The 120000-nt window shown below is 40.6% G+C and overlaps 2 protein-coding genes across 9 annotated transcripts; one reads left to right on the forward strand and one right to left on the reverse strand.

The window, feature by feature from the left end:
* Positions 1-29219: 29219 nt before the first annotated feature.
* veph1 (ventricular zone expressed PH domain-containing 1) lies at positions 29220-117734 on the forward strand. Of its 8 annotated transcripts, XM_083552321.1 has the most exons (15): positions 29241-29351; positions 33550-33668; positions 34399-34662; positions 36799-37014; positions 38681-38855; positions 61783-61946; positions 66587-66796; positions 81527-81747; positions 84891-85058; positions 85703-86031; positions 91868-92007; positions 93226-93360; positions 101630-101747; positions 111008-111144; positions 116038-117734. In XM_083552321.1, the coding sequence occupies exons 3-15, from the start codon at positions 34525-34527 to the stop codon at positions 116272-116274; spliced, it is 2388 nt and encodes a 795-aa protein (XP_083408447.1). In that variant the 5' UTR covers positions 29241-29351; positions 33550-33668; positions 34399-34524; the 3' UTR covers positions 116275-117734. The 8 variants fall into 8 exon arrangements, with proteins under 8 accessions (XP_083408446.1, XP_083408449.1, XP_083408452.1 ...); XM_083552320.1 differs by lacking the exon at positions 33550-33668 and having other exon boundaries at positions 29220-29351; XM_083552323.1 differs by lacking the exon at positions 33550-33668 and having other exon boundaries at positions 29220-29351; positions 116041-117734.
* Positions 45304-50545, reverse strand: ptx3a (pentraxin 3, long a). The gene is made up of 3 exons (XM_083552458.1): positions 50300-50545; positions 47966-48499; positions 45304-46508 (listed from the first exon to the last, which is right to left on the reverse strand). The coding sequence occupies exons 1-3, from the start codon at positions 50433-50435 to the stop codon at positions 45871-45873; spliced, it is 1308 nt and encodes a 435-aa protein (XP_083408584.1). The 5' UTR covers positions 50436-50545; the 3' UTR covers positions 45304-45870.
* Positions 117735-120000: the final 2266 nt, after the last annotated feature.

The following is a 120000-nucleotide window of genomic DNA, read 5'->3' on the forward strand; positions in this document are numbered from 1 at the left end:
AGTAAGAGTAGGACAGAGTACATGTGTGTGAATGAGAGGGAGGGCAGTGGAGGGGTGCGGTTGCAGGGAGAAGAGGTGGAGAAGGTGGAGGAGTTCAGGTACCTGGGGTCAACAGTGCAAAGTAATGTAGAGTGTGTTAGAGAAATGAAGAAAAGAGTGCAGGCAGGGTGGAGTGGGTGGAGAAGAGTGATAGCAGGAGTGATTTGTGATAGAAGAGTATCTGTGAGAGTGAAAGGGAAAGTTTATAGGACTGTGGTGAGACCTGAGATGTTGTATGGATTAGAGACAGTGGCATTGAGTAAAAGACAGGAGGTGGAGCTGGAGGTAGCAGAGCTGAAGATATTGAGGTTTTCGTTGGGAGTGACGACGATGGACAGGATTAGAAATGAGTTTATTAGAGGGACAGCGCATGTAGGACGTTTTGGTGACAAGGTGAGGGAGGTGAGATTGAGATGTTTGGACATGTGCAGAGGAGGGACATGGGGTATATCAGTAGGAGAATGCTGAGGATGGAGACACCAGGAAGGAGGAAAAGAGGAAGACCAAGGAGGAGGTTTATGGATGTGGTGAGGGAAGACATGCAGGTAGTTGGTGTGAAAGAGGCAGATGTAGAGGACAGGGGGGTATGGAGACGGATGATCCGCTGTGGCGCCCCCTAATGGGAGCAGCCGAAAGAAGAAGAAGAAGAAGAAGAAGAAGAAGAAGAAGAAGATTAATAAATTCGTACTTAATTAGTACATTTATATTTGCGCCATTTAGCAGATGCCCTTATCCAGAGCGACGTACAAAAGTGCTAGCAATAAATAAATCAACACTGGTACGCAAGATTACAAACTTAATATAAATATAACTCTTGAATTCTACAAGGCAAACTTGGAAAGTGCTAATTTAGGTATTTCAGGAAGAGGTAGGTCTTCAATCGTCGTTTGAAGATAGTGAGGGACTCCGCTGTACGGACATCTAGGGGAAGTTCATTCCACCACAACAGAGAAGAGCCTTGAAGTATAATCTATAGTTCATAGAATAATGAAGACTATAGCAGGGATAAGCTTTTTTTCTACAAGTTAATACGCCTTTCAATTATTGCTCAGAACTGAGACCCAAAAGTCTTAAAAGAGAGAAGCGTAACCCCGACCATGGCCCAGTCTTATGCTCTACTTCTGATTGGAGGATCAGTTAATAACTTTAATTGGATGCTACAGATTTAAATTAAATTCAAAAATTCACAAAAGACCCTGAGGCTCGTACTAAACATCAATTTAAGACTTTTGCCACTTTAATATTTTACATTCTGATTTGTACAATTCTATTCTATTCTATTCTATTCTATTCTATTCTATTCTATTCTATTCTATTCTATTCTATTCTATTCTATTCTATTCTATTTTATTCTACCTGGTATCCTACTCTATTCTATTCTATTCTACCTGGTATTCTATTCTATTCTATTCTATTCTATTCTATTCTATTCTATTCTATTCTATTCTACCTGGTATCCTATTCTATTCTATTTATTTAATTCAATATTGTTTTACTCTATTGTATATTATTTCATGCTGTTGTTGTGCTCTATTATGTAGTATTATATTTTATTTGACGTTCTTTGTTGTATTCTATTCTATTCAGTTCTATTATCATTTATTTTATTTTTAATCAGATTAGGAGATGGGAGTCTTGAAATCAGGAAGCTTTATGGATTTTATAGTCACTGTGGTTATTAAATCTGTGTATTCAGGAATCATGTGAAGAGTCAGTGATGTCACACAAAGTAATTTTCTCATAGCCAACTTTATTCCCCTGTAGTTACTCCTACACACTCCTTCTCCATTCCTCAGGCTTCTTCTCACCTTCCAAAATCCTGTTAAACAATCTGGTTAAAATATCCACTGCATCTCTCCTAAACTTCTCCACGCTTCTACCGGTATGTCATCTGGTCCAACCGACTTTCCACTCTTCATCCTCTTAATCGCTGCTCTCACTTCCTCCTTACTAATCCTATCTACATCCTGCTTCACCAACTCCACATCCTCCAACCTTCTCTCTCTCTGATTTTCCTCATTCATCAGCTGCTCAAAATACTCCCTCCATCTTCTCAACACACTCTCCTCACTAGTCAACACATTTCCCTCTCCATCCTTTATTGCTCTAACTTGCAGCACATCCTTCCCAGCTCGGTCCCTCTGCCTGGCCAATCGGTATAAATCCTTTTCTCCTTCCTTAGTGTCCAACTTCTCCTACAGCTCTCATACACCTTTTCCTTGGCTTTCACCACATCCCTCTTTACCTACTGCTGCATCTCCTTGTACTCCTGCCTACTTTTCTCATCTGTAACCAAAAACATTTTTATCTGGAATGATAAATAACCACAGAACATGAAAACACATCCAGTGGCTTTAAAACTTAATTGGTCATGTAAATGCCAGTATAAAGCAATAAATGTTAAACAGTGAATGCAATACACTAGAGACTTTCTACAAACACACACACACACACACACACACACACACACACACACACACACACACACACACACACACACACACACACACACACGCTCAATGGCAGCCCTTTCAAAAGCAGCTCCAATAAAACGCTGATTTATCGCAGGCCAACAGAGACTCGTCTCTTCCTCCGGCATCCCAGCATGCATTATTCAGGACACGGCTAATCACTCTGTAAGTACAAATACCAAATACCAAATACTAAAATACTCTGAACATTTGAAATACCGAAAAAATATACCTCTGTAAATAAACACCAAAAGAAACAGAGGAGAGAAAAAAAGGGGATTCTCGGTCAATCAATGGGAGCATCAGATAAACAATTTCTCCGAGAACATAAAAAAAAAAACAGCAAATAAACAGTAAAGGAGGAGGAGTCTAAATATAAACCAGTTGAGGAGGAGGAGTAGTCTTAATCTGTAAAGGAGGAGTCTGAGTATAAAGTAGTAAAGGAGGAGGAGTCTGAGTATGAAGCAGTGAAGGAGGAGAAGGAGTCTGAGTATAAAGCAGTAAAGGAGGAGGAGTCTGAATATAAAGCCGTTAAGTAGGAGGAGTCTGAGTATAAAACAGTAAAGGAGGAGGAGTCTGAGTATGAAGCAATGAAGGAGGAGGAGTCTGAGTATAAAGCAGTAAAGGAGGAGGAGTCTGAGCCTCCTTTTTAAATCAGTAAAGGAGGAGGAGGAGTCTGAGTATAAAGCAGTAAAGGAGGAGGAGTCTGAATATAAAGCAGTGAAGGAGGAGGAGTCTGAGTATAAATCAGTAAAGGAGGAGAAGTCTGAGTATAAATCAGTAAAGGAGGAGGAGTCTGAGTATAAAGCAGTAAAGGAGGAGGAGTCTGAGTATGAAGCAGTGAAGGAGGAGGAGTCTGAGTATGAAGCACTAAAGGAGGAGGAGTCTGAGTATGAAGCAGTAAAGGAGGAGGAGTCTGAGTATGAAGCAGTAAAGTAGGAGGAGTCTGAGTATAAAGCAGTAAAGGAGGAGGAGTCTAAATATGAAGCACTAAAGGAGGAGGAGTCTGAGTATGAAGCAGTAAAGGAGGAGGAGTCTGAGTATGAAGCAGTAAAGTAGGAGGAGTCTGAGTATGAAGCAGTAAAGGAGGAGGAGTCTGAGTATGAAGCAGTAAAGGAGGAGGAGTCTGAGTTTGAAGCAGTAAAGAAGGAGAAGTCTGAGTATGAAGCATGATTCGATTTGAGGTCTGAGATCAATGAACTGTAAGCATCTCTATAGCTGAATGAACCTGGAGCATTCCTCAGAGGACGATGTGAACTTCGAGACGTCACGGTGATGGAGTCAGAAAGACATTGTGAAGGTTTGAGGTCTTCTGACGTTCCCATGTCCTGCTTCCACATCTTCTGAGCCATGTAAAGCAGATCTTCATGGAGCTGTCTTTGTGCACAGGGGCTCTGTCATGCTGGACCAGGTTTCTACTAGTTCAAGTTAAGTCAATGGTCAGGGTTATGAAGTTCATGGATCGATCCTGAGCTCAGGTCCATGTAGAGATCCACATGTTCTCCAAGTTCCTCTATCATTACACTCTCTGGAAACACAAACGCTTATTCATCAAAATCATTAACGATGCAGAAAAGGCACATTTTTCACTCGTTACTACGGCAACCGGCATTTTCCCATCCTTCATCCTTCTGCTGTTCATTAATGAACGGTTGTTTTAGATGGTGAAAGTGAAGGGACACGTCAATCACACATCAGACCAACAGGAAGTCTGAGCTGAATTCCAATTACCTGCGTGTGTGTGTGTGTGTGTGTGTGTGTGTGTGTGTGTGTGTGTGTGTGTGTGTGTGTGTGTGTGTTAATGAATGCACGCTCGCTCCTCTCCGTGTTCAGCTCTCGCCGGTGATCGACTGAATCCTGGTTTAGTGGCGTCTCCATGAAGACGAGATCGTGTTGGAGAATTTCGTGTCACTTGAATTTGTCACTAAGACCAAAGTGATGAGATTCGAGAGACGGCGTTATGGTGAAGGACTTTGTCCGTCTGAAGATGTTCATGCAGGTGGATCTGCTTGGAAAAAAGTGTGAGTTCGAGCCGATGCAACGAAATGAAAGAAAGAAAACGACAAATGTAATATAAAATAAAATAAATGTAAAACCATTACTAAAGCTAACAAGCTAATTACGTGCCGGAACGACGTCAAACAGGAAGCAGGAAGTGAAAGTCCAGACCAGAAGCTTTTCCTTCTTCAGAGTTCAGAGATTTTTTTCAGTCACTGAAGACTTGGAAATGTCACTCCCACCTGGAAGCAGCTCGACTAATCCCTCTATTATGTCGGGTTTAAAGCAAGTCTCAGTTCTGCTCCAGGTTTTTTTTTTTTTTTTAAGAAATCCTCTTACTCTAAACACTGTGTGCAGAATCTCTTCACCTCCAGAGCTTCAGCCATCACAAATCTTCTGATCTTCTCCTTCTGCTCAGCTGAAACTCCAGTAGATGAAAAACTAAACACTACAAACATCAGAACAAACCCACAAAGTTTTTATTTCTCATAGAAGCTGAGCTACGACACTTTCTGGGAATTTCAGGTTTAATTCCTGAATTGGCTCCTGATGAAGCAGATCTCAGCGTTTAGAGCGAACGTCGAGAACATCGAGAGACGAGCCTCGAGCAGCTTCAGAAGATAAACGTCTCTGAAAACGTCGTGACTGGTGGAGATGGATTTTGTCTGGAAGTTTCGGCGAGGACCGAGCGACCGTGTCGTTTATTTTCTTTCGAAAAGCCACACGCCGACGCGGTTCGTCATAAAACCCTGAGAAAAACCCTCAAGTCAGAGACGCTTCAATTTCAGAGCACATGGCTGCAGTTTCAGGATCGATATCACTGAGTCCTGGGGGGGAAAAGCCTCGAATCCTGAGCCAGAGAAAAACACACCGTTTAAACGCTGCATTTTAGTGAGGGCAACACTTAGTGATGTTTCTGATGTGTGTAAAGTAGAAAATTACACACACACACACACACACACACACACAGAATTCAGTGTGGTTTAGCCGCAACCATTAACATCAGTCTGAGACGTATTCAGCTTTTCATAGATTTCAAGACCAATGTGGAGCCTTTAAACACAACCAGAGTGAGCAGAAGATCTCATAAACTCCTTCCAGGTAACCACAAGAAGACCAGGGAATAGAGAGAGAGAGCGAGAGAGCGAGAGAGAGACATTCTTATAACAAGCTCTTGTAATATATCTCTTCGTGAATGGATGTAGAGGAGAGGAGCGTCATAGAACTTCTCCTCTGGAGATATCTCAGCGATGGAAAGAGGAATAAGGATCCTCCACTGGTCCAGCGTCAGTGCTGAATGCAGTCATTTCTCTCCTACACCCCATGTGAGGAATAATGGGATTTCACCTACAATAGGAGCTCATGGAGATGTTCTTCCTGGTTTGCTTCATTTCTAATAATTTCAGTCGACAGAGATACAAACAGAGGGTTAAATACATCAGTTTGGTCTCCAGTCCACATGAGCAGCAGATCAAGTCATCACAAAGCTGCTTGACAATGTCCTCAGACGTGGAGAAATGTAGAGAATAAAACTTCAGTTTATGACTTTTCTGTGGGTTCTCTCTCTCTCTCTCTCTCTCTCTCTCTCTCTCTCTCTCTCTCTCTCTCTTTCTCTCTCTCTCTCTCTCTTTCTCTTCCTTTTTTTTCTGTATCTCTCTCTCATCTGTAGGATTTTGTCTCTGTCTGTCTTTTCATCTGTGTATGTCTCTCTGTCTTTCTTTTTCTTTTCTTTTTCTGTATCCATTTATATCTATCTATCTATCTATCTATCTATCTATCTATCTATCTATCTATCTATCTATCTATCTATCTATCTATCTATCTATCTATCTATCTATCTATCTATCTATCTATCTATCTATCTCTTTCTTTCTTTCTTTCTTTGTTTCTCACACTCTGTTTTGTCTCTCTCGTATCTGTCTCTCGCTATTTCTTCTGTCGTCTGTCTATTTGTCTTCCCCCTCTCTCTCTCACCATCCCTGTCTATTTTTCTGCAACTATCTCTCCTCTGTAGACTTTCCTCTCTGTCCTTTGTCCTCTCTCCTCCTTCTCTTTCTGTTTTTCTGCATCTGTCTTTAAGGAGACGTTAACTGTGACAGTACATGCCCTAATGCAGCGGTGACGTATTCGGTCTGCAATCTGAGAACCGCTGCTGAGAAGATGACAGAAACATCAGAGGGAAAGTAGTGCAATGTTTTTCTCGTCGAGGGTCAATGAGGAGGTTTTACATCGAGTTCCACATCATTGTTGATCCCTGCAGTCTCTTAGTAATGGGCAACATGCACTTACTGCTCTTGAACCTGGTCTTTAATCCCTTTACAAATAAATAATTCCCACCACAAAACAGAAAAGAAACTGGTACGTATTCAGGCATACCAAGTGAGAAGATTTAAAGGTTAATCATGAGAGAAATGAGCAATAGATAGAAATGGTGGATGAAAAAAAAAATAATAAATAAATAAATAAAAAACGTACACAACAGGAAATTGTCAGGGTTCCTGATTAGGCTTTTAGCTTTTGTGATTATTTTCCTCTGTGTTTCACGTTTCACCACTAGATGTCGCCACTGTGCCCCATTTTTCCCTAATCTGTTCTCAGTGCTTCCACCTGTGTCTCATAATTCTGTGCATTTAAGTTCCCTTTTTTAGTTGGGTGGTCTGTTTTTCCCCGAGTCTCCTGCCTTTTTCAGACAAATTTTTAAATTCTAAAAGATTCTTTGAATCCAAGGCTAAACTCTTGAGTCTTTAATTGCTAATTTGATCACTGACAGCGGATTAATAGTCATTGCGATAATTTTTTATCCTCTGAAAAAAATTCTGGCAGTTTCAGAAGATCTCAGACTCTTTCCTGCAGCGTGACTTCTCCTACGACGACCGTCAAACCAAGAACCAACATCAAACCACCTCAGTGAAAATGTGAAAACGAGTCATTTACACAAACGTACAGAAATGTTGAGTTATGGAGGGAAAAGGAGAATTTGTATGAAGCTTTTATTATTAAGGCGTCATAAACCAAATTAACGGCACAGATTGTTTTTTGTTTGCTACATGCCACCGTTATCGAGAGCACACGGGTTTCCTGGGTCAAGTAAAGGATGAAATGTCATGCTTCTTCATCCACAGATGTTCTGTACACTTTATCTCCGACTTTGTGGTATCAGTTTGGAGAAAAAACACATATGACTCGAAATGTCAGGTAAAAAAAAAACAAAAAAACTTTTGGCAGAATTATGGAGCTCAGAGTAGATTTATCTTCCAGCTCTATTCTTATTAGGATTATGGAGCTCTATTATGAGGTCACATTTTTACTGCAGAACCACACCAGACTGGACTAAAGAGCCTTATGACACCATTAGACATTGGGGTGGAAGATTGTCAGCTAAACCAAGTGATGCCAAGTGTCCACGATGGAGGAATCTCTCTGTTAATCTTATCTGTTCGAGAGCTTGGGAGAGAGCTTGTGATAATGAGCTTGTGATAATGACCAGATGTAATAATCATTGTCCTTACGTTTAATGTTTAAAATTCTTTCTAAAAGTAAAAGAATTGAGATTTCCTCTGACAGGTTTTGTCACCGGTGAGGAAACTGTAATTACTTAGAGAGATGCTGAAGGCGTACAGAACAGACAGTAAAGTGAGCAGTGGAGCTTCACTCACATGCCGTTCTGTAGTGCTGAACCAAGAATTTCCTGCAGCATCTGCTGCCTCACGGTACAGAGAAAGATCAGATCGTACACACACCGGCGTAAAATGGAAAGGATGTGTTATACATCCTACAATAAATATATAAAGTATTTCACACTGTGTATGTGTATTACACATTAAGATTTAAGGACCTTGGACAGGGGCCAAGCATTGGCAGATATATGGGGTGCTGGAATTTGAAATCACAACCTAGTTAGCATAAATTCAATGTTTTGTTTTTTGTGAATCTGCTGTCTATAATCCAGAACCCCTGTTTAAACAAAGCCAATTGTACATTGAACACCCACAATCCTGCTTCTACACGTTATAACACGTCATCTTCGAGCAGTATTCAGTGTACGCCCTTATACACGTGAGGTCTGCGGTACATGTGCTGCTCCTGATGCTCAGTCACAAAGATTTCATTCAATAATTTTCTTTTATTCCAAAAAAAAGAGACCCGTGTCGGTCCGTCGCCTCCTGCTGCACCGTGCGCTATTCTGCTAATCTGCCTCCTGTTTATACAGAACGAAAATCAACAAAAAAGGAGAGTGTGTTATGGAACGGCTGCTCAGTCAGCTAAAGGCCTGGGGGAAGTCATTAGACACCAAAAAGTGAGCAGAAAAAGATTAGAAATGATAATCGGATTAACGGTGCATTAAATTACGTATTCAGATTATTTAGCTTTTGACCTCTGGGATAACAAACAAATTTATTTGGAAATCTATTTTATAAATCTATCTATAAATGTTATGTTATTCCTGTACTGATTTCTGTACATCTCGTACTTCCACAAGCTCCAGATCGCTGATGTGAGGATTTCAGAAACACATTAAACACATGGGACGGTGATTAAACCATTAACAAGTGCACAAGGCCGGAGGCAAAACCACGAACAAACACTCACAGCTGGAAGGGAATTAGTGCCACTTACCACCCTGATTGGTCCCAGCTTGCAGCTCAACACCAGAGCAATTAAAAGCCTGTTCATAGGATGAAGAGGATGAAGAGGACCAAAGCTGGATGAAAGTGAGCAGTATCTCTCCATTATCACATTTTACTGCTTGGTGTTTCAGCCAAACTGCCTGATCTATAAAAATCATAACCGCTAGAGGTCTGTGAGCAGTTCAGGGACATCTATGAGGGCCTGGAGCACCAGCATGAAGGGTCCGAGTATTTCAGGTGTCTCACTTACTTTATATGAAATGCGCATAAAGTTTCAAATGTGAGGAAATGCGATTCATAAAAAAACACATGTAACATGTAGTAGGAATTATTGGCACCCAGATTTGACTCTGAGCTCAGGTTGCTCTCTGTGTAGAGGTTCTGCCCATGTTCTCCTTCTTATCCACATGAATTTACTCCTGGTTCTTCCAAACGCATGTCAGTAGGTGAATTGACTACATTCAATTCCTCCTAAATATGTAATGAGCATGTGATGGTGTTTCAGTAAAAGGTTTCCCAGCTCTACATCACTAACAATCATGATGCAGATAAATCAGAGTAAAGGTGTTCTCTTTTCCTTAATGTATTCCTTACATTAGGACTCATTCTATAAACCTTCATCATTTAAAAGCATTCGGTGTAATCAGACTACTTGGTAAGAGACATCCATTACAGAGTAATAGCTTCATACAAACACACACACACACACACAAACACACACACACACACACACACACACACACACACACACACACACACACTCGTCTAAAATCCAGTATTGAGCCCTCGGATTGATCTGAGCTCTCTTCCTGCAGCAGGAATAATGAAAAGGTGTATGAGTGAAGCGTTCTCTCTCTATCTGCCTTTCATTAGCGCACAGTGGAGCTTCTCTACACTCTCATTAACACACACACACACACACACACACACACACACACACACACACACACTCTCCTGAGACATCCGCTGTGTCTGACTGCCTCTGTGTGTTTCTACTGTACAAATTAAGGAGAAATAGCCAAGCGTACGAGGCACCAGAGTTCACTAAACATTCACTTCTTTAGCAGTAGACGGTGGAGTAAAACAGGTAAAGTCTTTTATATCCATGAATCTGCCTCGTCAATACAGCGCAGTTTGAGAGATGTTTCACTACTCAAATGGTATTTGTTCTTGTTGAAAATGTATGTTAATTTCCCATGTGCATTGGCTTTTAATGAATCTAGCAGACATACAATAAAATCTGCATTTTCACATCAGAGAGCGCACCAGTCAGAGCTCACCAACTGCATCTGTAGCAAACTGCACAATGTCAAATATATTCATCTGGATTTAGTTCCTGTTTATTTCGTCTCACAATGACAGACAGAGGAGAAGCAGATTTACTTACAAGGACATGTGCAAGACGGACTTTTTAAAAAAAACCTGGGCATCATGAGGAAAAGTCGCCAAAACATTTGTTAAGATTTTTACCAAATTGTTTTTACTTCTGATTTAAAAACTGCACTAAAATGCAGGAAACCCCTGGGTGATGTGATGAGGTCAATATTGGTGCTTCTGCTAGAGATGATGTATGTGGCCATGCGGTTGTGACTCCGGTGAAAGGAGACGTGTTGAATTGTGTCGATTGTGCTTCAGTAATGATGTTCATTTTTACTATATGAGATTTTGATGGTTTCTATAGCCATGGCATCATAATGACGGGATTAAGAGGTGGATTGATTCAGGTAGCACACCACTGAAGGCCTTGAAGATTGAGATGGTTTGGACATGTGCAGAGGAGGGACATGAGTTATATTGGTAGAAGAATGCTGAGGATGGAGCCACCAGGAAGGAGAAAAATAGGAAGACTAAGGAGGAGGTTTATGGATGTGGTGAGGGAAGACATGCAGGTAGTTGGTGTGAAAGAGGCAGATGTAGAGGACAGGGTGGTATGGAGACGGATGATCCGCTGTGGCGACCCCTAATGGTAGCAGCCGAAAGAAGAAGAAGAAGAAGATCAATTATAACTCCACAAGCACTAACAAGAAAGTGAGTAACACCGCTGATATATATCCAAAATATTACGACTGCCTTTGTATATGGGTTTTGTTTCACACAAGCAGAGCCGGTATTTCCATCTGCCTCTGAAGCCTGAACGATTCATCTATAAACCCTGCCACTACTAGATCTTCATTTTACAATGCTCGCTTTACATTCAGCTCTATTTCAGAGTAATGATCAATAAATCCTCTTCATCCTCTTATTTTATGTAGGATGTAGGCCGAGTGGGGCAGGAAGATGCCGTCGTACAGTTTACAGCCAGTTTTAAAGCACTTTTTGATCACCTGTTGGGACACAAGGACTACAGCAAGCGGCTACTGAAGCTGACAAAGAGGAATAAATCACCTGCAGGATATGTGCTGTCTTCCCACTGAAATGATTTCACACTGTAGTGACTACAGCAGAACTTCCATTCGTTGGATAAATTCATCACCTTTAATCTATCTGGGTAAGAGAAGACTTCATACATATTCTTATTAGCTCAGCTCCATAGTTACCTGACTCATGGAGGTGGCAGGACCCAGACTTAATCCCTGAGGTAAGACTGAAGAAATCCAAGGTGTGGAGGTTTGACCAGAGCAATCTACATTTAAAAAAAGTCCAATGTTTTAATGTTACACTTGAATTAAATCCCAGACTTAGGAGTATCTGGTTGATTTATTAATCAGCATCTGGCTGAAAACATGAAGATCATTAAAATGTCCTGCCAGCCTCTCACCCTCTGCCATAAACAAGGTTTTACAGTTTATATCTGACACAAAACAACTCTTACACTATCATCAGACTGCTTTGGCTTGTGGATTTCACCTTGAGAGCTTTTTGCAAAAAGAAGTTAAGAAGTTCCCTTTGACTGTTTAATCTCAGGATCCCATCACTCGATACACATATCGCCTGTCAGAAGTTTGGAAACACTTGTCAGAAATCACGGGTTGGTAGAAGGACCCAAATGCAGGATGCAACATGGGTATGGAAAAAGCAGTCTTTAGTGGAGGGAGTGAGCAGAGTAACCAAAGTACAAAATGTGAGATGCATCAATGTCGCTTTTGTTATGATATTGGCTAAAGATTTACTTTACAAAAATATATAAATGTACAGATGTTCCACTTTATTTTCAGTCAAAAAATTCTTCTTTAGCATTAAACAACACCTTTGCATTCTCTCAGCATCTGAACAATTCTTCTCTCCAAACATTTAGCTGAAATACTCTGCAGTGCCTTTTGGGAAATTTGCCAAAGATGTTCTTTACTAGTTGGAGATTTTATTCTTATTCATCCCAGAGCAGTTCAATAGGATTTAGGTGCGGTGACTGGCAGGCTTTTGGGAAACAAGTAAAATCAACTTTTTCTAATTTATCCGGATTATTGTTGACATAGCCTTATACACACGTGCAAATAAGACTCAGGTGGAAGCAATGAGAACTAATAAGGGACATTGTAACTCAAAGGCGACATGAGGTGAGAAACAATAGGACAACATAAGGAAATTAAAATAAAAACGCCAGATCCTGATACTAGAGCATGAATCTACACCAAACTGGACCTGAGAAGCACGTATAAGCAGTAAAATGGGCAGAATCCTTGTTCCTTGTGACACCATCCATAATTTTGTTACGAAATTGTTTTTTTCATTTGGTGTCCTCAGTGAAGCACATCAGTCAGACTGGAGTTGAATTTGGATAAATGACACTGTTATCTCACGAGAGTAACACACAGCTCACAGCGATCTTCCACTTCCTCGGAATACTAATACCATGTGGTGTTTGTGTTTTAGTTATCCCACCTCACCAAGCTTGATGTTTTCTTTTATCACTCGCCTAATAATTTCTTTGTACACTTGTATCTTTGAGCCAAGCTGTTACACAGAGCATGTACAAGAGTTAAAGCTCAAAGGTTTGTTCAGAAAACAACTGGGGTTAAGTAGAAAATGTTGCACTGTGAAAGACAAAAAGAAGAAATTTTACCACACTGCAAAAGACTTCAATGGAGACAAATATCTGTTTAATGTGTTTACGCAACATGTAGACTGTTTTCAGCCCAGGATAAATATATGTACTGTATATATACATGTGCATCTGCTGTACATTGCTGCTGTACATTGCTTGTTTGGAACACCTAGTCTTTTGTTGTTTTTGAGACACGTTTCTATGCAACAAACTACGTAAGACAAAATGCACAAGAATTAAAAAGTGAATGAGTGAAAGAAAGCTCTTTGGAGTTCAAATGTGATGTTTTTGTCTCTAACAGAAGAACTTGTGTCAGAAGGAGAACTGGAGAGAGGATGTGATCAGACACCCTTAGTCACACATGGAAGTGAAAGCTTAATGGTTTGGAGTTGTTTTGGAGCAGGGAAGGTTCCCATTCCATACTTCACCATACACCATGCTGTTCTGTCTGGACTGTGGCTCATTGGAACTGACTTCACCATATGACAGGATGTTTAGCTGAAGCATGTGTCTTAACTCTTTAAGCATTATTTAGAGAGCAAACAGTCATCTGGAGTGATACCTAAATACTATTGGATTTCATACAGGCCCGGGGTTACCACGATTGGAGACTGTAAGGAGTTGGCAGGGGACAGTGTAGCTAGACAGCATCAGATGGTATTCTGTAGGATGGCTTTGAAGGTGAAGAAGAAGAGGAGACGAGTGAGGACTAAAAGAAGAATAAGATGGTGGAAACTGAAGAAGGAAGTGTGAGGTTCAGGGAACAGGTCAGACAGGGGCTTGGTGGTGGTGAAGACATGCTGGAAGACAAAGAGTTGACTAGTGTTGACTAGTGAGGAGAGTGTGTTGAGAAGGTGGAGGGAGTATTTTGAGCAGCTGATGGATGAGAGAAATGAGAGAGAGAAGGTTGGATGATGTGGAGTTGGTGAAGCAGGAAGTGGATAGAATTAGTAAGGAGGAAGTGAAAGCTGTCATTAAGAGGATGAAGAGTAGAAAGTATTTTTTTTCCCAGATTGTTTAACAGGATTTCGGAAGGTGAGAAGATGCCTGAGAAATGGAGAAGGAGTGTGCTGGTACTGATCTTTAAGAATTAGGGAGATGTGCAGACCCACAGTGCAGTAACTACAGGGGAATTAAGTTGATCAGTCACACCATGAAGTTATAGGAAAGAGTAGTGGAAGCCAGGTTGAGAGAAGAGGTGACCATCTGTGAGCAACAGTATAGTTTCATGCCGAGGAAGATCATCACAGATGCCTTATTTGCTTTAAGAATGTGGATGTAGAAGTATAGAGAAGGTCAAAATGAGTTGCATTGTGTGTTTGTGGATTTAGAGAAAGCGTACGACAGGGTGAAGAGAGGAGTTGTGGTATTGTATGAGGAAGTCAGGTGTGTCAGAGAAGTATGTGAGGGTGGTGCAGGACATGTATCAGGACAGTGTGACAGCAGTGAAGTGTGCAGTAGGAACGACAGACTGGTTCAAGGTGGAGGTAGGATTGAGATGGTTTGGTCAAAGGAGGGACATGGGGTATATCAGTAGAAGAATGCTGAGGATGGAGCTGCCAGGCAGGAGGAAAAGAGGAAGACCAAGGAGAAGAGGCGGATGTAGAGGACAAAGCAGTGTAGAGACGGATGATCCGCTGTGGCGCCCCCTAATGTGAGCAGCTGAAAGAAGAAGAAGTTTGGTAAAACCTCGACAGGCTCTATGTATATGAATGAAACTTCAGCACTAATAAAGCAGAGTTTAGTGATTAGATCAACTCTGAACTGAACATTCAAATTAAAAACTGTACCATTATCATGTCAGTGTGTTTTAAAGCCCCTTTCAGGTCACTTTCTTGGTGTCATGCTGATGTAAAATTCAGTGTCATGCTGCTGGATAAGAAACATTTCATTCCACTGTGTGTGTAGAGTATCAATATTTATTGATTTAGTTTTCAAAATTTATTCCCAATGATGAGTTATGATTATATTAGCTTCAAATCAGCACTCAAGTCCTGTGTATTATAGAAGACGTGCTGCGACACACCACCTTACGCCCTGTGAAGACTTAATCCAGTTGGTGTGATCTGGTCTGACAGTGATCCAGATAGAGAGGTTGTGAGATCAATTTTGTGAATGTGTGGAGGTACAGGGATATTTGCAATCATTTTCTCCAGACGAGAGCGTATTGGACACGGCTGAGGTTTTCCTGCTTCAATACGGGACTCAGGAATGATAATGGCTCTGATATTTACACATCATAATAACAGCAGATGCCTGGCGTCAGTAGAGAGGGATCTCTATGCAGATGATATTTCCTGCAGAAGGAAATGAATTCATAGAAATTGTCAGGTGTTGAACTCTCAGATGTTTGTCCTGCTCCTGATCCAGAATAAAGCTGCAGGTTATCTTTGAAATTCCCATGTTCTCACATCACCACATAACGATGTTCCCTCTACAGGCTTCCTGTAGCTGCTTAGATCCCATTTAAATCCCTCCTGCTTTCTTACAAAAGCAGAAACGAACCAGATCATACTTTCTGTATCAAGTTTTAACAAGCGAATCTCGACTAAACCCACCATCTCTAACATGGTGATTCATTTCAGTATAGTTCAAGCGAGCAAACTCTGACAGAACCCGGAGAGATCGCAACAAGCACCACGTCTCCTCCTGGTCCACAAATCGAATTAGACTTGTGATTAAAAACGCCGGGCTCGTTGCTCTAATCCTGTTGTGCTTAACTGCTCTCTTCACATGATTAACACTTGGCAAAACAATGCGAGTTCCTGTCTGCTTTAGAGAACTGCAGGTGGCACAGGGAGAGGGAGCAGCATGAGCAAAAAGAGGGGGCTTTTAAATTACAGCTCACAGGACTGAAGCCAATTCCATCATGCACCAGCTTCACCAGTGCAGCCCTGCTGGCCAGACTGCATCTGAATGGAATCAGTTAACAGAGTGTTCACTGTGATTGCTTTGGGAGGGAGAGAGGGAGAGAGGGAGAGAGAGGGAGAGAGGAAGAGAGAGAGAGGAAGAGAGAGAGAGAGAGAGAGAGAGAGAGAGAGAGAGAGAGAGAGAGAGAGAGAGAGAGAGAGAGAGAGATTGTCACAGAGAAAGAGAGAGAGGGAATGAGAGATCACAGGAGACACAGAGTAAAAAAGTGGAGTGATGCATTTTTTCTTTTTGAAGCGCTGACCTCCGAGCAGCAATGAACCCATTACAGGCTTCTGAAATATTGATGTAAAATCACACAGGAGTCCCCTGTCCTTCAGCAAACCAACAACCGGTACAGCGCTTTGACTTAAATAGAATAAATAGACACACATTCACACAGTAATAGAAAAATCAGTAGTCTGGACCCCCAGGACAAAAGGAATTCAATTTTATTTTATTTGTAGTGCACTTTTAACAATATACATTGTCTCAAAGCAGCACTACAGAGATAAAGAGGTTATAAAGTTGTATAAAATATTGTATAACTTTAGTGCCTATAATTTTGTTTCCTTTATTATTGTAAGTTCATCCCTAAAGAGTGGCAAGGAAAAACTCCCTGAGACTTCATGAGGAGGAAACCTTGAGAGGAACCAGACTCATCCTCATCTAACACCGAATGTCCATTCATTACAGTTCCTTCATTGTTGAGGCGCTGTTCAGTGACAGGTGCTTAAATGCAGAACTGTTCATTCAACCTGTGGTCCTGAACCATTGCAGCAGACTTTTGATGTGGTTTACAGTCCAAATCCAGTCTCAAAGTTTTTAAGGGGGAGGGGGGGGGCACCAAGCATGCACCTAATCCTCAATATATGACCATTGTACTATGGTAATTACTTGATAATGGATATAAGTGGCCAGGAATCATCACTGTTGGAAACCTGTGGATAAAAAACAAACACATAAAAAAATACACTTACAAATATACAATTTCTCTAAATCACCATCTAAAAAAAAAATAAAACTTGTACAAGCATGTTGTACATGTACTGATTCATTCTTACCTTTACCTGGAACATTAACCTGCAAAATTGTGTGCTTTTTCCTGCCTGAACACAACTCTAGATTTCCTCTTCAGAACACGAGGGTTCTCCAGCACCTGGACTTTGAAAGAATCTGGCTCTTTTATGGCTCAAATTTACTTTATCATTCCAACTGCTTAAAGGTGCATGTTGAAGCCGCTTGTTGAACTCACAGTGTATTTCCAAAGCATTCAATTTTTTTCTTTCTTTACAAAAGCCATTTAATGATCATTGTGTGTGAAACACTCAGAGAATAATGACCCTCAATCTTAAAGCATTCTTTTTTGGGGGAGAAATGACAGGTGAGTGAAGGATTGATTTTTAAACGTGCTTGGACATTTTAATTGCAGACATTACTTTTTTCTTTTGCTTTGCAAAATATCAAATGATTAGCAGGTGAATGTGGGACTGATTATATAATTGCAGACTGATTATTTTAAAAGTACGCTTGAAAAAGAACAATCAGAGAAGGTCACGAGTGTTCGACCTGAGCCATAAAACAAACATCACTGTTAATCACACACATCTACATCTCTGTATGAGATTGATCATGAGAGGGATCTCACTTCGTATCTCAGCTCAAAAAATTCCAAACTATTTGACACTGGATCCGTCTTTTCCCTCCCTGTGTGATTTATCACTCCTTTAACCCGTGGTCAGAGAGTCGCAGCTTTTCCGTTGTTCCCAGCGTGTTTGTAATTTGTCTGGGTTCGGTACATTAAGTACGTATCATCAGAGCTCCGTGTTCCATTAATCTGCAGTTCTGTGTGGATTGATCATCTCCAGCTCGGAGGAAGAGCCGCCGTAGGCTACTTTTGTGTTTGCTGTTTGGTGATGGACAGAGCGAGATGTTGTCCTGATCTGAGATTGTGTTTATGAGCTCCGATCCTAAACTTCTTTTTGTGTGTTTAATAAAAAAAAAATTAAATAAAAAAAGTTTTATCCCAAACTTCATTCCTTCAAAATGGTCGAGTGGATCTCTGTGAAGAATTTCTACTGGGTTGTGAATGATTCCGTCTTTAGCCATATTAAAGACCCATAGGCATCCCAGAATCCTTTGCTTACTGTTTTTTTTTTTCTCTTTCTCTCTCTTTTTGCCTAATTGCCTGCCATTTAAAAAATATTCACAGCCTACAGGAATCAGACGAAGCGACTGTCGTCATCGGATCGACCTTTTATCGGAAAAGGTCCTTGCAGTGACTCCAGCAGTGATGTCTAAAATGTCAGATGATCTCCTGACACAAGATGAACCTCATGTGTGTCTACAGATTGCTGAGATCCTGACCAACAAGAAGCCGTCGGTCCTCCTCACACTGGTAAAAGATCTTATTCTTCTGATTATTCTGTTGAATACGACTCTGAAACTCTGACCTTTAAATAAGTGTAGTGATCTTACAGAAGATCTAACACACAGTGGCAGGATGTCCACTTTTATTTGTACTCGTGATTCCAGGAAAACACCACAGCAGGGTCATCTTCGTAGCACCACTTTGAAGCCACTTAACAACCTTATAAGGGATTACTATCAAATATCATGTCATATTATGAAAGACCTTATCGATAGTGGAGTGATGGGTAAGAACATATTATTAAATTGAACAGATTAACATTTTAAGCATTTGGTAAATGCCCTTATCCAGGCTCTTCTCAATCTGCTCCCTACAGACTTCTGTCTGACCTCATCCTTTAACCTGTCCATCACCACTGCAAAAAGAAAAGGGTTTAGAGCCAAACCTTGATGCAGTACAACCCCCACATTGAACCAGTCTGTCATTCCTACTGCATGTCCTGCACAACTCTCACATACTTCTTTGACACACCTGACTTCCTCATACAATACCACAACTAATCTCTCTACCAGCCTGTCATACGCTTTCTCTAAATACAAATACACACAATGCATCTTCTTCTGACTTTCTCTATACTTCTTCATCAACATTCTGGTTCTCTTCCTCGTAATGAAACTATACTGTTGCTCACAGATGGTCACCTCTTCTCTCAGCCTGACTTCCACATTTATTATCTATAACTTCATGGTGTGACTGATCAAAATAATTCCCCTGTAGTTACTGCAGGTCTGCACATCTCCCTTATTCTTAAGGCTCGGTACAGCTCAGTCCCCCTGCCTGGCCAATCGGTACAAATCTTTTCTCCTTCCCTAGTGTCCAACCTCTCATACAGCTCCTCATATGCCATTTCCTTGGCTTTCGCCACATCCCTCTTTACATGCTGCTCTTCTTGTACTCCTGCCTATTTTTCTAATTTCTCTGCTGATCCCAATGCTGTTTCTCCAACCTTTTTCTCCGTATGCTCTCCTGCACTTCCTCATTCCACCACCCTGTCTCCCTTATCACTTCTGCAGTAGTTGCCCAATCATCCAGCATGTCTTCACCATCACTAAGCCCCTGTCTGACCTCTTCCCTGAATCTCACACTACAGTCTTTCTCCTTCAGTTACCACCATCTTATTCTTCTTTCAGTCCTCACTCTCCTCCTCTTCTTCTTCACCTCTAAAACCATCCCACAGACCAGCATCCAATGCTGTCTAGCCACACTGTCCCCTGCCAACACCTTACAGTCTCCAATCTCCTTCAGGTTGCATCTCCTACATAGAACATAGTCCACCTGTGTGCACCTTCCTCCACTTTTATACATCACCCTATGATCCTCCTTCTTCTTAAAATAAGTGTTCACCACTGCCATTTCTATCCTTTTATCAAAATCTACTACCATCTGCTTTTCTACATTCTATTCCTTGAGACCATACCTACCATCACCTCCTCATCACCTCTGTTCCCTTCACCTACATGCCCATTGAAATCTGCCCCAATCACCAATCACCATTCCTAGGTACACCTTCTACCACTTCATCTAACTCACTCCAGAATTTTTCTTTCTCCTCCATCTCACAACCCACTTGTGGAGCATAAGCAGTGATGACATTTATCATCACCCCTTCAACTTCCACCTTCACGTTCATCACCCTATCAGAAACTCTCTTCACCTCCACTACACTCTTACTGTACTCTTCCTTCAGAATCCCCCCTACACAATTTCTCTTTCCATCCACACCATGATAGAACAGTTTAAACCCACCTCCAATGTTTCTGGTCTTACTCCCTTTCGACTTGGTCTCCTGGTCACACAACATATCTACCTTTCTCCTCTCCATCATATCAGCTCTTTACCAGTATTAATACCAACATTTAAAGTACAACCCGAACCTCCACCCTCCTACACTTCTCCTTTCCCTGCCGTACAGACGTCTTCCTCCTCTCCTTCGGCTTCACACACACATATGTTAAACTCCCACTACAATAAGTTTTATTGTTAGTTAAAAGAGGCTGATATTCACTTTCAGGAAATAGATGTGACCTACAAAACCTTGAGGCCCTACAGATTGACAGATTCTACTTAATTGAGGGGTCTTGAACAGCAATAGTGGGTTTGGATAATGAGGCACTTGAACGCAGCCTGGAGAGACCATGGTACTTTTTCTGCTTTCTCTCTATTTCTTTTCTTCTCGCTCTCAATCTCGATCTCTCACCATCTTCTCAAACAAGGCTTGAACCCTGACAAAAGCGATATCTATCATGAAGTGTTCTCTGAAGGAATTTGGTTTCTAACATGTGATGCTGAATTGCATGGGGGAATTAAAAAACATCACATTATTACAAGAAACATTTCATATTTATAACAGAAGCATCTTACTATAAAGATTTAAAATAGAAATCATGCATTTTTTCATGAGGAATAATAGAAGCCCATTTGGGCAGGTATTCTGCTGCCCCCATGCCTGAGGGAGAAGGAGCAGAGGACAGGACCATTATTCAATCAGGTTAAAATACTCCAGGCCACTAAGATTTCGTGTAATAGAAAATAATCTAAAAATAAATAATCAAAAAATAAATAAACATCCCATTTTACATTTAGTCATCATTCACTCTTCTGGGAAGATGTCACACCAGATATTGTTAAGATTTTTTGCTTATTTATTCACAAGGGTCTTAGTAAAGTCAGGTACTGATGTAGGTGAGGTGAGGATTCCTGGGGTGCAGTCAGCATGGTTCAGAGCTCTGTGACAGGCCACTTAAGGTCTTCCACTCCAGAGTGCATATATATATATATATATATATATATATATATATATATATATATATATATATATATAGCAGATCTTCATGGAGCTGGATTTGTGCACAAGGGCATTGCAAACAGATTTGGGTCTTAAGTAAACTTTCTTTCGGCTTCTCACATTAGGGGTCGCCACAGCGGATCATGACCGGCATGTTCGATTTGGCACATGTTTTTACGCTGGTTGCCCTTCCTAATGCAACCCTCCCCATTTATCCAGGCTTGGGATTGTGCAACCTTAATGGCTGGGGTTGGTTCCCTGACCAGGAATCGAACCCGGGCCGCAGCGGTGAGAACGCCGCATCCTAACCACTAGACCACCAGGGAACTGATTTGGTAAAGGCTACAGCAGGAGAACCATGTGTGACTGAAATTTAATGCGTTCCAAATGTTTGGCTTTACAGGGGGGAAAAAAAACATCTTATGATTGTGAGAAAAGTGTGGTCAAGATGTTTTTTTTTCTACCTTATCACTTGGTACACTGTAGAATAAACAGCGTTCCTCCTGTTTCATATAAATCTGAAGCATTTCATTACCTGGGGACGGTTTAGAAAGTGGTTTAGAAGATGTGTGTGTGTGTGAGAGATGTTACGTATTAATCCGATAAAGACGTTCTATTTCATGGCTTTTCTCCACACGTATAGTAGACGTGTTCCGGATCTCCTATGTGGCTCTTCTTTGATGCGAGACACAGATTCAGAAGATAAAATATTGGTTATCGTATCTAAGTGAAATTGCAGTTCAGTGAATGGGTGGATGTACAGTATGAGACGGAACGGGTTTAAAAAGTCGCTGAGGATTTGATTAAAGATGAATCGCTCGACTGTCGCTGGAGGATCCTGATAATCATCATCATCATCACCACCTCCTCCTCCTACTGATTCCCGTACAGAGTCTCAGCACTTTTTATCGACCTGCGGTTACTTTTTACCTCGTCAGATTATTGCTTTTACTCGAATTCCAGTTTTTTTCAGGATTTGACTTTTAATTGACCCTCAGCTCCAGCTAATGAAGCTCCAGTAAGGCAGAAAGGTTTAGGAGTAGAGTGAAACCGATATAACTAATCAACGTGGCTGTAATCTGAAGAGACGAGCTAGCTGCGTGCTAAATTCTAATTAACCACGTCAGAAGATGTCGGGAATCTGCTGATCAAACTTAGTTTTTAGAGGTTTTTTTGATAAAAAGTTTGACGCCTCGGCGCGGTTTCTTGTTCTCTCTTTATTCGGAGACGGCGAGACTCAGCATGATGAACTTCATCTCATCAGGACACAGATGAAATATTCTGATAAAGAACCTGATGATGCTCAGTGCCTTCTAGAAAGAAGCTTCATTACAGCAGCACCTCAGACCAGACCATCATCCCTCTGTCAACCATCTCTTTACCCATTCGTCCCCCAGCTCTTCCTTCCTACATCCTTTTATTGCTCTTCACCTTTCTCTTACATCTCTATCTATTTTTCCCTACATATCTCCTTTTCTCCTTCCCTACGTCTACTCCTCTTTTATTCTTCCTCCTTATATCTCACCGTTCCACCTTTTCTTTATTCCTCCTTCCCTGCAGCCCTACATCCTTACCTTGCTTCTTTTATGTATCCATTTATCCCTTTCTCCCTATATTGCTACATCCCTCTGTTCCTTCTTTTTTCCTTCCATTCATCATTTTTCCTCTTTCTCTTCTTACCTACATTTCTTCATCTCTTTTTACTCACATTTCTCCCCTCCTCCTTCCCTAAATCCAGTCCCCTCTTCATTCTTAAATCCCACCTTCCTGTCTTTTCTCTATATTGGGTCACCTGGTTATAAGTACGCTCTGTGATTTTTGAGCATCTCATTCCACATTTAGTCTCACACACTAAATATATATATATATCCCTTCATCCCTTCTTCCTTAAATTGCTACATTTTGCTCTTCCTTATTTTTTTATCCCTCCATCCCATCTTATTTACCTGTGGTCTTAAATGAGGTTTTATCTTTATGAAGGTGCCAGTATTTCTGGCCCTACACACACACACACACACACACACACACACACACACACACACACACACACACACACACACGTGCGTATTTGCACACTTTCTCCTGTGTATCATTAGTATCAGGATCAGAAGAGCTGGAATAGAAACAGCTCCAGCTGTTCTGTGTAACTTTTTTTTTGTTCTTGTGTTAATGGCGTAAAAGAGTTTCACGTTTCCTTCAACACGTTTTTTTATAAAAGGTAAAAATAAACCCTTGATGTCTGGAGATAATTTAAGATCTGGCGCTTTGACACAAGCGAAGCGTCGCGGTCGTGGAGCTCACGCTCGTCTCTTCAACCGTCAGATATTTAAGAAGGTGTAAATCGCAGTCTGAGAACGTTTTCCTCGAGACGCTACGTTTTTAGATCCGTCTGAGTCATGGAACTCATACACACTCTGTTAAGTGTTGCTAGATGTGTAGAAACAGTTACACACTCTCATAGCCAGCACACGTCCCAAACCACACACTGGCATTCTGAAGACGTGTGTAGTCCTTCACTTGCAGTCGGTCAGAGCAAAGCTGTGAAGGGAAATCTAGCCTTCTCCTCTCCTCTTCTCTCCTCTCCTCTCTTCTTTTCTCTTCTGTCCTCTTCTCTGCTCTTTTCTTCTTTTTTGTGCTCTTCTCCTCTATTCTCTTCTCTTCTCTTCTCCCTCCTTCTCTGCTCTTCTCTGCTCTGCTCTTATTTGCTCTTCTCTTCTCCTCTTCTGTTCTACTGATTTCTCCTCTCTTCTTATCCCCTTTCCTCACCTTTCCTCTCCACTCTTCTACTGACTTCTCCTTTTATCTCTTCTCTTCTCCTTTTCTCCACTTTCTTCTTCAGTCTTCTCTTGTCTCCTTTCTTCCCTTCTTTTGTGTTTATTTTTCTGTCATTTTTTTCTTCGATCACTAGGTTTTTACAGCTCTGGGATAGTGTGTATGTTAACACACATGTATGTTGCCAGGATATATCATTATTTGATGCCTTGATGCAGGATCTGATCATGTCTGATGTTTCTCAGCTCTTCCTCTCCACAGGAACACAAGAAAGTAAAGATGGAGTTCTGAAAGTTACTGAACCTTTTCCCATGTAAGATGTTTGGAGGGTGTGGGGTCTTTTTTGCATGTTTTTTTGACAAACTTGAATTTTTTACACACTGCCTGCACATGACACACAGGTTTGAAGCATCTGGTTTAGTTATGAGACTGTGTTTATAGAGAACATTCTCCAAAACACAATCAGGTGCAGACAGTGTGAAAGAATATTCAAATTTGCCCAAATATTGTTTATAAATATATTTTTTATTACAGTTTTTCTCGATTGCTAAGACACATTTCTTGAAAGCTGCGCTCTTTTTCTCTAAACTGTGAACACAAAACCCAATTCTCAAGCTTCACAGAACCTCAGACTCAAACCAAACTTTTACCTCAAAACAGTTCAATCGTGCCCCGAGTCAATCAAAATTTAAATCACTACGGAACAGTCACTAAACACTACGTAGAAAAATAGAAAACACAATGCTCAGGACATGAAGCTGGAGAAATAAATGTTTATTGTTCACTGTAGGCTAAATGCATGTTGCAAAACAAAAAAAACCTGTGCATTTTGCACTTGTACAAAAAGACAAAACAGAAATCTTGTGCATTTACACGTAGCACTTGTAAGAACAAACAGAAATCTTATGAGTTTGCCACTTGTGTACAGTAAGCCCATGTAAAAAATAAAGAACAAAAATATACAAATAAGTGCATTCCTCAGCCCAGCATCATGTCTCCGTACTGGGTCATGCCACAGGGCTTCATCCACATCACAGGCCACATTTTGTCTGGCCAGGCAACGGGGGGAAAAAACCCTGGCATGCCGTATCCAGGCTTGCCGTATCCAGGCTTGGCATGCCTCCACACCTATGTCACCACAAGCCCATGGCTTGCAGGAGATGTACCCTGGTGTAAGGTTGGCGTTCATATACCTTCCACCGCCATGAGGAGAAGAATTCCTCAATGGGGTTTAGGAAAGGGGAGTACGGTGGAAGGCAAAGATTGATAAAACCTTGGTTCATATTGAACCACTCTCTAACCTGGAGGGCTCTGTGAAAACTCACATTGTCCCAAACAACAACATAAATGGGATGCTCATCCTGCTGCCCTACAGAGCATCTCATCTCGCGTGTGATTGAGTGAGATTTGGTGAGATTAAACCCAGCTTCATTCATGTACACGTATTCATGGGGTCTTTCCATTGCATCCAGCTGAAGAACCCTCTGTAGAAATAGATATGGTTTTGTAAGTGATACGGAAAAAGTGATTTAGGCCACTACAGTAAATCACTACTTAGAGTAATCAACATCGGATGTGTCTGGATATTTGCCAACCTGTACATACTGGACATCTTTGCTCTCTGACTCTGAGTTGCGATCAAAGGGCACTCTGTATAGCTGTTTCATGCGCAGTCTGTTGCGGTTGAGGACACGATCAACAGTAGAGAGGCTGACACTGATGATACCCTCATAATTTACATGGTCCTCAATGATCTTCTGCTGAATTTCACTCAGTTTAATGGCATTGTTCTCACGGACCATATCTCTTGGTGGGGGGAGAACATACCTGTCCTCCCACCCCCATGTGGCAGTCTTTCAATTCTACAAAAAGAGAACATGGAGTTACAAAAAATATACATGGAATACTAGGCCTACAAACAGTTAGACCAACCCTCCATGACAAGACTACAGTACATTGGTACAGTGATGTTCTGAAACATATTTTTACTTACAGTATACTGTGGTACAATATGTAGTCTGTCATAGAGTAATTGCTGTCAACATTTACATACTGTACTATAATGTCAAAAAAGGTAATTACCTGTTCTCTTCTCTAAATCTTCGGATTATGGTGGACACAGTAAATCTACTGATGTTTGGTTGCACCCTTTGTCCAGCCTCCCTCATGCTTATACCATGGACAAGAACATGGTCAATCACAGTAGCTCTGATTTCATCAGATATTACTGTTCTTTGTCTTGACCACCTCGACCTCCTCTCACACGAACCACTACAGATTCGTGTGTGAATCCACTCTCAGATTTCTATCTATTGTAGGGTCTCACAAACCAGTGCTCTCTGAACTGGCTTACTTTATATGTTCCCTCACATCATTAGCCACAAGTGTGATCCATTTTGAGTTGTAGTGTTCAAGTGGTGACACTTGTGCTTTAATTGTGTTGGCCTTTTGGTCACCTGTGCTCACCATTATGCAGCACGGGTGCATCACAATGAAAATGTGTTGGCAAGTTGTGTCTAAACAGGTGAAAAGTGCTTATGGTTTTGCCAAAAGAGTGATTGATTCAATCAGTGGGTTCAGGCAACTGAGCATTTGGTTCAGACAATAGAGTTTAGTGTTTTAGCAAATGAGAAAAACTGTATTACCATCGCAACAAATAAAAATAAATCTGTCTGTCTGTCTGTCTGTCTGTCTGTCTACATCTGTGTCTATCTGTCTGTGTCTCTGCCTGTCTGTATCTCTGTCTTACTGGCTGCATTATTTTTCAATTGTATCTCTCTCTCTCTCTCTCTCTCTCTCTCTCTCTCTCTCTCTCTCTCTCTCTCTCTCTCTCTCTCTCTATCTATCTATCTATCTATCTATCTATCTCTTTCTGTATTTCTGTCTGTTTGTCTTCGAGTATCTCTGTCTGTCTGTTTGTCTGTATCTCTGTCTGACAGTCTATCTGTACCTCTAAAGAAGAGAAATATGAGTAGAAGAAGAAGTAGGAGAAGGAGAAAAAGATGAGGAAGAAGAAGAAGAAGAAGAGAAGTAGGAGAAGAGGAGAAAACAATGAGAGGGGAAAAGAACTAAAAAAGCAAGCATTGGATGTTTAATGTGCCCTGGCTGTGTGATTATATTTGGGTTAAAATGGACAGATTATTTATATTCCATATAAATCATATTTTAAAAATGTTGTTTAAGACTCAAACAGTGTTTGTGAATTATGCACTAAAAACTTTTCTATGAATATTAATATCTGAACAAATAATGAACAAACACACACACAAATGTAATCCTTGAAGCCCCAGCTGCTATTCTAATCTGCTATTATTTGGCCCTTTAAGCAGGGCCCTTAACCCACAGTGCTCCAGGGGCACTGTATCATGTCTGACCCTGCGCTTTTCACTGTGCTGATATGACAAATAAAAGCCTTTTTCTGTCGTATTTAGCAGTGAACAGCTCCCCCTAGTGGCTGAACATGTTGAATGTTAACTGGGTTCTGCATTATGATATGCAGAGTTCAGTGACAACCAAAGAGAGGAAGATTTATATTTAGTATTCCTGAATGATGAGAATATAAATTATTTGCAGCTTCTCTAACAGTATCGTTTCACCAAACAGGACATTTGTATGTGCAGGCATGTGTGAAATTAGTTTGACTTGGAGGACAATGTGGAGCTGCTCAACTGTGCTTCACGAAAGAGATCAAGACCTTTATGGTAGACAGAAGTGAGAAATCCTGCAGCACCCGAAAAGATTAAAGTATAATCACATGATCATCTGCAAAAGCATTCACAGTGCAGCTGTACGGTTTACTTCTCTCCACCAACCAGCAACTGTTAAGCCCTTGAGCAATGTTCTTAAAGCACATAATGACCATTATTTCCCATCCTAGAGCACAGCTGGTGTATAGTAGTCAGGGCTTGGTGTGAAATAGGGCTCAAAGTGTAAGGTTGTTATGATATGGTGCCTCAGGAGCAGAGAAGATAAATATATATTTGATAAAGGTTCTGAACAAGCTGGGATGTGTGAAAAAAAATAAATAGATCTAAATTTTACTGTGCTATAATGTATATGTGACAAATACGGCTATTAAATTGCCCTTCGTGTTCTAAATGCTATTCTACATCTGGCCACTAGAGGTCATACTGAACACTTATTTCTTGCCAAAAATCTAAACCACAGTCGTTCATGTTTTTTAGAGACACGTGCATGTTCCTTTAGTTTCTATACAACAAACTCGGTAATTGACCAGTAGGAAAATTTCCATTGACCCAACAAATCTATAAATGTCCAGATGTTCCACTATATTTTCAGTGAAAAATCCTCCCTTAGCATGAAGAACAGCTTTACATGCTCGCCATTCATTTCTCCAAACATTCAACTGACATACTTTGCTGTGGCTCTTGCAAAACTTGCCAAAGATGTTCTTCACTAGTTGGAGATTTCTTACTTGTGATCCAGTTCTTCCCAGAGCAGTTCAATACGATTTAGGAGCGGTAACTGGGCAGGTCGTTCCAGAGCTCATCTGTGAATTCGGTTCCAATGAGACGAAACCGCACGGTATTGAAGAGTGGAATGGGAGCCATATTGGATCAGGATTCCTTTCACATTCTGGAATCTTCCCTGCTATAAAACAAACCATTAAGCTTCCACCTTTAAGTGGGACTGTGGTGGTGAGGGAGTCTGATCACATCTTCTCTTCTGTTCTCCTGCTTACACTTCACATCTTTTCTTACACTTCTTACAAGTTCTTCTGTTAGAAAATAAGGTCAAATTTGGACTCCACAGATCATTCAGAAGTTGGTGATTTGATCAATAAAAAACAAACAGACACAAGTGGGAAAAAACAACATTCACGCCTGTTTCTTTACAAAAAGCTATAAATGGAAAAGAAAGCTGGAACATCATGGGACCATTTGAATATTGTTTACATGACAGATTATATTTTGCTTGACATGTTAAAAAAAAAATTTATTTTCATGAATGGAACAAAAAAATCCAATATATTGACTATTTAAATTAATGATAATAGCTTTTAAAAATACTGATATCGGTATTGGTATCGCCAATACCGGTATTAAAAGTACATAGTATCGGATTGAAAATGTAATAAGTGGAGTTTAATTGGTAGTAGATGCGTGTGAATGGAGGTTCGTTATTTACACCTGTTGAAAGCTGTACTACAGAAAGCGCCCACACGGGGGCGCAGTGAACTCACTTCACATCGCATTGCCCACAAAACTGAACCTGCGCTGGGACTGTAGAAGTTAAAATCCTGAGCTGTGCGGCGTTTGGGGGATATAAAAAATAAAGAAAAAAGATTACTCTTTTGTCAGCCACGGAAAAAGAGGAGGTAAGTGATTTTACAGCTTTTTCATTATAAACATGTGGACAGTGTAAAGCCTTTGTCCTTCACCTGCTTGTTTGCTTTTATGTGCTTTTGTTTGTTACAATGTTCATGCTTTTGAGGGTGAGCTGAAGAAACTCTCGGCTCAGTCCTAAATCACCACCATAAACCAGCACTAGATATTCAACATCTCCTGGTTTGAGATGAAGCCTGAACATCTCAACACTGAGAGTTCACCTCAATCTAAATCAAGCTCCTGTACAGTTCCTGCAGTCCCATCACTACTTTCTACAAACACACTGTGGAACATCATCTGCTCGGTTTAGGGGAAAGTAGTGCTGGTTGATGGGTGTTTAGAAAAGTGTTTGATGATGTCATAGATCTATTTGCATATTCAGAGATCCTTAGGATTGTTCGCATAGAAAAGTTTTACATGTGACCTGATAAAAATGTAAACAATTTAGCATAATAATAATTTTTAAATGAAAAAATCGAATTGAAATGAGATCGAATACAGGGGTGTTTAAAGATCCCAGTTTTTGGGTCTGGTTTGGGTAAATTATTCACAAATAACTTCGGGGCAGGTTCGGGTTTTTAATTAAATATATATAGATATTTTTAAAATAATGCGACTTGTTGTGTCACAACACGGCAGACAAAAGACAGACCTTGAGAGTGTGTGTGGAATGAAGGAAGCTGGTTAGCTAGTGCACATGAGATAAAGCAGAAAAAGATTGAAGTAGCAGTGGCACTGAAACCACTGATGAACATTAAGGACACGTTTGTGTAAAAAGATTTGAGCAAAACCTTCTGCAAACTCTGTTTTAAAAAGTCACTTTGTTTTTTAAAAAACTATTTGTTGTGAGAAAGTGATTCGGGGTGCAGGTCGGATTTGGGTGTAAATTGTGCACATGGCACAGGTTGGGTCCGGTTTAATGAGTCTGTATGTATCAGTGCTGGAACATCTCTCAACTGTTCCTGACTTTTCACACACACTTTACTGTAGAATAGGACAGTTTAGTGATCATTGTTAGATTTTTGGGAAAAATGGGGATCCATGATTGGCTGTTGTGAAAAATGGGGATCCGTGATTGGCTGTTGTGAACAATTGGGATCAGTAATTGGCTGTTGTGAACAATGGGGATCAGTGATTGGCTGTTGTGAACAATAGGGATCCGTGATTGGCTGTTGTGAACAATGCAGATCAGTGATTGGCTGTTGTGAACAATAGGGATCCCTGATTGGCTGTTGTGAACAATAGGGATCCCTGATTGGCTGTTGTGAACAATAGGGATCCCTGATTGGCTGTTGTGAACAATAGGGATCCGTGATTGGCTGTTGTGAACAATAGGGATCCGTGATTGGCTGTTGTGAACAATGGGGATCCGTGATTGGCTGTTGTGAACAATGGGGATCAGTGATTGGCTGTTGTGAAAATTGTGGATCCGTGATTGGCTGTTGTGAACAATTGGGATCAGTGATTGGCTGTTGTGAACAATGGGGATCTGTGATTGGCTGTTGTGAACAATGGGGATCCGTGATTGGCTGTTGTGAACAATGGGGATCCGTGATTGGCTGTTGTGAAAAATGGGGATCCGTGATTGGGTGTTGTGAACAATTGAGATCAGTGATTGCGTGTTGTGAACAATGGGGATTAGTGATTGGCTGTTGTGAACAATGGGGATCAGTGATTGGCTGTTGTGAACAATAGGGATCCCTGATTGGCTGTTGTGAACAATATGGATCCGTGATTGGCTGTTGTGAACAATAGGGATCCGTGATTGGCTGTTGTGAACAATGGGGATCAGTGATTGGCTGTTGTGAAAATTGTGGATTCGTGATTGGCTGTTGTGAACAATTGGGATCAGTGATTGGCTGTTGTGAACAATGGGGATCTGTGATTGGCTGTTGTGAACAATGGGGATCAGTGATTGGCTGTTGTGAACAATGGGGATCAGTGATTGGCTGTTGTGAACAATGGGGATCTGTGATTGGTCAGTGGCTGATGAAGTCTCTTTATCTGTTTAGTCCTTTTACTCAGAAGTGCACACTTTACCATTATACATTCATTTATTTATTTAATCTCATTTTATTTTCAGCCAATGTATTTTTGAACACACACACACACACACACACACACACACACACACACACACACACAGAATTGAAGAACATGTCTGATAGGGCCACTATCTTGTATCTGGGTCAGTTCAGGCAGTCATGTGAAGTCCTTGGAGAGAAATAAATAGATAATAAGTAACACAAAGGAATAGTTTGAGAGCCACTGGGAGTCTCATCTCTTTTTCTTTAATTCTCTTAATCATTTTTATCAATAATTTTAGATTTTTTTAAATAAAAGTCACATATACATTGGTTTGTATCTCAGAATGTTGATGTTGCGTTGTGCAAAATTCCAGTAGAAATATTCAATATTCAATCTTCAAACCCTAAAACAACCCTACAGGCTATTAACTGGTGTCTTACACACCTTCAGCTTACATACAACAACCACCATAGTCACATTGTATCTTACGCACGGAATGAACATCTCATGTCCTGCTGTTTTAGGAAAACTATCAATGACCTTATAGTGTAATGAAGTTCCTGCTTCCACTCTGATTATATCTCTATAACCGCATGTCCTGAAGTTTTTTACTCCTCTTATACCACAACAATAGGAGGCTCATTGATGCAGGTGAGGAGCGAAGGCTGATCCGTGTGGTCTGATCCTGGAGCTCAAACTGCTGAAGAACTGTTAAAAGAGGACCAACACAATATTAGGCAGGTGGTCATAATGTTCTGCCTGATCAGTCTACTTTGTCAATCATGGCATTAAACCTGTTGACAGGTAAATAAGTTTAGGAACTAAAGATTCGAGCAAGGAACTGAAGAAACCTCAGGACGTCATGGATTATAAAAATTAATCTGTGGACTTGTAGAAGTTCAGATTTTTCTGTTATAAAAAACTGAATGAACAACCATTGACCAATCAGTATGGGGAATTCAGCAGTGGGATAGACTACTGTAGTAGATCTTTTTTTTTTTTTTTTTTCTTCATTTTTATTTCTGCGGATTATTCAAATTACAATAAAACCAAGGACCGTGACGTCGGAGCGACGTGGGGCCGCCTTCCCGTGGGCTCACCACCTGCAGGCGGGGGCCTTGACAGCCCGATCCCTGGACACGGAGAAGTGTCTGGGGAATCTGCTTAGACTGCTGCCCCCGCGACCTGAATTACGGATAAGCGGGAGAAGATGAAATGAAAAGATGAAATATTCAAATTATAATATTTGACCAATATTATATGATACATATATTAATGTCGTCTAATATCAGAGAACCAGTTCATATGGACTATACTTTTCTGGCTACCAGTTCCCACAAGTACACAAGTAAAAGGATTTCTGTTTTTTTAAACACCTCTTTGTGGGAATCTACTCTGTTTTGCATATATGTGTGTGTGTGTGTGTGTGTGTGTGTGTGTGTGTGTGTGTGTGTGTGTGTGTGTGTGTGTGTGTGTGTGTAGGTAATATAATGAGTAATGCTCTCGTTTAAAAGAAAACAAAGACGCTTTTTTGATTGAAACACTGGAGGAAATCTTGCTGCTGACCAATAGGCTTAGATTTCTGTGTTTGTGTTGTGTGTGTGTGTGTGTGTGTGTGTGTGTGTGTGTGTGTGTGTGTGTGTGTGTGTGTGTGTTTTTGTTGTGTGTGTGTGTGTGTGGGGGGGGGGGGGGGCGCATACCTACCTGCCTCTATGAGCAGTGTATTAAACAGGTGCTAGTTACAGAGGTATAAGAGGGCACAGATATACAAAAGCCTCAGTGTTTCCTCTCTCTCTCTCTCTCGCTCTCTCTCTCTCTCTCTCTCTCTCTCTCTTTCTTTCTTTCTTTCTTTCTTTCTTGTCTTTACCCCTTTTACTTTGTTCATTCACTGGCCGTGTGTAGGTCTGCGTGGTTAAGTATTGACTAGAGGCAGCTTGAGAATCCATGCACTTAACAGTGTGTGTGTGTGTGTGTGTGTGTGTGTGTGTGTGTGTGTGTGTGTGTGTGTGTGTGTGTGTGTGTGTGTGTGTTGCATTCTTGAAATAGCTGAGGCGTAACCTGGAGATTAATTGTAGCTGGGTGGATTGCTGAAACCCTTAAAACACTTTGCAGTTCGTGTGTGTGTGTGTGTGTGTGTGTGTGTGTGTGTGCTTTTCACAGTGGAAAAACTGATCCAAACCCACCACGCTGACTGTGCTCAGACCTCTGTCGCTATGAATCCATCAGGACGAGGCTTCCTGCACTGCTCTTGCACTCTGATCACACTGCTCTGTGCCACTGTGAGTTCGTCTCTCGGGTGTCTCTGGAATGTGTGCACAAGAGACGAGTAAAGTGCAGCTGCGCTCTCCGGCATGCCTCGTTCACGGTGCGAGGGTTCGCTCGGTCATTCGGCTTCTCCTGCTGTGGGATCAGGTTACTTATAGACTCCATGATTGAGAGCATTGAGAGTGACATCATCACAGCTAATTAATTAAAAAATGTAATACTAATTTGGCAATACAAAATATACAAAATAAATGCATGGTTTAAGAAGATACAGACCAGGAACAAGTCAAAGGATCTGCCAGGGCAGGACGATAATGTTACACTTGGTAAGATTTCTTGAAATAAGAAAAACACTATGTAGGCTTTGGAACAAAATGTCTTAAAATACGCATTAAAACACTTATTCCAAGTAGACGATTTAGTCTCATTATCTTAATACTATGATGTGAAAACACTTTTTCACACAGGGCCATGTAGTTTTGGATTTAGTTTGCACTCATTAATAAAAACCTTCATTTAAAAACTGCATGCTGTGTTCACTTGTGTTCTCTTTTACTAATATTTCAATTATTTTGATGATCTGAAACATTAAAGTGTGACAAACATGCAAAAAAGGTGGGCAAACACTTTTTCACACCACTGTATATGTATATATTGCACATGCAATACAAATCTCTCTCTCTCTCTCTCTCTCTCTCTCTCTCTCTCTCTCTCTCTCTCTCTCTCTCTCTCTCTTTTTCTCAGACTCTGACTTCCATGGCTGATGTGTCTACACACTCCTCCTCATCATTCTTCAGGAGCTTGTCAGGTGCCCACAGTAACACTGCAGGGTGCAGGTGGCGGTCCGGTCAGGCCTGAGCATATCCCAGCATGCACCAGCTCTTCCAGCTAGTTCTGGGTCAGAGGGACCTGTCCCGAGCAGGAGACCTTTTTTCTCTGGATGATGCTGACATTGAGGACTATCTGTCCCAGGCTCTGGAGGAGATCAAGGCCATCTCCTGCCATCCTGTGAGTGAACACGAGCTGGAAAGTTCAGTGGTAAACTCATACCATCAACAGCACATCCTAATGTACATGTTTTATCTGGAAATATAGAATATGGTACAACCAAACATAAAAGGGTACATAATACACTCATATGCACAATCGTTTGTGGAGATGTGGAGCAAGAAGATGAAAGATGAGATGGATGAGATACAAGTATGCAAAAGACAGCTTTATTGTCGTTGCATGGAACAGGTAGACAGCAATGATATGCATTTTGGTATTTACCTGAAGTGTAACTAGTAGCAGGTGTCCTACCGGAATCAATCCACCTGTTAATGCCATCATGATGCCACAAGTCTAGAAAGCATCAATGTTAGAGAGAAATGCATTAAAACAGAGCACTGCATCACACACAGGATCTCATACAGTCAGAATGAACGTCATCACTAAGGCAAGAAACCCAATGAACACAATTCAACACGTCTCCTTTCACTGGAGCCACAACTGCACCTCCACATACATCATCTCCAGCAGAAGCGTCGATATTTACCTCATCACACACACACACACACACACACACACACACACACACACACACACACACACACACACACACACACACACACACACCTCCACATACATCATCTCCAGCAGAAGCGTCGATATTTACCTCATCACACACACACACACACACACACACACACACACACACACCTCCACATACATCATCTCCAGCAGAAGCGTCGATATGTACCTCATCACACACACACACACACACACACACACACACACACCTCCACATACATCATCTCCAGCAGAAGCGTCGATATTTACCTCATCACACACACACACACACACACACACACACACACACACACACACACACACACACCTCCACATACATCATCTCCAGCAGAAGTGTCGATATTCACCTCATCACACACACACACACACACACACACACACACACACACACACACACACACACACCTCCACATACATCATCTCCAGCAGAAGCGTCGATATTCACCTCATCACACACACACACACACACACACACACACACACACACACACACACACACACACACACACACACACAAACACACCTCCACATACATCATCTCCAGCAGAAGCGTCGATATTTACCTCATCACACACACACACACACACACACACACACACACACACACACACCTCCACATACATCATCTCCAGCAGAAGTGTCGATATTCACCTCATCACACACACACACACACACACACACACACACACACACCTCCACATACATCATCTCCAGCAGAAGCGTCAATATTCACCTCATCACACACACACACACACACACACACACACACACACACACACACCTCCACATACATCATCTCCAGCAGAAGCGTCGATATTCACCTCATCACACACACACACACACACACACACACACACACCTCCACATACATCATCTCCAGCAGAAGCGTCGATATTCACCTCATCACATCACCCCGGGTTTTTCTGTACATTTGTTATTCATTTTCCTGGGGATCTAAAATAAAAGCAAATTGTTCGTTTTTGTACAAATTCCATGGGGAAAAAAACCCAGAAGTAATAATTTTTCATGAAAAAGCTTTAATGTATTAAATTGTTTTGGCCAAAAGTTTCCTTACAATGTCCAGCTTTTTTTTTTAAAAGTCCGTCCAGAGAAAACAGCTATTAAATCCACATGAATATATTTATTAATATATGTGAGCTCATGCTACAGATTCGGTTTGCGAGCTCTGACTAGCGCGCTCTCTGCCCGTCCATTCACAGGACGTGAAAATGCAGATGATATTGGACGCCCTGCTAGATGTGTCTCAACTCGGAATCTGATTGGTTACAGCAACAGCTTCAAGCATCTTGGATTTTTATGTTAAAGATGCCTGCAGTACTGATTCTGAAGGCTTGAGCTGAAATCTGATTGAATAGAATCTCCAACCTTGATTTACACTTCGAGGAGCAGCGCAACCGAGAGAAAAGCTTTAAAATAAAGAGAAAAATATGTAAAAATGTAAGTCAGTGATGCTGATGGAGTTTAGGTCAGAAGAGAAGGTCTTTCTGGCCCTGATGGCTCACCACAGGTTGACCTTTGTATTTTCTTTCCGTGTTTACGGTCTGGTTGCAGGATTATGTGAATAATGACAACGACCAGGCAGTGGTGGAAATCTGCATCACTCGCATCACCACGGCTATCCGGGAGACCAGCTCGATGGAGCGGCACGGCCCGGCGCTCGTGGCTCTTTGGGAGTCGTGTCTGGAGCACAACCTGCAGCCACAGGGCAAAGACGAGGACACGCCGCACTCCAAGATCGCCTCCGACATCACCAGCTGCATTCTACAGGTCAGCACTTATATACTGCACACAAGCAGAGGTGCCAATACTTACAGTTTAGCCATAGTGTTTACAATACGGAAAACGCCTAGGAACAAGTTTTGGTTTATATTGTAATTTGTGGATTTATGAGGCTTGCTCTCTTGAGTCAAGAGAAACTAAATATTGTGTTTTTTTTATTGTCAAATCCGAATAATAATGCTTTAGGAACGCAATAATGACCCCCATACACTCGCTTTCCTCCTCATATAAGAGCTGACCAGTGCAGATTTGTATTCGGTGATGCTCAGGCTGGCTCACACAGCCTCATAAAGACTCACACGATCTCGTAAAGACTCGTGAAGTCTCAAAGGTCACTATTGACATCATTATAAACTGACTACAGTTGAGATTCCGTATCCTCTTAAGAAAAGTCGTTATGGAAAACTTTATACAAAACGAATACATGATAGTAACAACCTAATGTTGTGAGGTCATAAAACAGAAGAGCCAATCACGTTTCAGTATGCAAATTGCATTAACACATGTGATATTGTAGTGAAATTCCACAGTGAGAACCAATAATGAGAACTTATTTTTACAGCTTGCCGTAGAATATGCGGCTGAGCTTCTTTGGTACTTTGTTGAGACGAGTGACTGAAATAATAATTTCCAAAATGTGTGTGTGTGTGTGTGTGTGTGTGTGTGTGTGTGTGTGTGTGTGTGTGTGTGTGTGTGTGTGTATGTATATACAGAGCTCTACTGATGGCAAATAAACCATGCTCACGCTTATTCTTATTGTTGCTTGGTAACTATTTAAAAAAAAAAAAAAAAAAAAAAGCTTTTTTAAGGTAAAAGTCTGAGACAGAAAATCAGTTCTAGCTTTCAAACGACTCAAATCTTCATCCACAACTGAATATTTCAACTAAACTAAAAGTTATTGGAAGAAATATTTAAGTAAAAGACACTTTCAGGACTGACAGATTATAATAGTTTAAAAAAAATAACAAAAACATGAAAATGCTGCACTGAATTGCTCTATAGGTGTGTGTGTGTGTGTGTGTGTGTGTGTGTGTGTGTGTGTGTGTGTGTGTGTAAATGTGTGTATAATGTGTTATACTGTTGTCCCATTAAGAGTTTGTCTCTGCCTCAAGTACAGTATTTCAGTGATAGACTAAGACTCCATATCTTGGAACGTGAAGCAGATCTTCATGGAGCCGGCTTTGTGCACAGGGCTTTTGTGTATTGTCGTGCTGAAGCAGGTTTGGGTCTCCTAGTTCATGTGACGGGAAAATTTCATGCAACTGCATTCAAAGACATTCGAATAAACTGTGTCCAACTTTGTGCGGGGACAAATCACATATGGCTGGACTTTTGGACATATTTTGTACTTATGCAATATGTATCTTTAGTTAAGCATTGTGTCTCAATTAATAATAAAAAAAAGAAAAATTAAGCAATTATTAACTTTATATACAGGATTTAAGAAAAAAATCCTAAAAGAGGACTTTTTTCTTACTTATTTTGAATATTTTATAAAAAAAAAATAAGTAAAATAAATAGTTGCCATGTCCTCTGTGTCCTCTAGGGGGCGCCAGAACACTTCATATTAAATCACAACATTTTGTGTGTGTGTGTGTGTGTGTGTGTGTGTGTGTGTGTGTGTGTGTGTGTGTGTGTGTGTGTGTCTATACAGAACTATAACCGAGCGCCGATGATGGCCCTGGCCGTCCCTGTGGCCATGCGCTTTCTGCAGCAGGGGAATCGCGAGCTAAGCCGCAACATGTCCAGCTACCTGAGCCTGGCCGCCATCGCCAAACCCGAGCTCCTGGTCCAGCACACCCAGGCCATCATCAGCAGTGTGCTGGGAGGTAAGGTTTAGGTCAGAGGTCATAAGGGTCACATCAGGCCACCTACTGAGCGCCTACATTCCCTGCTTTGTGAGAAAATAAAAGCAGACACAAATGATGATTCATCTTTTTTTTTTGCTGTGGTTTTGTTGTGATACACAGAATATGGATTTCAGATGTGTTCATGTTTCCTAAAAATCATTACTATCATCAAAATGATGTGTTACTATGGAAAATATAATTTACTACTGGGGTTCCCAAACTACGGCCCCCACATTTGGAACGGCCTAATGAACAATGTCAGGGACGTACTTTTAAATATATGTTTTACTCGTATCTGTATTTGACAATGAAGTTTAAAAATATTTTTCCTGTTAGTTATTAATAGAGGTCAAGGCACTGATTATCGGCAAAATCCATACAGATAGTTTTTCCGGCTTTCGGTTCGCTGTCAAGAGCGCCCACTAGAGGCAAATCACTGACGGCACGTGCTGTTTTCTTAATTTTTTTTTATACGTGAGACTGCGTGCAATTTAGAATTAAAAAAAATTCGTTTCACCTCTAGGTATTAACGTAGCATAATAATTTGTTAGATTCGCCCACCAACATCAATGTTTTGATTTCAATAGCAATGAATATTAAAAAAGTTGTAATAATAATAATATGTTAATGAAGTTTTAATAGGTGATATATCTCTTGTCTGTATGGTGCAGCAGAAAATATTCTACTAATCTAGTATTAGGAGGCAAAATAAATACATTCAAAATCATAATAAAATCTCCACAATTAGACTGGTGGTCCCTCTGGCCCATGTAATTTTCTGTAATAGACCGACGCGGCCACACATAAGAAAGAACTTTTGCTGCAGATGGTGTTCTGACCAATTAGTGTTCTTCTGGCCAATCAGAGACCTTAAAGACGTTTGTGCTACTGCATGAAAACTGTTTTGAAGACGGTTCTTCCCAGCTGTTGCTAGCCGAGTGTGAGGTCTCGGTGTAATCAGCATAACATTATCGTTTAAACTCCTCCAAGCGTGACGTACTGAAAGAACATTTGAGGAGCAAAAAAAGGGCAGCTTTCATCACCTACAGGTCTTTTGTCAAACAATTCCCGTGTTCTCTGGGCAGACACAATCCTGTAGGAGAAACTTTTTTCCACTCCTGGCAGCCGTTTGGATGCAGATTAAAGTTTGTAGAATTTCTCATTTGTACACAGCTGCAGTACAGTTTTACCACAGAGACTGATTAAAACAAAACATTTTCTCCGAACCTATTGTTCAAATGGACCTGATGTATGTGCTAGTGCATAATGCATCGAGTGAAGAGTTTGTGTGATCTGGTGCCTCAGCTCTCAGCTGTTCAAACACAGGAACGCCTGGACAGATCGTTCTTCTGCTGAGATAAAGATCTCACTCATCTGAAGAACTTCTTTGTCTTCTTTATAGCAGAGTTTGTGTGTGTGTGTGTGTGTGTGTGTGTGTGTGTGTGTGTGTGTTTTCCTCTCAAGGTTTCTTCCTCATATCATCTAAGGGAGTTTTTCCTTGCCACTGTCGCCACGGCTGCTCATCAGGGACAAACGCACACCATTCACTTTCACTGTTGTTTTCTGTAAAGCTACTTTGAGACAATGTCTGTTGTGAAAAGCGCTATACAAATAAACTTGACTTGACTTGACTTGACTTGTGTGTGTGTGTGTGTGTGTGTGTGTGTGTGTGTGTGTGTGTGTGTGTGTGTGTGTTCTCTGCCCTAAAAAAACACAATTTCCTATAAAGGTCACAGGAAGCAGTGACCTTTAACCTTTTTCTCAGACCATGAAGAGAATGAAGTAACGGGGTTGTTATGCGGTCATGCGGAAGTTAGAACCAGTAGAAGTAGAACTTTAGCTCTGGTGTAAATCAATACTTTTTGACCAGTTCAATGTAATTTTATATATTTAGCACTTTTTACAATGTAGATTGTCCCGAAGCAGCTTTAAATAGGTTAGGAATGTAAAATTTTAAATGTGAAAATCAGAAAGTCTCAAAGTCTCCACAAACCTCATTAGAAACTGCGGCGTATCCTTGCAAGAAAACCGAGAAGATGATTTTCAAAACTATATTCCCCATAGTGACCTGCAACTTTTGTGAGGTCATAAAGAAGAAGAGCCAATCACGTTTCGGTATGCAAATTGCTCGAACACATGTGACATTCCAGGGAAATTCTACAGAATTCAGAGAATAACCAATAAGAACTGACTCTTTTGACTTATATATGACTCATTAGAATGATACTGTATATGGAGCTTCTAAAAGCCGGTAAATGAGAAGAGTTTTAGTGTCGAGTGAATACGACTCAATAATTACCATCCACACGATCCACACTTTGTGTTTGTGAACTGAATAATCACTAATGAGTGAACCAGTGGTGAAAATAGCAAATAACATGAAGAAGAAACCTTGAGAAGAACCAGATTTAAATAGGAACCCATTCTCATCTGGGAGGAACTGGGAGGCGAATGTCTATTCATTCTAGTTTTGTAATTGTAGAGGTGGACTGTTCAGTGAACTGTTCACTAATGAGCGCATAAATGCATAGCTGTTATTGCTAATTGAAATTATAAGCCATTGTAGGAGACTGATTATAATAATTACGGTCCAAATTAAATCTTATACTTCTTCAGTCAGAATCCAGTCAGAATTGAACCAATCTCCAGAATGAAGTAAAATCTAAAAAAAAATCTTTAATTGCATGCTTTTAAGGTTTTAAAGCCAGAATTTATAGGGTATTGAGCATATTATCTAACTCTATAAGAACTTCAATTGGCATGAACAGTTGCATCTAAGCGAACAGTTCACTGAACAGTACACCTAAACTATTATGAATGGACATGATGAGGATGGGTTTCTTTTTGAATCTGGTTCCTCTCAAGGTTCTTACCTGAGTAAATACTCCATTTACCTTTCACTTAAAACGTAAGTAGCAAATAATGTCCCTTATTTGAGGAAAAGAAAGTGATTTATTGGCTTCTGGTTTATCCCTTTGGCCCCATGCTGTTTCGCCAAGAGATCTTCCGAGCCTTTACGACTCTCCTCTTCTAAGAGTATCATATTAAAAGTGCCCCCTGTCCCCATGTGCTGGCAGGAGGAAACCGAATAAACCCTCTTTACAGTAGAGCTCATTAATGACATTCGTTTACTCCGGATTTGTTGCTCGACAGTTTAGTTGCAGCGGACTCTGACCAACATGTCCATGTATTGTGTTGTAATACCCAGGACAAACCCAAATGTCTGCCAAACCGGGCTAATGAGGCTGCTGTAGATTTCCATCAGACAAAAGCTCTCCCTGTTTCCCACAGATTTCCTGTTTCTACCCCCGACATGAAAACAGGCACAAGAGGCCCCAGGCATTTGTTTGTTTAAAAAAAATGGCAAAAACGAAAAGCCAGCAATTAGCTGCTGCGCCCTAACGGGGATTCAGACGGCCCGCAGCCATGCGTTTATAATCACAGCATCATCAGTTCTACAGAATGCCACTCTCTGGATGGCTTGCATTGGTACACCCGAAGTGTTACATCGCAAAAAAATTAAAAATAAATACTCCAACTTGGCCTTCGCGAATGACCGAGTCGGCCAAGAACATAACATCGTTCTTACATAATGACAAATTGTGAAATCGTCATGGCGATATCCGGTCAACAACTCTGGTAAATGAAGGCCGAGGTATCTTTGGCTGACTATTAGCAACGTGACCCAGTGTCAGGGTTTTATTTCGGTTACCCGCTCTGTGCCCACAGTATGTGTTTTATGTGTATGAGGATCTTGAAAAGTTAATCCTGGCTATGTTGAAATTCGAGCAACATGGGCAAGCGCAAGTCAAGCAGAGTTTATTTACTGTTTTGGGAATAAAAATGGATTGTTGATAAGGTGCAGGTTTCTGTAATGAGATGTTTATTTAACTTTTATAGAAGAAGTTTTCTAGTGCAGCAGAGTTAACGCTGTAAAGTCTTCCGGCATCTGCTGGATGTCCTGCAGTTTCTCAGCAAAGTGACAAGTGTAGCTTTTTATATTGCTGCAAGTATTAGCTACAAGCAAGAGAAAGAAGAGTTTTTAAGATCTTCTCTTTTGAAGATTCCACACTTTTGAAGATTCCACACCATTTAGACCAGTGAGATTTCAGCAATCTAATAAGACAATGCTGGGCAACATACACTTTATTACCAAAGGTTTGTGGACACCTGATCATAAGTTTGGCTTTTTGGGCATTGCATTCCACATTTAGTCTCAATTTGCTCTTATAATTACCTCCACTTCTCTGGGAAGATGTTCCGCTAGATTTTAAAGTGTGCTTGTCCACATTTGTGTTCATCAGACACAAGAGTGTTAGTAAAGTCAGGTACTGATGTAGGTGATTAGACCTGGGGTGCAGTCAGCATTCATCCCAAAGGTGTTCAGTTAGGATGAGATCAGCACTCTATAGCAGGCCAATCAAGATCTTTCTCTCCAAACCATCAAGCAGATCTTCATGGAGCTCGCTTTGTGCACAGAGGAATCGCCATGCTGGAACAGTTGAAGTGAACAGGAATTTTTATTAAACTGCATCTAAAGACATCCTGTACATTTGTGTGCCTCCAGCAGATTGGAGAAGAACCACATATGGCAGGAAAGGACAGGTGTCCCAATACGTTTGTCCATATAGTGTAGATCTAATACAGCGGCCCCCAACCTTTTTTTTTTTTTTTTTTTTTGCAACAGGGACCATTTTCATTCAAAACTCACCGTATTGTGGAATCAGTTGAAGCTTTATTTATTGATGCACAGAAAAAAAAGCATGTATGTAGGATTTTTGTATGAAGGGTTTTTAGGATTTTTGTATGAAGTGTTGAGTGCGTATTATTTCTCATTAACAATATCCAGACCGCTAAACAATTCCCAATGCCGAAATGGCCTGAGGTAACGAACTTGAGGTTAGGTTATGTGAAGCACATAAGAGGTATGAATGATGCCATGAGCGTGAGTGTTTCTTCATAGAACCTTCTCCGATTCCTAAATACCAGTCTGAGATTTATTCCAGTTGTCACAGTAACAGCGTTCTGCTTTGCAGCTTTTTCTGCCCGAGGCTGAGTGTTGTTTTTCTTTACGATCACACCCCCGAGTGTGCCTTCATCAGTGTCAGTGCAGGGCTTTCATGTAAACTTATACTGCCGGAAATGTGAGAGAGCCAGTGCTGGTCTGGAGATTGTTAGCACTGCAGGACTCCCGGGTGCGCATGGGCTCCTCAGGGCGTACTCATTATGAGGTACATCCATTTGGAAATGTGTTGAGTTTGTCAGAGTTCTCTTGGGGTTTCAGACTGAAGAGGATCACGTCCCCTTTCTGTAGCATCTGCTGATGACCGGTTTTGGCTGAAGTCTTTCAGAATGATGAATGAACTACAAGGGATGGGTGATTCCATAGTTAAATTATTGGTAGCGTGATAAATTATTAGGTGGTAAATTTTTCTGAGATGTTGTTGGAATGATTTTCTTCGTGTTTTTAATCATTACAAAATGAACGGTAATGATGGTTTCTTTGGAGACAACAAATAATGGTCACACACAGTTGTGGGCGTAGTTATATAAAATATCATAATGTGATCTTTTTTGTCGTATCGCTCAGCTGCATGTAGTTCAATCTAAAGCATTGCAAGCAATAGAAACATACAGTATTTAACCCTGTAACCAGGACACTTATGGGTTATTAATCATGTTATTTACCCTAAAAATCTTCTATTGATGCACTCTTTCCAGTACATAATCATATAGAGTCACGATTATGGTCGACTCTTTACATGAAATGATTAAAACACGTGAAGAAAGATGTTTACTTTACATGTATCAATTAATATTTATGTACAGTTTTTTTTCTCAGCTGCTTTGGAGTGTTTTCTCGAATCATCCTTAATATTTGCAAACCAATAAAATGCATTTCTCGAAACAACGTGTCCAAACAGCACAATACAGTGGATTTCCTGCATAAAAGCCTGAACATTTCTCAAAAATCCTTATTTCATCTCTCAAAAGTAAGAAATTGTGTCAATGAACATCTCATTCCCATCAGAATGAAATGTCCTATAGATAGATAGATAGATAGATAGATAGATAGATAGATAGATAGATAGATAGATAGATAGATAGATAGATAGATAGATAGATAGATAGATAGATAGATAGATAGATAGATAGATAGATTTGGATGAATTGATGGCTAATGAGGAAATGGCTGTTTATAATGTACACATTTTCATTAAATGTTATTATAAATAGATATGTAGAAAGTAGGTTCTGTTGTTATTTAGTAAATAAATAGATTTGTTGTAGATGTAGATTTTCCCGTTTGTGCGTTCCCCCGAAGTGTTTAATGTAAGAACTGTGTCCACTGAATCTTATATAATGTGTAGTTGTGTTAAAGAAAATGTGATACTTTTGAAAAAAAATACACCTCAGAGTCCACATGTACCATGTAACTGTTTTCTTTATTAAACTCCACCATTTCACTCCATCAGGAATAAACAAAAAATAAAAACAAAAGATCTATATACAATATAAGTTCATTTTATCCTCTTAACAAAAAAATACAATATAGTACATTTTCTCACATTAACAGAGCGACAATAAAGTCTCGAGATTCTGTAAACATTTTACACAGTTCCTTTACCAAAATTTCATGAAAATCTTTGTCTTAAACAAAAGACTATCACAGGAATAACAAGTTACTTCATTTAAAAAAAGTAGTTTCAGAAGATTATGGGTGAAGAAAGTTTATTAGCTGAATGTAAACATTCTGATAAATACAAGAAGAATACACAGGCTGTCTTCAGGTGCAGGTGATGAAATGCCTTTACAGACTATCCCTTGATCTTTGGTTTCCATGGTTCTCATAGTGTCGTTGTGAAAGACAGTTGCCCCCCAGTGGCGAGTAAGATTCATTGAGCTAAGCAAGATGTGATAGTGTAGTAGTTGTAGTACAGTGGACTACTTGTGTGTTTGAAGTTGAAAAGTTTCTGTGCAGGGTTCTCTGCAGCTAGTAGATGAGTTTGACTCCTCCTTTCTCTACGAGCTGAGACACACCCCATGCCACCAAGTTGCCACGGGAACCACAGCTCCATCCGTCCTCTCTTGCCTGTTCAGCAATCTCATCTTCATCTAGGACGCGGTCCCACGCGTTTACTCCAGTCAGCTTCCCTGTGAACGCCTCATCAGCATTGAACGTCTCCTGGAAGCCCCATCTCTTGGCCAGACCTTCACCGGTGTACTGTTGGCCCAGGATGGTGATGCCGTCGGCAGAGATCTCATGCCCCTCAGCTACTCCAGGAGAACTTGCTGCTCGGTGGCCATCTACCCAGAGTGAAGCCAGGCCTTGTTCTGAGCTCCAGGTCCCACACAAGTGCGACCAAGATCCCTCTGTCGCAGCACCGTCTGCCTCCACTAGATGCGCTTCACCTCTTACCGTGAAGAGTGCGTTACGCCCGCTGAGAAGCAGCTGCAACTCCAGAGGGTTGGTTGCTGTTCCGTATGAGTACAGCACGGTCTTGTTCAGCATCTGGGTTGGTTTAATCCACAGGCATACGGTAAAGGCATGGGTTTTCATGGAGCGATGAGGAGTTATTTCAGCATGCGTCTTTGTAGAGCGCATAGGGAAGAAGAGGGCCATGTCGCAGCCTGGATGGGGAGAAAGAAAGAGGAAGAATTGTGTTAGTTTTGGACAGAATTTTCTTTTTTGACTTGGATTTACAGCATTTCATGCTAAATATTGCACCCTTTGGGATGCCATTAATCCCTGAGGTAAGCAGTGCCAAAGCATGAAAGTCAATCCAGTGTTTGGGAGGATTTTGGAAACGCTTTCACCGCCAAAGCTAGTCAATGAGCAATTCAGCGCATATAGGGAATCGATCTACTCTTCTCGAAGGTTAAACACTGATGTAATTCGAGATAAATCCTCCCTTTCTGATACTGTACTGCAGCAATCGTATTAACCTTTTAGCATATCGACTGTATTCCAGCCAGAAGGGAAAAGATCCTCCTCCATCTCTGAACATCTGTTGAAATGTCACATTTGGCCCACTCTGAGTTCCCGCTGTTGGGCGATCCAAAAACCTGGAGGCATCCTTCTGCTTTTGTTAGTGTTCTGAGTTTATTACATCATTTTGTTTAGGCCGAAATGGACGCTGTAAAATTTCTCTTCCAGATGGTCGCTCGTTTGAATGTGTGTGGAGGGGGTAGGGGGTGTTCAGAGTACCTTAGTGCAGTAAGTTCCTTCTTCTTCAACTCATCCTCATCCTGTTCTACCAGACATCATGTTTATGTTACTTCAAAGTTGAGAAGAAGTGAGTGCTGAAACTGTCGTTTGGTTTCCTCCCATCGTTGTTTGGTTATAAAGGTTATGTGTTTGGTTCAGCTTTCCTCAGCACACATGGATCCGATCGGTTTTGTCTGATTTCAGATTTGCGAGCGTGGATACAGAGTTAAAGAGCTGAGAATCTTGTTTTGCAGAGATTAAACATAGGAACGATGTGTTTACACGGTCGACTCAGGTTTGGTTTGTGATGTCAGCCGGAGAATCGTAAATGCGGTGAATCGGCACATTAACGGGTTCGAGGGCACAATCATCACCTCAGCAGTCTATCTTTGTGTTTTCCGGTTCTCCGAAATGCTGTTTCATTTCCACTGGTCTGCCATCGTTTTTTATCTCTGGTCATTTTAGAACTTGCTGACATTTTACTTTTATTGTGTTTGGCAGATGCCCTTATCCAGAACGACTTACAGTTAAAAGGATGATCACTTTAGGGATAAGGAACTTTTGTGGCCAGTGACAGCTTGGTGGTGCTGGGATTTAAACTCAAGACCTCTCAATCAGAAGTCCAACATCTTATCCACTGAGCTACCACCTCCCCTGCCAGATCCTGACACCCTTCTGCTGGCACCTCTTTCCTACAGGATCTTTCTGCTGTTTTAACTCTGCGTTGTGTGCTTTGGTTTATGGTCCCACACTGACATCCTAACAGTCCCAATTTCCACTTTTGCTCATTCTGAACATCCTCTAAACACAGACTTTGCACAGTAAAAGATGATTGGATCACAAATATCTATATGTAAATAGATCATAAATAGTTACATACCTGCAGGCAGGGTGTGTCTAGCAGAGGCTCTTTCCAAGAAAGCCATTTTCTCTTGTAGGCTTTGCAGCTCTGCAGAGACGGCCTTCATCTGTCCTCTGTCTTCCTTTTCCAGATCTCTAGTCTGGAAACTTTTGACCCGGTCGTGTATGCAGTTGTTCTGCACCTTATCAAGGTTCGTCACCTGCATCTCGATTGCATTCAGGATCTGGTGCAGTGCGTCGTTGTTCTCGACATGAAGTTGGGTCTCGGCACTATGCAGCCGCTCCAGGGCCTGCAGAAGTTTCTCCTCAGTGTGTGCTCCGGCCCGACGTGCCGAGTTCTCCACAGCGGCCGAGCAAGAACTGCTGCCTTGCGCGACGATCTCCATCACCTCGGCACGCAGAGACTGCAGGCCCACCTTCACAATTTCGTCCGAGTACTGCAGCAGCATGTTTTCCTTCATCTGCGAGTTCTCCAGCATGGTGAACAGCTTGTCCCACTTTGTGAACTCTGGGGATGTGCATGGAGTGGCCGGAGCCTCGGTGGCAGCGTCAGCTGCGGGGGGAAAAAACACAGCTACAAGTTATTATTGGTCAGATCGCAAATATTTACTTTGAGGGTGCGTTTGATATTAAAACCAGAAGGGGCAGAGGTGTAGCAAGGGGGCGGATTTGACTATTCGAAAACTACTCTAAATGCTTGTTCATGTTCTGATAACAAAACACACCTTAGGTGCAGTTGATGCATGTCTCAAATAACAATTATGCAGACGTTTATAACGACTCCTTGAACCAAACAAACCAGCACACTAATCGCTTTAATCGCATTTTATTGTCTACCAGGTGTTAGAGAATTAACCAATGAGAATCAAGCAAATCAAGGAGTACAAAAGGGTCATGATTTATGAGATTATGTGTGTCCCTGTGGCTAAAGGAATAACTCGTGTTATTACTAGTTATTAATATGGAACTTCTTGACAGTAACTCATGTCTTTACGCCTTTACTTTGCATTCACCCAAAAGTGCCTAGTGATCATGACCTTTCCTCATCCTTGGTATGCTTGGTATGTTTCGAAAAGCGTGCAGAAGTGATGTGAAGTTTCTCACGTACTTTCTTACCACCCATGCTGTTATTAAGCCCATCATCATTGCTCTCCGTGTGTGTGTGTGTGTGTGTGTGTGTGTGTGTGTGTGTGTTTCTTAAAACAGAGAACTACAGAGAAACGTTCTGTTTCTGGTGTGTGCCGAGGGCCCCTGAGTGATTACGTCATTACAGAAAGACCTCTGAGTTTACAACCCCTTTTTGACATGAAACATGAAACACACACACACACACACACACACACACACACACACACACACGTTTGTCCTTTCACAGATTTCTAGCTGATTCATCACCAAATGATCCTTTCTTTTTTTATGAAAACTTTTGTTCACCTTCAATCCTTGATGCAGGTTATAAATTGCACATTTACTTTCATGTAGTCCTTTATATACACACACACACACACACACACACACACACACACGTCTCTGAACGTTTCTTGTGGTAACTAATGTACTGCTCATCATGACTGTTCTGTGCAATTCAATGTTAAATCAATAACAAATGAATCCATCGTTTGAAGATAAAAATCACTAAACATGAATAAATTACACTTTCCAATTAAACTAATTAGTTACCAAAATGTAATTGTTTGTTAAGGAACCAGTCCGCACAAAAACGTACGGAGGCTGGGTTTAGCACTCGTATCTTTAATTACGCTGCAGAAAAAATACTTCTTCATACTTCTTCATATACATCTTGTAAGATTCTCAGATTGACTCTAGCGTGCTTAATGCATAGGCATTTATAAAAAAAAAAAAGAAACACCAACAATTTCGTCAAAATCAGCCAATTTAAAGCCTGAAATGTGTAAAAAAAAAAAAAAAAAAAATACAATAAATGACCAGAAACAAATATAATAATCTTGTACTTGTTTTTCATTGAATTATAGATACAGTAGAGTTGAGATATTTCTGGCCCAGTTAGACACAATTTGTATAAAATCTAAATCCAAAATTGAATTCAAAGTTACATTGTGTTACTGATGAGACACACACACGTTGTACAATTGTCTGAAACTTCTCTGAACCCCTTTTTTGCTCGTTCATCTTTACATTTCTGCATGAAATCTTTCCAATGTCACACCATTCTGTCTTTAAATTCTGTCTCAGCTGATTTTGAACGGCGTCTCGTTCCAGGACGATGCATTAAAACAGGATTTTAGGGACATCTGTTGCACCCCAATGCACCCCATTGCACGATACAGGACGGATGTTAAGCGAATGTTACAGCGTGTTTTGAGGCACTCACCCTCGCTCTGATCTTCATCGCCGATCTCGTTGTAATACGCAGGGTGGTGTTTAATATATTCATCAGCGTACTGCGACCTGACCACGCTCGCCAAAATCACCACACAGACCACATGGATGATCCTCAACGCAGACATGTTGTACGGCTGGAACTGTCTGAACACGTGCAAGTGTGTGTGTGTGTGTGTGTGTGTGTGTGTGTGTGTGTGTGTGAGAGAGAGAGCTACAGTGTGAAGTAAACCGAGTGAGGTTTAAGTTTGAGGTATGCTCTGACTCTCAGCGCTCTCTCTCATGAAATGCTGAGCAATCTTTTGGCAGCACTCCGGTCTCTGTGTGTGTGTGTGTGTGTGTGTGTGTGTGTGTGTGTGTGTGTGTGTGTGTGTGTGTGAGCTGAAGCTGGAAGGAAAGTGAGCTGGAGAGAGCTGTCCTCACTTTATATAAACACACACACACACACACACAGAGTGAGGAGTCAGCCTACTCCATTGGAGGTAGTGTATGTGGTAATTACAGATTTGCCTTTCCTGCAGTTACGGGAAAGAACGAAAAAAACGGCGTGGGGGAGCAAAGGGGAAGAAAAAATAATAGTGTGACAATAAATCTATTGGTTTTTCCCTTTGGAAATCAAACATGAGAATTACTTCAACGTGGGTTTTCCCATTCCACTCTGCTTTTTACTTTTTCACGTGCACATTCCATCTTTCTTACTAATTCATCCTGATTTCCTTTCTCCCAATTCTTCACATTTTTCCCATTCTTCCCAGTCTTTTTGTTTTTCCCCCAGTTCTTCTCAGTCTTCCCAGTTTTCCCACTTGCCCCAGTTTCTCAATCCAATTCCAATTTGTCCAGTCTTTCGTTTCTCGTCTTATTATTCTACCCATTCTCCACAGACATCCCAGACTTCCTAGTCTGCCTGTTCTCCATTCTCTACAGTATTCCTCGTTTTCCTACTTTTCCCATTCTTCTCATTTTTCCCTAGTCACCCTATTCTTTCTCTTCTTGCCAGTTTTATCAGTCTTCCCATTTTCTATCAATCTTTTCAATCCTTCCCAGTCTTTTCAGTCTTCCTTTTGTCTTTAGTCTTCATATTCTTCCCATTCTCAAGCAATCTCCTTGTCGTTCCCCAGTTATTCTCTCTTAGTCCTCACATCCTCCCAATTCCAGTCTTCACAATAAATATTCTCCATAGTCTTCCAATTCTTCCAGTTCTTTTCATCCCCCCAGTCATCCTGTCTTTCCATTCTTTTCAAGTCTTTGTAGTATTCCTTGTGATCTTATTCTTCCTGTTCTTTTACACGTCTTTCCAGTCTTCCTAATTTTCCAACTTTTCATTCCTCAAACTTTTCCCATTCTTCTCAGATTTTCGAGTCTCCGTTTCTTTAATTTACCACCATCTTGCTTTTATCCTTCCGTTCAAGTGATTTGAAGATAATGATGTCATGTTGCTCTTAAAGGTAACATTTTTATTTTGATTGTTTTCTTCAAAAAATGTGAAAAAACATTTGCCATTTAATGATTTATTCAGTGCTTTCTCCGAATTTAGACCTTTATTAGACATTTATCACGGCTTGTTTATCAATCTTTTGGTCAAGTTGTGTGTAAATGTTACTGACAAACCAAACTAACTTAGTGCGATGATGTCAAAGCCATTTGGCCACGCCCACTAAACGAGATAAAAGGCAAAAATTACAGTTAAAAATAAAGGCATTTAAATTAAATTACTAAATTTCACAGAATGTTCATTTATTTGGTTTGCAACCGAAATACATTTCGTTTATATAAAAATCGCAGCAACTAATTTGCAAATGATACTAATCTATAAATTCACAGAAATATACATGAACGAATAGTATTTCCCAACTAACTCTACATTCTCTGTAAAAATGTTTCTGCAATCAATAAATAAAATTCATTATCATATACTCGAAAGTGGTTAATCATCCGGTCCACGGACATTAAGAAATTTCTAATGATTTATTGTATATTGTATTTATTGTATTGTTTTTGCAATAATATCAGTGAGAAAGTATGTTTTTCATCTTCTCCTGATCTTCAAGAAAACTTTGCATGATCCTGAAAAATTCAGATAGCATTACAGATTTGTAAATGTGGAATTAGTGAAACAGAAAAGTGCCGCAATAATTGAATCACTCTTTAAATGTTTTTATTTCCATCGCTGATGTTACTTGGTGGCGCTTTGCTGAACTCCGCTGAGATGATCAGGGGTCAGAGCTCCTCTTTCACCCTGATAAGGAGCGATAGAGCTGAGGAGCGATTATTCCTCTGACCTTGGCCTCGTCCATACTGAATACAAACAGAGAAGAAAATAAACAGACATCCACACACACACACACACACACACACACACACACACACACACACACACACACACATTTGAGCATGCACACTCATAGTCTCTCTGTGGAAGAAATAATTTTTTTGGAAGGAATTAAAAAGACGTGTAAATTAGTTCAGACAAAAACAAATACACCATGTTTTTCCAAAAGTATTTGGACACCTACATATCCATATTTGGTTCTTCCCCAAACTGTTCACACAAAGTTGAAAGCACAGAATTGGATGCCTTTGGGAGAGGTAGCATGACCCAAACCTGTTCTAGCATGACAATGCTCCTGTGCACAAAGCCACCTCCATGAAGATCTGCTTTTAAGATGGGTTGGAGTGGAAGATCTCCTGCTCTAGAGCTCTGACTTCAACCCTAATGGGATGAATTGGAATACTGAATGCAACCCAGGTCTCCTCACATCACCTACAGCAGTACCTGACGAAGTCTGGTTCTTGATTGAGGAGCCTTGGATTGACTTGTTGGTTCTGTAATGACTCAGGCTGTTTCCTGATGAATGGTGATTTAGAGCAGTATAAAGCCATTACTGTGGTCATGTTCCTCTTAGTCATGCTCACTCAAGCGTCCTATACGTCAAACTCTGTAAAAGAGTCGAGCGGAGCCTCAGTGGACCACTTATGATCAAGTCTCTGAGATGAGACAGCTCATGTAAGCTACAGCTTCGTCTACCATGATGGAGAGTTTCTATGACGTAAGAAGTCAGTGAGATGTTTGATGATGATGACGTGAATGAAATCATTAGCTAGGCAGTGGAACATAATCATGTGTGCATAGTATGTGTTCTGTACACTGATCCAACCCTGGTTTTAGTCAACCAACACACAACTGATGATCATAATCCATCTGAGGACTACAGAGACCGTTAGCAAAGCTCTCTCACTCTATATATATAGAATATATATACTGTATATGTTAGAATTAGAATACTTTATATACTATATACACTTTAAAGACCAAGGTATTGGGACAGCTGACCTTTACTGCCCTATAAGGTTCTACTCCTGAGGCACACAATTGTATAGTATGTCTTTAGATGCGGTATAAAAAAAGTTCATTTAAACTTTGAAACCCAAACCTGTTCCAATGCCTCTGCACACTAAGCGAGCTCTATTAAGATCTGGTTTACATGGTTTGGAGAGAAAGATCTTGAGTGGCCTGCTGTAAAGCTCTGATCATCTCTGGATGAATGTAAAGACTGACTGCACCCCAGGGCTCCTCACATTCTCACCTACATCAGTACCTGACTTTACTAACACCATTGTGGCTGAACACAAATGTTCACAAGCACACTCCAAAAATCTAGTGGAACATCTTCTCAGAAGAGTGGAGGGAATTATAAGAGCAAATTGGGACTAGAAAGACTGGAAAAACTTTAGAATGTGGTTTCTGAACTCCCCATTCCACATTTAGTCTCTATTTGATGCACCCTTCTGGGAAGAAGTTCTACTAGATATTGTGAAATTTTGTCTGTCGTAGGTGAGATGCGAAGGCTTGGATTGCAGTTCATCCCAAAACTGTTCAACAGGGTTTATAGCACTATAGCAGAAAATCTTCTACATTTTCTACACAATGTTAAGATCTTCATGGAGCTGGCTTTGTGCACATGGGCATTGTCATGCTGGAACCTGGTTGGGTCTCCTAGTTCAAGTGAAGGTCAATTTGAATGCTAGCAGAACCAAAGACTTTCTGTAAAATTAAATGCTTCCAACCGTTTGAGAAGAAGCACATACAGCTGAAAAAGTCAGAAAAGTTAGAAGTTTCAATATATTTTTTTATATAATGTATGTTTCATAATTTTTCTAGACATCAGTGTATTGACAGATTCACTACAGATTAATTAGATACAATATATTAGAACATTGTTCCAAGAAATGGTTCGATTCGGGTTTGTGTAGGACTGAAAAACTCTCCACGTTACTCATTCATTGTAATCACCAGATTACAATAAACACAGAGCTCACGCCAGTTAAACGATTTCATTACATAAACAGCAAGATTAAAACATTCTGTACCACAAATGGCATATTATATCCTGTTTTAGTTCCAAATCTCTGGATCCTGCAGCACTACAGTACAATTCTTTGGCTCGGTTCAGTTTTGGCCAAACATAATAAAAAGAAAAAAACCAGCATCCAAAACCAAACAGCGCGTTCGATTCAATTTGTGAATCGAGTCAAATTGCTTTCTCACTCTAACTGACCCGTTCTAGAGTTCGATTAGAAGCAGCCAGAGACCATTATGCCCTTCTTACCTGCCCAAAGAACCAGATTAAGAAGGAAACACACCAGGGTTCCATTCAAACACACTTGTTTTTTGTATTGGTTTTCAGGTGGAAGAAATTTAATCTCTTTCAAATGTCGTTTTCCATGCCAGCGATGCCTCACACCAAATATAAAGCCGAGTTTTATAAACTTCAGAGGTGTAAAGAATCATCCATGAGTAAAAACAGATTACTACTACTGCGAAACTTATCTCATTACAAGTCTAAAGTCAATTCCAATATGACTTGAGTAAAAGTCTTTGAGTATCTGATTTGAACGGTTTCTGGAGTATTCGACTCGTATTGAATGAAGCCTTAAAGACGCACGAGTCCTCGACACCAAGACACACGTGTTAGTGTAAAGACAAAAACAGTTGATTTGTGAGGTTTTGTTTCCTAAAATACAAATCAAGCTGTACACCTCAACACTGCATTCACCAAAATCAACAAAAAAGCCTCTTCAACAAGCCCGAATGAAAGAGAGATTGAACACTTTAACCAATAAAATGAAAGTATCATGTTACAAAGAGCCGTTAGAGCGGACTGTGATTTGAGTCACCTCTTCGTCTCAGAGAGGGGGAATATTTGGCTGGTTCTTAGTTTTTTGGGTGTCCCAGGTAGCAGATGCTGGTTGGGGTGTGTTTAGGACATCTTCAACAGAGGTGGAAAATTTGAATGGTGACGCTCAGTGTCAACTCAAATACAGTGAAGTAAAAATACATCTATTAAATCATAAATGTAGTCGAGTAGAGAGTCAAATGTGCCAACAAATGGAAGCACAGTAAATACTTTACACCACCGTTCAGGCACACAAGAATTAGCATGTGGATAGACACGTGTTTAGCATGGCAGCAGCAAATCCTGCCAAAGCCACACACCAGTAAACTGCTAAGCCCTGATTTGCTGTCATTAGCACATTTTCTTTTTTCATCACAGTGTGTACCCTTCTTTGTGTTTCTGAGGCATGATGGTTATCTTTGTAGCGCACACACAGTTCCAATGTAAAGGTCGGTAAAAACCACCTGCAGAATGTGCAAAGGCGTCGTTCGAATGTGGGAATCTCCTGGCAAGCCCTGACTCAGGGTGGTGTGAAAAGACTGGACTCGTTGTCCCCATAGAGAACAGTTGTCTGTGATTCACATCATCTGCCATGTTGGAATGAAACATGCTGTTGAAATGAAATGCCACTGGCACCTACACCATGATGGGAGGTCAATGACAATAAGGTTTTCTCTTCCAGCATCCAGTAGCTGTGCAAAGCTGATGTACAAATTCAGGAGGGATGAGTTCGCCGTCATGTTGTTTATCCCTTATTCCTTTCTTCTTTTCCTGTCACCCCTTTATTCTCTCTCTCTCGCCCTCTCTCTCTCTCTCTCTCTCTCTCTCTCCCTCCATCAAGTTAATGTTCCTTTCTTCACTTCATATCTGCCCAATTCATCCTGATGATCTTTAATTGGAGATTACTCTGTGCTAAGGATGGTTCCACAACAACGGAAGAGCAATGAAGTTTCTGAGCAAATCAAAAACTTCGAGACTGGATTTGGACAGTCTGCTAAAATGGCTCAGTTTGCATGAACATTTATAAACCTCTCACTGATCAGTTCACCTCAACAATGATGGAACTGTAATGAAAGGATATTGTAAAGATGAGGAGAAGATGGTAATGAAGACTAGGAGTCTCTGAGTTTGCGACAGTCGACACTGGCTCCCTTATTACAGATTTGTTTTTGAACAGTTTTAGCGCCCATTTAATGAGATAATGAGTATTACAGGTTTGGATGAAACCTCAGTAAGCCTTTCTTCCATTTATTTGCCTCAAACTCAGAACTAAATATTGCAACACAAAAAAACAGCTGATTCATTGGCTATCTTCAAAAAATAAGGGGTGAAGACCTGCCTCTTCCTGAAACACTTAAACACTCCCTCTAATCACACTGAAATTAAAAAAAGAAAATGTATGTATGTAACATGGCAATTTTCTTTTCTTTCTTTATAGTTAGATCCGATGTTATGGAAGATCTAAACTTACGCAACTACACCGTTAATTAGCCTTCCTGTCCCCAGCTTTACTTTCCTCTTTCTTTCTTAAAGTCAGTAAGACCAAGAAAATATAATTGCTAAGAAGTTACAGCTTTAGCTCATAGGACTTTCTGCTCCCATGAAACTGGAGACTCTTTCCATTATGATAAACCTCATGCATGAACCCTCTTTGGTCTGCACTGTGGCATAAATCCATGTCTCACTTCAAACGATTACTATAGAAATGATAGTATTTCAGGAAGATAAACCTGAGATGTGAAGCTGTACTACTGTCCAATCCACTGTTCTAGAAAATGAATACACACCTTCTGACTAATCAGAGTTCAGGACTCCGCACCACAATGATATAGCTTTACTGAGATGATCAACACAGGTATAACCTTGCTGTAATCGTACATACAATAACGATACAGCTAAGAAAGACTTATGACCCAATTGCTTTTTTCGATCAAATCCACATCTGGATTTCATACAAATTCCATTAAAAATGCACATCGTTCAGGACCATAATGCAATCCATAAGCTAAAATAATGATACCAGGAACAAGCACCCAGATGGTGCTCTGACTCTCTTTTAAATCCCACAGCGAACCCAGACAACCTGATTTTACACCGATTTGACTGAGACACCTTATTCATCTTACGTCCCTTTTGACGCTGACGTCCCAGATGTTTTACCCAAGAGTCCCCGTGCATGCATGTACAGTATGCGCACACTCGTCTTGGCAGATCGAAGGAGTATTTACGAGCACGTTTAGTGGAATGCGAAACTCCACATTGGAATCGATGCCTGCAGTGTAGCTGACCTTCTCTTTTAAAACACTCCACTATACGTATTTACCTCTTCACCTCGGACAGTCATAAATTGTTCAAAACTGCTCGTAGAATCCTAAGTGTGTTTTGTTCCAAGCCAGGGACTTACCACATGGATCATGTTTCCATGTCAAACAGTTTCAGATATTTCATGTGGACGATGATTAGCGTGAAATGAAAAGCATGAAATACTAGACGAAAATACAAAAATATCAGCTTTTCTGGTCTAAAAAAAGCATTGCTATTTGTAAGAATAAATATTGTATTTCTCCAACGTCTAATGATTGCATCTCAGACAAATTGTTGATTTATTCAGTATTAATATGTACAAAGTGTACATTAATATGTACAAATATCTAGAATAGTTTTGTGCTGTAATGCCCAACAGATGGCAGCACAAGGCTGCACGCACAGTCACAGGGAGCACCGATCTCCATAAGTCAGTGGGCCATAAATATTGTCCTATGTAGGAATTGTGTAAAAGCCACCTTGTAAGTGGGAACAGGAACAAACCTGTCTCTCAGATATTCCAGACCATTAAACGTGACTAGAAATTGATAAAATGTACAATGTTTCATTTATTATTAAACCAAATAGTTTCATTGGTATCGTTGGGAGATGCCAGCGGTATCAACCCGAAACACAAAAAGCCATGTCGGGTGGTTATTGCGTGTCGGCCAGCTTTAGTTTTTCAGGTGTGTTCCTCAACGTTGGCTCGAGTCGGACGTCGTCAGCTGTTTTGCAACAGATTCTGCATGTCAAATCGGCGGCAGAACAAGTCTGCGAGAAAGAGAAGTGTGCCAGTGCTATTAACAACTTAGCAGACATGATCAAAAAAGCTACACAAATCAGTTAGTAACGAGTTTCCTTGTTTGGATGCCAAATACAGACTACTGCCACCTGCTGGTACGGGAGTTCTGTTCTATTACGCCAGCGTATAACGTACACGCTAGTTGGCCGTCAGTTGTAGTCTGTCCGATGTGTTCTAATGTTCTAGTTTTTGTCCTGATGCAGGTGATGCGAAGTTTGGATCATTTTATTGACTTGTTTCTTTGAATCTTATTCATTAAAATGAACGACTCTTTCTTTGAGTCATTTAGTTCATTTTCAATAAGCAGATCCCCCAACACATCTACATACACAAACTTTGACTATAGTTCCAATATTAAAAAATATGACGATGCAGCTTATAGATATAACCGCTCTTCTGAGGCACATTAAAGACTCGTTCAAAGTGAACGAACCATTCATGAACGATTCATGAACCCATCACTAGGCGGGCCACACTTGGCTTTCCTCAGAGCTAGTTCTTTGGCGTCAGTTTGGTCCGTCCCTTCAGTACATTAAGAGGAATAAAGTCCCACTCCCACAATCCCACTTCGGGATGAGATGTAATGTTATGATAACAATCCCATTGGTGGTTACAGTAATTCAGCTTCATTACACCACCCCATGTTGGCCTGCACAACAATGGGGCACATGGAGTATTATTCTTTATTTGATTACGTTTTTAGCCTCCCCACTGGTTTTTTGAGTAATGTCTTCCAATCTCAAGTTTGACAGTTTGTTCAAAACATTTTGCTGCAACATCTTTTTAATGCTGGCACATTCTAAACAAAATCATTTAAGCATTACTCATTCCAGGCCTGGAGAATTCACTAATATTGCATGTCAGGCATTTCAAACCCATCCATGTTTTTCATTCTAATGTTTACCTCATTTGTTTGTGTGTAACTGTTTTTAGAGTAATTGGTTGTTTGGTAGAGGTAAATATTGTATTGGAAATCTGTCGTCAAGTTTTGGTGTGTTAGTCGGTAGAGGTGAACAGTCAGTGCTGGTGTTTGGCTTCATGCCTTTTCCTGCAATGCAGTCATTCTGTGAAAGTGTTTATAAGCGCAGATGGACCTATCATCTTTTAGATGAATTGCCAGCATATGGATCTAGTGAACGGTGCTCGCTCTGGAAATCTGTACTTCTACTTTTTTTTTTTTTTTTTTTTTTTATATTACGAGGGTGTTATGCAAGAAACTGGGGTTTCCTCAGAGTGAGGAATTAGTCAATAGTTCAACAGAAATTTGGGAAATAAGTTCCAGCTTTGGGCACAATGGGTGGCTTCGGTGCCTCATAGCTTGTTGATTTGATACCGAGCTCAGGTTTCTGTCGTTGTGGGGTTTTGCATGTTCCCCTTTGGGTTTTCTTACTTCAACCTCCCTTAAACATGACAGTAGGCAGATCTACCACTCTAATGTGCCCCAGGTGTGAATGTGCAATTGTGTGCCCTGTGATGGACTCGAGTTCCATCTAGAGTGTATTCCTGCTTTATACCAAGTATTCCAGAAAAGGCTCTAGAGAAACCTGAGCAGGAAAACCTCATGTTGAAGAGGAATAATGGTTTGTTCCATGGTCCTCTGTTTGATCTTGAGCTCAAGTTTATTTTCTGTGTCTATGTCGTTGTCCTTCAGATAGCTTGTCTATTTAAAAGAAAATGCCAGAAGGATGGCATGGATTGGTAAAAATAAAATGTTACTGGACATAAATGCTCCATGCCTTGGACTGGTTGGTGTGTGATCCAGTGTGTAAATAACACCATGTTCCAAAGGATAAGCTCTAGATCTACCTTGACCCTCACTAGTGAACAATCTCCATCTCCACAAAAATGTTCTTTGTTCATTTAGATTTATTGTAGTTTTTAGGTTTTTCTGGTGACTCTGTGAAACACTGGCATCTTATTCATGGTTTATCAAGACTCAGGTCATGGTGGATCTGCATCCTGATCCAGCACATGGATCAATGAAGAACTAATCTCTGCCTGAAGATGAGCGATTGAAAGAAAATGATTACCAAATATGCTTCAATGTATAGTAAACAAAAAGAATCCAACCAAGTCCCTGCTACATGTTTATCCAATAAGCTCGAGTTCCATGTGGTCATGTTCTTCAACGTATGAACCACCAGGACTGCACCTATTTCAGTGTGACAGATATGATTCATAGGATTTTAATCCATAGATTGAAACCACTCGGCTCATGTTCATGAGGTAGCTAATTCATCCCTTTCTTCCTCATTTGGCCAGACTTTATCTTCTGGAGTCTACAGCAGTGAGGGTTCAATGGCCTTCCTGTTCCCACACATGTTTGTTATTCTTGCCAGTGCCAGTGGAAACTTATTGTGTTCAGACTACAAACAGAGCTCTTTTTAATGCCCTGAGTCACCTATAGGAAGCTTAGGATCGCTCCCAGATGAGAACGAGCTGTTGATGGACACTTTTTCCTGGAGAAGATAAAGTGCTGTGCTTCTTCTTTCCTTTATTTCTATTGCATTTGTCTGTCTATATTTATCCTTTTTTCTTAGTTTGACTGTTTTCTTAGAGTTCTCCACCATAGCATAATCACATAGCATGATCTTCTCAATTTATACATTAGTGCTATTGGATTTTGAGTTTGAATCAGTCAGGGAGTGTTGATTGATTTTCTACATGATGATAACCAAAAGTTTCAGCAATCAACTATCTGTGCTGATTAATTTGCAAAACCAATAAATCGGTTGACCTCTAGATATGAGCAATGCTTATTGGCCCAGCGGAGGCAGCATGGTGGTTCTGGGATTTGACCTCTCAACATTTCTAGTCGTAAATTTGTTGGTAAATTGCTGTTGTATATGCAGAATAGACAATTTGTTATTTGACAATTTGAATTCAATTCCGCGCAGTGAAAGTATTCGACACCACAATTTTTTTTCTTAAACTGCATGCCTTTTTTTTATTATTAGTAAGTGAACAATTTGGATGATAAAGAACAGTAACACAGTTTACAAAAGTTGATGTGAACTAGTTGTGTGCATATCATTTGCATATCATTTGCTTTGACATGTTAAATATAGTTATATATCAGTACATGTAAGATAACTTGCACTACAATGAAATACTAGGTGAAACATTCTCGAAAGCAGAAGAAGGTTATCCTGTGTTTTATTCATGGGTTCTTCTTTAACGTTTTTTAATTGCTAGGTAACAGCATGCTGCTGCGGGTTCTTCCCTCCGTGTATCCTCTAGAACCAGATCCAGTCCACAGGCACATCCAGGACCTGGTACTAATGATTCCTGAGCTGGATCAGACGAGCAGACAACACTTACTCCGACTGCTTCAGATGATCTCCGAACAACAGCCACAGGTTTGTGTGTGTGTGTGTGTGTGTGTGTGTGTGTGTGTGTGTGTGGTGAATACCCTAAAGACCCTTACTGAACAGTTCACCTCCACAATGATGGAACTGAAATGAATAGACATCCATGGATGATCCACGGGTTCCCTTTTGAGTCTGGTTCTTCTCAAGGTTTCTTCGACATGAAGTCTCAGGGAGTTTTTCTTTGCCACAGTCACCACTGGCTCACTCATTAGGGACAAACCTACAATTATGAGGAACAAATTTATTTGTATTTGTATGTGAATTACATTTATTTATAAATAATGGTTTGTTCCATGGTCCAATATTTAATCTTGAGCTAAAGTTTAATATTTTCCGTGTCTATGTCGTTGTCCTTCAAATTCCTTGTCTTTTTTAAAGAAAATGCCAGAAGGATGGCATGGATTGGTAAAAATAAAATGTTACTGGACATGAATGCTCCATGCCTTGGACTGGTTGGTGTGTGATCCAGTGTGTACCCCCAGACTAACACCATGCTTCGAAGGATAAGCTTTAGATCTTCCTTGACCCTGATCAGTGAACAATCTCCATCTCCACAAAAAAATTTTCTTTGTTCATTTAGATTTCCTGGTGACTCTGTGAAACACTGGCATCCCATTCATGGTTTATGAAGACCCAGGTCATGGTGAATCTGCATCCTGATCCAGCACATGGATCAATGAAGTACTAATCTCTGCCTGATGATGAGCGATTGAAAGAAAATGATTACCGATAAGCTGCTTTGACTGAGACAATGTCCATTGATAAAAACGCTTTACAACTAAAAATGTATTGGACTGAATTAAAATCTTAAATCCATCTCTGCTATTCATTTCAAGGCTTTATGTTTCCGTTTTGTTTCAATGCCCATTTAACAAGATAATCTATTTGGCAGGAACCCTCAGTAAGCCTTTGTTACATTTCTGTGGCTCAAATAGAGAATTAGATATGAACTAATTGTTGCAGTGACACAACATACACAATGACAATCGTTTCCCAACAGTCACATGACTAAAAATGCATCATCGTTTTCGAAAGCCTTCGTTTCCACAATCCACTCAGTAAAAACTGTTCATGGAGTTTTCTTATCCAATTCAGAGAGCAAAAAAGCGACATTTTCCTTGACTAAAAACACCATCTCAGTGTGGATGGAAGGCCAAAATCTGCGTTTTCAAACAAACGTGTTAGAGTGGAAACTCGTGGGGTTTTTTTTCCTCTTTTTGTTTTATGTATTTATGTATTTTATTTAGAAATTGTGCTGTTATTCCTCCCAACAGAGTTTGATTGCGTCCTCCCTATTGTCTGTAACCAAGTGAACCAGTGTTCATGTATCGATTGAAAGAGTTTGCTAGCGTCTGCTAAATGCTGTTATTGTAAATGTATACACTACGTGGACAAATTACGGTAAGGTTTCTATGTCCTTTTTGAATACCCTGCTTTAAGTTTGGTCCCCATTTTCTGTTATAATCACCTCTACTCTTCTGTGAAGACGTTCCACTAGATTTTGTGGAGATTTGAGTGAGATGCATTCGGCTACAAGCGTGTTAGTGAAGTCATGAAGGTACTGATGGAGGTGAGGGTGAGGAGGTCTGAGGTGCAATCAGCGTTTGAGGTTGCGGGATAGTCATGCTGGGGCAGGTTTGTGTCTCCAAGGTCAAGACTACTGCATCCAGAGGCATCACTATACAATTATGTGTCTCCATACATTTTGTTCTAATGACTGGAAAAGGCAGGTATCCCAATACTTTGGTCTATATAGTGTATATAGCTGTGAGAAGAACGAAAAACTCAGGGATGTGATGTTGAAGAAATTTTTTTTAAATATTAGTAACAATGCTACATCATACCAGTCATCTCCCATCACAAGATGTCCTCAAGTCACCTTTTTATTCCGTAAATATGTATGTCAGGGATCCAATTCATCCCAAATGTGTTCAGTAGGGTTAAGAATCAGGGCTCTATAGCAGAAGATCTTCCAATACGGCCCATGTAAAGCAGATCTTCATGGTGCTGGCTTTGTGCACAGGGGCATTGTCTTGCTGGAACAGGTTTGGGTCTCCTAGTTCAAGTGCAGGGAAAGTGTCATGCACTCAAACCTAAATCGGACGTCCTGTACGATTGTGTGCCTCCAAGTTTGTGGTAACATTTTGTGGAAGAACCACATATGGCTGTTAAAGTCAGGTGTCCCAATACTTTTGCAGGACTGACTACAAGTGACTTTGAGTTGATTGTTCGGAATTGTGCTTTCTTACATTACAGATCATTAGCATAGCAGATGCGAACGCTTCGTTCAATTCCCACTATCCACATATATTTAGCTTCATCTAGTGTCCTCTTTCAGTGTCAGTGAAGGGTTAGGATGTGTGGAGGCATGTGTAATAAAAAAGCAGGTGTGTGTGTGTACATGCTCGAGATCCGGTATTTTAGGTGGAGCAGCAAAGGAAAAGGCTGAAGGACAGACATGGAAATAAAGAAGGTGGTGAGAGAATGTGATGCAGCGAGAGTTATTTCAGTTCACAGTAAAGAGGTGAATCAGACAGTTCAGTGTCTGCCACTGTGTGAATGACACACCTGCCCGAGTCAGCACTTTTAGCTGGAACAGATGTGGAAAGATCAAGAAAATGTGTTTTCAATCAGTAAAAAAAAAAAAAACAGGCATGCAGAAAGAATTGTGTGACAGGAAAGAGGGAGGGAAAAATAAAACGATTTTTCCTAAATGTGGAAATGTGGTTGCTCTCCAGTGGCCTTTTCTAAAAAGCAACAACATCGACAGCTGACGCGAAGGACGAACAATGTAGGGTAGCTTGTCTGTGTTAGCGAGACTGGAGGAGGCACAAGGGGCTGAATGTGGCTGTTGTTGCACAAGTCTGGGCAATGAGCTGGAAGGATGATAGAGGAGGAATTTATAATGAGTCATGCTGTTGTAAAATCAAGGGGTTATTTAGAATCAGGTTCGACCAATAAAGTATTAAACTGCAAGTTTTGAGGCTGTTCAACGTTGCTTGGAGACCGGAAGGATGAGGTAAAATAAGACCATCAGGGACAGCAACGTCTGCCTTGATGCCTTCAGAATCAAGAGTACAAGCCCCTTTATCCTTAAGAATAAAGCTGTTGCTGTAACCAAATCGGATTTTGAGTTTGCAACATCGGGGCCATCTTGCAGGCGTCCAATAACATCTGCATTTTCACGTCATTTGATTGGGCGGTCAGAAAACGCACTAGTCAGAGCTCGCAAACCGCATCCGTAGCACGGGCTCAAATATGTTCGTGTGGATTTAATCACTGTTTTTTCATTCCACAAAGACTGACAGAAGAATCGATTTGGTTGCAGATACACTTACATTTACAAGACGGGCTTTTCACGAAAGGACAAGTCACCAAAACGGTTCAAAACAGTTGTTAAGCTTTTCCATGAACCATTTCTACTTTTGCGTTTACTTTCCTGTAGAATTTGCACAAAAACACACAATTTTACCCTCATTTTAAATCCCCAGGAAAAAGATGCACAAAAACCCCGGGGTGATGAGGTTAAAATCGATGCGTCTGCTGGAGATGATGTATGTCGAGGTGCAGTTGTGGCTCCAGTAAAAGGAGACGTGTTGAATTGTGTTCATTGGGTTTCTTGCTTTAGTGATGGCATTCATTTTCTCTGTATGAGATCCTGTGTGTGATGCAGCTCTCTGATCTACTGCGTTTCTCTATAATACCGATGCTTTCTAGAGCCGTGGCGTTATAATGAAGGTAGAGGATGTTTACGAGTCTCAATATAAAGTTCACAGGTTGTCACGTTCTCTGAATCACGTTCCACACGTAAGCACAGACAAGATTTCCAGTCTGTCCTCTCAATTCCCTCTGGTGTCCGCCTACCCATGACCTCTCGTGACCCCCGAGCAGGGTCCAAGAACCTTTTCAACGAAAGCGAATTTATGGTCAGAAGTGAACACCGAATGTCCAGACAACATAAGCAAAGGATTATTTATAACACCCTGAAATAAAAGCTTGGAGCAGATGTTCAAAGTTGGGATGACTCAGCAGTTTTGCTTGTTTTTACCCACGAATTTTATAACAGTTAAGTTCTCAAATAGTTCTCAAATATGACTATTAATGTTTCAGAGCCAGTCAATCAGCTGAGAGTAAACAATCAAACTTTTCTTGGCCATTTGTTCAGGAATTCATTAGGACTCATTCTTTCTCCAGTCTATTCTCTATAAAATAAAAAAGCACTGCAGAGAATCAGGAATTCATTAGAGGGGTGGGCAGCTCTCAAACAAGCCAATCACAATGAAGCCCATACCGGACGGGACCAGATCATAACCTCAAGAGAGAGAGAGAGAGAAGAGAGAGAGAGAGAGAGAGAGAGAGAGAGAGAGAGAGAGAGAGAGAGGGAGAGAGAGAGAGAGAGAGCTAGCTAGAAAAAGGATTTCTATTTTTACCAGACCCCCTCTGCTAAGCCACATCATTAAACACTGTTGGGTCTGGCGTGAAACCAGCGTTCCCTGCATGCGCATTTTTTCCTGTCAATTTGCATTAGATTTTATTTGCCCTTCTGCTACCATTATCTCAGACGTGTAGTTTGTTTGCGTAATCTTTTTATTCTTAACTTCAAAATCTGTCTTTTCCTTTTATCCTAGGCACTGACCTCTGTCATCCCATCTCTGATTGGTCACTTGAGCGACGCCTCTTTGAATGACGCCCTGCTCGCCACGTTGGTAAATACAGCCCAGATTAGCCCCGCCTCTTTCATCCCGGTTCTTCCAGATCTGAGGATTGTGGGGCAGCAAACACCAGGGCTGCTGGGACATGTAGCTAAGATCCATGGGTCGGTCGGTCTGACCAACACGGTGAGCGGTTATACTGTACACACACTTTTTTATTTTGAAGGGAATACTAGCACTCCCATGGCAGTCATACGTAGAGGTTTGGTTACAGATATAATGTCTGAGTTTAATCATAAATCCCAATTTCGATTATTTGATATTCCTTCGAGTGTCCACTTGAGACCAATTTGGCGTGATTTAGCGACGGCCATTTTTTTCCGGACCCCTGTGATGGATGGACATGCCTGAGACGGAGTTGTAGGAACAATATCTGTCAGACATTCTTGTTTATACCAGAGGAGTTTCAACACAGCACACAGACCATTTAAAGATTTCAGATCTTGGATCGTAGTGTGACACGTTGGTGACGATTAGATTAGCATCAGTGCGGCTGCTGCTGCCAGATATCTGTCTGAAAACATGCTGACTTATTCATATTTGCCAAATCAAACATCTCCAAAACTAAATCTGAGGCTTTTGTACGTACACTATTTAGGCAGAAGTATTGGGACACCTGACAGTTCCAGCAATATGTGTTTTTTTTTCCCTGATTTGTTACCACAGAGTTGTATACACTATTGAATATTCCTTTAAATGCACTAGTATTAAACCTTTTTATGAACTTGGAGACCCAAACCTGTTCCAGGATGTCGATGCCATTGTGCACAAACTCAGCTCCATTAAGATACATTATATATGGGTTGGAAGATCTTGAGTGTCCTGCTATGGAGCTCTGACCTCAAAACTGTTCAACACCTTTGGGATGAATCAGATAGCTCACTGCACCCCAGACCTCCTCACCTCACCTACATCAGTCTATTTTCTAAAATTAGATCCGCCTGCCTTTGGTTTAAAAAAAAACACAAACCGACATTTACATTCGAGACTCCAGGTTTTCATCACCTGACAGTCTTTTGGATGGATTCAAATGCAGATGAGTCCAAAAAGTAGGAAAACCGAGGCAGAGAACAAATTCTTGGTATATTTAGAGAACATAATACTTTAAAGTGACATCAGAAATTTTTATGGCAGATGCCCTCAGCAAGAGCGACGTACAACTGGGCAATTGAGGGTTAATGGCCTTGATCAAGGACCCATCAGTGGCAGCTTGGTAGTGCTGGGATTTTAACTTTCACATTTGAACATGAACCTTCTGATCCAGAGGCCAGTATTACTTTATATAAGTAATAAATATCTCAATGCAAACAACAGGAAAATGCACAAAAATAAAAAACAGCTCCTTATCTTTAACTCTTGCCTTCATCAGGAAAAACAACGTTTTGTAGTTTGCATTTGCATACTGCAACCTGATTGGCTCTTGTAGTTTATGATGTCACAACACCTGCCTGTCACACGCTCAATAGAAACTGATGAGATTTTTTTAACTGTAGCGGGATGTGTTGCATTTTGCCCACACGATATATCAATGGTAATAATTGCAAAATAAATTATAAATCTTATTTAACAGTTGAAGTGCATTATGGTCATGTAGTGTGAGGAAGTGTGTGTCGTCTGTTCCGATGCCGCTCCACGTCTTTCTGTGCTTGAATGCAGCGCCGTTCACTCCAGCAGATTTTGTCATATTAAGTGAATTGGTTTATTGTGTTGGTAAAAGCAGGAGGGATGAAAACAAGGTGCTTTTCCTTTGCTCTTTGTTGCTCCTCTTGGAATAAAAAACGTGCCTCTCATTTTGCAAGCTCTCTCTTTAACCCCCTTCCTGGGCTTCACTGTAGCGTATCTCTCGCACCCCGCTCTGATCCCTTCTCTCCACGTTCCGCAGAGTTCTGCTCAAAGCCATGGCAGAGTCAACAAAAGCACTCCTTTTAATGAAGAGCATAATGAGGAACATCCCTTCTCCTACATGCACTATTGCAAATAACAAAGCCAACTTTTATTTCCTACACGGCACAGAGCCATGGTTTCATTTACACAAGAAGAAACATGGATGATGGTCTCGAACAAATATAAGGATTAAATGCGATCAGAGGTTTCTCCAGTTCTCTGCTCACAACTTTACTTCCTACTTGCAATTAGGTCTTGTTTACTATTCGGGGACAATGAAAAATACAGAGATAAACCTCATTATCTCGTATGCAAACTGAATGTTTACAAAGCCATGTTTAAATGTTTAGAAGCCATATATTTTCTTATAACCACTTCCAATTCTGAAGCTCAACATTATTTTGCCACAAACCAGAGGTATATTCCTTGGTTTCACCCATTGTAATGAACTACTGAGGGAATTTGGCACAAGTTCCAGTTTCTAATCCCCCATGTGTACTAAAAATGGCAAATATCATTAGGAATGCTCTTCAAATATACATATTTTACTTTATATGAATGTTTAGGGGTGTCAATAATTTTGCTCACCTTATATTTATCAAAGGTGTGTTTTTTATTATGCATGAAAGCAGAGTATTTTTATGATTTTTTTAACAGAAAAGTGAAAGTTTTAAGCAATAAATAGAAATAAATAGAAGCATATTTACCATGGATGGTGCCAATATTAGAGGTATTCACTGTATTCAGTAGTGACGTGTCGTGCATTTCACTCCCAGACCTTCAGTGGTGTCCCACCTGAATCAATCCATTTCTGAATATCATCATTATTAAACGTTGTAGAACAGAGTGCTGCATCACAGACAATCACAATTCAACACGTCACATACATTGTTTCTTTGTGTTACGGTTTTCCTGGGGATTTGAAATGAAGTGTTTTTGTGCAAAAGCTACATGAAACGTATGAATAGTTGATAAAAAAAGCTCATGTTTTAAACAGTTTGGGCCGAACTTTTCCTCACGATGTCCAGCTCAACTTGAAAAATCCGTCATGTAAATGTCCTTGTAAGTGTATCTGCGTCCAAATCAGTTTCTTCTCCTCTTTCAGGAGAGAAATGTGGAATGAAAAAAAAACCCAGCTATAAAATCCAGATGAATGTATTCGAGTTTGTGCAGTTTGCTACAGATGAGGGTCGTGAGCTCTCTGACCATCCAATCAAAAAAACTTGAAAATGGCGACGTACAAGTCTGCAAGCCGCAATTTGATTGGCTAAAGCAACAGCTTTGAGCAACATGGATTGTTCACACTGATGGAATAAGGCAGACAGATACCTTTTAAACGATATAAAATAAAGAGAATAAACTGTTGGGAATCATTTATTACATAATCATATAGAGTTTATATTATAGTATATAGTTTAGCCCCTGAGAGAAGTCCTCACTGGCCTTGATGGTCCTCCACTGGTAGGCCGTAGCTTCTTCTGTTTCTGATTAAAACTGAAAAGAACGTATGCTGGATAGACCATGACCACAATAGACATTTGTTCATCTGTGGACTTGACACTTTATCACCCTCTCGCTCTTACTCACTCTTCTCTCTCTCTTTCTCTCTCTCTCGTCTTTCTCTCTCTCTCTCTCTCTCTCTCTCTCTCTCTCTCTCTCTCTCTCTCTCTCTCTCTCTCGTCTTTCTCTCTCTCTCTCTCTCTCTCTCTCTCTCTCTCTCTCTCTCTCTCGTCTTTCTCTTCTCTCTCTTTCTCTCTCTCTCTCTCTCTCTCTCTCTCTCTCTCTTTGTTTTTTGTTGATTCAGCCTGCAGGAAACATTTAAGTCACTCATCCCTGAAATTAAGCGCTCTCATAACCGATGGCTGAGTAAAAAAGAGAGATGAGAGAAGCAAACATCTCTACTTCGCACACAGACACTATACTCGTGCAGTGTGGTGACCTGGGTATACATACAGGCCAGGCGTTACCAAAAGACCCTGTATACAGTATCTCACAAAAGTGAGTACACCCCTCCTATTTCAGTAAGTATTTTAGTAGATTTTCTCAAGAGACAACACCTTTGGTAACACTTTACAATAACAGTACATGCATAAGCATGTAGTAATATGTAAAATAAATGTTACTTTATTATGAACTAATGATGAGTTAAGGCAGTGGTCCCCAACCACCGGGTCAATTGGTACCGGGCCGCACAGAAAGAATACATAACTTACATTATTTCCGTTTTATTCTGGAAAATGACCGGATTCTCTTCTTCACAGCTGTCTATGACTCACTCTTGATGCAGGTCATGATGCCTCGGTCACATGACTTACCTCCATCCACTACCTAAGGGGCTCCGGCCGCTAACACATAATACATTACCGCTAAATTCAAACCCCCAAGCGAGCAAAATGAACAAAAACAACAACACAGTGGATTCACGTTTATTATTATATTTAAAAAATATATCAGTTTTTATAGTCGTGTCATTTTATGTTGTTGTTTTTATCCACCACACCTTAAAGGCCGGTCCGTGAAAATATTGTCCGACATTAATCCGGTCCATGGTGCAAAAAAGGTTGGGGACCGCTGAGTTGAGGCGTAATCAAGAGCTAACCCTAACTACACCACGAGTCACATGATTCATGTGTGAATAATAGCTACCTTAATTACATTAGTACATGTTTTTTAATTAATGTATTAATAAACACTTTAGGTTAATTTAACTTGCTCTATGAGAAAGAAAATAAATTAAAAGTGCACTATTAAAAATACATTACAAACACCGTTGAATGGTGCTGAATTCTTCTTCTCATGGAACGTGCAAAGGCGCAATAATAAGCCCCTATTTTTACATGATTATTTATACCTTGCTCATCAAATCTACCCACCGTGAGTGGTTACAGTGGCCTGGGCCCCAACGCACTGCTCCATTGTCCTCATGGGTGAAGTACCACACTAACATGATCTGTACTGGCACAATAAACCAGTCCACAGAATAGTCCCAGTAAAGCAGGAGAAAACCATCATCTGTAGGATAACACTGATTTAAAGTTTGGAAAGTAACATCTGCTTCATGAATACGTGTTAGTGTGGTCGAAGCTCTATAGCGTTTACATCTTCCAGACCTTTCAAATTTTCATGAAGCCGGCATTGTGCTGTTGTTTTTTTCCTGGAACAGGTTTGGATCTCATGCTATCACATCCAGAGACGTCCTATACAAGTGTGTGCCTCCAATTTCTTTCTTTTTTTTTTTTTTGAAGAATGGCAGAAAATATGGCAGGAAAAGGCTGGTGTCCCAATACTTTTGGCCAGACAGAATCTCTATAAATGGATAAAATTTCATAAAAGTCGATAATGTTTTTTTTTTAAATAGCTATTTCTATTGGCAAATTGCTCCCGTGTGAGAGGAACGAAACAGGGATGTGCTGCTCTACACAAAATAAGATCAAAATGGTATCACTCCAACATAACACTCAGTGAATGATTAATTTCCCATTACAAGATGCCCCAAGTGTTTTATTCCTCACACATGTAAACTCTGTTCCCTCACTGAGCGCTAATTCCCAGTGAGCAGCGAATCTCCATCTTGTGAATCTTCGGTTTCGGTTTCTTGACCAGCGAGCAGCATTCCTGTATCTTCTCTGATGGGTAATTCTCACGTCACTTACACAACTGTGAGTCACCACACTGCGTTCTGCTCTGAAACGGATCTGTTGTTTAGCTTCAGAAGCTGGAGATGTTGACGAAGAATTGCAAAATGTTGCACAATACATACTCCCTTACAAATGCGAGTGGAGAAAATCTCATTTCCAGATGTTTTTTTTCAGATGTGCTGCTATCCAGAGTTATAAAAAGAATAAGTGCAAGACGTTGCAACAGCATTTTATAGCAATAGTGACTGAACACAACCATGTGAATGACGGTATCTGGACCATAGAAATTACTATTTGTGACGTATTGATTTTTCAGAGCATCGTATTTTTTACAACATATCTGCTTTATACGGGGGGAATCGTATCACATCGCACCAGTATCTGCCTTATATGTATCTTTAATGTATTGTATCGTTGGCTATGCATCAAGAGGAGAATCGCATCGACCATAGTTATCGGGATGCATATCCCTAATATATATATATATATATATATACATACATACATACAGTGGTACCTTGACCTATGAGTTTAATTCGTTCCGTGGACGAGCTCATATCTTAATTTGCTCGCACAACAAATCAATTTACCCAATTGAAAACACTTAAAATGCCCTTAATCCGTTTCATGTTCATGTTATTAAATTGGAAAATGCATTTCTAAATAACAAATCTTGTATAAAAACATAATAGAAATATCTAAAGATATAATAAGGTTTTATTCAGTGTATTTACCTTGGAGATGAGACCACTTGAGCTAACGAAGACGCCGGAGGAAGTGGAGGGTAGAGGAGGAGGGAAAACTAGTTTTTTACTATCACTCCTGTACAGTACGTATCCCTAAACTTTTAATTTTGTACTTTTTTTTTCTTTGCTTATCTTAATTTTCGTCACAGTCTTCTGGCTTAGCTTCGCCATCTAGCAGCGGCGTCTCGAGCTCGTACACGTAACAAAGCAAAAAAATCGACCGAGTGACCGCTCGTACCTCGGAAAACTCGTACATTAATTCACTCGTAGGTCAAAGTATCACTGTATATATAGAGAGAGAGAGAGAGAGAGAGAGAGAGAGAGAGAGAGAGAGAGAGAGAGAGAGAGAGAGAGAGAGATCAGGGAACAATGGCCAGACTGCCTTTAACTGACAGAAAATCGAATAATCACTCTTTACAACTGTGATGATCTGAAAAGCATTTGAGAATGCTCTCTAAGCTGAACATAGTGCTGGGTGGGTGGATGGTAAAAGACCACATTGCGCTCCATCCTTACCGGCCAAGAACAGATTTCTGAGGTGCCAGTGAGCCCCAAAACGAGACTGTTTGATAAAATGAGCTGTCAGAAACAAGTCCAAGAGTGAGCAAAGAAGACAAAAAAATGCTCATTAACACTATTCTCCTGAGATTACATTTTCCAGGCATGAAAATCTGACCATGAAATCTGCATGAACCTGGAGCCCAGGTTTCTGATTTGTCCTCCCTGAGGATGTACTTCATTAAAATCCAAATAATTTTTTCAAGATTAGCTCAAAGCACATATATTGAGCAATAACAACTTAACAAGGCTGGTAATGACGGCCGGATAGAGCGTGGATGACACTAAGCATTCGTTTCATCCAGATCATTGGGATATTTCCCATTTCCTGTCATTCCTCATTTTATTTTTATAAGCTACGAGCAAGAAAGAATGAATCTATTTTCTATTATCCCTGGCCTCGAGGGGCTAGCGTAACGACATTCAGCAACATTTCACAGTCGTTCCAATCTGCAGATGGTTGAGTCTGATTAATGATTTGATTATGACTGTGTGGAGCGAGTGTGATGTACCAAGAAGCATCCATCACTTTACGTTACAGCTCTGCATAGGTGAGACAGGTTCGGCCAAATGTGGTTCAGCTGCAACGCGGCTTCTTCGTGCAGACCAATGGATTGGACGTCAAATTCAAACAGAGACTGTGGGAGAGTTAGAAATTACCAGCAATATGGAGGAACTGGGTCTTCTTTAGAGTGAAGGCTCCGGGTTACTGATTGTTCAAGCCAAGGTAACGCCAAGCTGCCACTCTTGGGCCCTTGAGCAAGGCCCTTAACCCTCCCTGCTCCAAGTGTGCTGTTTCATAACTGACCCCAGCTTTCTAACATCACTGGGATATAGAAAGAATTTCACTGTGCTGTAATGTACATGGGACAAGTAAAAAGCACAGACAGACGGACGGACGGACGGACGGACGGACGGACGGACGGACGGACAGACAGACAGACAGACAGACAGACAGATAGATAGATAGATAGATAGATAGATAGATAGATAGATAGATAGATAGACGGTTGTATGGACGGACGGACGGATGGACATATGTATGGACGGACGGACAGATGTATGGACAGACAGACAGACAGACAGACAGACAGACAGACAGACAGACAGACAGACAGATAGATAGATAGATAGATAGATAGATAGATAGATAGATAGATAGATAGATAGATAGATAGATTTATGGATAAATGTATTAATGGATGGACGGACAGACGGACAGATGGATGGATGAAGGTACTTACAGCAATATAAATAATTATTTTATAATGTCTCAGCATGCAATGCGAGAGAGAGAACTGGGACTCAGTCCAACGGCAAGACCTAATAAAGTTATCGTTATTAAATTGTGGTTTGTGATTTTATCCTCTTGGGCCCTTGAGCAAGGCCCTTAACCCTCTATGCTCCGGGGGTCCCTTACGAGGGAAATATCAAGGTCCGTGACGTCGGGCCGCCTTCCCGTGGGCTCACCACCTGCAGAAGGGACCGTAAGGGACGGTGCTGTGTGGATTGGGCAGCAGTCGAAGGCGGGGGCCTGCTTAGACTGCTGCCCCCGCGACCCGAATTACGGATAAGCGGGAGAAAATGAATGAATGAATGAATGAATGTGATTTTATGTCATTTAGAAGTTGGAACATGATAAGCGTCTCCAGTGTTCGATTCTTAGAAGCAGGATAGAAGCAGAAGGGAAATATCACATCTCGACAGTCCCAGTGTACAGTGCAAGCAATGAACTCCTGAACATTTCTGCAGTATCAGGAATCCTGCAGGATTCGACACAGAAACAGTAAAACAGACGTGTGTGACGCTGCTGCGTGTCGGAGACAGAAAGCATTTGGACGCCACATGCACAGCAGTGAAGTGCACTCTGAGGGAACATTCATCATGTGCTCTGAAGACGGGTTCTTCAAACAATCACATAAAGGTGTCCAGGATGTGTCAATGGGGAGCATGAAGTGGACCTCTGGGAGGAATGGTACCCGTTTTCCAGAAGCTGTGTGTCCATCTGCCACCAGTAAATGCTCCCCATTGTTCTGTTTCGTAATCTTGGTTTGGCTCAAATGTGTTTATAAGTGAATGTCACTAAACGATAATGTTATGAGAAATTTTTTGGGGGAAGAGAAAAGACTTCTGTTTATGACTCAAAAGGTTCCTATTTAGAGTCCTATGCGGCTTGAAACTATGTATTGTCAGCATGCTGCAGAAACCGCGCATCCCCACAAATCTTTATTTGCTCAGTGCTTTGTTTGTGTTTATGCAGTAACCAGTTTTTTATTAGTAGTAACTACAACAGCAAGCCATTGTCCTACTTGACCACTAAACAGCATTTAAAACACTGAGGCCCGAGCAGAGATTAGTGTTGGAGTGTTTGGCACAGACATTGTTTTGGTTTCTGAAGAGGCAATTAAGCGACCTAGGAGGCCAAGCACAAGCACACACATACACACATACTTACACATACACACATCCTGGAAACTACTGTGTCATCGTCGATGTGTTCTTTATGGACAATTTTGCTAATATTGAAGCTATAAGACAACAATCTATTGCCATGCTTTCAGGCTACATGGTGGGTCAAGTTCAGCCTGGTAGTTCAGCAGGACCATTTCTAGCCTTATTTGGCACCCTAGGAAAGATTGCTAATGCCACCCCTGATGGCTCCACTCTCCCACCACAAAGCTCCACCCCTACACCGTTTAAACTATTCGCAACCTTTCGCAACAGGGTTTTAATAATCATTGCACAATTGCCTGAATTCAAATAGGTAAACCAATACTGTCTACCAAACTTCAGCAGAAAAACATGTAAATAAGTTAATTAGGCAAGCGCAAGGGCAGTGGCGGGGCAGGGGGTGTGCAATGGCACCCCACAGCTGGCTGCCCCCTGGGCGACTGCCTCGTTTGCCTATGTCTTGAAACGGAGATAAGCGCCAGGGTTCTTGCTGCATGATTCCGAGTTCAGGATACTGTCTGTATGGGGTTCCTGCAGTAGTGAATTATTGTATAGAGTTCTGAACTGAAAGGTTGTCTGGTTTCCAGGATGTGGACTGAGTTATGAGTTGTTTTTAATGTCTGAATGATACCCTGTAATAGACTGGCCTTTCCTTTCAGGCTGTGTATGTATATGTATATTGATTTTTGAAAAGATGGCGAAATAGGGTGGGTGCGGAACTGAGATCAGTTGTGAGATCAGCTCTTTGTCCTTAGACTTCATTGTTAAATTTTTTTTGATCCTCTAAAAGCCTAAACTATTAAGCTTTCATTAGCAATGCCCAGGATGTAGCACCTCATATATTTTTCAATACACAGTACGTTTACGATCTATCGCTCCAGAGCGCTACAGTCTTCCCTTGTATAATAATGTCCTTGAGCCAAATCCTTGAGCCATCTCTCCAGTGGCGAAAGTGTGAAATTGGACACTTGTTAGCCTTGTGGAAAACACCCAATCCACTGCTCAAATCAAATGTAAGATGACATTTTAGAGATTTCATCCTTACCCACAAATGTGAAACGTTCCTTGCTGCAACATTTTCCTCGCTCAGCATGAGATACCTTTAAATGCTTACACGCATACTAAATTCCATCGTATGTTCCTTCGCTAGATGTTGCAATCCCCCTCCTCAGTCTCGTTCTCGACAGTGCCCGTGGCTCCCACGTGGAGTATCAATAGTGCGAATGACTCACGTTTTCACGCTGTTAGCCACTCTAATGGCTCTGAGCTGTAGCTTTCTCGTCTGAGCCGTAACTACCCTGACAAGCTGCCCAAACATTATGACACGCATTCTCCATCCTGCCATTAAAACCACCGCACTGGGAAGCAGGTGCAGCCTTTATGAAGATTTCCTGCCAAGCATGAGGCCTGATTATTTACTGCGAGGTCCTAACAGGCAGTGAACACTTTCTCGTTACAGTCGGATTGCAGAGGTAATTATTTATTACAAAAGTACTTAATGCTCAATTCAAGCTAATGTACTAGAACTTCATGCATCGGATGGTGTTTCCAGCTGCAAATAAGGGGTTTCTAGAGTACCAACAGACTCCGGGACTTGTATCTCGGGTGGTCAGTAGAGCTACTAATTTGCATTGCAGTTTGCAGAGAGAATGCTGCAATATTTACTCCTTTGACATAAACATTTAGTCAATTGTTGTGTTTTTAAAACACTTGTACCTAAGCAGCTTTACGGAGACGAAGAGGTTATGAAGCTGGAATGTATACAAGGTGGTATCGAAAAGTTTCTAGACTAGTTTTGTAACATGGCCACAGATCACACAGTCACAAGGAGCACCGACCTTCATAAGTACGTGTACGACCCTAAATTGAAGCAACAGTCTTATCTTTGGAGGAGCCTATCATCTCCATGACCGAAAATGGTGAGTCCCCAGAGGGATCAGTTCTAGTTTCAAGTCATCTTAAATGTGTTATACTTGTCACATGTACTTTACAGCACAGTGAAATTGTTTCTTTGCATATTTAATTTTAGGAAGCTGGGTTCAGCAATCATACAGCACCCCTGGGGCACTAAAGGTCAAGGGCCTTGCTCAAGGGCCCAGAAGTGTTAGCTTGGCAATACCAGGGCTTGAACCGCCAACCTTCTGATTAGTAACCCAGCACCTTAACCACTGAGCTACCACTTCCATTGGTGACAGTGGCAAGAGAAAATGCCCTGAGACTTCACAGGGAAGAAACCTTGAGAGGAACCAGACTCCAAAGTGAACTCATTTTCATCTGGGTGGCACCGAAAGTCCATTAATTACAGTTTTATCATTGTTATGGTGTAATGTTCAGTGATAGGCACTTGCTTGTAGAACTGTTTGAGAGCCATTGTAGCAGACTGTTAATATAATATTAATTCCAGTTCAAATCAATGCTCATAGTTGTTGAGTTTTGTCTGTGAAGATTCTCAGTCATCCAGGTGGGGTTATCAGAAAGTTGATTCATATCAACTTGTATCTGCTTGTTTCAAAACATTTCACTACTCATCAGAGCAGCTTCTTCAGTCTTAAAGTCTTGAGTTGCTCAGAAACTTCATGGATCTTTCTGTTCATGTGGAACCATCCCCAGCTGCACAGAGTGGTCTCCTGGTATTTTCCACATTCTTCAGGCAGGTAAGAAATTGTTTGGTTCAAGAGCATTAGAGCGAGATGGTTTGGATCTGCATTGCTGTTGACTCAAACGCAATGAGAAATTGATTTGACTCTCAATCAACTGGTCTGCAGGAAGTCAACGGATCGTTTGATACAATTTTGGGTTGCTGTGATAAATTATTTTTGGGTCGCTGAATGATAGATAGAAAAATGATAGAGCTGAAGTGCTACGAATCATTTAGTTCATCAACTCAGCATGTGGACATTCAGCTCTGATTTAGAGTCGGTGAATTAACTTTCCCACTAGATGAAATGTTACTCCTGGATATGTTACACTGCAAAACTCCTCATCTAGTAAAGACTTACAATCTTATTTCTAGCCATCAAAATGCATTTTACTTTAAGAATAAAATACCATGCAAGAGCAGATTGCGATTATTATTATGATTGTATTAATATTATTCTTTTTTTTTTCGAACTTTTTTCATACTTATTTAGTAAAGCTTAAAGTTTAAACAAATATACAATTCGGCAGTATTAAGTCCCTGCACTCGTTCCAAACTTTATCCAGTAGGTTATTATTTTTTGGAACTTGATTCTATAAAGTTCCTCTGGCTTTTTACAAAATTGTTCTGTAGTTTGATTTCAGTTTCTCATTTTTGTGTCAGTGTTCAGTAGGGACAAAATACATTCAATAATGTGTTCTGTTGCGAGAAATGTTAGTATTTTGAGACGCAGCAAGTAACGATTTGACATCGTAACCACAGTGCGTAACCACAGTGCGTACAAGCTTCCGGCATAATTTCACAGTACTGTACATATAGCCTACACTGCTTACGACCAAATCGTGTTACGACCGGTTTGTCGGTTCCAATCGAGGTCGTAAGTCGACGACTACCTGTAAACATTTTTATTTTGAAGTGAGGTAGTGGAATGAACTTCCCCTGGATGTCTGTACAGCAGAGTCCCTAGCTATCTTCAAGCGACCTACCTCTCCCTGAAACACTTAAATTACCACTTTCCAAGTTTGCTCTGTAGAATTCCAGTGTAGATTTATTCTATTGCTAGAGACTCAAAGCACTTTTGTACGTCGCTCTGGACAAGGGCGTCTGCTATATGCAGCAAATGTAAATGTAAATGCATTGGTTAATTAAAAGGAATTTTCTCGGCTCGAGTTTTAAGATCTTTTCAAACTAATTATGAGCTAGTTTTAAGTTCATTAGACTAAATTACTTGGTTTTAATGCTTAATTTAAGACATTTTTTTAGTAACAACAATTTTTTAAGTTCAAGAAATCTCACCAAGTGTAAATATCGTACTGCACTGGCAGACCATTTGACTTGTTTCTAGTCTGTATCTGCTTAAATCTTGCATTTATTTCTTATATATTTAGAGGCATATTTTTTGCAGTGTATTGGTTGGTTATGAGGGGAAAACCAAAGCATAGTATGACTCCTAAAGAGTCAAACTGCAACTCTAATGATATTTCTGAAAAGATCTGGCGAGATAACGATCCTTCTTTCAGCCACAGTGAGAAGGTAAGTGTAGATTAGAATGCGGCTCTATTGAATCAGCAGGAACCCGTTGCCAGTGTCCGATTTAAACTCTCCCAGATGTTTACATGTGCAGTCGATTTCCCAAATTCCTAAAAAGCGCCGACATTTTTAGGGAGTCGCATAAAACCGTGATTACACGCTGACCTCTGCTTATTATAGTATCAGACTTATTCCTTTTAATTCTTATTTTCCTTTTGTTCCGTATCTGTTATTAATGATATGGCGATCCAGCTGCCAAGGCCGAGTCCAGGTTGTGAAAAAAGGAAAAAGATCAGATTGGATTTTCACTTTGCTTTGGCTAGATGTCAAAAAGCAGAAGGACTGAGTCAGAGTTGCCATGACTGAGTCACGGGCGCATTTTTGCTGGACACGTCAAGACTCGTGACCATACTGCTTAACTTGTGAAATCTGAAGCGGCGAAACAACCCGAAGCAGCTTGTGTTGATTAAAAGAAAAATCTCTCCACCACACATAACTGTTTATGATGCATTAAGAACAGAAACATCTGTTCAGTTCGTAGTTTTTTGACTCCTCTTACACAACAGCAGCTCACAAAAAAAAAAGTGTTACAATAATATATAATAATAGAAGATGAATAACACGGTATCACACCTGACTATAAGATTGGTATGTGCTTCTTTTTGAAAACATCCCATTCTACATTCAGTCCCTATTTGCTCTTATAATAAGCTCCACTCTTCTGGGAAGATGTTCCACTAGATTTGGTGGAAATGTGTGCTCATGCAGCAACAAGGGCGTTAGTAAAGTCATGTACGGATGTAGGTGAGGAGGCCTGGGGTGCTGTTCACATTCATCCCAAAGGTGTTAAATTGGTTCAATAGCAGGAGATCTTCCACATCTTCCAAGCCCAAGTAAAGAACATCTTCATGAAGTTTTCTTAGTGCACAGGGGCTTTGTCATACTGGAACAGATTTAAGTCTCCTAGTTTAAATGAAGGAAGATTTTCTGCTGCAGCATCCAAAAGCATTACATACAATTGTGTGCCTGGAAACTTTATGATAACAGTTTGAACCATATATGGCTGGAAATATGGTGTCCCAATACTTTTGCATTTAGTGTTCTTTATGTTGGATTTAATTGATCCTTTTTATCATACTTTCTTATGTAAGTAAAAAATAAAACCCGTGTGACACGTAAACACCTCTGTCCCGACACTGAAGACTTCTTCCACAAAACCTTTTCCTACTGAAATATTCACGATCACAACCGTTTTTTTTTTTTGTTCATGATTAGCATCCAAAATACACGTCTCTATGACCAGGTCATAAAACTGCTAACATGATGGTGGCTGTGATGTAATCTGCCTTTATTGTCACTACAGACAAAAAAAGCCCACCTTGTAATGAATGTGTGATTTCTGCATTTGTAGGACCAGGCACGGGAGGCTCTACAGTACCTGGTGTGTGTGTTGGCGTGTACGGAGCACAGCGTCCATCACACAGTACTGCTGGAGATACACAGCCTGACCGAGCGCTACACCTCGATCATTAGCGGAGGCGCTAAAGACATCTATCGCTCGAGCAACAGCTTCAGTGCCATCGCTCGGCTGCTGGGACTCAGGCTACAGGCGGATACTCTACCATCATGCAGGTACATTGTGAACACAACACACACAAACTTCACTACACTACACTTTATAGCACTACTGCAGTGTATATATCAGTACCTTAACCCTCACCCACTTAGTTACAGCCAAATGTACATTTACTACACTGAACAAAAAAAAAATGTTTTGTATAAAAGCTGTCATTTTTAAAAAAGCACTTTTGCTTATGAGGACCAGATGTTTAAATGTCCCCATAAAGTACAAACTGTCAGTTACTCCTGTCCTTACAAATCACAGTCTTCAGCTCACTAACCAAAAAAAGAAATGTTTGGTATTCTTGTTTTTTTTTTTACTTATGTTGATTAGCATCATTATTAAACGTAGCAATAATTGTCATGCAGTTGTTTATTTGTGTGGACATTTAACACAAATCTATGATTTGTGAGGACAAATAGACACAAAAATATGTATGTATTTGTTTGTTTGTAAGAGCATGACTTATTTTGTTTATACTTGTGACTAAGAGCTTTTTTTACACACACACACACACACACACACACACACACACACACACACACACACACACACACACACACACACACACACACACACAAGCTCATCTGTTCTCCAGACTTTCTCTCTTTCTCTTGATTTTTTTTTCGAATAAACCCTGTTTGCTTTCACTCGATTCTCAGAATCGAAAGGAAATAAATGCACAACTGTAGAAAAGCTGTTAGTTTCATAAACACATTTCTGGTTATGTTACAGTTTTCTAGCTGCCGTGTCCAAACTTCCTTCTTGACCGTTTAAGTCTAAAAAAGTAAAAGCAGTAAAAGCACTTCGGCTCCCGACTCTCACATTATTATTGGCACAAAAAACAATGGATTCCCTCAAATTTGAGCTCTGGAATCAAATTCTCTAAATACACCAGGCAGAGAACTTCACGGAGTAAATGTGTGTTTCAGAAAAAGTGATGGAGAAACGTAGTCATATTTGTAGATGCTGATGAACAAAATGAAAAAGGGAGTGTGAAAAAAAAAACTATGAAGGAAAGATGGGAGTCATTTTTATGGCGTGATCCATCATTGTGGCTGCAGAAATCACTCCCTTATGGCCTTGTGGGTTTGTCGTTCCTGCTAACCGCATTGACTGGTTAATGCTATGAAATGCTTAATATAATCTCTGCTCTGTCAGGGGTTAGGTTGCCTGACAGAGGAAAAAAACACCATGTGTCATGCTGTTATGGGGCATTTAAGAAACAATGATGAAGACAACAATAGTCATAATGAGGGAGAAGTTTATTACAGTGTAGCAGTGACTAAATAGATGAAGCTATTTGGGTTTATTGTAGTTAAAAATTCAACTCAATTCCTGCTCAAACATCTTATACTGTTCTCACTTCTTTTGTCCATATACATCTGGGAAGTTGATTGAGGTTTTGGGAGAGGACTGATGTTCAATATGTGCTTAAAACTGAATTCTAGCTGCTTAACACTTCTGGGTGTCCTTTGTTGTGTTTTTTGTTTCATTATGCTTTAACTGTTTTCAAATGGTGAAAGATCCAGACTGCAGGCCGACCAGTTATACTACAGACTATGGACTCTTATACTACACAGTCATGCTGTTGTAACAGATGCAGTATGCAGTTAGTATTGTCTTGCTCAACTATGCAAGCATTTTTTTCTGGATGGAAGCATTTGTTGCTTAAACCTGCATATACCATTCAGCATTGATGGAGCCTTTTCATATGTGCAGGCTGCCCATTCCACAGGCACTAATGCACTCCCCATACCATCAGAGATGCAGCTGTTTCAAATGATCATTGATAACAAGCAAGATGGTCCCTCTCCTCTTTAGTCTGGAGGATGTGGTGTCCATGGTTTCCAAAAGGAAATAAAAAATCCGATTTGCCTGACTACAGTAAAGTTACCTTATTTAAACCCAATCATCTTACTGACCTGTCGTCATTTAGCCTAATAAGTTGCAAAATGTTTCTCCACCTGTTTAATTTAAATGGCACTTACTTTTTCCCTGTATTTTTTGCCCGTCCCAACTGTTTTTGAGACGTATTTAAATTCAAAATTACTCCAGCCATTAGGGTTGCACAAGCCAGTGCACTCTTAGTGCTGGTCCCAAGCCCGGATAAATGGGGAGGGTTGCGTTAGGAAGGGCATCCAGCGTAAAAACATGTGCCAAATCAAACATGCGGATCACGAATACGGATGATGAAAGAAAATTTGAATTCCAAATGACCTTTTTTTCCCCTTTAAAATGGTACATTTCCACAGTTTAAACATTTGATATGTTTTCCGTTTTATCTGGAATAACATGGATTTATGATATTTTTATTTTAAACAGTGTCACAACTTTTTCAGATTTGGGGTTGTGTCTATCTAAAGGTTATTCACCTGAATTTCTATACATACAACATAACTACCTTTATATTTATACCATGTTGTGGATGAGCTCATATATATGATTATGATGAATATATAGTGAATGTAGATTGAGATGACTTTATTGAATAAACTAGCAGACAAATCCAAATACTATGATGTAACACAAATGTTTGTCGATCGAAAAGCAGTAATAAACTGACAGTATAAACAGTAAACACTGAGTAAAACAATAACATGAAACCAGAATGAGATTAAAAACCAAGAAAACCAAACAAAAAATCAATGTTTTCCTGAGCGTTATACTTCGCAGTGAGCTGAATGAATAAGAGCAGCTGTAGCTGTGATGAGTGTGAAGCAGGAAACAGGTGTGACTGATTAGTATGAGCATAATTGTGAACGTCCAAGTTTGCATGAGGAGTTTAGAGTGCAGGGCGGCCATGTTTGAAGGCATTTGGTATTTAATGGGAAATGGAGTTTGAGTTTGGTTTAGACAGACAGGGTTGTGTGATGGAGTTACCACCTGAAGTGTGTTCTGAACCTTCTCTAGAAGAGCATGTTTCCATGCTAGCTATTGTTTCTTAGTGAAAGAAAGACACTCCTCGCACATTTGTATCTGTTCATGCTTACATTATGGTTACAAAGTACGTTCTCACAACCGTATAACATTCCTTTATTAGCTTGCAATTTTTTCTTTCTTATTGACTTTTTTTAAGGTGTATCCTGAAACAGTACAATGCTAATTGTGTGGTTTTGTGTACTGACCATGTCTCTGTGTCTGTACGCCTAAGACAAAACATGGAGGCTGACGAAGACCAGAGTCTGCAGGTGAAGAGAAAGGCTTTCGAGGAGAAACTAGATGTTCAGGAGGAAGAGAAAAAGGACTCAACAGGATCCCAAAGGTGTCCAAGCCTGGGCCAGTTGGTACAAGACGAGCACCAAGAACTCAGCTTCAATCGGTGGGTTGGTCTGTTGACTTGAAGGTGTCTGAAAACTTGTTGAAGCATTAATATCTGAATATGACGGACTACTAAAACTAGACACTCCTTCCATTGATATTATAGAAGCCTATTCTAACAGAAAAAGCGATACAACTCCCCCTACAAGTCATTACTATAGAAACATTTATAAAAATCTGTGATCGGTAGCTGCACTGCTGTCAGGCATGCTCTTGTAGAGAACACTTAACACTATTCGGCAGCAGTGTGTTACAATAAAAGATAACAAGGGAACATTCAGAGCTGCCTGTGGAGTTGTTAAATGAAATAGTTGTAAAGGAATGCGCAGTTGCAGAGCATTTGGTTCGCATTTAAGACGAAAAGTCACGCTGCATTAATGAAAGCTGAAGCTCATTCGCACCGTGTGTTAGCTGCGAGCTGAAAGGTCACCGTGCGAGGATGGATCTTGCCTTTATTTATTATCGCAAGCAGATCCCAATATACTGTGCTGTGCGTTTTCACAAGTCGCGCTGCTGTTCCATCAGATAGAACGGGTATGCTTTGTGGATGAAGGTTTTATGAAGCTAGATCAAGCCAAAGAACATAAGCACGGATTGTTTTAGCATCAATCTCTGTCATTACATTTAATTTCTCGTCTCTGTCAGGTCGAAAAGTCTGGCTCTGCATACAGTAAAGTCACGTTTCAATAATCCCGACTGCATCCAGGATGGAGCTGTGGAACTACTCAATGAGAACTACCTGATTGAGGCCTCTTGCTGCCCAGAGACTTGTCCAGTAGCTTCCTCTGATCAGGAAGAGCATTCTGAGCACAAGAACTTGGTTTTTAATGGGAAAGGAGGACAGATGGACACCGTGCACCTCCAGAAAAGAGACCAGCTCTGGAAACATCTCCAGGACCATTTGGAGAAGATCCGAGACTTCTGCGCAGAAATGTTCACCCAGATCCCGATACCAGAGCATTGCATCATTGAAGGTACATGGCAAGATTCAAGATGATTCCATTTTTATTTGTCGAACGTTTTGAACATTAGACATTGTCAAAGCAGCTTTACAGAAATCAAACGGTTATAAAGTTGAATAATTGACTGCAGTAGGGAGGAAGAACTGATGTTATCGTGATAATTGATGACATAATAAGCAGGATTTCCCTCCAGAGGTCACTACATTATTATCTTATTTACCAGAACTTGTTATTGTAATTCATCAGCTTTCTTAAGTGACCACTTTCCACAATTGACAATTTGTTCTAGAACTGAATAGTTGGTGGGTTTTTGTCTCGAGCTCATCGCTCAGCAGTGGTCCTTGGAAAGGTCAAACTCGTGTTCGGTTGCCGTGCAGGCTTCTGGCAGGCTTCCTGTTCTCCACGTTGATGTAATTTAACACTCTCCCACACGGCTACAATAAGGCAATTCATCAGTCTGCTAGAGTGTGTATATAAGCATAAGGCTGAAAGGATCGAGTGCTTGAGTGGAATTTAGGTTGCGCTGGAGAATTGAAGCAGTGAAGGGGTTTAGCATAACGATTAGATATCGTGCTAACGTGAATCAAGATAAGTTAAGAGCAGTCTGAAATGAGTAAAGTAAAGTGAGTAATGTATAAGTAAAGAGTGGATTATAAACTAAGGGGATTGAGTGATGACAAGTTAATTATAAACCTTTTAGAAGTAATGCATGGACTGTAAACTAAGATATGAGGGTAAACACTGCGTTATAAACTGGGTGGATTGATAAATAAGTGAACTGTAAATTGGGAGGATTGATTGAGTTAAATATAAACTGGAAGGGCCGATTAGTGAACTATGAATTGGAGGATTAATTAATGTGTAAATGATGAACAGAAACAATTTAATTAACTATAAACAGGAAGAATTGATTAATGAGTGAATGATAAACTAGGTTTGATTTAGCGAATGGGTTTTTGGCTGAGAGGAGTGATTAGCGAGCGGGTTTTTGGCTGAGAGGAGTGATTAGCGAACGGGTTTTTGGCTGAGAGGAGTGATTAGCGAGCGGGTTTTTGGCTGAGAGGATTGATTAGCGAACGGGTTTTTGGCTGAGAGGAGTGATTAGCGAACGGGTTTTTGGCTGAGAGGAGTGATTAGCGAACAGGTTTTTGGCTGAGAGAAGTAATTAGCGAGCGGGTTTTTGGCTGAGAGGATTGATTAGCGAGCGGGTTTTTGGCTGAGGGGATTGATTAGGGCGGGTTTTTGGCTGAGAGGACTGATTAGCCAGCGGGCTTTTGGCTGAGAGTAGTGCTTAGCGAGCGGGTTTTTGGCTGAGAGTAGTGATTAGCGAACGGGTTTTTGGCTGAGAGTAGTGATTAGCGAGCGGGTTTTTGGCTGAGAGTAGTGATTAGCGAACGGGTTTTTGGCTGAGAGGAGTGATTAGCAAACGGGTTTTTGGCTGAGAGGATTGATTAGCGGGCGGGTTTTTGGCTGAGAGGATTGATTAGCGAACGGGTTTTTGGCTGAGAGGAGTGATTAGCGAGCGGGTTTTTGGCTGAGAGGATTGATTAGCCAGCGGGTTTTTGGCTGAGAGGATTGATTAGCCAGCGGGCTTTTGGCTGAGAGGAGTGATTAGCGAGCGGGTTTTTGGCTGAGAGGAGTGATTAGCGAGCGGGTTTTTGGCTGAGAGGAGTGATTAGCGAACGGGTTTTTGGCTGAGAGGAGTGATTAGCGAATGGGTTTTTGGCTGAGAGGAGTGATTAGCCAGCGGGCTTTTGTCTGAGAGGATTGATTAGTGAGCGGGTTTTTGGCTAAAGGGGATTGATTAGCCAGTGGGATTTTGGCTGAGAGGATTGATTAGCGAGCGGGCTTTTGGCTGAGGGGAGTGATTAGCGAGCGGGTTTTTGGCTGAGAGGAGTGATTAGCAAACAGGTTGTTGGCTGAAAGGATTGATTAGAGAGCGGGTTTTTGGCTGAGAGGAGTAATTAGCGAACAGGTTTTTGGCTGAAAGGATTGATTAGAGAGAGGGTTTTTGGCTAAGAGGATTGATTAGAGAGCGGGTTTTTGGCTGAGAGGATTGATTAGCGAACAGGTATTTGGCTAAGAGGAGTGATTAGCGAACAGGTTTTTGGCTGAAAGGATTGATTAGCGAACAGGTTTTTGGCTGAAAGGATTGATTAGTGAACAGGTTTTTGGCTGAAAGGATTGATTAGCAGACAGGTTTTTGGCTGAGAGGATTAATTAGCGAACATGTTTTTGGCTGAGAGGAGTGATTAGCAAACACGTTTTTGGCTGAGAGGAGTGATTAGCAAACACGTTTTTGGCTGAGAGGAGTGATTAGTGAATGGGTTTTTGGCTGAGAGAAGTGATTAGCGAGTGAGTTTAAGACTCTGTAGATCAAGTAGGAGATGGATTACATCCTGAGAGTACTGAATGTGTTTTATGTGGCGAGGATTGAATATTTAGTCAGCCTTAAATACTGAAACAATCAAGATTTATTAACATTTCTAAGCTTTGAGCCAAATCTCAATCTTACGAGCTGCTGTGCATAATGCTAAAGAGGTCACAGGTAAATAATTTCCTGCCCACACTTCCCTGAAGCAGTTAATCAGGTGTCACAGCTGTGCTGAGACATGCACTTTTTTTTTCATTCATCACCATTCCACAGTCATTACCATCACATATTCACACACTCCAGTGCAGTTTTGAGATGTAAGATATAATAAGTTGTGAAAAAAAAGGCTCAGTTTATAATCTAGACTATAATTTTCATCACAGATCATGACTCCTGTAGAAAAAAATAGAGATCATCTCTCTGGCCATCCGCTACAGATTTCCTGTTTTGCACGCTCAAAACTTAACATATCCCCCACAGAGCTACAGTAACGTAATTCATCAGTCTGTGTGTGTGTGTGTGTGTGTGTGTGTGTGTGTGTGTGTGTGTGTGTGTGTGTGTGTGTGTGTGTGTGTGTGTGTGTGGGTGGGTGTGTGAGGCAGTAGGAGGTAGAGGGTTGAGTCATATTCAGCAGAACATGTGGAAACTTCATAAAATGTGTTGAGTTGAATATAACCTGCATGATTAGCTGAGAGCAGTGAGAGGTTCAGGGTCAGAGCAAAAAATATGCCAATGTATGGCACAAGAAAGATGAATCACCCCAGGGGTAAATCCTTTGGAAACTGCATGATGAGCAAAAGATTAGCATGAGGTCACTTTGGAAGTTGCCACACAGACACTATTTGAATGACTGGGGAGGTTCTTCTCGGGAAAGACCAGATTATAGCCATAATTCCATCCAAGATCTATGCTTTTTGGCCTTCCACATTCCACATAAAATAAGCTCCACTCTTCTGGGAGGACGTTCCACTAGATTTTGTGGAGATTTGTGCTAATTCAGCCCCGAGGGGTGTCCATTAATGTTCAATAGGGTTGTGGTCAAAGCTTTATAGCTGGAGATCTTCTACATCTTCCATCCCATGGAAAACAGATCTTCATGGAGCTGGCTTTGTGCACTTTGTGTCATAGTGGAAAGAATTGAAAGAAGAGTCCATTGCTTCAACATCTGATAAAATGTTGTGCCTCCAAATTTGTGGTAAGAACCACATCAGGTGTCTCAATACTTTTGTCCAAAAACTGTTGGGTTTTTTTGTGGTTTTTTGTGGGGGTTTTTTAAGTTGGAAAGAACAAATTGCATGCAGTTACATCAGACTTTGAGGAGCTGCATTTGAGATTGTTCAGGCAGGTCCGGTGCACATTTCCTGTTCTGTGAATAGTGAAATCTAACACCTCCCCTACAGAGCTAAGGTACTGGGTGTGTGTGTGTGTGTGTGTGTGTGTGTGTGTGTGTGTGTGTGTGTGTGTGTGTGTGCGTGTGTGTGTGCATGTGTGTGTGTGTGTGTGTAAGGGTTGCCACATTCATTAGAACATGTGGAAATCGGAATAGGTAAAGTCACATTCCAGTGTGTTGTAGTAGGCAGAGCTCACTGATCACGGCTTTGCAGGGTTTCACAGAAACCATTAACAAGCTGTCTTCACTAAGTGCTTACACGCTGCTCACACAGTTTTTCTTCCATCTGGAGTTTTATGGAACAGAACCTTTTTTTTTTTTTTTACACCTACTTTCAACTTCTAACCTTTAATCCTTTTTTTTAAAAAGAGCATCTTTTTTTGTCATTTGCAAAAAGGACGTCCACATCAACAATGGAGTAATAAAGTAGATTCGGTGCAGTGTGTTCACAATTATTAGTTCATCTGCATGGGGAAAGTATGTTGGAGAGAAAATAAAACAAATAATAAACACTGAACCGGGATTATAATCATTAGAAATTGGTGAATAGAGTAACGTCTATGGCAAAATGTGCTGAAGTTCTTGGAAAAGATGCTAAAAGCAACTCGTTAGTATGATTATTTGTTTTATTTATTTGTATTTATTTGATTTCTTTGGAAGTATTTTAAACCCTTACATTTCAGAGTTTTAATTTTGAGACGATTGCAAGAAAAAAATCGCGAATTTACAATAAATAAACTTTAAGTTTTATAAAGGTTTTGTGTGTAAAACTCAAACATTTATGGGAAAGGGGTTTCTATCAAGGAAGTAAACCACATATAATACAACGGTGTATTACGCCCAATATGGGATATAAAAAAAAGAACTGGAAGCGTTTGGGCAGAGAATTTCCGAGTTTAAAACCATTTTTAAGTTGTAAGTCGGAATTTTTAAGTTTAAAACCCGGAAATTGTTTATACGCAGTTTTCTTCCCACAGGTTTTTAAGTTTTAAATATAAACCTTACATGTTTTTTCTCATAAACTTCAAAAATGTTAGCACCAAGTTGGTGTCACGCTTAGATCAAGAGTCAGAAGCCAGAATACGAATAGGACGTTTATTAGCTTTGGGAAACAAACAAGCTAGGAAGCAGCATGTACCGGAAAACAGCTATATTCCGAAACACAGGTAGTCCAGGGATGATCGCCAGAATGAACCGTAGATTAGACAGTGAGTGAGTGAGAACGGTGGGCCTTATAAAATGAAGGGGTGTAGCTTGGAGACAGGTGAAGGTGATTAGTACGAAGGCGATGCGTTGTGAGGTGCCGAGGTGGGGGGCGTAGCCGGTGCTTCCCTGACAGTTGGAGGCACACAATTGTAGCAATTTAACGATACACAATTCCCGGATTGAAGATTTAGATTTTCTTCATGTACATTTGTGTTGGTTTCTTTCAATAATCTGAGTTTTAAACTCGAAAACTCTGACTTACAAATTGAAAAAGTGTAAAACTCGAAAATTCCCTGCCCCACCACTTCCAGTTCTTTTTTAAAAATCCCATAATGGCGTAATACACCGTCATATTATATGCAGTTATAACTGGAAATGAAGACTAAGTGTGGACTGGGATGTTCAAAAAGAAGCAAGTTTAGATGAATTGTTAGAAGGTTCGAGACAGGCGTAACGACGCAAATGGCTCCCTCTTCACGTGCACCTCTTTTACACCAAAACAAAGTCTTTGATCTTTGATTTTGCAGCTTGTGTTCACAAAAAGGTTGAACCCACCAAATAAACCAGCAATAATCCCACTAAACATCTAGACATGTTTCTTTTTGTTTATCATACAGTTGTTTTCTCCTCAAACTTTGAGTTTGTACGGTCTTTCCAGCAGCCTTGGCTTGGTCACACGCGAGGTCATGTGATCCCTAGCGAGGATTTGCCGATTAAAGTGACCTCATCGCTATCAGTGTGGTTCTGAAGAATTACATATTTAATTCCGTCGCTCCAGGGAGCAGGGATATGACATCAAGAACAGGGACGAATAACGTAACGTTTGTGTGTGTGTATGTGTGTGTGTGTGTGTGTGTGTGTGTGTGTGTGTGTTGCAGATACCCAACAAGGCTGTGTTGCTAAACTGTCCTTCTCGTGTCCAATGAAAGGTCATTACTGCCTGTACGGGAAATCTAGCTTCTTGCTGTGCAGTGGTCAGCCCCACCTCTGGATCCACATCATGCTGCTCGCTCTGCAGGTCAGTGTGTGTATGTGTGTGTTTGTGTGTATATGTGTGTGTGTGTGTGTGTGTGTGTAAGACTGATCTACAATATAAACATTTCCTCAGCGCGAACATAAATCTTGAAAGCCATATTGATCTTTCTTTAAATGGCCCATGGTGCATTCAACGGGGCTTTCAAAATATTATTCAGTAGGGGGCGCTGATTACTTTCCTTACGAGGATGCTAGCTTTAGTCTGCGGTTTTATGCAGTTCAACTTAAAATGTGCAAATTTCAGATGTGGTCCTGAGAAGTTCTGTGCCTTAGAATACTTTTAGTGATCATAGATCGTTTTTAAAGAATTTTCTGCAAAAATCTTTTACTTTTCTTTTTTTTTTTTTTTTTTTTTTCTCATTAAAAAGATTTGGCGACCCTCAAAGCTGTGTAGCTTCAAAAGATAATATTGTGTTGGTCCCCTCTTTTGCTGTCATGACCCGTCGATCATCAACATCATAAACTTCTTCAGCAGTTTGATCTACAGGAGCTCGTCTGTTGTATCGGACCACACGGACCAGCCTTCACTCCCCACATGCATCAATGAGCCTCGACCACCCACGAACCTGTCGCCAGTTCACCACTGTTCCTTCCTTGGAGCACTTTTGATAGATACTGACCACTGCAGACCAGGAACATTCCACAAGAGCTGCAGTTTTGGAGATGCTCTGACCCAGACGTCTAGACGTCACAATTCGTCAAAAATGTTCATTTGCTGTCAGATAATCAGTGTTATTTACTTCACCTGTCATAATGTTATAATGTTATTCCTGTTCAGTGTAGATACCCTACATGGACAACCATATGTGGACACCTGACTTTGACCTGACCGGCATATGATTATATAGTGTCTCTTCAGATGCTGTAGCATGACATTTTTCCTTCACTTGAACTAGGAGATCCAAACCTGTTACAAAATGACAAAGCTCCTGTGCACAAATCCAGCTTCATGAAGATCTGGAGAGCTTTAGATATATTAAACATGAATGAGTGTGAACGCTGACTGCACCCCAGGCCTCCTCACCTCAGTTATATCATTACCTGACTTCACTAACACCCTTGTAGCTAAAGGAGCACAATTTTCCACAAATTCTAGTGGAACATCCTCCCAGAAGAGTGGAGGTTATTGTAACAATTGTCTACTAACATTTGTCTATATAAAGTAAGAGTAACAGATGTGCATGTGCGTGTGTCACTACAGAGCAAGGCGGATGAAGCTCTGAGCTCTATGGATGGTTGTGTGCAGCAGCTTAGGAGACTTTGGGAGAAAACACAGCTTAAAGGAGCTCACAGCTTCGAGCTGGCCATGACTCAAACTGCTGTTCCACAGAAGAAGGTAAGAAAAGTGACATGTGATCGATGTGTATTGACATTCCTGTCTTTCTTTCATCCCATTTGTCTCTTAGATTCTCACTTCAGACTCACTTGACCTTCACACAGGGGTCTGCCTGAGGGGCGAAAACAACATAAAAACAACATAAAGAATAGAAATACCTGGAGGGCATTAGAGGGCACATCAGCTTTAAGGTGCTGTGTCTGATTTTCTCAGCTGAAGAGCACTTTATCTCCTGTATGTAGACGAGCCTATAGGGCACTGGGTACCCTTTTCTTTCTCGGAAGGGCATCTTAACGGTTACCTGATCAAGTTTAACATATGCAGGTGCACCCTAGAGGGCACTTCCTCTCATACTTGTATATGTAGAACACCCTAAAAGGCATGGAGTCTTATTTTCGTTCCTTTTAAAAAGCGGTTTTACTTTATCAAGCACCCTAGGGGGCACTCCATCACTTGTTACCATTGGTCGGGCACCCAAGGGAACACTTTATCTTATTTAAACTAACATAAGAGCAACCCTAGAGGGAACTTCATCTTATAATCTTATATGTAGACGAGCCTTATGGGCATGAAGACTTATTTTCGTCATTTTAGAAAGCAGTTTTATTTTATCAATCACCCTAGAGGGCACTCCATCACTTGTTACCATTGGCCGGGCAGCCAAGGGAACACTTTATCCCATTTAAGCTAACATAAGAGCCACCCTAGAGGGCACTTCATCTTATCTTATATGTAGACGAGCCTAATGGGCATGAACTCTTATTTTTGCCAATTTAGAAAGCAGTTTCATTTTATCAAGCACCCTAGAGGGCACTTTATCACTTTTTACTATTTAAAGGGCACCCTAGGAAACACTTTATCACGTTTCATCTACCTTATGGGCCACCCTGGAGGGCATTTTATGAGGCACTTTTTCTCTATTATATAGGGTTCCATGGCTGGTATTTTATCCATCCTGGTACCTTCCTGACCAACTTGAATCCACCTTTCATATGTTAAGCATGACGGTTGATCATCTTATAAATCCAATTCATGCCTCCTGTTTTCATTTGTACCTGTTCTCATGTTACAAAACAGGAGCGCTCATCACAACCAGGATCTATGCTAATAGTACATGAAGACAAGTAGCTAAATAGACAGTTGTCAAGAACTCTAAATAAAAGTTGTGTAACCGTACACAAAATTAACGCTTTAATGAATAAATCTACACTGATACGCTAGATAACAAACTTAATATAAATCAGCCTACAACTCTGTTGAGAGGATTTTTTATTTTTTTTTTTTACACTATAATACGTACTTTTTCAGATGAGGTCTCAAAATGAGCAAAGGGTATTCCAGATGTTTAGAAATGTTGAAATCTAAATAATGATTTCACAGCGTTTATTGCTGAGAACACTGCAGGATTGCTTGTTGTTACAAAACCAGGAAAGCAACGCAATTCTCCCGTTTTCTTAATGTCTCCGTCGCGGTCATATCTTATCTCACAGTGTTGCGTAAGCAGGAACGTCCCCTTAGCAAACTCGTTACTCTAAACCAGACGTCATGGAAGTGAAAATAATTAGGTCTTGAAGGAAAACCCAGCTGTTCCTTTGCCTTTTCATCTCTCCTGTTGCTTTCTTTTCGTGTCGTAAAAACGAAGAGCGGTTCATCTTCCTTCCGCCGTGATTTACTGTACATGTGTTGGGAACGCGCCAGGCATCTGCTGTCTAAGCGCTTTCCCACTAAACGAGTTACAAAATACAAAACGTGAATTCAAGCCTTTTGGATTTTTTCTAGAATAAAACATGATAAAGTGTGTTGGAAGATTTGTTGTTGGAATCATATAAAGTATGGGCACATAGCACACGGCCGACATAAAGCATCCCCTGCTCATGCACACTCGTAAACTCCACCAGTGTTGCCGTAACACCGACCCTGGCCGTGGCATGGCCCTGTGATTTATGGTCTGTCCTGCTCTTAAAGTCCAGCATTCACCGTAAACATCTGCATTCAAATGACGTGGTCAAAAATGTCCTCAGTGAGCTGCTAATAAATACTTTGCCAAGCCTTTCTTATCACCTCAGCTCTGTTCTGGCTTTCAAACCATGTGTTGTTGATAATCTTGAAAGCGCATTAGGCTCTTCTCTTTACTCGGCTCATGACGCGATGATCTTCCTGCTCTACTTTCAGTGACTGTTTATCCATCCAGCCAAACACAAATCTCATTTCTGACCTCTTTCTTCAGGACCTCCTTCCAGCACCAATGGACACTTTTGCTTAATAGCTACTGTCTGGTCAGGACCCTCCCAGTCCTGTGATATATGTTGATAGGAGTGAAAGGAGACAGAACATCCATGGATAATGAGCTGAGGCTCAGGAAATGAGAAGCATGTGGCTGAAGAGGAGCATATTGAAGATGAAAAAGTCTTATAGCTGCCAAAATTTCAAGAAACAAACATGCTGTTAATGAGCGAAAACGGGTTTGCCCAACACACACACACAGACACACACACACACACACACACACACACACACACACACACACACACACACACACACACATACACATACGTGCATAAAGGGCAGTACACACAGGAATGTATAGCATAAAATCTATCTATCTATCTATCTATCTATCTATCTATCTATCTATCTATCTATCTATCTATCTATCTATCTATCTATCTATCTATCTATCTATCTATCTATCTATCTATCTATCTATCTATCTATCTATCTATCTATCTATCTATCTATCTATCTATCTAGAATGGCATAATGACTTGTGCTAAGTCGCTGTCGATCAGCCTTCTCTGCGGCCTAAACAAAATCACTTATGTTTTCAATAAATTTGTCATTCAGTGTAAATTTGAATTATTCACAACAGTCAATTCTTTTTAATTAATAGCGTTTTGCTCACTTGTGCTGTTTAGAACACTAAGTTTAGGTTAAATTTTCTATCCAATTCGATTTCAGCCATCACGTGTTCTTGCTATCGAAGCCATCAGCCATAAGCCATTCACAGCACTTTGGCCACTTGTATTGTAAAAATGTTGCTTGAAGGCTGTTGCATTAACCAATCAGATTGAAAGTTGCTCACTCTAGGAGGCGTCCGATAACGTCACGTCCTCTGATGAGATGATCAGTGAGCACAATAACCGCATCTGTAGCAAACTGCACAAACTCAATATATTTGTGTGGATTTAATAGAATAAATCAATTTAATTAATAAATTTGCACAAAAATGTTTGTAAAAATGCCCCAAAATGCGTGTGTGTGTGTGTGTGTGTGTTTGTGTGTGTGTGTGTGTGTGTGTGTGTGTGTGTGTGTGTGTGTGTGTGTGTGAAATGGTCTTATTCCGTAAGATGAAGAGAAAGAGGCAAAACATTTGCACAAACAGTTCCAGCTAAACTATGAGCGCTCCATAAATTTTTATATAAAGACATTTTTTTTCTGATTGAAACCAAATAGAAAAAGAGCCTCTGGGGGTCTTCGCTGAAGGAATGTACTCTGTATACCATATTGAAGGCATTATAACTATGTCGTCTTGGCAGTGACAGACCCTGAGATAAAAAGGAGAAAAGAGCAGAGCCATGTGGGGGCTTTCATTGTTTTATTTCACTGTGTGTTTACTCTGATAAGATGCGTTACATGTGTACATGTAAAAAGAGAAAGCGAACAAAAGACACACGATACTCCCTGTACAGACAAGTGTGTCGTGTCAAGTTTTTTTTCTTCGAAAGAATCCCTCACAAATTAAAGTGGACCATCAGTCTTTAGGGTTTCATTTACAATTTATACCAGACGGGGGTGAAACGAGAGCAGACCCCCAGAACTCTCGAATCTCAAAGTCTCCGAACCTGAGAACAAGGCTTTGGGGCTTTTGGATTAAAGCAGACCTCGGTGCTGACATGGTTCTACTTAAGCATGAGGAATATCTCAGCGCTAAGGTACAGCTCATAGTTCGGATCGGGGGAAAGAGCTGAGTGGGCTGCTTATCACCACATTATCAGGCTAACTGCTTTGTGAAACATCGCTGATGTACTGCAGGAAAGGGTCTGTGGGTACACACTGAAGTGACTCAGCAGAGTCTGTTTCCTGTTTGTGTCCTGAGTCACTTTCAAGTCATCGGTGTATCAGCAAGACGCGATAAGGATACACACAACTGTTGCATTCACGAGGACCTCTGACGTTTAGCATTTATTTTATCCATATTTTTTCCATTTAACAAACCGACTAGCATTTATTCCATTTAGTGTTTCTGATTACATCCGTATTTTTCATTGTTTTGCATTTTCCTACATCATAGATATATAAACGCTTCATGAATACTTCTCCTTCATGGTTTTCTTACATTAGATACAAATAATCATGTGAGAATTGATTTTAAAAAAAATCGCTGCTATTCCTGCTTCTGTGTTTCACAGGGTTTTACAGGATCTCCAGAGGTGTATTAGCGGGGATCCTATTTAATTCCTTCCACTCGATTTCGTTTTTGTTGAAGCCACAGGTGTCCAAGACAGGATTTTCTGCCTTTATATGCTTTGCTAACATTTACACAGACCCTTACATGATGCTCCAAATACTGATGTTATAGCTTCGGCACACTAACACTCTTAGACTTGTGAAGACTTGAGAACTAAATCTGCTCTGTGGCCTGTATTCTGATCCGTAACCAGTTTTCAGTATAGGGTTTAAGGCTTGACTAGATTTGGATTCTCAATGCTTGGGGATCTGGAATACTTTAAAGCTTGGGGAGTTTGGTTTTTGAGCCTGGATCCATGAGTTGGGATTCTGAAATTAAGTTTGTGAATCTGGATTCCACAGTGGCACAGGGATTAGATTTGGATTCCTTGGTTTGTATTTCTTGAATTAGATTTTGAGAATCTGAACTTGTGAGGCCTCTGACTTGAGAGGCTTGATAGTCTGGATTTGATTTGGATTCTATGGATTGGGATTTTGGAGCCATTAGAACTTTACAGATTTAATACTTAATTGTAAATAACTTTAAGGCTTGAAACTCAAGATGTAACTAAAACTTTAAGAGTTGGAACTTTGGATTATGTTTGGATTTTAGGACTTGGAGGTTTAGACCTGGATTTTAGTCTAATTTTAAGAAGCGGGGTTTACTTCCTATGAATCTTGATACAACTTGGAATGAAAGGTTTGGAAATTTGGACTCAACTCAAGGTGATATATCTTGGAAGTCTGAATTTGATATGTGCTTAAATGCAGAAGACTTTGCATTTACTGCTTAGTGTACAAACGTTTTTGTGGAACTGAACACAAAGTTCCCAACATCCTACTCAAAAATGTCTCTTCAGTTTTAGAACAATGTATTTGCATTGCTTGAATTGTAGTTGGTGGCGTTTCAAGCTTTGAAAAAAATCATTTGAAAAGCCCAAGTCATTAATCACTAAGCATAAAATGGCATGCGAAAACGCCCTGTGTTGTTTTTTTTCCATTTGACTTTCCATTTTTCAACCAAATGCTCAGTGTTGTCAAAGAAGACTTTGTTCAGCCTAGAGAAAATGATCCCAGCCTTCATCTCATCCTGCATTGATTATCGGGACTAAATACACATCTGACGTCCATTCGTCTGTCTCAATTAGAGCAAATATACAACGCTGAACCACATTAACCCAGATTTGGTTCCTGATCACTGGCTACCAGTCACTGAAAAGGATCTAGTTTGTGGTTCTATTGTTTGTTTTGAAATTCCTTAATGCACTGGCACCTTTGTGCACTGCTCATCTACCTTGTCCTTTCTTTGCCCCTAAAATGATTTCCTTCTGACTTCTCTGCAGTTTTGTATCAAGCCAAGAGGAACAATTCGTTTAAAAATCAACATTCCCCAGCGTCCGGTTCGTCTTTTTCATCTGTGTTTCTGAGTCAATATCAAGAGGACTATTTGTATGTTGTGTATACAAGATGTCCATTTAGAGCTTGAGTGATGTTCAGTGCCATTTATGTTCTCACATTTAATCTGAGTGGAGCCAAAACATATGTCTCCATAGACAAAGTTCTATATTTTCTGTAGACATCTTATATGTTTGATTAATGACTGGGATCTAACCTCGGACAGCTGAGGTTGATTTTGACCTCCTCGAGCAGAACCAGGTCATAAATTCCCAGTCGGCGCTGAATCGAACGTGAGCTAGCTCAGTGGCACATTTGTTTTAGAGATGCTTGGTTTTTCTCTTCTTCTGAGATCCGCACATGGTTCTTATTTAGTTCTACGCAGTTGTGCCCTTTGTTCCCCTCGTTGCTAATGAATAATACATTTTTGGTAAGGTTTTCGAGTCCAAATGGAACGGCGAATTAGCATTTCCTGTCACTTAGTGTTATATAAGCAGAGAAAGCAAACTTCCGAAAGCCGTTTATATTTTCCCAAACAAACTATTTAACGTTCAACCTCATTACATTTATTGTAGCACAGTTAATTCTTCAGAGCGTCACTCGTTCGTGAAAAAGACCCAACCCCAAAGCGTGCGCAACATTGATGAAGCATCTTACTGGAAATATTGTAGGATAAAGTTTTTATGATGTCTGTTGAAACACCCAGGGCTGAAGACACTGTTTCAAATATAAACTTGTGGGATATTGTGGTTGCTAAAGCTCCTTTAGATAGATTTGCACTCATCTGGAAGTTGTAATACCATCCAGATTCGTCCGAAAGGATTTCCTCAGGCGCCATTTGCCCTTCTATACACAATATGCTATTGTTTTCAGGATCTGAGAACTAGATTTAGTCTGCCTGGTGTGCGTTTAGTCCGGTCGAGTGACGTCTCCTTTTCAGGAAGACGGAGTATATTTCTCATACAGTTGTATGAGCTTGGAAATGGAAAAGCCTGAAGGTGGCTGAGATGTGGCCTTAAGGTGAAGGGTAGTTTATCATCATCAGGAAAACTTTCCAGTGACTCAAGAGACCAGCGTTTTCGATTCCAGTCGGTAGTTAGTACATTTAAGCTGTCAAGTTGCTACGCAGTTTGTTCATATAAACGCTCTCGATCCAGGTATGGCTGTGAATCAAAGTCTAAGGAGAACCGAAAAACACAACGGAGTAACCTCCAGGGCAAAATGTGCTCAAGTTCTTGGAAGAAAAACTGATTTCACCTTCTCCTTCTTTCCAACTTGGGGGTCCTAATAGTCTTATTTGTTGGCCTTGATTTCTTTGGAAATATTTAAAACCCCAAGAAATGAAAGAGTCAAGTATTAAAAAGTGTTTCTTTAATTTCAAATTTCAGCACTGGGTTAGACGTTAAAATAAAATGATTTGGAATAATACCTACGATCCAGATTCCCGGAATAATTTGAAGCACATTTGTTAATAATAATAATACTGATGATAATAATAATCTTTTTCTTTTCTCCACCTCTTCTCCCTGCAACCGCACCCCTCCACTGCCCTCCCTCTCATTCACACACAGAGTACATGTCTTACTCCTACTGAGTTTCATTCCCCTTCTCTCCAGCGTGTACCTCCACCTCTCCAGGCTCTTCTCCACCTGCTCACTACTCTCACCACAAATCACAATATCATCCACAAACATCATAGTCCACGGAGACTCCTGTCTGACCTCGTCCGTCAACCTGTCCATCACCACTGCAATCAGGAAAGGGCTCAGAGCCGATCCTTGATGCAGTCCAACCTCCACCTTAAACCAGTCTGTTGTTTATACTGCACACTTCACTGCTGTCACACTGTCCTCATACATGTCCTGCACCACCCTCACATACTTCTCTGACACACCAGACTTCCTCATACAATACCAAAACTCCTCTCTCCAACCTGTCGTACGCTTTCTCTAAATCCACAAACACACAATGCAGCTCCTTCTGTCCTTCTCTATACTTCTCCATCAACATTCTCAAAGCAAATAAGGCATCTGTGGTGCTCTTCCTCGGCATGAAACCATACTGTTGCTCACAGATGGTCACCTCTTCTCTCAGCCTGGCTTCCACTACTCTTTCCTATAACTTCATGGTGTGACTGATCAACTTAATTCCCCTGTAGTTACTGCAGGTCTGCACATCTACATTATTCTTATTCTTAAAGATCAGTACCAGCACACTCCTTCTCCATTACTCAGGCATCTTCTCACCTTCCGAAATCTTGTTAAACAATCTGGTTAAAAGCACAATTTAAAGCGAGAATGAAAATGAATGGAATGGAAATGAGCTGACAGGTGAAAACCCTCATCTTTCTTGAAGACCCATTTCATATTGTTCCACACACACACACACTCACACACTTACACACTCACACTCACATCCTCTGTTGCAGGACGTGGACAGTCTGCAGATTCATCTGGAGGAGGTTCGTTTCTTTGACCTGTTTGGCTACAGTGTGGATCAGCGAGCGTGGCTGTGCTTCATGTGCAACAACCCGGAGAAAGCCACAGGTACTTCCAATCTGTAAGCGTTTCTATGGTGACAGTTCAGTCACAGGAACTGGTTCGGCAGATGCTCCACTTTGGAAACAGTGATGTTTTCTGGAAAAAAAATGTTTCTGGATGGAGTCTCCAGTGCAGTGCTTTCAGTAGGGTTCCGAATATGCTGACTTCAGCACATCATTGATTTCTCTCTTACAGAACAATATCAGGTGTGTGTGTGTGTGTGTGTGTGTGTGTGTGTGTGTGTGTGTGTGTGTGTGTGTGTGTGTGTGTGTGTGTGTGTGTGTATTTCACTAACGTACTGTACACCAGTCAATGTTTTACTGCAGGAACTTTCTTTCTTTCTTTCTTCCTTTCTTTCTTTCTTTCTTTCTTTCTTTCTTTCTTTCTTTCTTAATATTTCTTTCTTTCTTACTTGTGTTCTTTACTTATTTTTTTTTTTTTCAATATTAATTTATTTCTTTCTTTTCTTCTTTCTTTCTTTTAATGATGATGATGAAGATGATGAGGGTATGGAAAAGAAGAAGGAGGAAGCATAGTAAAAAAAACAAGAAGGTAAAATGTATAAAAAAAAATGTTGAAAGATGATGAAAGAGAAGAAGAAGAAGATGTTGATGAAAAGGGAGCAAAAGGAAAAACATTAGATGAGTTTAGAAGGGGAAAGGAGGGGAAGGAGGTAGATAATAAAAGAGAGGAAAAGAGTAAGATGATCATGACCTGATGATGAAGGAGAAAAAGTAAGAAGAGTAGAAAGAATGAAAGGAAAATGAAATTGCAGATGAATGAAAAAGGGAAAAGGGGGAAGATAATGAGAGAGAAGGTGATGAAAGAGAGGAGAAAATGATTATGATGTTGTAAAGAGGAGTAGAAGGAGAAAAATGATGAGAAAGAAGATGAAGATAATCGTGATGATGAAGATGAAGATAAATACGAAGAAGAGTGTTGTAGCAAAGTTGTAGTAAAGTGTTGTGTCACTTTATTCTGCACACACACACACACACACACACACACACACACACATCGTCACCTTACACCTCCGAGTCATGACCTATCATCTGGCCAGGTGTTCACATATACCTCTGTGCAGATCCCAGGTCAGCAGTATCTTCATGTTTCTCCTCCTCTGCCTCAGTGTTTACTTTCACACAGCCATGTAAAGAGTGATTTCCCTCACGCTGATCCAGGGCCTGGCTGAGGCATTCTCCATTCCACTGAGGAACCATAACACTGAGGAACCATAAAGCTGAGGAACCATAAAGCTGAGGAACCATAAAGCTGAGGAACCAGTGTTGGTCCTGGATTTTGTCCAAGTTCTCCATTTTCTCCTTGTTTGGTTTCAGTGGACAAATTACCCACAATGCACTGTATGTCCAGAGTACCACATCACCCCCACCATTTAGTGATTTCTTTCTTTCTTTCTTTCTTTCTTTCTTTCTTTCTTTCTTTCTTTCTTTCTTTCTTTCTTTCTTTTTTTTCTTTCTTTCTTTCTTTCTTTCTTTCTTTCTTTCTTTCTTGATTCTGTCTCTCCACTTTGTTCTTTCTTTCTTTCTTTCTTTCTTTCTTTCTTTCTTTCTTTCTTTCTTTCTTTCTTTCTTATTTGACTTATTTAATGTGTATATTTTGATAATAAGTTGTGGTTGAAACGGCGCTGATCCAATCCCCATTACAATCATCAGACTCAAAACCGAGAGCAGATCAGCAGTTTATAAAGAAAAGCATATCGGATGAGTGTTGATGTTTTAGTGTCAGTATCAGAGAGGGAACAGAGTGAGGGAAAGAAGTCTTTTACATTTGTATTGTGGATTGTCATGACCTCTTTTCGCTCTGATTTCATGTTATATTTTCAGGACCTGAGTGTATGAAGTTATATTTTGTTGTGTTAAAATTTTTTCTGGTTGGAGCCCCATGAGGTCATGAGACGTCTGTCATAATCCTCTTGATATAAAATGATATATTGTGTATCACATCATGTGTAATGACAAGCTCCTAATTTGTTAAATGCTACTAGTTGGAATCTGTTCCAGCTGAATTTAGACTGTAGAAGAAAAATGTCGGACTATGAACAGGAATATTGACATGATCTTGCTCTTGACCTGCTGTGTGTGAGGTTACATCAGAAACACGGTGAAATAAAAACAAGCCCAGAGTGTAATGTTTGGACGTAAAGCTTTCCATTGACACTATGAGTCGCGTTCACGTCATCACGTCATCACGTCGTCATGTCACGCTGTCACACTGTCACTTCCTATTTCTCCAAAATCTGTACATGGAAAATCCTGCAGAAATTTGGCCAAAGAGCAGGACTGTGTGTGCAGCACATCCAAAAACTAGTCTCAAAATATAGTCTTGGTATCAGTACACGGTCAGGTCAAAAGTATTGGGACACTTGACTTTATCCATTTGGTGTGTTTGTGCATTGACTCACCAATGACACAGTGCTAGTTCATGCAAATACTTACACTATACAGACAAAAGATTGTGGACACCTGACCATGAGTTTGGAATGTGCTTTCCGAACATCCCATTATACATTTAGTCGCCTCTAAGATCCTCCTCTCTTCTGGAAACGGGATTTTGTGCAGATTTGGACTCATGCTAATGAAGGCCAGCAGAGGCCAGAGATCTTCCACTACTCCAACCCATGTGAAGTATATCTTCATGGAGCTGCTTTCATGGAACATCTCCTAGTTTAAGTGAAAATCGTCTGCTACTTTGTGCTTTGTGGTAATCTATATAGACTATATAAACTACAGTTACCCATTAAACAAGCATCGCTGCTTTGGTGTGTGTGTGTGGGGGGGGGGGATTGGGGGGAGTGTAGGGACTGAGGTTTTAATAGGGAGTGTGTAATGTACTCGGACTGCTTGCCTTGGCAGCGTGACGGCTCAGGTAGCGTCCTGCCTTGTGACACTCTCACAACACGTTAGACCACATTTATTACGCGTTCTGGCCTCTGATTGGGCAGAAAGTATAGAGTTAAAAGTCAGAGGTTTATGTTATGGTTTGTTGGTTGTAGCTTAGTGGTTAAAGCATTGGACTTTGGATCCAAAGGTTATGAGTTTAAATCCTAGCCACACCAAACTGCAATTCCTGGGCCCCTGAACAAGGCCCCTAAACCCACTGATGCTTAGTTGTATGAATAAGATAAATCACCCTGGAGAAAGGTGTCTGTCAAATGCTGATATAAAGACATTGTTTCTATAGCAACTGGACACATGGACATGGCAACAGATCATTGAGAAGGTAACGTTTTCTCTAAAGGAGACGTTTGTTTATTTATTTATCTATCTATTTATTTATTTACTTACTTACAAAAGGAGTCTCCAGTTTCAGCTGTACATTTAGCATTTTCTCGCCTTCTGACCTTTTTTTTTTTCCTTCTGAGCCTCAAGAGTGAGAACAATAATGTTAAAGGACCAACAGTTTATCACTCATATAGATGCTATTTGGTCAAAACCTTTGGGACACCTGCATTTTCCAGCAATATATGATTATTTCCCAAACTGTTACCACAAAGTATCAGACGGGATACTCATGCGGGAGCATGAAATTTTGCCTTGAACTAATTGTGAGGAATGTGAATGCTGACTGCACCCCAGGCCTCCTCACCTCACCTACATCAGTACCTGAGTTTCCTTACACGCTTGTGGCTCTCACTCAAATCTCCAGAAAATCTAGTGGAACATCTTTCCAAAGGAGTGGAGGAACAGCAAATTCAGAGTCAGCGTGGGTGTTCAAAAAGAAGCATGTGTCAATCTTGTAGTAAAAGTGTCCACATACTTTTGCCATAGTGCAATCGTGAAATATTTTCTTCGTTATTGTGTGCTTCATCACATCACCCGGGTCTTGATTAGTGTCCTCTAACGGCACCACACACAGTCCGTCATGTGATACCAAATCTTAGGAATTTCGAACATGTCACGAATCCAGTCTTGGTGGCGTCTCGGTGCACGCGATCGAACCCCTGTGTGAGCGGGCCTTCAGACGTGACTTATTACACACGTGGCCTTGTTTTGAGGCTCACATACCATACATGTGTCTCGGAGTAACAGTTCTGGGTCTCCCTCGGTCTTGCTTCAGCATCTTTTATTCATTAGGATATAAAAGACAAAACTAATTTTGTAGTAAGAAAGTGGGGAAATCACAAGCCAGAGAGTTCGCTTTCGTTTTTTCATTCGTATTTGTCATGCCTGTTTAAAAGGTTTATAGTGCAGAGACCTGGCGAGCACAGACACAAATCCTCCATAGGATCATGAGAATTTAACCCTTGGACAATACGTGTGAAATAGATTTTGTTATTAGTGCAGAATATGACAGCTGGGTAGGGTTATTTTTTATGTTAGAAAGTTCTTTACTGTCTAAAAATGTACTCAATGTTGAATGTAGAAAAATTAAACACTCCACATCGCCCATTTATAGGAACCCGTTTCCCATAATATGTTTTATTTCTGTTATTTTTTGCAATATTACACATTATACATAATTTTTTTCTACTTACAGATGAAGTGAATAACACTGATTATCTCCTGTTATTGGGTGGATACAATTGATTTAAAATTGATGTTAGAAGCAGGAAAAATAGGCGTAAGTATTTGGCTGATTTGGACAAATTGTGACGTCTAGACGTCTGGGTCAGAGCATCTCCAAAACTGAAGCTCTTGTGGGATGTTGCTGTTCTGCAGTGGTCAGTATCTATCAAAAGTGCTCCAAGGAAGGAACAGTGGTGAACCGGTGACAGGGTCACGTGCGTCCAAGGCTTATTGACGCACGTGAGGAGCGAAGGCTGGTCCGTTTGGTCCGATCCAACAGACGAGCTCCTGTAGCTCAAACTGCTAAAGAAGTTCATGCTGTTGATGATCGACGGGTCACGACTGTTTTAGCAGTAAAAAGGGGACCAACAGGTTAAGCAGGTGGTCATAACGCATATTTGATGTTGTGGAATCATTTATTCCTTAGGACTGCTTATGTACCTAATCTTTCAATCAAACTACTAATAAAAAAAACCCCTAACTTCAGCTTCTATCCAACTATAAACCAATATCAATCCTCCCTTCATCTCCAAAATAAAGTATTGTAGTTTTGTTTATACATGGACATGAATAACATCTAAAAGTATCAGCCAGGATTTGGACTCCATTCATAGTGCAGTTGGTGCTGGTTGAAGCGGTAAATGACCTGCTACTGGCCTCCGATTAGAGTCTGAATCAGATTGAACTGAATATCTGAGAAACAATTTCCTGTTCTCACTTATGTTATAGTAGTTGTAAAAATTTATTTTCTCACCAGGCACTCTTTATCCTCTCTCTCTCTCTCTCTCTCTCTCTCTCTCTCTCTCTCTCTCTCTCTCTCTCTCTCTCTTAAGAACTAAAGGGAATGATGTGTGTTTATCCCTGATGAGGATGATGATGATGATGATGATGATGATGATGATGGTGGTATGAGGAAGAAACCAGACTCAAAAGGGGAACCCATCCTCATTTGGGTGATATCAAGAGTGTGATTATAACTCATTAAAAACAATATATAGATATATAGATATGTGTGTGTGTGTGTGTGTGTGTGTGTGTGTGTGTGTGTGTGTGTGTGTGTGTGTGTGTGTGTATATGTAAATATATATATATATATATATATATCCCTCTGGACAATAATTTTTTCCAAATGACACAAAGGTAACAGCTTAACCTTCACATATTTTTCACTGGAGACTCCTTCCATAAATGTTAACCCAGATAATATTGGTTTATACTTCAACTGTTCTCTGTAGCTGAGCCTCTGGCCCTCAGGCAGTGTGTGTTCTGTGATGGAGGATTTAGTGTGCTTGGTAGTTTACAGGAATGTGCCTGATCCAGTACTGATCCAGATGTGTAATGAGATCTCTATGATAATAATCGTATTTTTATGTATTTTATGTACGAACATAATATAAGGCTTTTTTCATTATACATCAACAATAGACAGTATAATGTTTACCTTACACTCATTACAAATCCATATCCTGTATATCCCCATATACAGCCTGTGTGCTGTTTGTTACGGTTTCGTAAATGTGGTTGAAATCAGTGATGTGTAGCTGGAAAAAGTGGAGCTCCTGTCCTGCTAAACACAACCCAAAGAGTCAAATAGAGGATATTCTCAGCAGGGGGTTGTTGGAACAGAATGTGAATGTCAGAGTTTTCCCTGCAGACGATCAGCCGTAAAGCAGAATCTGGGATTTCTGGAGAATCTCCATTAATCGTACATACAATGATGGACCTCCACATATCCAGAATATCAACCCGGGTTTATAATTGCAGCATATCTAGGGAGGTAACGCGTGTCCTGTGATGTACACAGTTCATTAGTCTTCATTCTTGATATGGGGGGGTTGTGTTTGCTGTCCAGACAAGCTCCCCTTTCTCAGACTATGCCAAGAGAAACTTTAATTATAGTTTCAGCCTTAACAGGTCCAGAAAGCAGTCTGAAATGAGAGAATCAAACACAAGTGTTATGTTGTTCTAGCTGTTTCAGGCCAGCATGGAAACGGTGCTGGTTAAAGTGGTAAATGACCTACTACTGGCCTCTGTTTAGGCGACCTTTGAGCTGGATCTTCATCTTCGGGAAAAGGGCAAAGTCCGCAGGAGCCAAATCTGGCAAGTAGGGTGAGTGCGGAAGTGAGATCACGTTGTTTCCGGTGAGAAGTTCCGTGCTCACGTGGTCAGAACAGTACCAGTTGCTCGATGTCTTTTGGCACGCTGACTTATGAAGGTCTGTGCTCCCTGTGACTGCGAGCCTTGTGCTGCCATCTCTTGGCGTGTTACAAAACTAGTCTAGAAATCATAGCTATATATAGCTATATATATATATATATATATGTTCTAGAATGTCAATGATGTTCATTACATCACTTATTCTATAGCTGCGCCATTTTTTTCATTCTGCAAGGTGGATGTAGAGCATTTGGTGTACACAACCCTGGGAATGAGCTGTTACTATAGAAACAATCACGTGTTAGAATGGTTAGAATGCATTCATGTATGCTCCTGTTAGAAATCCACTCCTGACCAATCAGAATTGAAAATTCAACAGCACTGTTGTATAAAACTATAGTAAAATTGTGGTTTGGGGGATTTCATTGCTGGCGGCTTGGCATCATTGTTTCAGCGTATCCACATGCAGCCAAACACTTTTTCGAACCTTGTCTTATTCAGGCAGCTGTCTGATTTTCTGCTTGTCCATCAGCGAGCCAAAAAAGTTCTGAATTCATTGTGAAGCACAAATCCCTCTAATATCTATTCTCTCTCTGGTGAGAGCAGTGAATATTCTGAGGTTCTAGTCAGTACTGATTATGCTGACTGCGCATTCAAACACATTGTGCCAGACGACTGTCCATGAAGAGGCGACGCGTAGGACATGAGTTGATGTGGCCACAAAATTAGCTCACTATGCAACATTTATTCGTCTGAGGCTGTAGCCGGGGAGGTGTCTGGCCTGTCCACAGAGACCAAGTGTAGCTGCCAACCAAGCAATAGTCAAATCCAAATTGACTGGAATAAACATAGACAGAATTAAAGAAGAAAAGTATACTTTCTTTTTTGCTATTTGGATTCCTACTTACTAGTTGTGTGAACTGAACTAATGAATAACGTCTGTATCAAAAACAGCCCCGGTTTGGTCCCGATTATGACATCAGTGATACCTTTCCCTTTTTAGGATCTATATTAAGAAGAATTCAGGGCTGCTTGCCTGCAGCACAGTGGCACAAGATTAAATAATGTTTGAATGTTCTGTGCCGAAAAGCCGAGGACGATGAGGAGGAGGTTTCTGGCAGTGCAGCGTCTCAGCGTTTGGTAACCATCATAGATTATTCTTACTTAATCGTAAACAGGGATATCAAAGAGAGCGTCAGATTCTCATCTGCTCTCCTCATTGCTGCAAAAAAAAACCCTGATGCAGACAATGGGGTGCTTTGTGCCGTCCTGGAAGAGCTGTAACTTCGCTTCCTGTTTTACGGGAATTGGCCAATGAGGGCACTTGGCGGCACGCTTTGTCGGCTTGCTGCTCGGGTAACACAGAGCGAGCAAACACACAGAGGAGACAGTGGGCAGAGTGTGTCCTGTCTTAGTAACATTCAGACACAGATTTGTATCAGAGTTTACTATTTTCCTCCAAAGCGACCGTGTTCTGATCCGCGCCACATTTGTGTGTTCAGGGTTTTAGATTTTAATGTATTTTTATTTTAAAGGTTTGTGAAACTACAAATATAAAAACTGCTATTAGAGATTTTATTCTGACGTTGTATTGGATAAAGGCAGGTTCTTTAAACGCGCCTTACATTTGTCATCAAGTAGCTTTAGAGATAAATTCTTCCTTTGCATTGTTTTTAGGAAGCTGGGGTCAGAGATAATACAGCACCCCCTAGAGCATAGAGAGTTAAAGGCCTTGCTCAAGGGCCCCAAAAGTGGCAGCTTGGCGATACCAGGGGTTGAACCCCCAACCTTCCGATCAGTAACCCAGACCATTAAGCACTGAGCTACCACTTCAAGTGTTGGCTGATGTGTCAAATCAGGGGTTCAAATGCAAACATATAAGAGGCGGTATTAAAGCGTTTTGAGACTCGCTCTGCTTACAAGAAAGTACTATATTTATCTACGCTTAAACACCGTCGCCTTCAAAATAGTCCCCTTGCACAGCAATACAGCCCCCCAGCGTTCTTCTGGAATGTGTCCTGGAAGTCATCTTTTCGAAGTGTCAAGCGCCTTCTGGTATTTGCGCTGGATCTCCGCAACGGTGTGTCAAAACGTCAATACTTAAGCTGGACCTTTATCTTTGGGAAGAGGGCAATTTTTATATTATAACGAGATCCACAAACCTGCGCCTCTTTTATGTGGTTTAGATATTTCCAAATCCCACAGCACTGCTGCAATTGGCTGCAGAATGAAATATGGCCCATCTGCTGTTTACAGTATGTATTACATTTTTGTGTACAAGGATTTCTTGGGGTTATTTTTATATTCCATATTTGGGCTCTAATTTCTGAGCATTTCATTGGCATAGGCCTTTTTTTCAGACTTCACCTCAGTTCCACTGAAAGTCTGTGTAATGGTCACTTGGGGACAATGGGAACACAATGGGAACTTAAACAAGTTCTTTACAAAAGAAGGATATTAAATGTTTTTTTAATACAAAACAGTGATTTATTAACATCAATGCATTTGAAGAAATCGTTTCCGAATAAAGTACAGAATCGTGTTTTTGTGAAATAGTAAAAAGATGAAATCGTATCTTTTCAGAGGTGAATCAAGACGGCCAGCCGCTCATCGAGGGCATGCTGAAGGAGAAACAGGTGCGCTGGAAGTTTATCAAACGCTGGAAAACACGCTACTTCACTCTGGCCGGTAACCAGCTCCTCTTCAGGAAAGGGAAATCTGTAAGTGTCTCCTACACTAGGGGTCCAAAAGTACCAGGAGTATTCATCATCATTAAAACTGTTTAAAGTTACAAAGTTGGTGGACACCTGACAATAAGATTGCTTTCTGAACATCCAACTCCACTGTTCTGGGAAGATGTTCCATCCGATTTTGGAGTGGTCTTGTGGATATTTGTGCCCCTTCATCCACAAGGGCCGTAGTAAAATCACGTACTGATGTAGGTGAGGTTCAAAGGTGTTTAGCAGGGTTGAGGTCAGATCTCTATAGCAGTAAACCTTCCACTCAACCCAAGCATATCCCAACCATATCCAGGTTTGGGTCTCCTAGTTCAAGTGAAGGTTACATTTCATGCTACCACATCTAAAGAAGTCAACAGTGTATTTCCAACTTTGTAGTAACAATTGGAAAAACAACCACATATGGGTGGAATAGTCAGGCGTCCCAATACTTTCGCCATATACTATATAGGTCAAGTCCAAAATGGCAAAATATTAAGATTTTAAGATTCTAAACAGCGAATTATTATTCAGGAAATGAACAGCGGTCCCCAAACTTTTTTGCGCCACGGAACCAGCTTAATGTCAGACAATATTTTCACGGACCGGCCTTTAAGGTGTGGCGGATAAATTCAACAAAATAAAATGATACGACCATAAAACTGGTATTTTCTAAATACAGTATAATAATAAACGTGAATCCACTGTGTTGAGTTTTGTTCATTTTGCTCGCTTGGGAGGTTTGAATTTAGCGGTAATGTATTATGTGTTAGCGGCCGGAGCCCCTTTAAGAAGGTAGCGGATGGAGGTAAGACATGTGACCGAGGCATCATGACCTGCATCAAGAGTGAGTTATAGACAGATGTCCAAATGTGCTCATCTGTAGCATTTCCCAGTCAAATGTGTACCATTACTACTGTCACCTCCCACACCACTCTCATGACATGGTGTGTTTTTGTTTCTCCAGCTTCTTAAAACTAAATCACGATGAAAAACCAAGTCCAACTGATGCGAACTCCCAACACTCAATAAGCTCTAACGTACTAGAGCATTTATTAAGCCCCGAATGTAATAATACAGGATGCGGTATTAGCCCCTGGGGTACTCTTAGATCCAAAGCACGATTGCTATAATGCATGACTCATAGTTTTTCATGCGGAAAGATGGAAATCAGCGTTCGGGGTAGCTCGAAAATGGGGAGAAAATGAAAAACAGGAAAACTAGGGAAGGCTGCACTATGATTTAACAATGCGTTTTGATTTAACAGCTGAGCTGCAAGCCAACGGCGGTGGGGGTAAAACTCCAGCTCGGAGCAAAAGGCACAAAATTAAGGTTTACTAATGAAAAGCATGCCGGGAAAACAAAGGGACAACAAAAAGCGATTGAGGTCAGTTTGTTATGAGTGTAGACAAAATGCCAAATCAACCAAAAGTCAGCATTATGGAGGAAATTGGGGAAATGTATTCAGCACACGTTTAAATGGAAAACAAATTGTCTCGTTTTTTATTCTGTTTGGGCTACAATATCGAGCTAGCCGGTTTTATTTATCCACAACAGAAAAACTATATAAATGATAAGCTACTAGGGAAGTAATTTAGACAAAAAAGGAAACTTACAAGCCCTGTTCTGCATACAAGTTGACTTTGCGGTTTACAATTACACGCTTTGTTAACATTTACAATGTTTACAGGCAAAAGCCGATGTTTCGTTCTCCAATCCCGATCTTTTTCTATAATTTTATTTGAGTTCAGCTCGACAGGCTTTGCCGTTTGACAAAGCGCAGCGTGTAATGGACAGGACTCTGGAGAGTGTTGAGTATCAGTGTGGTTTATGAACGATTACAAAACGCCAGCTGAAGTGCCAAAAACACAAAATTAACCAGGCGGTGGGGGGAAAAAAAAGCGACACGGCCAAAACAGTAATCCAGAGAACAATCCAAAACACAGACGAGTCCACGCAGATCACCACCACTGTCCTGATATTTCCAATAACCAATCATTGCTTAGCATCATTCCCATTAACCAATCACTAGTCACTCCGTTATACTTTATTTTACACCCTCAATGTTTTTAGACTAAACACGTCCTTCTATAATAAATAAGTTATGTTTTCTTTTCTGTTCTGATTGAACCTTGTTCACTTTGTTTCCATGTAACTTGATTTGTAATTCGGATTTTTTTAGACTCTAAATGAATATGCAAAAATTTGCTCTACGTTGTGATCTGGCCATTTGAAGTTATATTTCAATAACACACTCTTACTGGGTAAGAATTCGCAAAATGAATGGTGAGGAAGTAAAATCTTGTGATTTATATACCAAAAGTATTGGGACACCTGACTTTTACACCCGAATGTGGTTCTTCCCCAAAGTGTTACCACAATTATATAAGATGTCTATTATATAAGTAGCATGAAATTTTTTCTTCACGTGAACTAGGAGACCAAAACCTGTTCCAGCCAGCTCCATGAAGATATGCTTTATATGTGTTTGTACACCAGTAATGCGACATCATTCTTTACTGTCTTTCTCATGTATCTGTACTTCACTGAAGTATTTCTGTTTAAAGTCAAATATCTTTACTCAACTACATTTTGTGAAATCAGTCGTTTCTTTTTTATTTATTGTGGATGAAAACATAACTGTCCAAGTCACCAATCAGGGTCGAGCGCATGCTCTGTTTTACACATGTTCTGATCGGCGCTTGGTGAATCTACTGATCACCAACATACCGTTGAGCATCAGTTCAACATCAAGCAGAACATTTAGAGAGGAATAAATGATGAAGAAACTCCAGACTCGAACTCGCCACAACACACGTGGGATTATTCACGTGATTTTTTTTTAAGTAGTTAAAAGGAAGGTTTTGTGTTCATGATGATTGTAATAGAAATCAATCAGTGTTTGAGTCATTAATATCATTCAATTAATAGATCAGTGTGCTGAGAGTCACATTCGAGTCTTTTCACAAAACTTTTATACTTTTACTCAAGTGAAACTTTTACTTTTACTGGAGTCACATTTTACTGATTGGATCTATTGGAACTCAATTACATGGTTTGTGTACTTTGTCCACTTCTGTTGTAGAGTATGAAAGATCTTAAAGGGGCCTGCTGTAGAGCTCTGACCTCAAAAAGCACATACCAATCTTACGATCAGGGGTCCACAAACGTTTGTCCGAATAATGAATAGTATACGTTAGACCATGATGTTAAACTCTTGTTACTCATAGTGTTGATGAAATGCCACAATCCCTTGACTGTGCATTTGAAAAATCTCTGTCCTGCATCGATTTGTGAGACTGTGAACAAAAGCAACAGTTGACAGTTTTCAACAAAGCAAACCAAAACTATCCCAAACCCACAAACCGCTTCCCAGTCTCAATTCCCATGGTTCTAAGATCCAAAGTTTTCACCAGACGTTGGATCGTAAACTCTGGGAATTGGATTCTAGCCTGTAGTGGTTTGCAATATTTGCCCTTCATGTGCTCTGCCTCTCACACCAATCTTCTCTTGTGGAAGTTCCTTTGAGGAACAGTGTGTACACTTAGTGTTGTTAAGGACACAAGGTAACACAGAACAGATCCCACAGTGTGTGAAAGCAAAGAGGGAGAGAACAGTGTTTCAAGACCTACAAAACATCACCAGATGCATATCTTTATATATTTATAGGGATCAGAAGTTCTTAAAGTAGAGTGTCAGTGAGTCTAGGATTTTTATTTATTTAATTTTTTTATGACAATTCACCATAATCTATATTATATATATTTATCCTTAATTTGTTGTAGTTATTTGACTCTTTGACTGGTTAGTTAAATTGAATGGGTTCGATCCAAACCTCAGTAACTCAGAAAAATAATATGAATATTATCTTTGGCTGAACATGTTCTATCACTGGAGATAGATACTGGGATCCAATGGCTTGAAGGCTGAAAAAACCCCAGACTATTACTGAACACATTGAAATAATATTAAAATAGTTGGATTTTGTTCACGAATGTAATCTGTGTTAATACGGAGCCATCAGGTTTTAGATGTTTTTTACATGGAAGCTCTGCTGATGTGGGTTATTGAAAATTCGCACCAGACTTTTTTTCTCAAATAACTTATAAGCCAATCAGCTTGCACAGTGGAAGCCCCGCCCCTTTCCCCTTTATCTCTCAATAATTTCTTGATTACTGTTTAGTTCAACAAAGATTTAATTTGAGTTATTTTATGTAAAATGCAATTCACAAATACACGATATGAGCAAAACATTTGGGACACCTGACTTTTCCAATGTGATTCTTCCCCAAACTGTAACTACAAAGTTACAGGTACAGAATTGTGTAGAATGGCTTTGGATGCCAGGACTAGGAGACCGAAACCTATCTTCATGAAGCTATGGTTTACATGGGTTGAAGTGGAACATCTCCAGCTCTCTGAAATCAACCCTACTGAACACCTTTGGGATAAATGTGAACACTCATCACACCCTAGGCTCTTCACCTCACCTACATCAGTACCTGTCTTTCCTAACACCCTTGTCGCTGAATGAATCTCCACAAGAACACTCCAAAATCTAGTAGAACATCTCTCCAGAAGAGTGGTGGTTATTATAAGAGAAAACGGGGGCTAAATGTAGAATGGGATGTTCAATAAGAAGAACAGACCAATCTTATGGTTGGGTGTCCACAAACTTTTTTTGAGTTATTTATGTTGGACACGATGAGGTCTTTCCATTGCCCTCACAAGTCCTGAAACACTATACTGTCTCTACATCATTAATGTGGTCCACCAACTGTCTAACACACATTATTTTCATTTCCAATCTGCTTTATTGCAATTGACTTTGAAGTTTGGTAAAATTCCATCTCTAGGTTATTTAATCCCATTTGGTTCCTCTGTTCCCCGACCCAGAAGGATGAGCTGGACAGCAACACCATAGAGCTAAGCAAAGTGCAGAGCGTGAAGGTGGTGGCGAGAAAGCGGCGCGACCGCAGCCTGCCTCGGGCTTTCGAGATCTTTGTGGACAACAAGACATACGTGCTGAAAGCAGAGGACGAGAGGAATGCGGAGGAATGGCTACAGTGCATCAACGTGGCTGTAGCGCAAGCCAAAGAGCGCGAGAACCGAGAATCTACGACGTACCTGTAGGGGGAGCAGGAGTGAACCGAGAGTCTACGACGTACCTGTAGGGGGAGCAGGAGTGAACCGAGAATCTACGATGTACCTGTAGGGGGAGCAGGAGTGAACCAAGAATCTACGATGTACCTGTAGGGGGAGCAGGAGTGAACCGAGAATCTACGATGTAACTGTAGGGGGAGCAGGAGTGAACCGAGAATCTACGACGTACCTGTAGGGGGAGCAGAAGTGAGCATCAAGAGCTCTATTAAGAACTATTAGTACTGGTTGACACTGGTGAGATGAGGTTTCCTGTAAATCCTGCAAAACTGGCAACCTTGTATCCTTCAATGTATATATTGAAGATGATAAAAAATCTGGCTGTGTACCTCAAACCAAAATTATCGTGAGGCAGAAAGATGCCTTTTGAGGTAAAAGACGCTGTGGTTTTAATTCCTACCCATCAGACGGTTGATAAACTGAACGTCTGACCACTTGTGTTGGGTCTGCATATTATATCAATATTAGCCGCTAGCGTGGATCAGCATACAGAGCTTCAACATGATTTCCAGGTGTATTGTTTGTGTGTTTGTAGCTAGTAGACATGGAAACATATTTGAAGGGAAGAACTCATTTTTGAGAATGTCCATCAGGACTTAGGATCCTGAGTCTAGATTTATGAATTACAGTATGCTAATCCTCTCACCGCCGGGTGTCTCATTTAGCAGCTGGGGCAGTACATTGTGTCACAGCACGCTCCCTCCGAGCTTTCAATGATCTTTAAATCCAGCTTGATCCTGTCACAGAGAACACGACGTCTCCCTCTCCGTCTCTGTGTCCGTATCTCTTTATTAATCGCACTCTCAAGACACTGGATGTTCTCGGGGATGATTTGAGGTTCTTTCTTAGATGGTTGAATGTTCAGAGTCGTATCATGTTAATGCTAAAACACCAGGCAAACTTATTGACAGACTGTCAGGCATTCATGGGAGTAGAAGACATTTTTCTTATTAAAAAGTAATATTTTAGGAGCACAAACTATGTAAATTCTTACAGTGGTCTTAGCCATTGTCTTTATATATTTTCACATTGTGCCCGTAATGTAATATTTATTACGAAGGGTATCAGTATATGGACTTCATTTTGCTTGTCATTTTCATGGTGACCCAATACTTTTGGATTTGGTCATATACGCTTTATAGTGTAGTTGTGTTTTGCGTCATTGGATGTATAAAGTAATTCAGTTCAGACCAAAATAATCAAAATTTGCCGAAACGTGGAAGCTGAAACATATAAATGTGCCTGTACGGATAAATTCATCTAAACCACAGCACTCTGTCTGGTCTGAGATAGCACATACTGACAATCTGAAGACGGAACCGGCTGAAGCTGGTGTCAAGAAGAATATAAATACTAAAAAAAAAAAAAAAAAACTATAAGGTGTGCAGAGTAACACTGGTAACTCTGAGGTGTTTCTTTAGATCTTGGTCCAAAACTCTCATCTCTACACTCAGGTTCCTGCAGCCATGATGGATTAACGCTTTCTCTGTCTGGCAAGTCAAATTTATAAACACCATCAAGGATCACGCATATGTATAAAGTGTGTATGTGTATAATACTGCATACACGGTGAGGTCAAAGGTATGCGGACACCTGGCCATAAGATTTACATGCTTTATGAACATCCCATTCGACACTGAGTCACTTTGCTGTTATAATAACCTCCACTCTTCTGGTAAGATGCTTTATTGGAGATTTGTGTGAGATTTCATTCAGCCACAAGGGTGTTAGTAAAGTCAGGTACTGGTGCAGGTAAGGTGAGGTGAGGTAAGGTGAGGTGAGGTAAGGTGAGGTGAGGTAAGGTGAGGTGAGGAGGCCCAATAGTGTTAAATAGGTTTGAGGTCAGAGCTCTATAGAAGACGATCTTCCACTCCAACCCATGTAAAGTATATCTTCAAGGAGCTGGCTTTTTCAAGTGAAGGGGAAAATGTTATTCTACCACCTCCAATGACATTCGATACAATTGTGTGCCTCCAAGTTTTTGGTAGCAGTTTGCGGGAAGAACCGCATACGGGTGTCCCAATACTTATGGCTATACAATATCAAACTTTTTAGGGATTTCTGGAGATTTAAAAACAATCGTGTCCATGCTCGTGCCTATTGATTAGGAGGTCGAGGGGGTTCAAGTCCCAGTTTCGCTACAAACTCAAAACAGGGTTTGAGAAAATGAACCCGTTGCACCTTATTAAAACACAGTGCATGCATAAACATCATAAACAAAGCTGTTAACCCAGAATGCTGTTTATTTGCTGTATGGTGCATTTTTTCCAGTGAGTATATAGTTGTTGTTTTTCTTCTCGTTGTAAAACCACAGTACTTTTGGCAGATATTTAATTACATTAACATTAAAAAAATCTTCCACACTGTAAATCCGCAAGAATTTCTTCCCATAATGAAGTGTTTGTGGTGAACCTGAGCATGTGAGCATCGTTCCGTTCTCCTTTAATGTTCTACGCGTGATAGACAGCCTGGCGAGGAACCGTGTGAGGAACCTGGTGAGGTGTGTTACCTAAAATAAAACAAATCACAATTTTCGTAACGTCGAAAACTTCTAGAGCTTTTCAGCACAAGATGAGTTTACAGCTGTATTTACAGCTGCTTCAAGTGTTTTGTGGATCCAGCTGTAAGAAAATATCCTGTACATGGTGTGGAATACATGGAAGATCTCCTGCTACAGAGCTCTGACCCATGACCCTGTTAAATTACTGAATGTGAGCGCTGACTGCACTTCCAGGCCTCCTCACCTTCTCACCTACATCAGTACCTGACTTTACTCACACCCATGTGTCTGAACAATTCTTCACAGATCTCCACAAAAATCTAGTGCAAACATCTTTCCAGAGGTTGTTACAACAGAAAATAAGAAATAAATGTGAAATGAGAAAAAAAAAGCGCATACAAATCTTATTGACCGGTGTCCACATACTTTTGGCCATTAGTGGAGCTAAACTTCTTATGTATTAAGTCAAAATGTAGTTTTCTCCTTTACTAGAGCTCAAACCTGATAACCTTTGACCTTCACTGTCTGCACTGCTAATTATTATTATTTTTGCACGGTTTTTTTTGGCGTGTTTTCTTTATTTCTACACAAAGATTCGCCCGAACGACGTTTATTATTGTTCTGGGGGTTTTTTTGTTTCTTCTGTCAATAATCTTGTTCCACGTCAACTTCTGCGTAAACAGCTGTACAAATATTTGTTCTTTTACACACCTAATGCAGTCCAACTCGCGTTTGTGTTCTTTCTCTCACCGTGATGGACGATGGACATGTTCTGTCTCTAGGAATGATACAAAGGTTTATAACCAAGCAACTGTTTACTGCGAGGTGAAAAAAAAAAGGTTTGTACTGATCCTTTGAACAAATGATTCGAAAACGTGTTGAAAATAAAGGGAAAGGAAACACTTACGTGGTCACGTATAATAAACGTGTGCTGTATATCATGTCATACTGCTTTTTTGTATGAACACCGCATTTTTCTTCGTTTCTTTTCAACGCAAATACAACAAACGTACGTTTTCTTGTCACAATGAAAGACGTGAAACGTGGAAATGTGAGGTCAGGGCGACAAAGGTTTTTTAGACAGGCAAATTTGGATCACGTGAAAACTTTTTTTACGCCGTGAAAAAACTCACGGCTCGGTTCTCGTATGAAACCGGGCTAACGGCAAGTTGTGGATCCTCCTAAAATCCGCGGGACCA

Source organism: Silurus aristotelis, assembly GCF_946808225.1.
Source record: "Silurus aristotelis genome assembly, chromosome: 10".
NCBI classification, from domain to species: Eukaryota; Metazoa; Chordata; class Actinopteri; order Siluriformes; family Siluridae; genus Silurus; species Silurus aristotelis.

Excerpts from the sequence above, each read along its gene's own strand:
- veph1 (XM_083552320.1), top strand. The coding sequence starts at position 34,525 with ATGCACCAGCTCTTCCAGCTAGTTCTGGGTCAGAGGGACCTGTCCCGA. Across the intron at positions 37,015-38,680 it reads TCACCAGCTGCATTCTACAG|AACTATAACCGAGCGCCGAT; the intron begins GTCAGCACTTAT and ends GTGTCTATACAG. Across the intron at positions 86,032-91,867 it reads AGAGCATTGCATCATTGAAG|ATACCCAACAAGGCTGTGTT; the intron begins GTACATGGCAAG and ends TGTGTGTTGCAG.
- ptx3a (XM_083552458.1), bottom strand. The coding sequence starts at position 50,435 with ATGTCTGCGTTGAGGATCATCCATGTGGTCTGTGTGGTGATTTTGGCG. Across the intron at positions 48,500-50,299 it reads CGATGAAGATCAGAGCGAGG|CTGACGCTGCCACCGAGGCT; the intron begins GTGAGTGCCTCA and ends TTCCCCCCGCAG. Across the intron at positions 46,509-47,965 it reads TAGACACACCCTGCCTGCAG|GCTGCGACATGGCCCTCTTC; the intron begins GTATGTAACTAT and ends CTCCCCATCCAG.